At 41.5% G+C, this 144,179-nt stretch overlaps 9 protein-coding genes across 9 annotated transcripts; 3 read left to right on the forward strand and 6 right to left on the reverse strand.

The window, feature by feature from the left end:
• Nucleotides 1-1,994: 1,994 nt before the first annotated feature.
• LOC308290020 (extracellular calcium-sensing receptor-like) lies at nucleotides 1,995-10,324 on the reverse strand (the record flags this gene model as incomplete). The annotated part of the gene is made up of 10 exons (XM_080731797.1): nucleotides 1,995-2,908; nucleotides 3,248-3,371; nucleotides 4,009-4,233; nucleotides 4,940-5,215; nucleotides 5,323-5,520; nucleotides 6,390-6,659; nucleotides 6,925-7,011; nucleotides 9,167-9,461; nucleotides 10,014-10,144; nucleotides 10,310-10,324. The coding sequence occupies 10 exons, from the start codon at nucleotides 10,322-10,324 to the stop codon at nucleotides 1,995-1,997; spliced, it is 2,535 nt and encodes an 844-aa protein (XP_080587923.1).
• Nucleotides 10,325-16,426: 6,102 nt separating this feature from the next.
• LOC308290021 (extracellular calcium-sensing receptor-like) lies at nucleotides 16,427-20,955 on the forward strand (the record flags this gene model as incomplete). Its single annotated transcript, XM_080731798.1, has 8 exons — nucleotides 16,427-16,578; nucleotides 16,853-17,147; nucleotides 17,879-18,168; nucleotides 18,297-18,592; nucleotides 19,136-19,341; nucleotides 19,441-19,662; nucleotides 19,744-19,867; nucleotides 20,039-20,955. Exons 1-8 carry the CDS (start codon nucleotides 16,520-16,522, stop codon nucleotides 20,953-20,955), a joined length of 2,409 nt encoding a protein of 802 aa, XP_080587924.1. The 5' UTR covers nucleotides 16,427-16,519.
• A 6,011-nt stretch (nucleotides 20,956-26,966) lies between these two features.
• On the reverse strand, nucleotides 26,967-36,419 carry LOC308290022 (extracellular calcium-sensing receptor-like; the record flags this gene model as incomplete). Its single annotated transcript, XM_080731799.1, has 8 exons — nucleotides 26,967-27,868; nucleotides 28,252-28,375; nucleotides 29,144-29,368; nucleotides 32,694-33,227; nucleotides 34,504-34,695; nucleotides 35,300-35,386; nucleotides 35,568-35,856; nucleotides 36,184-36,419. The coding sequence occupies 8 exons, from the start codon at nucleotides 36,417-36,419 to the stop codon at nucleotides 26,967-26,969; spliced, it is 2,589 nt and encodes an 862-aa protein (XP_080587925.1).
• Nucleotides 36,420-38,858: 2,439 nt separating this feature from the next.
• LOC308290023 (extracellular calcium-sensing receptor-like) lies at nucleotides 38,859-44,299 on the forward strand (the record flags this gene model as incomplete). Its single annotated transcript, XM_080731800.1, has 7 exons — nucleotides 38,859-39,188; nucleotides 39,716-40,003; nucleotides 41,081-41,626; nucleotides 41,731-41,952; nucleotides 42,443-42,566; nucleotides 42,995-43,467; nucleotides 43,877-44,299. 7 exons carry the CDS (start codon nucleotides 38,859-38,861, stop codon nucleotides 44,297-44,299), a joined length of 2,406 nt encoding a protein of 801 aa, XP_080587926.1.
• A 2,360-nt stretch (nucleotides 44,300-46,659) lies between these two features.
• LOC308290024 (uncharacterized protein) lies at nucleotides 46,660-91,023 on the reverse strand (the record flags this gene model as incomplete). Its single annotated transcript, XM_080731801.1, has 18 exons — nucleotides 46,660-47,567; nucleotides 47,699-47,822; nucleotides 48,030-48,254; nucleotides 48,861-49,676; nucleotides 50,041-50,314; nucleotides 50,556-50,788; nucleotides 59,582-59,798; nucleotides 67,394-68,300; nucleotides 68,406-68,529; nucleotides 69,096-69,323; nucleotides 69,565-70,377; nucleotides 81,139-81,427; nucleotides 81,532-81,686; nucleotides 87,409-88,575; nucleotides 88,740-88,970; nucleotides 89,061-89,879; nucleotides 90,321-90,606; nucleotides 90,818-91,023. The coding sequence occupies 18 exons, from the start codon at nucleotides 91,021-91,023 to the stop codon at nucleotides 46,660-46,662; spliced, it is 8,022 nt and encodes a 2,673-aa protein (XP_080587927.1).
• A 2,810-nt stretch (nucleotides 91,024-93,833) lies between these two features.
• LOC308290025 (extracellular calcium-sensing receptor-like) lies at nucleotides 93,834-97,808 on the reverse strand (the record flags this gene model as incomplete). The annotated part of the gene is made up of 7 exons (XM_080731802.1): nucleotides 93,834-94,744; nucleotides 94,906-95,029; nucleotides 95,244-95,471; nucleotides 95,556-95,935; nucleotides 96,324-96,696; nucleotides 97,194-97,485; nucleotides 97,588-97,808. 7 exons carry the CDS (start codon nucleotides 97,806-97,808, stop codon nucleotides 93,834-93,836), a joined length of 2,529 nt encoding a protein of 842 aa, XP_080587928.1.
• Nucleotides 97,809-114,268: 16,460 nt separating this feature from the next.
• On the forward strand, nucleotides 114,269-119,085 carry LOC308290026 (extracellular calcium-sensing receptor-like; the record flags this gene model as incomplete). Its single annotated transcript, XM_080731803.1, has 10 exons — nucleotides 114,269-114,399; nucleotides 114,634-114,937; nucleotides 115,087-115,173; nucleotides 115,251-115,358; nucleotides 115,499-115,665; nucleotides 116,258-116,726; nucleotides 117,271-117,483; nucleotides 117,856-117,979; nucleotides 118,064-118,536; nucleotides 118,651-119,085. Exons 1-10 carry the CDS (start codon nucleotides 114,275-114,277, stop codon nucleotides 119,083-119,085), a joined length of 2,505 nt encoding a protein of 834 aa, XP_080587929.1. The 5' UTR covers nucleotides 114,269-114,274.
• Nucleotides 119,086-123,518: 4,433 nt separating this feature from the next.
• LOC308290028 (extracellular calcium-sensing receptor-like) lies at nucleotides 123,519-133,221 on the reverse strand (the record flags this gene model as incomplete). Its single annotated transcript, XM_080731805.1, has 11 exons — nucleotides 123,519-123,947; nucleotides 124,049-124,327; nucleotides 124,852-125,045; nucleotides 125,139-125,262; nucleotides 125,349-125,579; nucleotides 125,699-125,871; nucleotides 126,129-126,282; nucleotides 127,116-127,358; nucleotides 127,484-127,775; nucleotides 128,152-128,315; nucleotides 133,189-133,221. 11 exons carry the CDS (start codon nucleotides 133,219-133,221, stop codon nucleotides 123,519-123,521), a joined length of 2,316 nt encoding a protein of 771 aa, XP_080587931.1.
• A 2,659-nt stretch (nucleotides 133,222-135,880) lies between these two features.
• Nucleotides 135,881-143,293, reverse strand: LOC308290029 (extracellular calcium-sensing receptor-like; the record flags this gene model as incomplete). Its single annotated transcript, XM_080731806.1, has 11 exons — nucleotides 135,881-136,309; nucleotides 138,105-138,383; nucleotides 139,900-140,093; nucleotides 140,243-140,366; nucleotides 140,641-140,862; nucleotides 140,955-141,127; nucleotides 141,253-141,559; nucleotides 141,694-141,789; nucleotides 142,111-142,353; nucleotides 142,475-142,766; nucleotides 143,082-143,293. 11 exons carry the CDS (start codon nucleotides 143,291-143,293, stop codon nucleotides 135,881-135,883), a joined length of 2,571 nt encoding a protein of 856 aa, XP_080587932.1.
• Between the last annotated feature and the right edge of the window lie 886 nt (nucleotides 143,294-144,179).

The following is a 144,179-nucleotide window of genomic DNA, read 5'->3' on the forward strand; positions in this document are numbered from 1 at the left end:
CCTTGAAGGGGTTCCAGGGGGTCCCCAGCAAAATTACTTATAGCATCAAAAGTTTAAACACTTTAACCTTTATACAAGGTGACCGTGTGTCAGAAAAGTAACAGGACTGTGGCAGTGCACCCTCAATACTCAATGCTAATTTAGTAAACGCCTATGTCACTGTGTTGCCCGAAATCTCACCACTATCACTGTGTGCTTCTGTTCCTGTTGTGTAATTACACTGCTGTTACCAAACTGGAGGTGGCACAAACATGGAGCAAAGAATACATTTGAAATGCCTGGTTAAATTGGGTTAGGATTAGGACTAGGGTTACCATAACCCTGACCCCAACCCTAAGAACCCAGAGAACATTTATGCCCGCTAAAGTGAACCAGTTTTTTTTCAACGTTTTGACTGAGGTTATCTGTGTTGTAAGGCCAGATATCTTGGACCATATAATGTCCAATCAGAAAGGATTGGCCATGCTTCACTTGATCACAATATATAATACATGTAAGACGCCCTAAGGGTGAGATGCAACCTCGCCCTAAAGGGCGAGGTCACGCACATGGGTGCACAATTGGACGCACAATTGGACGCGTGCCTGGGTGATGGCAGACTGCTGGGCGAGCGCTGGCGCTTTGGCATGGGATCAACTTTGACCAAAGAAAATAGATTTCTGTCCAGATAGGACAAGGACAGAATTGACATAGAACACATGAGACTGACACAATATGTCCATATGGGCATCTGACATAATAGATGTCTGACGTCCTAGACTAGTCCTCCATATATGGGCATAAAAGGGATTGTATTAGTGTTGTTGCCCTAACAGGGCATCATCTGGGAATTCCCATATACTGTATGGACATACTGTATATTGTATCAGTCTCATGTGGTCTATGACGTCAGACATCTATGATGTCAGATGTCAATTTGCAAGTGTCTTGGCCATATATGGAGCAAAAGGTGTGACAGACAGAAGGACATGAGCTGAAAGTTTTCATACTAAATTGCGACCTGTAGTCGCAATAAATGGTCAGTACACTTGCAATTTCCAAGAATTGCACCTTTCTAGTTTTTATGAATTTGTTGGTGAATTAAAATGCACAAGTGCTTTCTTTACTTGTACTGAATAATCGAGCGCGTAGCGCTGTTCCGAGGTCCCGTTGTTTCGAGGTCCCAGTAGTCCGAGGCTGGTGAAAGCTGACCTGCCGATGCTGGTGAATGCTAACCCTAACCTTTACTCGGGCTAATGGGACCTCAGACTATCGAGATTTTCCTGAATAATCCACTGTAGTGGGAAGGGTACTATATATGGGAGTGGTGAGCAGCGAAGGACATTCATGGTGTTTCAATCACACAGCTTTAATCCGTTGAAACCAGAAACCTAAAAGATATGGCAAGACATTAATAGCAAAAATGTATGTTTTCCAATTTTACACATGTACGTTGACCCACAGGGAATGAAGAGATACTTTTTTACATCCAGGTTAAACTCACTAAATGTAGCCTTTAAGGGAGGGTAATGAACACATTTTTCAACATGACAGATAATCATGAAGCTAATGAAGCCTATACGTTTTCATGACTGGATTACTACATGAAAGCTGAATCTACAATATAGTACAAGTTTATCAGCAATCAAAGACATCCAAATATACTTTATCAGATTCACATAGATGTAGAGTATTTCATTGCATTTCTACTTCTATGTCAAGGTTCCCCAATTAGTTTTCCCCAAGGGCCGAATTATGTCTAGGGTACCAAGCCGAGGGCCACAACATTGCAGGGGGCGACGGTGGCGTTTCCACTACTCCAGCGACAGTTCAGATATCGTCGTTGTCGGGAACATCTTGTATGTCCAAAACCGTTTGTTTTGCATTTATCATTTTAAAAAATGATTTAAACTAGTGAAAACAGCCGATCTACAAGCACACAACGCCTCGCATCGCGACAGTAGCCCCCCGCGGGCCGCAAATGGCCCGCGGGCCGCCTATTGGGGAACCCTGTTCTACGTCTTGGTGGCAACTCGACCCATGATGGACTTCTTAGTGTTTCTCTCAGGTTTCAAAAGTATTATATAACACTTCGGGCCAAACAACGACACCAAAAGACCAAAGCTAGACGCCAAGATAGCAAACACCTCCACTACATCTGCATATTTGCCCGGAGAGCTGATATAGGCCGGGACGAAGCCTATCCACACGGCACAGAATATCAACATGCTGAACGTGATCAACTTGGCTTCGTTGAAGTTGTCCGGAAGATTCCTCGCCATGTACGCCATGAGGAAGCTGAGGAGTGCCAGCAGACCGATATAACCCAGTAACACTGCAAAACCAGCCGTTGATCCCACCGCACACTCATAGACTATCTTATCACTGCGGTACTGCGTGTTTTTATGAATAGTCGGCGGCGATGTTACAAGCCAAGCAGTGCAGATGGCTGCCTGAACGGACGTGAGAGCCAGAACGGTTCCTCTCTGCTGCACGGCACCAAACCACTTCAGGATGTCTGCGCTCCCAGGCTTGGAGGCCTTGAACACGGCCAACACCACCATAGTCTTTACCAGAATAGACGAAACACACATCACAAAGACGATCCCGAACGCTACATGCCTCAGCTGACAGGTCCACATTGTGGGACGACCAATGAACAGCAGGGAACACAAGAAACACAGTTTGAGCGACAACAAGAGAAGGAAGCTGAGCTCTGAGTTGTTGGCGCGCACCATGGGCGTGTCTCGGTGGTAGACGAAGATTCCCAGAACGACGGCGCAGGTGAACGTGCCCAGCAACGAGATGGTTGTCAAGGAGATGCCCAGGGCCTCGTGGTAGGAGAGGAACTCCAGGCTCTTAGGCACACAGTGGTCACGCCGGGGACTGGACCAGAAGTCCTCTGGACAACTGGTGCACTCTGTGGAGTCTAACGAAGAGGGCAAGGTTATAAAAGGGATAGTCAACTACAGTGTTGTCCAAAAGCGTATCGTCGTTGTCGGGTAGAAACCTTGTATGTCCAAGACCTTTCGTTTTATATTTATCATTTTAAAAATGAACTAAACTAGTGAAAACTAGTACACAACGCCTCGCACGAGGCGTTGTGTGCTTGTAGATCGGCTGTTTTCACTAATTTTGTGCGACGGCCTTGTATGATGAAGCAGGGTTAGTTACTTTACGAAAAAAACGTACACATTTGAAACTTAGAGATACGAGGTTTCTGCCCGACAGTGACGATATTCTACATTGCTACATAATGTAAACCTACCAGTCTCATTGCTGATCTCCCCGTCAGAGCAAGCTATGCAGTCAAAGCAGCAGACAGGTTCCCCTTTCCGTCGGGCCTCACGGGTTCCAGGGGAACAGCTCTCACTGCACACTGACCGAGGTGGCTACAGAGGAAAGTAATACAAAAATCTCTGTCTGTGCATGTGTGCCATAACTATGCAACTTATCGACTTCAAACTCTGCGAGTGCGTCTCTGATGACCTGAGGGAGTGCCGTGCCCGGTATAGAGTCGGGGGGATAGGTAGGTGGCTGTCCAGAACCGCAGATCCGACCAATATGCCTATATATGGTCATGCCCATATATGGGCTCAACAGACCTTAAACCGCTAGGGATGTCGGTCGGATAAGCAGATCTCCCCAGAATTATGAATAAATAAATCCTAAAATCCACATGTAATGCCTGACATGGAACTCCATAAATGGGCATAAAAGGGACAGACAATGGGTACAACAGGTATGGTATAACTGAGTGGGATGCATTTTGAGCTGTACTAAGCGCATCTGGCTTTGTCTGTAAGTATAATGTACATGTATGTATGTACATTACGTCCTGTGTGGGACGTACTGTGCTCGTTGGCCAAGTTTCACGGGACACATAAAAGGCCCCGCTCACTTCACACTGGGTGTGATTTTTCATTTACCTTCAACTTGCATCATTCCCGCCTTGCATCATCCTATTTTGAACAAAATTACATTCACATCATGAGCTCGACATTAGCTGTTTTAGGAGGCCAAACTTACCATTGTGGATTCAAAATTCCAGAAAATTCTGTCTTCATCAAGAATGAGTTCTTCACCTGTGGCTGACATCTTGACCACACCTACATTTTGAACCTTTGTGCTCCCATCAGGGAGCCACACCCAGTTCATGACATCATAGATTGGTAAAGCATCACCATTGTCATCAAATGATACGTGATCACCAAATGCTGTGGTGAAGTTGATCTTTTCCAGGTAATACAAAAGCTAGAAATGGTGATGGGCAAACCAGTAATCAAAAAGTTACAAATGGAGATGAATCAGTGTTGTTTTTGACAGCAAATTTTGATGTAGTTTTAGTCATAGTCTTTTGAATAAAATGTTATTTCGTTTTAGTCATAATTTAGTCACCTGAAAAGTTTTAGTCTAATTCTCATACGTTTTTAGTCGACTAAATCTACAGTTGATTTAGTCGACTAAGATGTATTTTGGCTGGCCTTGATGGCATCGTAATGACTGATTTTACACTTGGTTGTGTGCTGAAAATAGCAGATCTACAAGCTCACAATGTGTCGCGCTGCGACGCGTTGTGAGCTTGTAGATCGTCTATTTTCAGCACGCAACACCTGAGAGCAACCAAACATAAAAGTACTCTCTTCTCCACTAGTCCCTCCCTAACGTTTTAGTCTAGTTTTTATTTTGTTGACGAAATTGTCAATATATTTAGTCTTAGTTTTAGTCGTCACAGCTTAGTTTTTATTTAGTTTTCGTCAGTGAAAAAAACGCAGTCGACAAAAAATGTTATCATAGTTTTAGTCGACGAAATCAACACTGATTAGTATACTATCATTTGTGTACTTTTCTTGCTTTCCCGCCCAAAATATCATATTTACATATTCATTATATTCTAAATTCAAAACCTACTGTAAATAGAAACTTGTGAATCTATACACTATGAATCCATATCATATACCTGCCAGGGCTGTATTGTCTGTAAACTGGCACAGCTGTGCCCATTGAAAGGTCCTCTTCCTGGCACACACTGCAACATGTCGTGGAGGGCATGAGCGAGAGCATACACGGCCTTGTACACGTTATACTCTGGCCTGAGGTCCCACACATCCAAAAGGGTCGTTTCTGCTCTTCCTATGTCCTCCAGTCCAGTACACACCGCTCCACCAGCATCCAACCACTCTGAAGGCAGGGGAGCAAATTTACATTGAAACGTATTCTCCCAGAACATCTTCACCTGAAGAAACATGGTGAAGATTTAAGGCATTTACTCACAATGACCCTGTGAATATTTAACACCAATGTCAGTTTGAAATCGCAGCTAAGTTAAACAAAAATACTCACTATGCTATTTTCATCATGGCTGTTGTGAGGATGTATTCCTAACAAGAAGTCTTTGAGACCTGGCATCTCTCCACGACGGATGGCAATACCCAGAGTGCCTCCCAGGTATGGCATGAGGTGAGGAGACTGGAGAGCAGTAAATGACGTCCAGGCCTCACTGGCTATCCATTGCAGACCCGTCACATTCTGCTTCACCACCTGATGATTGCATTGAATATAATATATTGGTATATATTTTAAAAGCAAATGAGCACAGCTTTAAATCCAATGTTCTATAAATATAATATAATTCGCATTTCGTTATAGCACTCAATACGTAACTGTGTGTATGTCCATGTGTTCTTCCAAGTGTTGGATACTGATGTCGTCACATATCCAAGTGCTTTTCCATTGTATCAAATACTGATGTCATATGTCCCTATCCTGTGACATCATGTGGGTCTCTATCATCAGCAGCAGCAGCACTTCATACGGGTATAATTTTCCTGTCTGCATGACATGTCTTTCTCCCTCATTGATGTGTGTGTGTGTGTGTGTGTGTGTGCGTGCGTGCGTGCGTGCGTGCGTGCGTGCGCGTCCGTGCGTGCGTGCGTGCGCGTGTCCGTGCGTGCGTGCGTGCATGCGTACGTGTGTGCGTGCGTGCGTGCGTGTGCTTGAGATTGAGTGTTGGTGGACTCCACTATAAAGCTGCCTGTTTCCAATTCCACAGATGTCTCCCTCCTGACCAGCCTCCAATCACACCAGTCCTCTGTGTTGACAGTGTTTTACATTTGCCAGTATTACATGAGTTAGTGTGTACAGGGACCCACCCTGAGGTAATTTATTTATCCATGTTTTCAACATCGATAATAGATCACTGTTTTAACTGGTGTTGACTGACTGTGTTTGGGGACTGGGAAGGAGGGAGTCCATGTTTGTGTTACAACTGGTGATCCCTAAGCCAAGTCGTAACACAAACTGAGATCAAAGGTATAATAAAGTTTAAAAAATCATAGATTCAATACAACCCATCTCTGATTCCTTATAATTATGAATCCCTGAATTAATATGTATAATATAACTCAAACCTCTTCCATGAGATTAACCATATGGCTCTCTAATACAAATGCAATGACCACACGAGCTGTGGATTTCTTCATCACATCAACAATCCTCTGAAGTTCAGCTGGTTCATCTCCCCAGGGCAGAACCTCCAAATACGCCAGACAGGACAAACCAGACAGGGCCAGGTCATACTGGAAGGATCGCGCAGCATGGTGGCCATAGTCATTGTCACTAATCAGCAGTCCTGCCCAGGTCCACCCAAACTGCCTCATTATCTGGAGCATTGCTCGCACCTGAATAAAGAATGTAGCGATGAGAGCTTATAGGCTCGATTATTCACATAGTGATGATTCAATGAATCTCCAATCAGATTCCACAACGGAAACGGTCAAATAATATTATTTTGCCGCTTTCAACAGAAACCTTCAGCTGCAGCAGTAATACAAACAAGCAAATGAGAGGCTATATGCAATGTACATTACACTCACTAGAGGGCCATTTTTGTCAAGTGTGTGGAACATGTGGATACCAACAGGTATTTTGTATGTAGAAGTTCACCTGGAAGGCATCACTTGGGATTGTTCTAAAGAAGGATGGGAACAGATGCCGGTCACTCAGACAGGAGCAGGTGGCAAAGTAACTTACCTGCAAAAGGTACAAAACATCTGTTCTGTAATAATATAACATTGTGGACACAATTCCTCTGCAAGCATAAGTAGAGCATGTGAGTGTAATGCTCCAGATTCAATAGGGAAAATTAAGCCAAACATCTTATCCGACAGCCTAAAGAGAAATCCCCTTTGCTGGAGGAGATATTAGGCTTTTGGTCTTCAGGCAGAGACTCTGGACCACTCTACGACCGAGGACGAGGAATAAATCACACTTGAGTATTATTTGATATGTATACCGTGTAATCACATTGTAGACTATAGACCCTAGACCAGAGTTTATCAAAGTGTGTGCCGACACTGCCGTGACACCAGTCCAAGGGTGCCACGGAATACCTTGACAATATTTTTCATTTACTGATATCACTTGTATTCTAGATCATCATAAGTACAAAGTAATTTTCAATCAGGGATAACCAAAAATTCTCTGAAGTTTCTTATAGCCATCCAGGATACAAGTCCCAAGACAATGAATATTTTAAGAGATTTTAATCACAAAATGAAACGAGAGTGAACTCAAGCTTTCAATTGTGTACATTCATTTGAATAGTGTGATCACCACCAGTAGTAATAATCACAATTATGCAAATAAAGCCTATACTGTTAGTTTAAATGTCAAAGTAATAAAATATGTCATAAAATAAGATGCTCCAGTGAAAAGTAATTTAGTGGTGCCGTGTAAGAAAAAGGTCTGTATTGTTGAGTATTTTATTAGACAAAAGTGGAGAACAGAACAAGTATAGTCAATACATTAAAAGAATGTAATACAGTACAAGTACAGTTAAACACCCTGCCTAAAAGGAGCAAAAAAAGGAGCAAAAGGAGTAAGTCCTTTTACGGTCTCTTTTACAGTCTTTCTTACGTCGGAAGTCCTTGGTATTCATCTCATGGGGTGCCCTGAGCCCAAAATGTTTGAGAACCACTGCCCTAGACTACCCCTGTGCTAAGCTCCTGGACAGCGCCTGTGTCACAAAACGCATTGGTCGGCTCAGTTGTTTTTCTCACACATTCAAAATCTGCCCGCGCTGGGCCCGCTCACTCTCCCCTCACACTCCTGCAAGTAAATATGTTCATATGTTTCATAGTGTAAAAAGACTATAGATGAATAGAATAGAATTAAGAATCAAGAGGAGTTTATTTGTCACTCACTCATACAGGTACAAGCAGTGAACTGCTGGTGTGGTACAGTATGTTACTGTTACCCAATTTACAATGCAGGCATTTAACAGACGCTCTTAATCCAGAGTGACAATGTACAATAGGATGCCAAGTCGAAAATGGCCTGACATCGGCCAATATAAAAAATGCTATCTACATATTACATGTATGGTCATTGAGGGAAGGCAAGTGCTATGATAAGTATATGGGCTAAGGTGGAGTCTGAAGAGGTGAGTCACCATCTTATAATAATGGCCTAAGTAATCTTTTGAGGAAATTTATATTTTTGCCTAAATCAGCTCTTCATGACACTGGCCACCTCTGGTAAAATTATTATATCCTAATTGAAAATGATCATGATGTTCCCGCCCCCTTTAGCCTATCTTAAATGTGATATATGACTTGGGCCATTTTGGCCTAAGTCAGGTTTATAATTGCCTAAGTCAAAATAGAAATTTAATCAAGTCATTTAATCCTCTTATGTTACATAACTGACAGACAGTATTATTTTTATGTCATAGTCATATATTGTTATAAACCTTTTGTGTGAAATTATTAAGAAATATATAGTTTGTTTTGGATACATTTTTTCAGGCCATTATTTGAAGAAAGTGACATTATGCCACAGCTATACGACATACAACACGATAATAATAGAGATAACACCGGATTGTAAAGAAAAAACACCCCCTAACCATTTAAGAAACCTCTTAGCAGCAATGGGGGAATGTGTGGATTTGGATGGGTGTAGTATAATGTGTGGTGAGGTAAGGTACATACAATTTTGTTCTTTCATTATGTATATTTTTTGTCCATGTTCAGGACTGTGTTCAGGCAAAAAGCTCTCCACAAGCCTTGAGCCCCGGCTGTGAGACACCCCTAGCACTGGCCTGTCCGCAGAACCGCAAACAGTCTGTAACCAAAATTAAGTATGAAGTTGATGATGGTAAAATGGGCTCAAATAGGAAACTTACCATAGGCACTCTGTACAAACCTAATATACTAGAGATGGCAATAGAATGTGTTGAGGTCGTATCACCCACTATTCCGAGCACTGGAGGGGACCCAATGCAGTGCTCATCCAATTGAAACTGCTCCTCTCTCCCACTGACCAATGACAATGCTGCAGGGAATCCAACTGCAAGCGTGATACAGTTATCATAGAGATTATATCCCAGAGTCACATTAGGTAGTAGGCTGGTGTTTCTGTTGATCTCGGTGATGGCGAATGCCATGGTCTGGGCCAGCCTGAACCCTAGAATGTCAAAACTAACACAAAAAAATGCAACTGTAACCTTGAATATTTATCTTTGCGGAAATACACAACATCACCTTCAGTAACCTTTATGGTAGGTCCAGGGGTGTCACAAGGGAGACTGAGTTACTAGGGCCCAAGGTGGAGGGGCCTTAATCATTTTATACTTTAGCTATTGAAAAATAGCAGATCTTATAGATCTGCTATTTTTGAAAAATCGTGAAAATGTGGCCAAATACATATCATTGTGGGGGTCCTTCACATGAAAAGGTTTGAGCACCACTGACATAGAAACATAGATTTTTCAAAAAACCTTAGAAGGAATTGAAATAAGACTTGCAAAGAATTTGCTCGAGTGCCGCGCTGTGAGCTTGTATATCTTCTATTTTTCAATAGTTAAAGCACAAAATAATGCATAATAATGTGTTCCCAGTCTAAATGGGTTAAACCCACTCCCCCTATGACGAACATTCATTGGGGGGCTGCAGTGAATCCTTGTATCCAGGGCCCAGAATTTGGTGCGATCTACCAAACAAGATCCCTGCTCGCTTGATTCCTAGACTCACCCATAGCAAATAGGGTCCCGTGGCTTGGAAGTGAAAGACAGCTCAGGCAAGACGGAGAAGAAATGGATATTAAACAAGCCACCTAGAACCAAGTCCCCAGCCTTGTAAAATCTGTTGAAATTAAACTGTGCCTGTAAGTCACAAGAGGTAGGTGAGGAAGATGAAGGAGAGACAGATGAGCAAAAGGTCAAGTGCAGGCTTGAAAGCAGGTGTATGTAGGAAGAAGCCCTCATGATTGTCCTCCTCTGTCTAAACCCTTTTTTCAAATCGTTTGCCAAGTAGACAACATTTTATACAGTGTCATCCCCCATGGGCCACCTTAAATCTTCCACAACAAGCATCTGGGCAGAGGCAGAAGGGGCAGGGCTTGACATACATGAGCAATTCTTCCCTATCAAACTAAATGTGTGTCATGTTCTGTAGCCTAATGTATTCACATACTGTACCATAACGACAGTGTATTTTCTAAATGGATAACGGATTATTTGTCCATTAAATACAATGTGGGAGCATTCATGGTGGTGTGTAACCTTTATCCAGCACTAATCGAAATTCACTCGGATATGTTTGAATTATTGAAACTGTCAAGTATCATAATCATAATTCATACTGTCATGCAATGATGTTTTGTAATACATTTGAAATGTGATACTTTAAACTTGTGTCGACAACACAACAGTCTCACCAGGGCCACATTGGCAAATGTAGGCTAGTTCATGAAATGCATGTATTTTTAGAACATAACTTATTTAAGAAAAATAGCATTGCCACACAGTCTTGATGTTTGTTTGATGTTTTGACTGTTAGTGTTTTTCCATGGTTCTTTTAGGGCACAGTGGTACAATGTTTAGATTTGTATGTGCACGCAAACATGTTCAGGTGCCAAATGTCAACCACAGTAAGATCACAGACTTGGAATTCACTCTTTCCCCTCTGGGTGGTAGTATTGTACTGTTATATGGTAAAAGCAAGACCACAGGGAGGGACTGCTAAATGCAGGTTCATGGCTTCCTCAAACATCCACTGGAAGCTCGAGTTTACCCAGTGTGTAGATGTAGAACATATGCTACAACCTACTAACTACACACAAAAAGGCTAGTACTTTGAAAAGGAATTCAACATGTTTGGATTTGTTATTTTTTCAATAACATCATTCAAACTTGAATGTCTAAATGCTCCACTTCGGTTCTCTCCAGTATCAGAGGATTGGTGCATCTTTCTCACAATTTATATTTTAAATAGGCTTATCGGTATTTAAAATGTGTCACTATATTAAGGACTCACAGGCTTCCACTCTATAGACTGTATAAAAGATATGGACAAAGCGAAGCCATTGGTTTCTATGCAGCGCAAATGACACAATATGGGTCCTTGGCATGGGTGTTGCCATCATAGATTGTAAAGGCACCAGAGGATGCTATTGGCTGCCAACGGTCACGTGCGACCACAGGGATACATGGGAGAATGTGGTCGGAGCCTCCCGAAATACAGCACACAAAGAAGAACACAGCCGGCTGGTATCAGTTTAGTTGGCCATGCCCCCCGCAACTTTATCATCAATTTTAACATAAATATTTCCTTAATCTGTCATTAACCAAGGCCCTGTTTCACTGACACTATCGGCTACTCTAGATCTGTGGTTCCCAAACTGTTTGGCTAAAGACCCAAAAGAGAAATTTGGTATCTCCCCAGGACCCAAACTTTTGAAAATACCCAGTAAACACTAGCCGTCATTTAGCCCAATGGTTATGTTTAGCCCTCATTTGAACCGTCTATCGTCAGTCTGTCTATAGACCGATTGTAGCTGATTACATTTAATCCATTATTCCATACTTGTTGATTAAAAAAACAGCTTTAATATCCACACCTGGTTTTCAAATATTGGACTAAAGTAATTTTAAGAGCCAATTTCACTATATAGTCTAGTTGAGTTGTAGCCGTCATCTGAACGCTTCCATGTAACGATATATCACCGTGTTGGACAAACGTGTGTTAGACCATCTTTTTTTTTAAATACATTTTTATCAAGTTGTTCATTATCGGATGCTAACAGTAAAGTTTGAAATGATTAGATCTCCCGGTTCTACCTCGTAGTTGTAGTTGGATCCACATGAGCAGTTTCCTGGCTAATTAGCGTCTGTCAGACGTCTATTAGTCCTTTTAAAAGGGGTATTAAATAACGCCGTACTAAATGCCTCGGCGCTCGACAGTCGACTAAACTTAAAAAATAAACTCAGATAATGACCCACAAGCTCTCTATAGCAGACCATTGGGTTACATAATTCATTCTGACACCAACAGACACAAACACACAAGACCGGCCACATTCCCACCCCCACCATACGATAATGATTAAATAAAATCGTTTTATAGCTATCCATCAATATAAAGTTAGTTTGTGTTGTCAAACAAAATGCACCGACCCAGAACGAACAGCGGGAGGCGATATCAACTACTTATAGCTGCTGGAACACCTATGCAATCACAAGCTTCCGTGGCCGAGCGGTAGTGCGCAGGTTTCAAGGACAGAGGTTCCCGAGTTCGAACCCCGTCGACTCCCAGTGGCAAGTAATAACAGTGGAAGAAAATCATCACAAATTCGATCAGCTGCGGTGGTTCAGGTAGGATACGGCTCTCAGAACCAAGGAATAGTGATTTTAAACCCTGCTGGCTGCCATCATTTTCACTACATTTTCACTACTTTCGGCGGCCGCTAGGGGCCGCTAAAGGCGTTTAAATGACGGTGATGTATAGCCGTTGAAAAAACTTTAAAATTTAAACTCGTCACAGACCGGATCTAGCTATACGTCCGGTTAGGGCGAAGACGTCATTTGAACGCGATTTAACCCCCAAATTGCTTAGTGGGTAGCCATTCTACAAACCCTCAACACGTTGCGATATGAAAAGCTGTGAGCTTGTAGATCTATTTTCACAAGGAAAGTCATATATTGAAATCAAATACTCATGTCATATCAAGTTAAAAAATATAACACACATCCTCCATTTGGTGCTGTGCCAAACTGAAAACAAACCATGTAGAACAAAGCGGGGCTTCACGCAATGAAGATTTATTTGCTACATTTTGACCATTCAGCCCTTTTCAAGTATGAAAAAGACAGAAGGGTTGAAACATATTTAGGCCTATTATCTGTATTTATTAACATGAAGACAAACTTAATAATTATCATTATTGGTTGATATTGATTATTGATTAGTACTGTTATATTGGCCTACTGGTGTTGGTTATTTGCAGTTGAGTGAAGCTGTGTATGGTTTCAGCATTTTTCCATGTCAGTGATAACCGTGATTTGTCTTTTCAATGTCATGTGATGAAGCTGTTTTAAGCTGGAAAACCAATTGCCACAGCTGATTGTTTCATATTGTTAACTTTGTTCACTCCATTCATCTCTCTCCGCTGATCCTACTCTCTAGCTGGCAGTAGTACATTATTTCTACATTATTATGTTTTCTTACTGTACAGCAGTAACTATAGACAGGGCTAACGGTGTAAAAACCTGATTAAAGGGTGTACCAAACTTTTCTCAATTGATTCTTATGTATTTTTTCCTGTAGAATCCATTTCTGCAATATACATTTTTATATCGCGCATAATTAATGAGATAATTAGCATTTTTGACTAATTATGCTAATTATCTCATTAATTATGCACAATACAACAATATACTTTTCAGAAATGGATTCTACGGGAAGAATTACATAACTGAGAAAAGTGTGGTAAACCCTTTTATCAATTTTTGATGAATTCTTTCCCGTTCTTTCTGCCCATGTGTCAAATTATTTGTAACATGGGTGGAAATGACAGGACAAACCCTATTTAAAAAATTATAAAAGGGTTTACCAAACTTTTCTCTGTTGATTCTTATGTATTTTTTCCTGTAGAATCCATTTCTGCAATATACATTTTTGTATTGTGCATCATTAATGAGTTAATTAGCATATTTGAAGCATATTTGACATATGAGGGGAAATAACACGAAAAACCTATAACAATTTGATAAAAGGGTTTAACAAACTTTACTCAGTTGATCCTTGTGTATTTTTTCCTGTACAATCCATTTCTGCTATGTACATTTTTGTATTGTGCATATTTAATGAGATAATTAGCATATTTGACACATCGGTGGAAATAACAGGGCAAACCCTATATCAATTCTTTCAATGGACTACAGTACTGTAACGAGTACAGTAGAGTACAGTAAGTTACAGTACAGTAAGGTACGGTACAGTACAGTACAGTAAGGTACAGTACTGTAAGGTACAGTAGAGTATAGTACAGTAAGATACAGTACAGCAAAGTACAGTAGGTTACAGTACAGTAAGGTACGGTACAGTACAGTACAGTAAGGTACAGTACTGTAAGGTACAGTAGAGTATAGTACAGTAAGATACAGTACAGCAAAGTACAGTAGGTTACAGTACAGTAAGGTACGGTACAGTACAGTACAGTAAGGTACAGTACTGTAAGGTACAGTAGAGTATAGTACAGTAAGATACAGTACAGCAAAGTACAGTAGAGTACAGTACAGTAAGATACAGTACAGCAAGGTACAGTAGAGTACAGTACAGTAAGGTACAGTAGAGTACAGTAAAGTACAGTAAGGTAAAGTAAAGTACAGTACAGTAAAGTACAGTAAAGTACAGTAGAGTACAGTTGAGTACAGTACAGTAAGGTAAAGTACAGTAAGGTACAGTAGTGTACAGTCAAGTACAGTACATTAAATTACAGTAAAGTACAGTAAGGTACAGTACAGTACACACAGGGTATAGCTGCTCAGATTCACCGCTCCACTGTACCCTACCTTACTGTACTTTACCTTACTGTACCTTACTGCGCTGTACTGTACTGTACCTTACTGTACTGTACTTCGCAGTACTCTACTGTACCTTACTGTACTGTACTTGACTGTACCTTACTGCACTTTACCTTACTGTACTGTACTCAACTGTACTCTACTGTACTTTACTGTACTCTGCTATATCTTACTGTTCTGTACTCTACTGTACTTTACTGTACTTTACTGTACTCTGCTGTACCTTACTGTACTGTACTCTACTGTACCGTACTGTACCGTATTGTAATGTACTGTACCTTACTGTACTGTACTTTAATGTACTCTACTGTACCTAAGAGTACTGTAGTCCATTAAAAGAATTGTTATAGGGTTTGCCCTGTTATTTCCACCGATGTGTCAAATATGCTAATTATCTAATTATATATGCACAATACAAAAATGTACATGGCAGAAATGGATTCTAGAGGGAAAAATACATAAGGATCAACTGAGAAAGGTTTGTTAAACCCTTTTATCAAATTGTTATAGGGTTTGCCCTGTTATTTCCGCCCATGTGTCAAATATGCTAATTATCTCATTAATGATGCACAATACAAAAATGTATATTGCAGAAATGGATTCTACAGGAAAAAATACATAAGAATCAACTGAGAAAAGTTTGTTAAACCCCTTTATCAAATTGTTATAGGTTTTTCCTGTTGTTTCCCCTCATATGTCAAATATGCTTCAAATATGCTAATTAACTCATTAATGATGCACAATACAAAAATGTATATTGCAGAAATGGATTCTACAGGAAAAAATACATAAGAATCAACAGAGAAAAGTTTGGTAAACCCTTTTATCATTTTTTAAATAGGGTTTGTCCTGTCATTTCCACCCATGTTACAAATAATTTGACACATGGGCAGAAAGAACGGGAAAGAATTCATCAAAAATTGATAAAAGGGTCTACCACACTTTTCTCAGCTGACCTTTATGTAATTCTTCCCGTAGAATCCATTTCTGCAAAGTATATTGTTGTATTGTGCATAATTAATGAGATAATTAGCATAATTAGTCAAAAATGCTAATTATCTCATTAATTATGCGCGATATAAAAATGTATATTGCAGAAATGGATTCTACAGGAAAAAATACATAAGAATCAATTGAGAAAAGTTTGGTACACCCTTTAATCAGGTTTTTACACCGTTAGCCCTGTCTACTAGGACACATCCCTAACAACCAGTTAGAGGGCCTCCTCTGCTGACAGCAAGAGCTTGCAGTAAAAGGAGGGTGCTATCTCACCAAAAAACTATATAAAGCAGAGGGAAGACACTCTGACCTTATTATCCACACACACAGCCGTCCCACACCCACCCAAACACCCACTCATACATGCACACATGAACACATATCTCGGTTATGGGGTTTTTCCTAACTCTTTTTCTTGGACCAGGTTCGGCTCTGGGTATGATTTTAATTCAATTATTTGTTGCTTTGTATCAGTCTGGGGATGTCCTGACACTAGGGACCATGCTGGCGGAGGTTGGAACTGATACTGTGGCTGGGAAAGGGGCTTCGTCCATCACAGAGGCTTTGCATGCTACTGAATCTGTCCCATGTAAGCTCCAGGGCACCCCACGTCTACCTGCATTCTCCCTAGATGGTGACTACATTATAGGGGGCATTTTCTCCATCCACTACTACATGCACACATTGGTGCATAACTATTCCATCTTGCCTGAGCCTTTAAGGTGCACTGGAAGGTTAGTATAGTGGTGTTGTGACTTTTATTTTATTTATTATTATAGCCTATAAGCTATTTGTATGCTGATTGATTGCAAATAATCAGTTAATAGCAGTTTTTGTTATGATAAGCCTATCCAATAATAATCTATAACTATGGAAATGTGATGTTGTAAATGGCTGTTGATACACGTGGACACACATTGTTATTTCTGCAAAGGTAATATTTTAAGTGAGTGCATGTGTGTCTGTGTTCTGTGTGTGTTCTGTGTGCGTGTGTCACACACATACAAGCATGGACACGCGCGAGCTGCGCTTCTCGCGTGCAATGGTCTTCGCCATAGAGGAGATCAACAACAGCTCTGAGCTTCTGCCGGGCATCACGCTCGGTTACCAAATACACGACTCGTGTGCCTCTGTCCCCGTGGCTGTGCAGACGGCACTGCAGCTGACAAATGGCCTGCATCCTGTGTTTCAAACCGGCGAAAGGTGTTCGCAATCCGGTATGATAACGGCTGTTGTAGGCGAGTCTGGATCCACACCATCCATCAGCATGTCGCGTATCTTTGGGCCTTTTCACATTCCACAAGTAAATAGCTCAATAACAATGGTTCTCAAACTTGTTCATTTCAAGGACCCCCCTAAAGGGCCCATGTAATTGGCCAGGGCCTCCCATATGAAAAGATGTGGTGCCAAAGATCCTCATAGAAGATTTGTTAAATGTCAAGATCTTTTTGAAAATAGAAGATCTACAAGCTCCCAAGTTAATGTATGCATCGTGATGCTTTGTGATATTGTAGATCGGCTGTTATCAAATAGCGATATAGAGTTAAAAGTGGTTTTGATGCTATATTAAAAGCCTTTACTGGGGAACCCCTGGAACCCCATTAAGTATCAAAATCAGTATCATGGTCAGTATCATGGTCAGCATTATGGTCAGTATCATGTCAGTATCTTGTCATTATCATGGTCAGTATCAAGTCAGTGAAAGAAGAAAATAGAGTCTGCAACACTGGTTTCTACTCAGCTGCACTGGTTTGTATTGCTTCAACGTTTCGATCCGGTTAGATCTTCTTCAGGAATAATTCTCTATTCCTGAAGAAGATCAACCGGATCGAAACGTTGAAGCAATGGTCAGTATAACGTCAGTATCATGGTCAGTATAACGTCAGTATCATGGTCAGTGTCGTGTCAGCATCATGGTCAGTGTCGTACCATGGTAAATAACAAGTGCTCTATAATCGCGGACAAACTTAAATGTTGAGATCATTATTGTCTTTTACTGTCTTTAACTTTTAACTGTCTAATTTGGTTTTCAAGGTGAGCCACTTTGCCACGTGTGCGTGCCTGAGTGATAAGGAGCAGTACCCGACCTTCTTCAGAACCATTCCGAGTGACGAGTTCCAAGCAGATGCTCTGGCCAAGCTTGTAAAACACTTTGGCTGGACTTGGATAGGTACCGTCTGCTCAGACTCGGACTATGGTAATAATGGCATGGAGTCCTTTCTAGACGCGGCGCACAAAGAGGGCATCTGTGTGGAATACTCTGAATCTTTCTATCGAACTCATCCACACAGTAAAATTCGGCGAGTGGCTGATGTTATCCGCAGGTTCATAAAATCATTGGTCCTATATTATTACCTCCTCAACTAGACATTGACACATTTGTCATTAAATATAGTCCAAATGTCCAAATATTCCATCATAACTTATTGGCTACTAACGCATTGCTCCGCAGGTCAACAGCCATGGTTGTGGTGGCATTTGCAGCTTCTGGTGACATGAGGATCCTGCTGGAGGAGCTGGCTCGCCATCCTTCTTCACCTCGCCAGTGGATAGGCAGTGAGGCCTGGGCAACTGACCCAGACATGCTTAGGTTCAGCTCATGTGCTGGAGCCATTGGATTTGGCATTCAGCGATCTGTGATCCCAGGGTTGAGAGACTTTCTATTGGATCTCTCTCCTGCTAAAATTGCTGGTTCCACAATGCTTACTGAGTTTTGGGAGGGTGCGTTCAACTGCCAGCTGGAAAAAAGTGAGATGATTGTGTCAATTAATCAAATATGCATTAATTAATAAAATAGATGGACACTAATGTGAACCGTATGATTATGACAACCAAGCGCAAGTCCAAATAATGTGGCCTGTAGCTGGCCTGATACCTTTAAAACCTAACCAACCAAAAAATATATAACTATATTGCATGTTTGCTCCAATGCATTATTCCATAATAATTATCCTACCCATAAATGCTACCAATGAATATTGTACTGCTTTGTTGTTTTTCAAACATTAATTAACTAGACAGCACAGCAGATAGAGATTAGCTGAAGAGGCATGTGTGCATCAAATTAATGTGCATGATAAATAAATCAGCTGCAGAAAATCACCGTAACATTGACATTAATTAAAAACACAAGTTACAGGGAAAAGAAACAGTCCACCAAAAATGCAGGTGATAGTGTGTAAAAGAAATGGGCTGTGGGGTGTATTCGCAAACTGCTGAAAATGTATGATTTTGTTGCAATTCTTTTAGCATTGTGATCATCATAGCCTACCCGTCCATCTCTGTTGTCAGGTGTTGGGACCGAGAAGAGAGCGTGTGATGGAACTGAGGATATGCACCAGCTCCAGAGCCCATACACAGACACAGCTCAGCTCAGAATCACCAACATGGTGTATAAGGCTGTTTATGCCATAGCACATGCCCTCCACAATGTGGTGTGTCAGGAGAGAAACTCCACAATTCACTGTGACAGACTCGCCAGTGTAAAGCCCAAGCAGGTCATCAAACTGTATAGAGTACATACAAGTCTTAATGCTTCTGGAGCTGAGCATTTTTTATACCTCAACACACTCTCTTTTAATGTCATATACGTGCAGGTTCTGGATCAGCTCAAGACGGTTAATTTCTCTCGTAACAGTTATCGGGTCTCATTTGATGCCAACGGGGATCCTATGGCCACTTATGAGCTAGTGAACTGGCAGAGAGGTGAGAACGGAGACATGACTTTTGTGACAGTGGGGCATTATGATGCATCTCTGCCACCCGGCGAGGAGTTCTTTATGAGCAGGAACATAATCTGGGCAACGGATGGTACACAGGTAGGGGAAACGTTTCAATAATTCAACAAGTCTGCAATTCAGCAAGTTTTATCTGTGTGACTGCCTGTCTGTATGTGCTAGGTTCCCGTGTCAGTGTGCAGTGAGAGTTGTCCTCCAGGAATGCGTAAAGTCCTACAGAAAGGAAAACCAGTCTGTTGCTATGACTGTATTCCATGTGCTGAGGGAGAGATCAGCAATATTACAAGTAAGTATATTGCACTTGCTTAACTTGCACATTTATGTAATATGAGAAAAAACTAGAACAATCCCACACAGTAAAATCCTCAGACAGTTGACCCTTACTGTATGGGTCGATTTTGGCACTAAAGAGTTACATTTTCCCTTGCACTTTGTTCCCCCGGTCTCTCTCATATAGATTCCCCTGACTGTTTTGCCTGCCCTGACGAGTTCTGGCCGAATGCCCAGAGTGACCTGTGTCTCCCCAAGCCCATTGAATTTCTCTCCTTCCACGAGGCCCTGGGAATTGTTTTGACCACGTTTTCGGTTGGCGGTGCCTGCTTGACGATCGCCGTGGCAGCCGTGTTCTTCCGCCACAGGGCGACTGCCATCGTCAGGGCCAATAACTCTGAGCTTAGCTTCCTGCTGCTGTTCTCCCTGACTCTGTGTTTCCTGTGTTCTCTGACCTTCATTGGCCGTCCCTCAGACTGGTCCTGTATGCTGCGACACACAGCGTTTGGCATCACCTTTGTTCTCTGCATCTCTTGTGTTCTGGGGAAAACTCTAATGGTGTTAATGGCCTTCAAGGCGACACTGCCAGGCAGTAATGTCATGAAATGGTTTGGACCTGTACAGCAGAGAATGACTGTGGTGTTGTTAACATTTGTTCAAGCTTTAATATGCACCATTTGGTTAGTTTTGAAGCCACCTTTCCCCATTAAAAACCTGAGCACATATAAGGAGAGAATCATTCTAGAATGTGACCTGGGCTCATCTATAGGGTTCTGGGCTGTTTTGGGGTACATCGGACTGCTGGCTGTCTTTTGCTTTGTGTTGGCTGTTCTAGCTCGGAAACTGCCTGACAACTTTAATGAAGCTAAATATATCACCTTCAGCATGCTGATATTCTGTGCTGTGTGGATCGCCTTTATCCCAGCTTATGTCAGCTCTCCTGGGAAGTTCACAGTAGCTGTGGAGATATTTGCAATACTGGCCTCCAGTTTTGCATTAATACTATGTATATTTGCTCCAAAATGTTTCATAATTTTATTCAGACCAGAAAAGAACACCAAAAAACATATGATGAGTAAAAATCCCACAACAGACTATAAATAATAATAATAGTGAAATAATAGTAACAAGATGTAGAGATCTAGAAGAGCTCTTATCCAAAGAGACCTGACACATTTCTTGTTAATAAATACAGATTGTCTCTGAATTTATTGTGCATCTGTATATTTTAAGCTGTCATGATGACTGAATAGGAAACACACCAGCAAATGTGTAACTATTGTTTTATTAGTCAGTCTATTTGACATCCCACGGTTTGAAAATACTGATTATAAATAAATATGAATGCATGTGTATTTTTGTGCCTAAATGTTACATAATTTTACTGCAGCCAGAGAGAAACACTAAGAGAGGCTGGCATGACTGGAAGATCTTAATAAAAACAATAAATAAGCATGTTATTTTAATTGTTTGGCACTTTATTGCAATGAATGATGGTGGAGACTGTTCTTTCTTGTTTTTATAACAAGACTAGGTCAAACTCACAGTTTGACCCAGGGTAAAAACAATAGGGTTTACTGTAGGTGCATTGATTACTGTGGACAGTGGAACCCATCAGGTGGGGGCTGTGTAGCACCCACGGTTAATTGTGACAATGGAGAGAGCATGCCCCAGGGAGCACAATAACTCTTCATGTTTTTTTGTTGTGTTACTTGAGTTGGGAAATGTTATATTTCATTTGGCTCCTCATGTTAATTACATGCAATAACTAAGCAGTGCTCTTCTGAGCACAGGTCTCTACCAGGTCAGGTATTACTGTAATTATTGTGGCCTCCTGGTGGCGCTAAATGTGAAAAAGTTGCCATGTCTTCCTTGGCCTTTAACAATGTGATGCTGCATGTGATGCATGATTTGAGGGATTTTCTTGCAAAAGTTTGTTTGGCAAAAGTCGACCTGCTGGTGGCGCTATAACAGGCCAATGTGAAAGGAGTGGCATTTGTTCCTTGACCTTGTGGGAATGTGCGTGCAGAATTTCTCTGTAATCACTAGCTGCGTTCATGATTTAAGTAATTTTGTTCAAAATGGACCAATCCTGCGAACTTTGGATGCCAATGTTAGCCAATTAGGATGGAATATGAAATATCGGACAGATCCTTCTTGATCACGCATGACTATAGATATACTGTGTACTGATTTGCATGATTGTGGGCTCGCCTGGAAGGCGAGCACACGTATGTTATCTTCATTATTTATCTATCAGTCAGTCAGTCAGTCAGTCAGTATCTCCTCAAAACTTTGGCGCGCTTCATCTCTTAAACGCTTACACCTTTCAACACCATTCAGATTTTTATGTGTTCAGCTTACTGAGGACACGTGTGCTTGTACTTTTGGTTTTGAAATGTTTTGTAGTTTAATTATAAAAAAATAAAAATGTTTAACTTTAAGCACCCAATGCATTTCCAATGGGTTTAGTGAGTGGGGAGAGAGTGAGACAGAGGAAAGGGACCCATGTTTATATTAAGTCGCTGTGGCTGCAATATTCACACTTCAGATATGCTATTTATATCAATGCGTTCACACAGGTCTGCTGTCTGATTTGATCCAAATGTCTAAGCTGTGTGATGTATAAAATTATAGTTATAGTTAAAACTATAAATAAATGTCCCTCTCCACTCTACTCTACTTCTATCTTTAACCTGTCACTCCAACTCTGTATTGTGCCTGCTTGCTTTAAATCTGCTGTGATCATTCCAGTCCCAAAGAAGAATAAGATCACCTGTCTTAATGACTATAGGCCGGTTGCCCTAACATCAGTCATTATGAAAGTCTTTGAGCGACTGGTCTGTAAACACCTGTCCAGCATAGAGCTAGACCCTCACCAATTCGCATACAGAGCAAATAGAAGTGTGGATGACGCAGTGTCTCTCTGCCTGCACTCTATTCTTAAACACCTGGATTCAAAGTCTACATATGCCCGGGTTCTATTTGTAGATTTCAGCTCTGCGTTCAACACTATTGTTCCTGTGAAGTTGATCCATACTTTACAGGAGTTAGGTGTTGCTACATCCATTTGCAAATGGATCTTTAATTTCTTATGTGACAGGAAACAAATTGTCAAAATTGGTGATTTTGTCTCGCTGTCTAGGGTTCTGAACACTGGCGCCCCCCAGGGTTGTGTCTTATCTCCTCTTCTGTACTCTTTATATACTCATTTCTGTCAATCACACTCTAGCACAGTTTTGTTATATAAGTTTGCGGACGACACCTCTGTGGTGGGTCTTATTACAGATGAGGATGAATCTGACTACCGCAGAGAAGTAGTGGAGCTGGTGGAATGGTGCGAGAGCAACAACTTGATCCTGAACATCTCTAAAACCAAAGAGATGGTGGTTGATTTTAGAAAGATCGCCAGTCCCCTCCTCCCTCTCTCCATTAACGGGGAAGCGGTTGAGAGGGTCTCCTCCTTTCAGTTCCTCGGGACCACCATCCATGAATCCCTTACATGGGATCTCAACACCAGCATTAAGATCAAAAAATCACACCAGCGGCTCTACTTCCTGCGGCAGCTAAAAAAGTTCAAGGTCAGCCAAGCAGCCATGACCCACTTTTATAGGGCTACCATTGAAAGCGTGCTCACCTTCTCAATGACTGTCTGGTTTGGTCACACAACATCCCAGGACAAGACTCAGCTAGAGAGGGTAGTACGCAGAGCATCAAAGATCATAGGACGTAGCCTCCCCTCACTCTCATCACTATTCTCCACAAGAATAATTAGGAAGGCTAATAAAATCATAGCAGACAACTCCCATCCCGCTCGCTGCCTCTTCAATCTCCTCCCATCAGGCAGAAGATACGGAAGCATTGGGAGCAAAACATCTCGCTTCAGAGACAGCACCTACCCCTTAGCTATTAGACACCTGAACCTGAACTTGCACTGACTCGTTATGCACTTATGTGGTAATATACTGTATGTATATAGCACTTTGAACTGCTGCTGGGGATTGTCTCCTGTTGTTTACTCTTGTATGTTTATGGATGTCTGTATATGTGCACTGTCCTTGTTTTTGTTTTTGCTTCTGTTTTTTGTTTTATGTTGAGAGTGAACCAAGACAAATTCCTATCAACTTGTTGACATGGCAATAAAGTTATTGAATCTGAATCTTGAATCTTGAATCTACTGATTGACACAGCTGTGATTAAAGGCTTGGCTGTCATTGGCTGTTCTGTGGTGATGTAGCCTTACATAAGTCGAACCTGCAGTGACAATGCGAAAGTCTCGGCAGAGACGTCTTAATGTAAGGCTAGTGGTGCTGCAAAGTAACCAAGTACATTTACTCAAGTATATACAAACAAGTACTTGTACCTACAGTACAATTTTTAGGTACTTTTACTCTAATTTCCATTTTTGTTACTTATACTCTACTATAAATACAGCATTTGACAGCTTCAGTTACTTTTTATTTAGCAGATTTTATTATTAATAATAATAATAATTATTAACACGCACGCACGCACGCACGCACGCACACACGCACACACACACGCATACACACACACTGACACACAAACAACTGTTACTGTGTTACTGTGGAGACGTTTGCTTGTATTTGTCTTTGACACATGTTTTGTAGTGTTTTAGAAATTTAACTTAAAAAGAATAAGGTTCCCGGGCGATGGGCTTTACAGTATATATCCTAGAACCCGCAGGGGCACTCTGTGTGGTTGTTGTTGGTTGTCAGGGAGATATCACAACCAATGCATTTCCAAATCAGACGATCAACCGAAGTGGACCCACCTGGCAAAACCACACCCCAAACACTTTAAAAGCCATGAATTTCAGCCTGTCTGCATTTGAATCCTAGTATATCCCATATGCATTTGGATCAGCATGTACACTTTTGTTACTTATACTCCTCTGCAATTGCATTTGGCAGCTTTAGTTACTTGTTACTTTGCAGATTTTATTATTAATACAAAACATACGGTAGATGAATCACGTAGAAGCTGATCTACAATGTGACATTGCGACATGTTGTGATCTTGTAGATCTGCTGTTTTTAAAAAGCTTGTCAATATTAGGACCATCTGCGTACTATTACTTTGATGTGGTTTGCTGGTTTGCAAAGTGTAGTTCAGGGACCCCTAGGACACACACACACACACACACACACACACACACACACACACACACACACACACACACACACACACACACACACACACACACACACACACACACACACACACACACACACACACACACACACACACACAGGTTCCCCATCTTTCTTCCCAGGCTTTAAACAGCCATAACTTCAGTTCCCAACATGCTACTGGTCTCGAACTTTTGTTGTTGGTTACCCGTCCACATTATATTTTAATTTTATTTTGATTTAATTGTCCATACCTTTAAAGGACCAGGTCACCTCTGGGACAACCAGATCTTATTTTATTGTTGTGTGGGACACGATCAACACAATCCTGTAATTTCTTGTGTTCAATCTGTGTTTTTAGATATTTTATTATTTCAGCATGCTACAACTGGTCATATGATGCTTTGTAGCATGATATTGCATCATCTCATGCATCATATGATGCAAAATGCATCATATGACCAGTTGTAGCATACTGAAATACTAAAATATCTAAAAACACAGATTGAACACAAAAAATAACTCAACATTGTGTTGATCGTGTCCCCACACAACAATAAAATAAGATCTGGTTGTCCCAAAGGTGACCTGGTCCTTTAAGTTCATGTAATAACACTGCTTGTCTACATTGTATTTGCATTACCATTTTACGTCAGTAAAATGAAAGAGAGCATTGCCTGGGAACTTGACACTTTTACTATTATTGTTTTGGGTTGGAATCGAGCCCACACTGTTTCGAAGGAACAGTATTTCTAGTTTTTGGATAAAATCTCAAGGAATAATAGGAGAAATTGTGTTTTACATAAGTCAGCCTCCTGGTGGAGGTGGCCTCTAGGGAGTGTGCTTACAAAGTTTGAAACTGATCGGTGGAGTTATAGGTAAAACCACAAATCGGCCTGTTATAGCGCCACCATGAGGCTGATAAAAAAAAATTAAGTGGCATTTCTTCCTCGGCCTAGTGGGAATGTGTGTGTGCGATTTCATGATAATTGCACTTTGCGTATGTGATTTGAGGCATTTTGTTCAAAACGGCTCAATCCTACAAACTTTGGAAGCCAATCTTAGCCAATCAGGATGGAATATGCAAATACGGACAGATCATGTCGATCACATGACTGTCGAGATACTGCCTACCGATTTGTAGGATTTTTGGACAAAATCTGTAAGAGTAGTGTACAGAAATGTGTTTTGCAAACATCGGCCTCATGGTGGCGCTAGAACAGGCCCATTTGAAAAATGTGGGTCAGACGTTCTGAATTGGCATCCAGGGAGTGTGTGTGCTCATTTTGGCAGTGACCGGGCCAACGGCGACTGAGATTAGGTGGTAACAAACTGTGAGGACGCACGGACGCACGCACGCACGGACGGAGGGGAAAACATACTCTCCCCCACGGACGCACGCACGGACGGACGCACGCACGGACGGACGGACGGAGGGGAAAACATACTCTCCCCCATGCCTTCGGCTGGTGGAGACAATAAGAACACTGCTAATGTCCTGCATCAAGAAGTGGTGATGTGCTTCCTGTGAACCTTCAACCAACCGGTTATTACAATGTACAATGTAATTTTCAGTTATTTGAATGACCTTTATTAGACATTGACTAATAAACTCATACTCATATTTAAAACAGGGATTAACAACATGTTTGTGTCTTTGTGTCATGAGTTCAATTTATTGTAGATATAAGTGGATATAAGATTGATGACCTAATACATGATACATATACACAAGTACAGTTTATATTTGATGAATTAATTTAAAATATATTCAATAAGATAATATCTAAATTACTAGAGTAAAAATCTCCTTGCTATAATGGCTACTCTCTGCTTCTTTGAACACTGAAATTGTTTTATATAGTACCATAATGTATGTTATATAGAAGATTAATTAAGAAACACTTTTCAACTTTAACTGTAAATATTTAACATTTTCAAAATATCTAGTTTTACTCTGTATCATTTCTTTTGTTTCCCCATGAGATGTTGCTTAGTATTCTGTTCCGGTTTTAATAGAATAATGTAACACTTTGGAGCAAACAGGCAGACCAGCAGGCCAAAGCTGGAAGCCAGAATAGCGAATGTTTCCACCGCATCTGCATAATTCCCGGGAGAACTGACATACGCAGGTATGAATGCTACCCACACGGCACAGAAGATCAACATGCTAAAAGTTATGAACTTGGCCTCGTTGAAGTTGCCAGGCAGTTTCCGAGCCAGAAAGGCTAAAACAAAGCACATCAAGGCTAACAGACCAATGTAACCTAGGACAAACCAAAAGGCTAGGCTGGAGCCCACACTGCATTCTAGAATGATCTTAGAAACTTCATGCTGCGTATTTCTGTACGGGACGGGCGGGGCGTCAATGAGCCAGGCAGCACAGATGACCACCTGAACCAGGGTGCATGTGAATATAATGGCTCGCTGCTGCCTGGGCCCCAACCATTTCATAATGTTATTCCCAGGCCTGGTGGCAGTGAACACAGCCAAGACTACTAGAGTCTTGCCTAGAATGCAGGAGATGCAAAGGGAGAATGTAATGCTGAACGCTGTGTGACGCAGCATGCAGGACCAGGACGTAGGTTTCCCGATGAACACCAGTGCACACAGGAAGCACAAGGTCAGGGAGAGCAGGATGAAGAAACTAAGCTCAGAGTTGTTTACGCGGACGATGGCTGTGTTCCTGTGATAGAGGAAGATGATGAGGACAGCTATGGTGAGGCAGGCACCCACCACAGCGATCACTGTCAGGGCTATGCCCAATGTATCGTAGCCCAAGTATTCCAATCTCTTGGGGATGCATGCCGTTCTCTCCGAGTTTGACCAGAAGTCCTCAGGACAAACTGTGCAGTCTATAGAATCTATAAAGGAAAGACTGGGTAAGGCATAGTAAAAAGTAGGGGTGTAACGATACATTTTAATAGCGATTCGATACATATCACGATACATGGTTGACGATACGATAAAAAAGCTTTTATTGTCCATATCTGGTTCTTTAAAATGTCAAGTCAATGCCAGACACTCTGACAGGCCAAATTTCAGTTATTGCCATAATATCGAGACAAACATGGACGTGCAGAGAATGTTAGAGAGGCAGGGGCTGAAATTTCTAAAAGGGCCTTTTATTGAAAATATTGAAAATAGCAGACCTCCAAGCTCACAACGTGTTGCGCTGCGACGCGTTGCCCCCTTTGATGTCTACTGTATGTGTGCACATGCCTGGAGACACATATTTACAACTCACCTGTCTGATTACTAATTTTACCGCTGTCACATGGTACACAGTCAAAGCAGCACACAGGCTCACCACGCCGAACAGCCTTCCTGGATCCTGGGTGACAACTGGTGCTGCACACAGACACAGGGACCTGAGGGGGGCAGAGATACATGTGGCTCAAATGTTGTCCCTTTCTATTGGGAAAAGCCTTCTTGTTTGCATTTTAGCAGCCTTTATGGTGGGATACAAGGCTGTTTCGACTTGCATAGTCTGAGTGACTTTTGTTTTGAATATGTTTATATAAATGTTCAATATATTTTAGATAGTACTGCTTCTCTAATTCGTATTGTTCTGTGCCATAAATCATCATTAGCCTTGCATTATGTTTTGTTGCAGTTATATACTATATACTGTACAGTAGTTCTGTACAACCAGGGACGTGCTGGCCATTGGGAAAAGCGGGACAACTCCCGAACGGTCGGTCCATTCCCGGCCGGTCCAGGCTGGCCATAAAAAAAAAATGGCTGGCTCACAAAGTAAATGTAATTGGCCCCACTGGCTTGTCTATCATCTGAATACCAGCCCACTACTCCCTAGCTTCTTTTACTTCTCCTAGATGGTCTCTTTATACCAGAAAAACGATTAGACCTAAAAGTAACCGCTCATCGGTTAGTATTTGGGTCCATGAGGGCCTCTCCAACTCCTTTTCCCGGGCCGAATCAGGGGCCCAGCACACGTCCCTGTGTACAACACAGTATAATATGTGTGATATTCAGGTCAGAAGGTAACCTCCTGATGGGGTCAAAGTCATCGTATCTAATCTAGATGAACCTGTTGACCTTACTTACCTCCATCTCAACCTACAGAACTTCAACAGTTGACATCTGATGTAGGTAAATACACAGTGTGAGCAGCTTGCCTCGCTCTGATGCCCCGCCCATGTGATCTTTTCCTCGTGGATAACCAGCTCTGTGCCCGCATCCTTGGTGCCATCAAACAAGCCCACATTGACAAACTCAGTGTTTCCCCCCGTGCCCCTCTGCCAGTTGATGATGTCATAGTAGGGTATGGAGTCGCCTTTCAGGTCAAAGTTCACCTCATCCCCAGCCATGCTGAATGCCACCTCCTGGAGATAGTACTGGAGCTGGGAAAAAATAAACAATATTTTTGAGCTTAGCTCCCAACATCTGACTTTGTCCGGTTCCCAAAAAATGTCCGGTTCCAAATTATGTCTGAGCCCTAATGTAAACTAAAGCGTGGCCTACATCTGACCCAGATATGGCCTACATCTTGGCACAAACGGCTCAAAGTTTGTTGTACGCCCAGGGTCCCATTGGCCAAGCTTCGCAGGACATGCTGTGCTTGGCTAGCGGGACGCTTGATGAAATTAACTCATAAATAGCACCACTCACTTCACACTAGATGTGATTCTTCCAATTAAACTAAAGTTATTTTTGACTTTCACAGGTCTTTTTTTCACAATAACTATTCCACATAAATGTGTTTTTGCCAACTTCTCTAAACATTATTTAATAAGGCATCTGGCCTTTTGTTTTATAATGCAATTTTGGGTTAAGGCCTGTCCATACTCTCTCCGAAACCAAACTTTTTGTCAGAAAGGTCCGGGTCAACTACAAAATTACGTCACTCAGAACCTCTGAAAACCATTAACACGAATTAGAGTTCGTAAAGCTGCACGTCGGAAAGTCGGAACTCTCCAACGGTAGGTTTTGGAGCGAGTATGGACTGGCCTTCATGGGTGGGATGGCCGACAACACCAAGTGTATATGCCCCGGACACTTGTGCCAAAATGACATGTATCGGAAATGTATTGATCAATGTATTAGCATGAATAAGTATAGTTTCTGACAACGTGTTGTTGCATTGATCCAAAATATCCACCTAGGCACTAGGACCCTGCAACATTCCTTTATGTGTGTTACTAGAATTTCGGGCCCCCTTCGGGGGCCCTCAAATCTAGAGCTCGGGCCCCCTCTGGGGGCCCTCACGGTATACCAGCAATCAAATGGATTTGTAATGGGTTTTTGAGAAAAAAAAAGTTTTTTGAAAAAAAAAAAAAAGTTTTGGCCTAATTGTGTTATTATTATTACTATAATAGGCCTGCCAATGTTTTATTTTCATTATTTCAATGTTTTCATTTTAGCAACACACACACACACACACACACACACACACACACACACACACACACACACACACACACACACACACACACACACACACACACAGGCCCGGATTTATATGACATGAGGCCCCTGGGCAAGGGGAAATAAAGAGGCCCCCATGCGCGCGCAAAAATTCCACCTCCGGTCCACCTGACCACACCGTGACCTCACCTTCGGACCGGCCCGTGCATAATCTGACTGTGTATCCTCATTGGCTCATTGGAAGGGTCTAAAGCGGATACAGAATTGGAGTTTGCGTTCATGTGTGTAGCCTATGTGTGTGGAAAGTACCGGATACATAGAGTGGGCGGGCTTTAGACTGCACTAAGCTTTCAGAGCAGCTACATGCAATAATAAAACTCTCAATAATAAAACAAAATGTACTGTAACTAAACACAAATATCACTTTATTTGGATTGCAATACTTTAAAATGTCATCATTAAATTTACTCATTCAGGGTCTTTTCAAAATGGCTTCCAAGTTCCACAACGCCTCCCTCTCCTTAGACTTCCATGTAATTCATAGTGCACGGATCATGCACGCCCATGCCTAGAATATGCACCACGTGTGTCCACACTGTTCACAGCTTTCAAACTAAAAAATCCGAATGGAAATCCGTTCAGGCATTCATGAGCTAGCAGCCATTATGTTTTCTTGAAATGTAAACAAACATGGCTGCCATGTTTGTTGGTATGGGGGTTAAACATGGAATTTCGTGATTGTGATCATGCCTACTACATTTTTGGGGGTCCAAAAAATATCTTTTGAAAAAAAAAAAAAAAAAAAAAACTTTTTTTTGAGGCCCCCCTCCCCTGAGGCCCCTGGGCTCGTGCCCACCCTAGCCCAATGGTAAGTCCGGCCCTGCACACACACACAGACAGACAGTATAATGAATCGCATTTTTATAGCGCTTTTCCAAGTGCTCAAAGCGCTTTACAATGTTTCATTCATTCATACATTGGGAAGTGAAGCGGCGAACATTCGACGCCAGCGTCCTCACTTCCCACATTCACACACCAATGGTGGCAAGCTTGCACCAACCAACTCATTGGAGGCAATGTGGGGTTCAGTGTCTTGCCCAAGGACACTTCGACATGTTGACAGGAGGAGCTGGGATTTGAACCTCCGACCCACGGATCATTGGCCAACCCACTCTACCTACTGAGCTACAGCCGTATGTTGCTGTGAAGAGGTGAGTGGGCCGAACTCTAGATGTGAGTGGCCCGAAGGGCCGCCAACCTCTCCCCTCTCAGAGCGGAGCAGAGGCAGTCAGATCATCTTGTCCATTGTTGAATCTGAAGCCTGGTTCCCGATAGTAACACAGACAGTACATTTGTAGCGGTGTAGCCTATTTGTATATTGTGATTAGTGGCTACTGGTGCGCAACTCACATCAACAGGTCCATGAGTGTTCGCGTGCGCAAGCCACGCACTCACACAGGGAGGAGGCGACAGACTATTTTGCTCTCTCTTTTTTTCTCTCTCCGTCTATTCTCACAGCTCAAATGAGTGTGTGCACTGCCCCCCCCCCCCCCTTTTCTCTCTCCGTCTCTCTCTCTCGCTCTCTCCCCCTGCCCCCTCCCCCTCCCCTGTCTTTCTCTCTCTTTCCCTCAAACTTCCACCAAGTCCTTGCGCTGTTCTCTCTCTCTCTCCTGCCTTCTCTTGCTGCCTCCCCCCTCTCTCATTTGCGGCGTGCGAGATTTGTTGACTGTTTTTAGGTGATTCACACAGACAGAGGAAATATACACTCTGTTTCTGTCTCTCTCTCGTTTCTCTCTCTCTCGCACGTGCCTCTCTCTCTCTCTCTCTCTCTCTCTCTCTCTCTCTCTCTCTCTCTCTCTGTCTCTCTCTCTCCACGCGCTTCTGCACTGATATGATAGTCTCTGCGCTTCTGCACTTATAGTCTCTCGGAACGTGCCTCTCTCTCTCTCTCTCTCTCTCTCTCTCTCTCTCTCTCTCACACCATGGCGACGGGGGGCGAATCAGCGGACGGCTGTGCCGTGCATTCTACCGACATCGGAGCTAGCTATGAGTTGAAGTCGATGTAAAGGGGGCGTGTATGGCGTTCTACCGACATCGGCGCTAGCTATGAGTTGAAGTCGATGTAAAGGGGCGGGTATGGCTTTGGAAGTGGGATGCGGCTCTAAGAAAAATGTAATAGTAGATAGACAAAACACTGTAATCATAGTGTTTTGTCTAAAATGAAAGTTACACAGTAGGACCTTAAGTAGTAGCATTAGCGCTTCAGTGTTCTACCGTGGTTCATGGGTGCTTGATGCATACCTGCCAGGGATGTATGTCGTCGCTCTGAGCACAAGAGCCGTTATAGAAGGGCCCTCTGCCTGGTTTACACCGGAGGAGGTTGTGCAGGGAATGTGCAATTGCATAAACACCTTTGTAGACATTGTAGGCCACCCTGGGACTCGAGGTGTTCATGTAGGCCGAATGCTGCTCCAAGAGGGTTTCTTGCCCCGAACAGGGCGGCAACGGCGAGCCAGAGGAGGGAGATGGCGAGCAACCATACAGAGCCTGCCACAGTTCCTGAACCAGCATGTTATTGGGGTACGTTTCAGGGTCTACTGTCTGCAGGTATTCTCTGAGGCGTGGGATGGGGCCCTGTCGGATGCCAAAGCCGATGGTTCCTCCCAGGTAAGGGTAGTACTCACGGCCTGCGAAGACGGAGGCCGTGACCCAGGCCTCGCTGGCCACCCACTGGAGCACTGGCATGTTCTGCTCCATGTAGTCCTTCAGGAAAGGGGTCATTTCTCCCTCCGCTGAGAACACAACCACCACCATAGACCCGGAGCTACGCATCACCTTTTATGAAGAAGGACAGGGTGTGAGAGGAGGGCAAGGTTAAGTACCGGTAAAACTATCACAATAACAACAACAACAAAAAAAAAAAGAAAAAAAAAAGAAAGAAAGAAGAAACAAGGCTTTACAAAGGATTATAACTAACTGAAACTGTACTGTGTTTATACAAAACAAACACAAATTAACTAAAATTTAAAATCATACAGAAACTGTCCTTAGCTTTAGTCTTTGTCAAAATAAGTATGTTTTCAAACGCTTTCAAGAGCAGCTTGTATGTCTTCTTCTGCCTTTGACGGCAATAAGGACACTGCTGTTCAAAACAGAACCAAACGTTGGAAGCCAATGTTAGCCAATCAGGATGGAATATGACATATCGGACAGAAGCGTCTTCATCATGACTATAGAGATACTGTGTACTGATTTGCGTGATTTTCGGATAAAATCTGAATGAGTTATGAAAAAATATATAGTTTTACATAAGTCGGCCTCCTGGTGGCGCTAGAACAGGCCCATGTGAGAAATATGGGGCAGCGACCGGGCCAACAGCGCCGGAGATTAGCTGGTAACAGACGGACGGACACACAGACATACGGACGGACAGGGTGCAAAAAGGTGCCTTTCGGCCTGGCGGAGACAACTAGGAGGGAATAAGGAAGAGAATGAAATCGACCAGGGGGGAAATAAAACCCCCCTCATCCCTAAATTCAAATATTTATTTTGGTGTAATTAAAATCATTGATGACCTTGTTACCCTTGCATAATGTTTTTGTGCCCTGTATACCGAGTGGTCTTGCCCCTAAAATGATGAAATCTGCCTGACGTGGAGGCAGATTAAACAGCAACATTAGGATTCAGTAGGATTTAACAACTTTAACTCTGGTGTCTGAATTTTGAGGTTGTCGTTATAGGCAAAAAGTAAAATGTAGAAAATGCTATGAAAATCGAAGATCTACAAGCTCACAGTGCATCATGAAGCGAGGTGTTGTGAGCTTATACTGTCACTATTTCCATTTCACAAATGTTTTTCTTTATTATAATTTTTTCCTTTTTTTTACACAATAAGTTAAGCTAACATTAGTTAGGTTGTTAAAATAATTTAGTACGCTATCAGTGGTTTCGATTGCGAACTATTTTGTTTCTGTCTGTGATCTATAACTGGACCACAACCAAAATCCATTTGGTATGTTTTTAACTTGATCAATCAATCATTACTTTCTCATTTCTATCTTGATCTTTCATCTATCTTGTGCCATTGTTGTTTTTTTCAGCATCTCTTTACCTGCATAATCTCCAGGGCTTTTTGGCGGTTGTAAAGCAGGGGAATCATCTCTTGATAGGCTACACACACTCTGGTGCCCTGTAGTTCTCTAAGCAGGCCCAGCACGGCAAAGCGACCATATTCATGGTCCCCCCGCAAAAAACCCACCCAGGTCCAGTTGAAGCGCAGCAGAAGCTGGGCAATGGCCTTGACCTGAAATAATAATAAAAAATAAAATACATGAAGTATTGGTTGTTATACAGTATATTGTCACTGCTGGGTGGGAATATTGTACTGTGTCTAAAATCATACTTTTTTAGGAAATGGAAAAATAACCTGTGTTCCAATGCGGGAGAGTGTTTTCTGCTGGTGTTTCAGTCCGAGTGTATCAAAGGGTGCGTTCGGAAATGCGCACCGTTTCTGGTTAGGGTTAGGGTTAGTTTTAGGCATAGTTTTACTGAGGTTAGGGTTAGGGTTGGGGTTGGGTTTAGGCATAGTTTTACTGAGGTTAGGGTTAGGATTAGGGTTAGGTTTAGGCACTCACTATGAGCACACACCCGGTGCGCATTTCCGAACGCACCCTTTGATACACTCGGACTGAAACACCAGCAGAAAACACTCTCCTGTTCCAATGCATCCAATGTCACAACCTTTATTTAAACTCTGAGTACATTAGAGGGTCAGGTGTAATGTACAAGTAAAAGAAAAACATCAGGCACTGAAATATAGGCCGGACATCAACTATTTGTCTGTTTAGATTATATGATGTTCGCTTTGACAACTGCTCATCAAACCTATAATTTCCATCCCCTCTCACCTGATAGTCATCATTAGGGATCGTTCTGAAGAATGTGGGATACTTTCTCCTGTCACTGAGACAAGCACAAGATGAAAAATAGCTGATCTGGGGAAGAAGTAAAAAGAAACAGTTGATAGTGCATGGAATTTAGTCATGATTTACAATTTAGGCATTTAGCAGACGCTCTTATACAGGGTGCGTTACAACATGGGCAAAGGTGTCTGAGATCCAAATTGCTATCGGTGTATTTTGTTTTCCGATTACAAAGCAACATGATTAACCCTACCATTGGGATCCTGAAGGGCTGAAGGATTCTTGACACCACAATGGACTGAGCAGAACCAGATTCTCCAATGACAGCGAGGAGAGGGGGGGCACCAGGACACTTGGGTGCATTGACCTCATGCAGGCCATTCAGCACAGCAAGAGCAGCCCTCTGACCCGTCAGAGGGTAAGCACACGAATCAAAGATTTTATAACCAAGAGTGTGATTGGGCAATATCTCTTCACTCTGGTTGATCTCCTCAACAGCCAGCCTCATAGTCTGAGCCCAGCGGAAAGCCCTAGGATCAAATCTACACAGTTGGGGGAAAAATGTTAATTTAGAAGAGACTGAGGTTAGTCTTACCCATGTGTTTTAGCTTGACACACTGTACACATAAAGAGGTTGTGCCTCTTAATGACGATGACAACCTTATTGCTGTGATGAATATTAATAATAATGTGTTAATGGTTAATTGCTTTAAAAACATGTTAACAGAAAATTTGCAGGAAAGAAAGTTTTATAGCTGAACCTTGTTATACGGTATATGAGAATGAAATGACATCTAACTTGTTATTATACTATAGTAACTTAAATGATCCGCTATTTAATTTCACTGCAAATCAACTGTGAAGCTCACCCATTGCACTTGACTTCTGGTGGTCTATAGGTGCTGTTGAGGTCAGGCATCTCCTGGTTGTAGTGAAGGGGGAAGATTCCCCCAATGACATAGTCACCCTCAACCACAAAGCCTGGCTCAAAGATATTTTGCAGAGAGCACTCGTTGGCTGGGGACAGGTCAGAGCTGTAACGGGAACTTGATGTTACAGTAAAAGCATAGACATATATCACATGAAAGAAGAGTAGACAAGACATTGTGTTGTGCCCATCTCCAAACAGAGGGAGACAAGCTCAGGAGACAAATTACCTGTATATGTACCTCCACTATGCATCTCATTACTGATAGAGTGCCACTGGATTGGATATTCATCAACGCGTCATGACTGATTCGTGATTCATCATTACATGTTGAAGGGATCCCTGGCTAATACGACAAATATGCCTTTATACATTATAATTGTCCTCTATAATTACAATGTAAAATTAAAAACACCTCAATTATTGTATTTCTTCTAGAAATAGCTAATCTTTCACTCAATAGGGGAAATGCCCGTCGCAAGTTGATGATGTCATAAATGTCATGTGTGATCTATCCCTATGGAATTCATGGCAGGATGCATGTGCAAATAAAAACAAACGTAATACTTCCTATGGTTAATATGAGCATCAAATCAATATTTCAAATGTGTTTGTGGTTTTCTTTGCACATGCATTCCATAGGGATAGATCACACATGACATTTATGACATCATCAACTGCATTTCCCCAATTGAGTGAAAGATTAGCTATTTCTACAAGAAATACAATAATTGAGGTGTTTTTAATTTTACACTGTAGTTATAGAGGACAATTATAATGTATTAAGGCATGTTTGTCGTATCAGCCAGGGATCCTTTTAACAAATGAGATTTATTAGACAGTTCTGATGAAGTAATAGATGGCAAAGTACATCCAATACTAAAATGACTGAATGATGAATTAATTAACTGGATCATATGAAAGTAATTCAATGGCTAAGTGCTTCATTTGGGTAAAAGCTACAATATGTTACTTAACAATGTACATGTTTTGAACATTATGTTAATGGTCACACACCGCTGCAGTACAATAAGTCAATAAGGCAAGTGGGAAAGGAGATTAAATAATAAAACCAGAAACTAAAATATCTACATAGCCTATAGACATAGTACCTGAGATAAGATATAAAGGTGAGCATAGTAGCAGATGTGTAGGCCTACTGTGCATGATATATAGGCCTACTTATGGACTTTATTTAAGGTGCTAAAAAAAACACACAAAAAATCTAAGCATTGCACATGGGATTAAGGTGCAAAATGTAAATTTGTGTCAACCGTGCACATGCACTAAGCAATAAGAAAGGGAAAAAAAGATATTATCCAATATGCACAATAACCCATAGTTAGTCTGGATTCTAACCTATGACCTTCTCCTTAGGATTTCCACTCTACGCATTGAACTACAACAGCCCGGTTTAAATCAGCTGAAAAACAAAGTTTTGCCTTTTACAATAACAATGTCCATATATAATAACTGCAGGGGAAACTAGGTTTCATCTTTACACAGCTGTGGTGGTCATATCTAAAAAAGTCATAACTGGCACTACTGAATTGTGATTGTATTTCAGTCCCTCCGAAAAAGTGAGGGACCAATCAGGACCCAGTATGCAAATATTGGGCGGCTTTATCACCAGAGGCGTTCCATTAAGAGATTCCAGACTAATATCTATGGAGTGATATTAGTCTGGCCATGCCAGGCTAATGAGTTATACTCTCAATTGAGCATTTTCAATTGATTGCTATAGCGCCACGATTTGGCCGAAAGTTGTGGGTTTCGTGTCTTCGCCATTTAACATAGACGGTAGACCTCTACCATATTGAAGAGTTTCATTACTCAAAATATGCGGAATACTAATAAAACCACAATAACGAAAGTGGACCACGGCACTATGTGCTTGCCCCCCTATTAACTCAACTCATACCTTTCTTTTGACAGAGAAATAATTGTACTGTAATAGTTCTAGTCGATCCACATGTTTAAACAATATTCCATGATCAATAGCTCAGGCCAAACCAGGCAAAAATGGTTTTGATTAGCAGAAAATGCCCTACCCCCAGAATTCAGGGTCTGATGTCATATCTATCTGGGCGTAACGCTGAGATTTGTGTGCACTAAGTATATAAAAGTCTTGCATTATCTACCTTTGGCTTCTGCGTAGACAGTGGAAAGTGTGGTTACTCAGATTCAATAACAGAAACATTTAAAAGTGTAGAATTATTTTCAGATTGTTACGTATCTGTGCAAGTCATGGCGTATATTTCTATCAATTGTCTTGTGCTGATAAGTATTCTTTTCTATAGGAGCAAGATTGGCACATCTGCCATCCTTACAGCCTGCTTTTTCATGGGACAAGAGGAGACAGGCAGCCTTTATGAAGATGGTGATGTGGTTCTAGGGGGCTTATTCCCTCTACATTATAATCCAATATCTACTATTTCAACATATAATTCCAAACCAAGACCTCCTGCATATAAGTAGTAAGTAAACATTTAAATGTCTTGTTTAGGTACAGTATGTTGTGTGTGCTTGCAGCATGTAATGTATTTTTCTGTCAAACTGATCTGTCCATTCAATAAATAAAGTTTCAGCGCCCGAGCCTTGCGCTGGATGCAGACCATGACCTTTGCAATCAAAGAGATCAACAATCGCAGTGACCTCCTCCCACAGTTGAAGCTGGGTTTCCAGATTCAGGATAGTTGCAATGACATATCTGTGTCGCTGAGAGGGGCTCTGCTGTTGGTGAACGGACAGCCCGAGAGAGATTCCAGAGCCTTGAGAGAAGAGAGAGAGAGGGATCTGAAAACAGACAGAGATCTAAGGAGCACTGGTTTAGGTTTAGGCTGTGGTGCCATAAGCAGGACTGTGTCACCGGTTATCATAGGAGACGCTGCCTCTGGGGTGTCTATGGCTGTGCTACGAACTCTGAGTTCCTTCCAGATCCCTCTGGTGAGACTGAACTCTTGTGTTGTACTAATACATTTATATTATACAGGTCAGCTATTGAGGTGATGTCTGACACTGTCTTGTGCTTCACAGTACAGTAAATAAAGTTTGTCATATTCAGTGTCATACAGTATGGCGTATTCAACTACCGTATCACTACATTTGGACTCATTGATCTTATTACTTTTACGTTAACTTGTTAATCTGTACTGCTGTAATGTGTTACTTCCAGGCCATTGCAAGTTATTTCCTTGTCACCATGCCTAAATTATAATACATATAATCATATATTTATACAACAATTGTGTTATATTTATGCAATAGCACAGCAACAACTGTGTTACAAATATATTGTGTTATACAAATATATTGAAATTGTTTTCTTATTGACAAAATATTAGTTTTTGATGAATCAAATCAGGTTTTGACTGCCACTGTGCATTGTGCAATCTTAAATCTTTAAACAGCAGTCTGTATAAATTACCTCGCTTGAAATATAAGGTCAACTGTTATTCTCACTGTTATACCAGGTGAGCTATTTTGCATCTTGCAGTTGTCTGAGCAACCAAAGGGAGTTCCCCACATTCATGCGCACCATGCCCAGTGATGCCTTCCAGAGCAAAGCCCTTGCCCGGCTGGTCAGCTACTTTGGCTGGACGTGGGTGGGTGTCATAGGGGTGGAGTCTGACTATGCACGCTTTGCCATCCAGCTTTTCCTGCAGGAATTAGCACAGTATCATGTGTGTCCTGCCTATACACACTTCTACCCGGGAGTACTGACTCGGCAGGCTCTAAATGACCTGCTCAATGTTATTGAGGTACTTGTAGCTGATCATTCATTGATACCGTGTTATTGTCTCCGCCAGGCCGAAGGCCTACACCCTGTCCGTCTGTCCGTGTGTCCGTCCGTCCGTCTGTTACCAGCTAATCGGCACCGTTGGCCAAACTGTGCACACAAACTCCCTGGATGCCAATTTAACCTCTGCCCAAATTTTTCACATGGGCCTTTTAGTGCCACTATGAGGCTGATTTTTGCAAAACAAATTTTTGGACAGTATTCCTAAAGATGTTCACGCAAATCGGTAGACAGTATTCCATCCTGATTGACTACGATTAGCTTCCAAAGTTTGCAGGATTGGTCCATTTTGAACAAAATGCCTCAAATCATGAACACAGCGTGTAATTTTGGTGAAATTGTGCACGAACATTCCCACTAGGCAGAGGAAGAAATGCCACTTCAAATTTTTCAAATCAGCCTCATGGTGGCAGGCCGATTCGTGTTTTTTACCTACAGTATACATTTTGTACGCGCACAATTTTCACATCTGCCTTTTATAGCGCCAACTTATGTAAAACATATTTTTGGATATAACTCTTTCAGATTTGATCAAAAGATCTTGCAAATCAGTACACAGTATCTCTATAGTGTGATCAAGACGGATCTGTCCGATATTTAATATTCCATCCTAATTGGCTAACATTGGCTTCCAAAGTTTGCAGGATTGATCAGTTTTCAACAAAATGCCTCAAATCATGAACGCAGGTTGCAATTTTGCACGCACATCCCCACTAGGTCAAGGAACACCACCAGCAGGTTAACTTTAGCAAAACTCATTTATGATACCTACCTTCATGCGTTTTCAGTTTTAATCTGATGTCAAGCCAGTCTAGCAATGCTAAAGAAAACTGAAATGGAAACAGAAATAGATATAGCTCCTTCTGGAAATTTGGGATTAGCCTGTATACGATCATAGGTGCAGAGTTGGGACTATAAATAAAATGTATATTTTATCACGACTGAAAATAACAGATATTCAAGTAAAAAAACTTGCAGTTTTCATATGCTGAAATATAAATTAGATGATAAAGTATAATTCTTTGTTTTCTCTGCATAGGGGTCTTCCTCTAAGGTCATCCTTAACTTCTCTGCCGAGTCTGAGCTCCAAAGCATATTGAGAGAGATTAGGCGAAGGAATGTCACCGGCCTACAGTGGATTGCTAGTGAGGCCTGGGCAACAGCAAAGTCACTTTGGGAAGAGTTTGCTGATCTCCTGACAGGAACTTTAGGATTTGGCATCCGGCGGGCTGATGTAATTCCAGGACTGAAGGAATATCTGACTAGACTTACACCATCTTACATTCGTGAGTCAAAAATTCTAGCAGAGTTTTGGGAAGAGACGTTTAATTGCAAGCTGAATGGGTCCATGAACACACACAATCATGGTGGCAGCTATCGACGTGAACCATGCAATGAGATGGAAGATTTAGAGGATGTTTACACACCCTATTCTGACATTACTCAGCTCAGAGTGTCTTATAATGTCTACAAGGCGGTATACTTGGTGGCCCATGCTCTGCAGGACATGAGTAACTGTATCGCAGGACAGGGCCCTTTCTTTAATGGCACTTGTGGGGATCCAAAGAACGTTAAACCTTGGCAGGTTAGAGTGATTTCAACTAACATCATTTAAATCTGAAATGAAACAAAAATTCTGGATCTCTTTTAATTGCTTTTATGATGACATACGGCTCTTTTTTTGCCCAGCTTTTCCACTATATGAAACATGCACATTTTTCTACACTTGGGGAGAAGGTCAACTTTGATGAGAATGGTGATCCCATTGCCTTCTATGACCTCATGAACTGGCAAAGAGGGCCCGACGGCTCGCTGCAGTTGGTGAAAGTTGGCTTCTATGATGCTTCATCGGCCTCTGGACGTAGCCTGGTCATAAAGGCCACAGCTATTCAGTGGCCTATTGGGCACCAGGTGTGTTCTCTGAGAAGAGGCCTGAGACCATTCCTCCCATGTAGACTGTTTTATGTGCTTTTAATTAATGCATTAGGGGATCTGCTTGTATTGGTTTGGAAACTATTGGGCACATGCTGTGTAAAGACTAATTAAACAGTCTTACAAGAACATTTTACATTCAAAGTGACAACATAGAGTTCCCAGCTGAAATTGTGTATATATATATATATATATATATATATATATATATATATATATATATATATATATATATATATATATATATATATATATATCTTAACATATTTTTTATTGGAGTTAGAGTAAACAGAACATCATACTGTACAGTATAGACACTTGTCTTTATCATAGGGCCACATTTATTCATATGCATCTAATTGTGGTAGGCTATTGTGTGAAGTAAAGTTCCAGTATGATTTAATTGTATGAAGAGCAACATACTATATAAAATCAGTGTCTTTCTGAGTGGCTTCCCTCTGCCTCTCAGGCAGTGCAGTCTGTGTGCAGTGACAGCTGTCCTCCAGGCACACGTGTAGCCAGGAGGAAGGGACAACCTGTCTGCTGTTTTGACTGTGTCACCTGTGCTGAAGGGGAGGTCAGTAATAAGACTGGTATGTACTGAAACAGTCTTTTTCCTCTGAGAGCAAATGTATACATATCGACACAACCAGTGTCACTAAACACTATTGATTTTCAACTAAAATCATGTCATGGCATAATTATATACTCCATTGAAGAATATTAGGGTTAAAGGAGTAATTCACCCATTATCTTCATATACAGTAATTGATCCTCTAATGCTTACAAGATTGTATACTGTAATTTCTGTCTACCAGCTCTGTGTCTCAGAGACAGGCTGCATCGGTGGGATTCCAAGATAATAACTGGAAGGCTAACACAAATGTGTTTTGTTCTTCCATCAGTAAAAAAGGAGGGAAAAAAAGGAACTATTGTTTGAAATTACACCAATGACGTAATTGGTATTTTTCGGAACTGTCTGAAAATGCAATAACATGGTCTATTCTTTCTCCTTAACCAGATTCTTTAGACTGTTCACGTTGCTCAGAGGACAAATGGCCCAATGAAGCTAAGAATCTCTGCACCCCAAAGGCTATTGAGTTCCTTTCATATCACGAGCCTATGGGCATTGTTCTGTGTGTGGTATCTCTCATTGGAGCTTGCATCTCTCTCTCCATCCTGGTGATATTTTTCTCACACAGAGATTCACCATTAGTACGGGCCAACAACATGGAACTGAGCTTCCTTCTTCTGCTGTTCTTGGCCATTTGTTTCCTCATTGGCCTGTTGTTTATTGGCGAGCCCTCTGATTGGCTCTGCCGTATCCGTTACCCAGCCTTTGGGATCAGCTTTGCCCTATGCATTTCCTGCCTCATGGCCAAAACTATGGTTGTTCTAATGGCCTTCCGGGCCACGTTGCCAGGAAGTGATGTCATGAGGTGGTTTGGACCCAATCAACAGAGAGCCAGTGTATTAATATGTACACTTGTCCAGGTGGATATATATATTTTCTTTCAAAATGTACTCTGTCTTGTATTTGAACACCTTACTATATGTATTATTATATTAGACTATACTATATTATGTATTGTCGCTTTTGGGCAAAAAAATCTTGTATGTCCAAAACCGTCCAATGGATCAAGTGCAGTTGTTATTTAGCTACAAGCTCTTGCTTTCATTGTTTTCATGTTTTATTTTCTTCACGGAAACTTGCAAAAGTTGCAGTTACCTTGTGATGTGTTTTGTGCTTAAGATTAGCTTTTTTTAGCTACTTTTGCATAAAACGAATATGAACTATGGAAATACCGCTATGTCTGCCCGACAGCCATGATATAATGTGGTTAAATAATGAAACCTTTTAAATTGTACTAATAAAAATGTTCTGTCTATTCCCACCACTCAGGGGTTAATTTGTCTCATCTGGCTGCTCACCAGTCCACCTTATGCCAACCATAACACAGGTCACGTCAGTGCCACCATCATCATTGAGTGTGCTACCGGCTCAGAGGTTGGCTTCTGGTGTGTTCTAGGCTACATTGGGCTACTGGCTTGTATTTGCTTCCTCATGGCCTTTTTTGCCCGGACGTTACCTGACAATTTTAACGAGGCCAAGTTCATCACATTCAGCATGCTGATATTCTTTGCTGTGTGGATTACGTTTATTCCAGTCTATGTGAGCACAGCTGGCAAATACACCGTAGCTGTTCATATTTTTGCCATACTTGCCTCAGCTTTTGGCCTTCTCTTTTGTATCTTTGCACCTAAGTGTTACATTATAATTCTGAAGCCAGAACAAAACAGCAAGAAAAATATGATGCGGAAGTGAAGTCAAGGAGTTTTATTGGCATGAGAAAACATATGTTTACCTTTGCCAAAGCAAGTGTCAAAATATAATAAAAACTGTTGAAAATGGGGACAGTTGGAGTACATGTATGTATGCCAATGTGTGTGCATATGTATGTATGTATGTATGTATGTATGTATGTATGTATGTATGTATGTATGTATGTATGTAGGCCTATGTATTTATGTAGGCAATGAAGTCACAAATAAAATAAAATAATGTCAAATAAATAAATAAATGTCCTTGTCCTTGGAGCATACGCTCATGTAAAGGCCTCAAATAGTTGCAGGCCAACCAGTAGTTATGATACTTCCTGTTGAAAATCATTGATTATAGGCTATATATATATATATATATATATATATATATATATATATATATATATATATATATATATATGTAACGGAGGTGATCCGAACCTCCCCACCCAGCTTCGAACCTGTGTCTCCCGCGTGAAAGTCCAATATCTTAACCATTAATCCAAAGAGATATCTCTATGGAACGAGGGCAGATACTAGACTTTTGAGGCTTCAGGCTGGGGCTGCGACTCTCACCGTCACACTCACCCCCCTTTGACCTCCTCCTACGGGGAAGCCCGGATCCGGGTCACGGCACCAATGTAACGGAGGTGATCCGAACCTCCCCACCCAGCTTCGAACCCGGGTCTCCCGTGTGAAAGTCCAATATCTTAACCATTACTCCAAAGGGATATCCCTATGGAACGAGGGCAGATACTAGACTTTTGAGGCTTCAGGCTGGGGCTGCGACTCACACATGGTTAAGATATTGGACTTTCACGCAACCGGGTGGGGAAGTTCGGATCACCTCCGTTATATATATATATATATATATATTAGTGGTGTCCAACGATTAAATATTTTAATCGCGATTAATCGCATGATTTATGTAGTTAATCGCGCGATTAATCGCAAATAAGTCATCAGCTTTTATCAGGTCACAATGTAACTTAGAGGGATATCTTTCAAGTCTTTCGTGGCCCTATTAACTTGGGAGTGGAAATATTTGCTGGATTTATGCGAAAGTATATTAATCTTTTATTCGAAATCAATTAAAAACCTGAATAAATCATAATGGTATTGCATTAAACAGACTGCAGCTGATGGGTATAAGGATCTGCTAAATGATTACTGTTGTGTCCACCTTTATGCTTTAAATATACATTGTATTTTTTGTTACATCAACAGGGATGGACCTTGTAGCCAATATAGCCGATATTGTAGCCAATGTTTGTAAATATGCGATTAATTGCGATTAAAATAATTAATCGCGATTAACATAACGGTGAGTTAATTGCGATTAATTTAGTTAACTCGGACAGCACTAATATATATATATATATATATATATATATAGGCCTATAAACACAATGGGTATAATTGGTATTGCATTGCAGGGTGGGGCATGCATTCCCTATTTGCATCGTTCCCAATCCCAACTTGCATTGTTCCCGAGTAGACTGGTACCCAACAGGCACCGGTAGTGATATGATATAATAATGCAAACTTTTTACTTTTGTTTAGAATATTTATTTATGGAAATCTAAAGGTATACAAAGTTATAGCACATCCCGTTATATCTTGCATAGTGAATTTTATGGATGAGCATAAAATGGAAATCTGAAAATCTCTCATTCAGGTAGTACATAATTAAAGGGGAGAACCACCCATTTTCAACATTGAACTATGTCATTAATATACCTTTGAGTTGTTATGTGGAGTTTATAAAGCTGACAATAAGATGTCTGCTGACAGTATTGAGATGACTTGCCGTTTGCAAACTTTAGTAGTTAAATGACAAGAAGGTCATAACTCATTCAAGAGTTTTATTTAGTGCGAAAGAAGGGAGACTATAAGTGAACGTTTCAGAGGTATCTGTGTTGCTCTCGTGCGTAGACCCGTCCTGGTGTAGCCTGATTTCATACTGAAGCTTGTTCACTCAGTGGAGTGGGCGGGGCCTATGGTCTAGACCCAGGCTAGGAGAGATGGGGAGAGTGGGAGACCCCTGTGACTCTATAGCAATGATTACTATCAAAACATAGTCCTTTAACCTTTTAACAAAAAACGTTTTCTTTTAACCAAAATAAGATATACAGTACAACACATAATGCATATACTCAAATAATTGATACTTTCTAAGATAGTAGAGAGAAGAAAATTATTATTATACAGAAGGAAAAAAAAAACATCACTGAGACAGGAATGTTACAAACCACTGGATTTGATTTATTCATTCAGTAAGAGGTTACATGCATCACAGGAGTGTCTTGCTGTGTCAAGTAGCTACAGTTGTTTACATACTTGTGGACTATTTAATTTAGAGCTTTAGTTAATTGCCACCTTGCTCATCATATGCTTTTTTGAATTTAGCTCTGGCTTGAAAATTATGATATAACACTTTGGGACAAATATACATATCAACAAACCAAAACTAGAGGCAAGGATTGCAAATATTTCCACAGCTACGGTGAACTTCCCAGGAGAGCTGACATAAGCTGGGATAAAGGTGATCCACACGGCACAGAATATCAGCATGCTGAAGGTGATAAATTTGGCTTCGTTAAAGCTATCTGGCAATGTCCTTGCAAGAAAAGCCAGTATAAAACACATGAGTGCAAGAAGTCCGATATAACCCAGCACAGCCCAGAAACCAACAGCAGATCCTAGGGCACATTCCAGAATAATCTTTTCTTTATAGTGCTTCATATTCTTGTTTGGGAATGGAGGGTTGATAGTTAACCAAAGTATACAAATCAGGACCTGTACAAGAGTGAAAGCCAGAACACTGAGTCTTTGCTGTGCCGGACCAAACCATTTCATGACATTACTGCCTGGCAGTGTCGCCCTGAAGGCCATTAACACCACTATAGTTTTCCCCAGAACACAAGAGATGGAGAGAACAAATGTGATCCCAAATGCTGTGTGTCGCATTATACAGGACCAGTCTGAGGGACGGCCAATGAAGGTCAGAGAACACAGGAAACACAGCTTTAACGAGAAAAGCAAAAGGAAACTGAGCTCAGAGTTGTTGGCTTTTACAATGGGAGTTTCCCTATGAACTAAGAATATTATTGATATCAGAAGTGACAAAAATACACCAAGACAGCAAAATGCAGTCAATACTACACCCATGATCTCTTTGTAAGAAAGGAATTCGGCAGCTTTTGGAATACACTTGTCTTTCTTTTCATTTGGCCAAAATTCAGAGGGACATCTCAGACAGTCAGGAGAATCTGCAAAAGAAGTATAATGTATAGTTACTATAATGATTAAAAATTAAGAAATTCATAGCAAATATTAACTTCAGCTATTAAGCCTCTTTTGTTAGCACATGAGAAGGATTACATTTAAAATACAAACTCACTTGTCTGATTACTTATTGTCCCCTCTGGGCATTCAAAACAGTCAAAGCAGCACACAGGTTTACGCTTGTTTATGGCCTTACGAGTCCCTGGGGGGCACGGCTCTTTGCAAACAGACCTTGGAACCTGATACAGACATAATGCAGTCACCAACTGAATATTCAATTAAATTCAATTCAATCTTTATTTCAGACCCAGGAAGATCCATATCAGTTACAATACAATAAAACAATACAAGAACAAGTAATAAAACAATACAATATTGAAAACATATAAAAAAATAAACCAAAATGCAGTCATTTCTGCCTTATTTTCATTTATTAGATTTCTTACCTGATTGTGGTTTCCACCCCATATTATTTTTACATTGCTTTTGAACGTTATCCCTTCCGGAGAGGAACTGTCATAGTAGCCAATATTGACAATATCCACAGCACCATCATCATGTATTTGCCAATTCACCAGGTCATACTGTGCCACAGAGTCTCCATTGTCATCAAACACAACTTTGTGTCCGTTCTGTGTGGTGAAGTTCACCCGTCTCAGATGCTCTAATACCTGCAGAGACAGTTTGTCAAGTTTGGTCTGACCAGGGACGTGCATAGAATGTTAGAGAGGCAGGGGCTGACATTTCTAAAAGGGCCTTTTGGTGGAAATATCGAAAATAGCAGACCTCCAAGCTCACAGCGCGTCGCAGTGCGATGCGTTGTGAGATTGGAGGTCTGTTATTTTCAGTGCTTGATAACACACTGAACTAAGCATAATCAAGCTAATACTGGAGAGGTGGCGTAACGTAACGTCATGGATTTCTACACAAAGAGGGCAATTCATTCAACATAAGATGCTACATTCAAGTTCAGGAGAGTTTGGACATGGCAATTCTCTTGGATACTGCTTTCAAGTATGGCATGGAAAGAGGGCATTTGCATTTTTTCACCATAGTAAAAACTGCATTAGTGGTCTGGAGTGGGCACTTTTTACAGAAGGGTAAAGGGCAGGGGCTCAAGCCCCCTTTGATGTCTACGTGTGCCCGTGCCTAGGTCTGACTATGACTATTTGATGATGAATTGACCTGAGGTGAAAACGTGTACAACCATCAACTTCACACCAATGCTACAAACGTAACCATTAAGGGAGGTTATTTACAATGTTACATAAACTCACTTGTATAGGCTCGACATCAATCTCCTTTGCACAGCGCTTTCCCAGCATGGTGGAATTTGTGCCACTTTTACATTGCAATAATGCATGAAGGGCATGTGCTACTGAATATACAGCCTTATAAACATTGTTCACTGTCCCGAACTCTGTCATATCAGTGTAGGCATTGGAGACTGAGACTGTTCTTAGATCCTCAGTGCCATTGCACATTGCAGACGTGTTCGAAGGAGTGAAGCTGCATTGAAAGACATCCTCCCAAAAAGCTTTAATACGAGCGCTATGCGGTTCATCTGATGGTTTCAGGTTTAGTAAGAATTCAGCAAGACCTGGGATGGCTGCCTTAGGGATCGCAAAACCCATTGCCCCCTGCAAGATGTTCTTTCTCTTTGCAGAAGCTAGGTCTACAATAGTGATCCAAGCCTCACTGCCAACCCAATGTTTCCCAGAAATGTTCTTTCCATCCATTTTCGTTAAGAATGTTTTCGTGTAGAATGCAGACATGAACAACAGAACCACCTTTGATGATGACATTCTTATTGTATTTGCAATGGCATCTATCTTTTCGACAGAACTCCACTGTGAGAAATGCTCCAAGTATTCAACACAGATGCCCTCTTTTTTTGCTTCCTTACTGAATTCAGATGCACCCTCCTTTGAGTATGTGCCGGCTGAACGAACAACGCCAACCCAGCGCCAATCATAGTGCTTCATGAGCTCCACCAGAGCTATGACTTGGAAGCGGTCACTTGGAACAGTTCTGAAGAATGTAGGATAGAGTTTTTTGTCACTCAGGCAAGCACAGGTTGAAAGGTGGCTGATCTGTTAAAATAGAAACAATAAAGACATTATAAATTGAATGAGGCCTGACTCAAATGGTGGAAAAATGTATGGGGCTTTTAAGCTGTGACATCATTTTGTAGTCAGACCTCCAAGCAGATTTATTGTCAATATCTGTCCCTAGCTATTTCAACAGATCCGAGACAAAAATAATGACTAAAGTATAATTCTACCACTTTCCTTTCAACAACAAAGAGAAGGAAAATTAGTAAATAGTAAAAATAGTAAAAAGATTCGCTTTTTTGGGGGGCAAAAGTTCTCCTTTGCCTACAAAATGATGTCAGACTTAACAGCCCAATTGTTATGGTGCAGTGAACCACTTGCAACAGAGTCTAAACCACCTCACCTGTGGTGTTGAGAATCGACCAATTATTTTGTTTATCATAGCACTTACTCCTGACGATGAGTGCCCCAACAATGCCTCAATTCTTTTTGTGCAACCCTGACCTTTGTCCTCTCCGTTTAGAGCTTCTATAGAGGCCCGTATCAGGTGTTCACTCCCACAGCCATTGAAGATCATGTAGCCCAGGGACACGCCAGGAAGAAGTTCAGGGTTTTTGTTGATCTCCTCCACAGTAAAAATCAATGTCTGAGCAAACTTCAATTCCCTGTCATTTCTCCTGAAAATGAAATGGTTGCTCTCAAATTCAGTTGCAGGGAAGGATATACAAAAAACAGGATATATTACAGTTGATAACCTTGAGATTCAGTTTAAAAATGAGCGGAATTAACAAAAATAGCTATTGCAGCATCTACCATTGATTAATAATAAAAGAACATATGCAGAGAAGTGCACATATCTTTATAGACCACAGTTAGACCAACTTATTTACAATTTGAAAAATATGTAATTTTACTTACTTTGTGCAGTATGTATCTGGCACTGCCTTGAAGCCATAATCTACTAGCTCACGTGAACTTGACATAGAGAAAACTCCTCCAATATAAAGGTCTCCCTCTTTAAAAAACTCCATAAACCCGGTGTGCCCTATCAATTTGCATGTCTGGTTTTCAGATTTGGTTTTTGCCAGTACAGCAAACATGATAATAATGAACCATCCCATGATGGGGCTCTTCTCCATACTGTAGCAACCCTGACCAGGAAGCCAATATTTATCAGTTCTTCTTTAGTGATTCAGATACCACCAGCATCCAATGTGAGCACACGCCCAATTCTCTGAAGAAATCAGTCTGTTTTTCTTATGCATGAAAGCACTTTAAACACATTTTCTTGACAAAAAGGTCTTATATTCTATATTCTTTGTTTTATGCAACAAACTCCACCCCCATCTGTTGTTTTGATGTGTGTTTCCCCCCCACAGTGATATTCCAGGCACTGTAATAAAATATATGAAAATAAAATAAATTCTTACTATGGATTTGTGTATTTACATTCTTTACATGAATGTAAAACCAATATCTGTGTGAGAGTAATACTCACCACACATTTGTTATCAAACATTAAGAAATGTGGGTAAGGTTTCAGCCCAATCAGAGCTCCCATTTGAAATATCCGCCGGGGTTTATGAGAAATATTTGTTCTCTTTCACTGTAATGTATTTTCGTTTTTGGTGTGAATGTATGTCTGTTTAAAAAATAAGGAAGCACTGTTTAATGTCGACCTGTGAACAGAATTAGAGGGTCAAAAAATGGGGGTGTGTGGGGGGGTGTAGCATGGGTGTAGTGTAGTTTTTTTGGTGCTATTCTAATTACTAGTAAGATGCCTCAGGGCGACATGCGAGGTCGCGCCAATTCTTGGCTATCTTGCCAGTGATGTATATTGGACCAGTTACCCAATCTCAACAGTGCCTGTTGAAATTGGCAGAACATGCCCATGGGCATTACCAAATATGGGCATTCCCAGATATGCGGGCCTTAGAGGGTTAACTCATTGATTGCCAATCACGAATATACTCGGGATATATTAGCGCATCCCATAGTGCCAATCACGAGAATATTCGGGATTAAAAAAGAAAAAAAAAAAAAAAAATTGAATTTTTTTTTTTGGACCCCATCAAATCTAGTGAACATGATTTCAATCGCGATTTTGCATGTTCCACCCCCATACAACCCCATCTAACATACAGGGCAGCCATGTTTGTTTACATAACATGTAAAACATAATGGCTATTATCTCAAGAATGCCTGAACGGATTTCCAATCGGATTTTTTTGTTTGAAAGCTGTGAACAAACTGCACAAATCCACTCCAATGCAATCCAGGATTGCATTGGATTTTTTAGAGCTCATTCTTCTCTGTTTTTTTCCCATGCATGAGGTGTGCAAGGTTTAATCATGGCTATGTTGACGAAAATAAGGCTTTTAAAATGCTTGGTAGCCAATAGCTAACTTCAAGCTAACTTCATCCTCTTCCTGTACATGCACAAAGGAAAGTGTTCAGGCAAGTCATGGCTGCAGGGCTTCTGCATATACCAGCATATCTCTATGGGATTTTCTATGGCACACTGGGCACCCTCTAGTGGTGAAAGGGTGGCATTATGACATTGGGACAGGGATCTCCATATATGGGCATAGAACGGACAAGGACGTAATTAATTTGCAAGTGTGATCTGGGAATGCCCATATATGGGCATATATATGGGCATTCCCAGATATGCCCTTAATATTGATGACACCAGGACAGGGATCTCCATATGGCATAAAACAGTCAAGGATGTAATTAATTTGCAAGTGTGATCTGGGAATGCTGGGCATGTTCTGACATCACATTGTCGACTATATATGGGCATAAAATATATGGGCATAAAAGGGACATGAAGCCAGAGTGTGATGTCAGAGCAGCAAACCCATTCTGTTAAGAGTGGTTCCCCTACATTACAGTGACATCAGAGCATGATGTCAGACTGATGTCAGAGTGACAAGGGAACCAATAGACTGTAAAAATGTGTACTGACACAGACTGTGCACACCCCCCGGGCACAGGACTAGTGTTAATTACAGAAGAATTTTAAGGCCAGTGAGTTTCAGTGGAAAATCTTTAAACTTATACTTTTTTTATTACGGGTCAAAATGACCCGAACAGAACTTAGGGGTAATTTTTTTTATTGTACTACATACGGTTCAAGAGTTATAGGCCAAAACAGTCTCCAGCCCTCGGTTGTCCAGCCTGACAGAGACAATCTGTGTAGTTTTTAGTGGTACTACAAGTACCACTGTACAGATCGGTCAGAAACTTTGCAACCACCCCCAGTAGGCCAAGGAAAAATCACCAGTAAATTGTTTTTCAAATCGGCCTGTTATAGGGCCACTATGAGACAGATTTTTGTCAAATGTCAAAACTTATATTATCTCTCTAGTCATGTCATCAAGACGTAGTTGTCAGATTTGTTATATTCCATTCCGATTGGCTATGATTGGCTTCCAAGATTTGCAGGGGTGGCATTTTTTTCACAACATGCCACAATGTGTTATTTATACATAACCTCTACAATCATAATCCTTAATTTCTTCCCTCTATTTCTTGGATCATAATGCAACTCTCCATACAGCCTGATTTTGTTTTTGTAACGGTTTGTCTGCCTGTGCATCTGTTTATGAATGGCTAATGTTATCCACCGTTGGATTGATCATCATAGTAGCTGGGGCCAAACTGTGAAAGTTCGTGCACTTGGTGGAGAGTTTTTGATTTTTGGTATGGTGTTAGGTATGGGTATAAGGTTTTCAAAAACCATCGCAAACAACTTGGGCTCGCCCCCTAGTGGTCTGTTTGCAATGAATCAAATATTAGATACGTCAGTATATGGTTCAAACCCCAAATAATTGATGAAAGAGATTTTTCAATGGATTCTGTTACTATTGGGTATGATAAACAACATACTAATAATTCAGGAAGAAATAACTACCGGAAAGGCACCATTTTCAAGATGTCGTCCACGATGGCTGCCGGGAGCTGAAAATGCCTATAAACTGGAGTTTAATGTGTAAAAATTCATAATAAATCTGCACTTGATGAAAAGTTTTTGATTTTCGGTATGGTGTTAGGTATGGGTATACGGTTTTCAAAAACCATCGCAAACAAGTTGGGCTCGCCCCCTAGTGATCTGTTTGCAATGAAGATTTGTCAGTATAATATACTGACAACCATATTATGGTTGAAACCCCAAATAATTGATAAAAGAGATTTTCAATGGATTCTGTTACTATTGGGTATGATAAACAACATACTAAAAGTTTAGGAAAAAATAACTACCGGAAAGGCACCATTTTCAAAATGGCGTCCACGATGGCTGCCGGGAGCTTAAAATGCCTATGAACTGGGTTTTAATATGTAAAAAATCATAAAACATATGCACTTGGTGAAGAGTATTTGAATTTTGGCATGGTGTTAGGAATGGGTATAAGGTTTTCAAAAACCATCGCAAACAAGTTGGGCTCGCCCCCTAGTGGTCTGTTTGCAATGAATCAGATATTAGATAGGTCAGTATATTTTAGACCACTAGGGGGTGAGCCCAACTTGTTTGCGATAGATTTTGAAGACCTTATACCCATATAACACCATGTCAAAATGGAAAAGCTAGTTACCAAGTGCATATTTTATATGAATTTTTACACATTAAATAGGCATTTTTAGCTCCCGGCAGCCATTGTGGACGCCATCTTGAAAATTATGCCTTTCCGGCAGTAATTTTTTCCTAAACTTTTAGTATGTTGTTCATCATACCCAATAGTAACAGAATCCATTGAAAAATCTATTTTATGAATTATTTGGGGTTTCAACCATGTACTGACAGATCTACTATTGAATTAATTGCAAACAGACCACTAGGGGGCGAGCCCAACTTGTTTGCGATGGTTTTTGAAAACCTTATACCCATACCTAACACCATACCACAAATCAAGAACTCTTCACCAAGTGCAGATTTATTATGATTTTTTACATGTTAAAACCCAGTTTATAGGCATTTTCAGCTCCCGGCAGCCATCGTGGACGCCATCTTGAAAATGGTGCCTTTCCGGTAGTTATTTCTTCCTGAATTTTTAGTTGTTATTTATCATACCCAATAGTAACAGAATCCATTGAAAAATGTCTTTCATCAATTATTTGGGGTTTGAACCATATACTGAGTATCTAATATTTGATTCATTGCAAACAGACCACTAGGGGGCGAGCCCAACTTGTTTGCGATGGTTTTTGAAAACCTTATACCAATACCTTATTATACCATACCAAAAATCAGAAACTCTCCACCAAGTGCACCAAATTAATGGTTTTTGACCAGTTTGGCCTCAGCTATAGTGAGACTTTGCATGCACTCTCCCAGTATAGGACACATGCAGTCCATGCCTGACTACAATGTCCTACAGTATAACATACTAAACACAATTTTTGCAACTGCTAATTTCTACTCCTGCTAATCAACATATTGCGTCTGTGCAATAATTTCATAGTTCTGTATCTGTAAGATCGTATTGAACTTATAGCAGAGCTACATAAAGTCAGATCAATCAATGTATTAGAATTATTAATTCATTATTTGAAATCTTTATTAGTGAAGCTGGCAGATCAAAAATACAAAAACTCAACAGGTCTGAAAGGTTAAATACATTTACTATAAATGCTGAATAAAAAATACAACAAACAAACATGAAATACAAATACCTGTAACACATGATTAAACCCAATGCCGTCCAATTTTCTGGGAGCCATACATGGTCCGTCTAGTGGCTTATTATTAAGTAGGCACGCCTGTGTAAAAATAGGTGGGCCAAATCTTTTCAAAACATGTTTTAATAACTTAAGACCCACTTCATCATACCCCAACCCAGGCATGTACTGTAGGCTCTACATCAAAATAATGGAGTCTTTTGATTTGATTTTTTTTCTTTTGATTTGTCTGTCAACAACATGTAGCCTTGGCTTAAATGTCCACCCATTATAGTATAGCAGCTGTAAATCAAATATGTATGATGTATATGTATTATCCTGTGCTATTATATGGCAGACATACAAAATTAAGGCATACCTTATGTGTGTCTGATATTTTAACACAACATGTTAAAATAATCATCATAGTTCCATTTCAAAGGACAACAGAGTTTGATTGTTGAGGAGTAGTAATTTGGAAGATCTTAGCTGTGTTTAAACTTGACCTTACGGGAGACACGTCTTTCCTCACTACTTTTTGAAAAGCAAAATGTTTGTTTCACTATTCAATGTAGTTATATTAGAACGATGTATATACACAGTGCAGTACATACTTTACTGTAAAGTGTCAAATCCAAAGATATTATATTTATTCATACAGTGAGCCAGGGATTTAAACTGGTGGGCTAGTTTAGCTCAGATTTATCTCGTTAGACTCTAATGTATGGAATCCATACATGCAGGGCCAATTCTGACTATCTTGCTGCCATATTTGGCAACCAACGCCTAATAAAACAAGTGGAACTTAATGCATTTAATACAATATTTTTGGTTACCTCTAGCTTTACACTCCCAAATCTATATATTACAGCTTTACAGATATATTACCTCTATTGTCCATTTTGAGCCACACGCAGGTGAGCATATTGCATAGATGTGCAAAGATACACCGCCTGAACTGTCAGTACTTACATCTATACTATAATTTTGCGAATGTCTGTCTGTCTGAGTGTCTGTCTGAAACCGCGTTTCTCCTCAGTGGCTGGAGCAATTGATCTGAAATCGCATCACCATCAGCATATGAACACACCTGACATAACTGTGAAGCCCGTTTGTCACTTTCACAAATCGTATGCTGTATAATTGCATTTTTATGGTGTATCTATATCTATTTAGCCTACAGTACCTTTTGTGACCACACATGTTAAGGGAGGGGCGCTGTTGTTCAGGCCATGCACAATCACACACAAACCCACACACACACACACACACACACACACACACACACACACACACACGGGGGGGGGGGGGGGGGGGGGGGGCAGGGCAGGCGGGCGGGCGGGAGGGGGGGGGGTTGGGGGTTGGTTCTGGCCCTGTTACAGATGTTGTCCAAAATCATGCAGATCGGTACACAGTATCTCTGTAGCCGTTAAATGGAACGGGTATTTCTTACATTGATGCTCCTACATATTAGCATGCAAGCACCAGTTAAAGTTACTTTTCATCCCTCATATACTGTGTGCACAGTGCACATCCCATAATCCACACACTGCACATCATTTCGGAGCTCATATCTTTGAACGGGTAAGGGCTAGTGATGTATAAATCACTAGATACACGATGACTGTATACATACAAGATGAATTTCAAAATGCATTTTATTTACAGTAGGCTAGTTGGTAAAAGCTACTGTACAGTGAGTGATAACATAGTCGTTACATATGTATTATTTATAAATGTAATGTACAGCATTGAATGTATAAATTATTTATTCCATGATATAGACAAACCTTTAATGTATTGATCACTGAAAAGTATTCTAAATGATGTAATGTCTTCAGACAGATACTATTCGTATTTGTTGCTGTAGGACTACAGCACAAGCTGACGATGACACAGGAGATGTATATAAAAACAGTAGAAAGTCATTAATTAAATATTGCAACATAAAATACAATAGATACATGTGTATACTATAGATACAATGTAACTATCATTTATTTTATTTTCCCTCTCCTTTTCAAAGATAGAACCTATGGTAGCTTTCATATAAAAAAGGCATTTGGAAAAGAAACTCAAATTGGCCTGTCAATCTTAATAACCAGTACATACTTTCTTTGAACTGTGGCACATTGTTGCCAGACCACCAATTGCATGTGTATGAGAACACTCAACACATTAATTTTTGCCTGTATGGATTTTAGTCTGCCAGTCAGTGAGGCAAACACACAAAACAAAATAGCCAGGAGCTCTACAAGTCCTAACTCTGGCCAGGTGCTCAGCACAGGCCCACTCTCACTCTCAAGACTGATGCTTTCATGGCAGTGCTTCGTAGGAAAATGAGGGATGAGGATTAAACACAGAAGAAGTATCAGGCTCTGTATGATAGTAAAAGCCAGAGCCTCAAGCTGCAGCTGTGCAAGACCAAACCATTTCATGAGAGTCCGTGCAGCCCTAAAGGCAATGAACACTTGCATTGTTTTTCCCAGAACACAAGACATACAGAGGACATGGGTGATTTCACACACAGTGTAGCGAAGAATACAGGACCACACAGAGTGCTGGCCAGTGAAGCACGGTGTTGGGAATGAGTATAATGTCACACTGCAAAGGACCACTACTGTGGTGTTCCTGCCACGGGGAGGAATGTATCTACGTGGCAATATTAATGTTCTTGTCAGAAATGTTCCAAGCAGTAAAAGAGCAGCCAATAGCAATCTCCCAACACCTCTGCTGGTGGCCACAAGATTGCCATTCTCTTGAAATTCTGTGAAGACATACATGGAGAAAATGTAACCGTAAAGTCTTGAAAAAGTTAGTGATTAATACAGTAGGTAGGCCTACATTAAATCTATTGTCCCGCCTTACCTGATTTTATTGTTCCTGTCTGACATTTTGTTGCATATAATATCAGCAGCAGCTGCTGTAACAAGATATTTAGTACATGAATCTGTAATGTACAGTTATTATGCATTAGTCATTGATTAATACAATTATATAGCACATAGGGCTGTCACGATATGACATTTTACATGACGATTAATTGTCACTCAAATAATTGGCGATTAACGATTTAATTGTGTTTTTGACGTTGATAATTACATTTCTGTTTGGCTTTTAGGCTTTGAAGTTGCATATGGTAGATTACTGACATATTTGACAACTTACTACTTAAAAAAATAACATTGATAGTGGAAATAGCCGATCTACAAGCTCACAACGCGTCGCGATGCGACGCGTTGTGAGCTTGTAGATCTGCTATTTCCACTATTTCTGACATTTTTCATTCACGATTATGACGATTATGACAAAATAATCACGATAATGTCAAATAATCACGATTAGACGATTATGTAATAATTGTGACAGCCCTAATAGCACATATAAATGCACACACACCTGGCATGATGCAAATTCACCTTGATTCACCTTGCTGTCTTTGTGTGTTCTCCCAGCGGGGATACCTGACTGTGCTGTGAAACACACTACCCTAAGACAGACTTTGCACTTGGGTAGAATGGAGCAGGAGAGCCGGGGTACATGAAGAAATGTGCACATCCATAGTGCACAGCAGATCCTGGAGTTTTCCAATTCACGTAAAAATCCCAGGCTCAGCAGGCTTTCAGACAGAACGAAGATGAAGGCATCTGGAATTGGATAGTCATATATTCCATACAATGTCCATACAATGTACTGAACTTCCCATTCCGGTTTGTATGTCTTGTTCATAAGGACACATTGCCTGTTCCGCTGCTCCATCAGAACAAATGCACTGACTGGCTGAGGTATATTTCTATGATTAATCGATAAATGGTAGCTAAAGCTTTCATTCAAACATGTGCCGTGATTATCGGTGCTCATCTGTGCCAAGAGAAGGAACACGGAATACATTTGATTAGATGGTTACAATTCGTCTCAAAAGAACATAACATAACGTCACTGTCAGGCAGAAATCTCGTATCTCCAAGTTTCAAATTTGTACGTTTTTTTCGTAAAGTAAAGCCCTGCTTCATCATACCAGACTGTCACAAAAAACTAGTGAAAAAAGCAGATCTACAAGCACACAACACCTCGTGATGGGAGGCGTTGGGTGCTTGTACTGTAGATCACTATTAGTTTCACTATTTTAAATCAGTTTTAAAATGATAAATGCAAAACAAAGGGTTTTGGACATACAAGGTTTCCACCCGACAACAACGATAAGCAAATCACATTTTACATTTCTCTTTGGCAAACATGACTCGGATCTTCTGCGGAACGCGAGCCCAATCTGTGCCTCTCACCTGCACCACGTGGGTGAGACAGTGCTCCTTCAGCAACATCTGAATTCTACTTTTGCAGCCCTGCTCTTCTTCCTCCTCACCATTCGAAGCCTCTGATAAATCTTTCTGTAACAGGTTGTCAGTCTGACAGAGCATGAAGCACTCGGTCACACCAGGTGGAAATGCAGAGTCTCTTTTTATCTCCTCACAAAAAACAGTTATGTCGACTGAGGTCTTCCTAAATGATATATGCAACAGAAAGTCAGTTACAAGTTCCCAATTATTGCATTCAAACAAAGCAAGCATTATCCAAATGGAGACGCTGAAAAGCGTTCAGTAGTTTCGAGTCGGCTGAGTTGAGGCCTTGGTAAAATGCAAAGCCTCAATAGAGAGGCAATTACTACACACATAATTGCTGCAAAATGACCTGAATTTTAATTTGTAATTGACTCATTGGCTCCAAAACGTTCCTCTAGAGATTGTTTAATTGCCTGTTTAGATATCCCACAATAATTCAATCACAGTTCCCGACAGAGGAAATTGTACAATTAAAGCTATGTGGTGATTAATCATACAGTATACAATCCACTGTTGTGCTTTGGAAAGATTGACAGAAAGCACCTGTAAGACAAACATTTGTAAAGGTTAGAAATGGTACAAGAAAAATAGTGAAAGTGAACATGTGAGGAAAAATGTACTCACCTATGACATGCCGATGTCAGCTCCTCTTTGTCCTGACTGACAGGTTTTCTAGTGGAGCCATTTGAAGTGGAGGCCATTGTCTTTTCTTCAGACCCATACTGACTGACTTCATTATTCTGATTCAGGCAGAGCCATGTGCAGGGTGACAGTATCCCTGTGAACAGTGCTAAGAACACAAGTGTGACTGGTCTCATCTCAGAGCTTCTCCCTTGGCACAGACTGGATACCTGAAACGATGTGTGTTTTATAGTTTCCTGTAGGCCACCCAGGTGAAGGACGCATACCAATGAACCATTCTCAGAGGCACGTTTACACAATTATTGCGTAAGGCCAACAGGAATTATCAAGAGAATAAGATTATCACCATTAAAATTGTGTCTATATATTATTGCGACCGTAAGGTCGCAGTTTAGTATCAAAACCTCCACCGGCCGTCCGTCCGTCCGTCCGTCCGTCCGTCCGTCCGTCCGTCGGTCACACGTCACACGTCACACCTTTGCCCTGCTCATATCTCCGCATCAGTATGACATCACACTGCTGACATCAGTACCAGTAAGACTCCCTAATCGGGAGATAAGCGACCGTTGGTCGCTTATCTCCACAAATATCACAACCTCCACCTCTCACGTCATACGGGTAGCCATAGTTACACCTGGAATGTTGAATCTCCATATATGGAGATAACCTACGCATCACACAAAGTCTGACCTCACCAGCCCATACTTGGGCATGGACGACTTATATCTCCATATACGGAGATGGCCATATATGGAGATACGATGACATCACAGAGTCCACAGCTGATGATGTGGCGTGATGTCATACAATACACAAACAAGCCCTATATAAAGGGGCAATTCTCACCAGGGAAGAGAGCATTGCCTGGAATGTTGAATCTCCATATATGGAGATAACCTACGCATCACACAAAGTCTGACCTCACCAGCCCATACTTGGGCATGGACGACTTATATCTCCATATACGGAGATGGCCATATATGGAGATACGATGACATCACAGAGTCCACAGCTGATGATGTGGCGTGATGTCATACAATAAACAAACAAGCCCTATATACTGATGCGATACGATGACATCACAGAGTCCACAGCTGATGATGTGGCGTGATGTCATACAATAAACAAACAAGCCCTATATACTGATGCGGAGATATGAGCAGGGCAAAGGTGTGACGTGTGACGTGTGACCGACCGACGGACGGCCGGTGGAGGTTTTCATAGTAAACTGCTCCCTGACGGTCACAATGACATCGGCAGCCATAGTTACACCTGGAATGTTGAATCTCCATATATGGAGATAACCTACGCATCACACAAAGTCTGACCTCACCAGCCCATACTTGGGCATGGACGACTTATATCTCCATATACGGAGATGGCCATATATGGAGATACGATGACATCACAGAGTCCACAGCTGATGATGTGGCGTGATGTCATACAATACACAAACAAGCCCTATATAAAGGGGCAATTCTCACCAGGGAAGAGAGCATTCCCCACTAGCTGAGTATCTTAAGATGGTTGGATGTGATGATAAGCTATAAGCTTAGTTGATCCTGGCGATAAGGTCTGAGTCGAGGAATGCTCTCTTCCCTGGTGAGAATTGCCCCTTTATATAGGGCTTGTTTGTGTATTGTATGACATCACGCCACATCATCAGCTGTGGACTCTGTGATGTCATCGTATCTCCATATATGGCCATCTCCGTATATGGAGATATAAGTCGTCCATGCCCAAGTATGGGCTGGTGAGGTCAGACTTTGTGTGATGCGTAGGTTATCTCCATATATGGAGATTCAACATTCCAGGTGTAACTATGGCTGCCCGTATGACGTGAGAGGTGGAGGTTGTGATATTTGTGGAGATAAGCGACCAACGGTCGCTTATCTCCCGATTAGTGAGTCTTACTGGTATATACTGTATTGTAATAAATGTAGGACACTGATAAATAAACCAGCAAGCCAATCAATAAATTGTGTGTCGACTTGTTTACTTTGCTGTACATATTTATGAGCGGTGCTCCTGGAACAGGAGCTATAGCTCCTACAGCGGGCTATGTCCGGTCAAAAACCAATGGGAAAAACGTGTAAAAAAATGTCCGGGCCTTAAGTAAGCTGAAGCGTGGCCTGCAGTAGGTATGGCCTACATCTGGCACAAATGGCTCAAAGTTTGTTGTGTAAAATGTCCAGGGCTAAAGTAAACTGAAGCGTGGCCTACATCTGGTCTAGATATGGCCTACATCTTGGCAAAAACGGCTCAAAGTTTGCTGTAGGCCCAGGGTCCCATTGGCCAAGCTTTGCAGGTCGTGCTGTGATTGGCTCAATAGACCGCTTTCTATTTCTTTCTGATTTCTGACTGTTATATGAGGTTTTGCAAAGTACTGTGTATATTTGTCTGCCATTTAGGACTTCTAGGATTCTAAAAAATATTTTCTGAAAAAGTTCGAATACTCATTAAAGAAATTACAAAATATGTTTGTTGCTGTATACTGTACATAGCAACAAGAACCCCAAAAGGGGTTCCCGTATTGAAAGGTATAGTTACAAATGAGCCTCGTAAACCCGATTCCTCCTGATGCATGCAAGAGGAGGCTGGTTTACGAGGCTATAGTTACAAATAGTATCCCGTCTTAAATGGGTTAATGTCTCTTTGAATTTAGTACAAAAGGACCGCAATGTAAGGTGCTTTCTTGGGTTTAAATGCTATTAGTAGACCCTGTATCTGAAATGTACTGTCTTGTGCGTTTCCTACTGTATGTGAACTGCTAATAAAGTATTCAATCAATATTCAGTCAATATATAGTTAATGGACTCCGCCAGATGGTGGAGTATTGAGTTCCTCACGCAGCCTCCATCTTGAACCACTCATAGATTGGTGCTACTGTACACCGAACAGCGCCCGGTTTGAACCAATCAGAGCGAGGGATCAGAGCGAGACCGGTCTCTGTGACGCGATTGAGAAGCGCCTGTTGCAGTTACACTGTAGTTCTTTCACTATTCATCTTTGCCGCTACCACAAGCTGCTGTGGTCCTCTTATTTCAAACGCACTTCACGTCACGGCCCCCCACACCCGCCTCGATCCCCATCGGGGGACCGCGACGTGAAGTGTTTGAAAAAACGAGGCTTGCTTTTAATGTTTACTTTCCTTCCAGCGCAGCTACAATACGCCATACAGACATGTCAATATGACTGGTGGGAGTTAGCACACCCAGACTGTGATAGACAGACAGTCCCATCCAATCACCTGCCAAATAGCTTGAAAAAAAGGGACGGCCTTCTTCAGCGGTTGGTCCTGAGTGGTTCCTGATGGAGGCTGTATGAGGAACTCCATCTGGCGGAGTCAGGTTAGTATATAGTGGCAGCTCCAATGGAGGTATGTTGGTTGGTCGGTTGATGACTTTAGTCCTAATAGGACTCTCCTTTATTTCCTCATTAAAATTATGTTTTATGTGGCCACATCCACCTGTTCATTAAGAGAGAATACCACTCATTTTCAACTTTGAACTATGTCATTAATATACCTACAGAAAGTGTTAAAATTATGTTTTTATGTGGCCACACCCACCTGCTCATTAAGTAGACCTGCTTGGTGAGGTCAGGCGGGTGGTGGCCCAGCTGAAGTTAGCCACACCCACAGTGTTGGGTGTATGGTAAAAGGGGAGGGGATGATTTTATGATGTCATTAAATCAGTGTTTTTCAAATGGCTTTCAGGAAGAAACCAAAACTTGGGGAGGCAAATGTGCGCATTATAACCACACCCGGTAGTCTATTAGAGTAAGGTTAACTCCATAGACACATACAAAACTGAAAAAGTAAAAAACTATGGCACCAGCTGTTTAAGATATTTATTATTCATAGGAGAATATACTTTACGTAAAGGTGTAATTTTCAAAATGGCATCCAGAATGGCTGCCAGGAGCTTAAAATGACTGAATATGAATGAATATAATCTCAATTGTACAATTATAAAAAAAAGAATGCCATGCCATTTTTTTGAGGGGCATAAGGCCTTCCCTGGCTATTATTGTTTAGTGACACAGAAACCAAGGATAATATATTTTAAGAGTGAAAAATCTCCTATGCAGCTATGAATGAGCAATGGGATCCGGCACCTTTGCAGATAAACCTTTTCCAGTAATTCACATCAGTTGACACAATACCCGTAATTGCCGGACTATAAGCCGCAGGCTTTTTGTCTCCACCAGCCGAAGGCAGGGGGAGAGTATGTTTTCGCCCCTGTCCGTGCGTCCGTGCGTCCGTCCGTGCGTCCGTGTGTCCGTCCTCCGAGTTTGTTACCAGCTAATCTCCGGCGCCGTTGGCCCGGACGCTACCAAAATGAGCACACACACTCCCTGGATGCCAATTCAGAACCTCTGCCCCACATTTTTCAAATGGCCCTGTTCTAGCGCCACCATGAGGCCGATGTTTGCAAAACACATTTCTGTACACTACTCCTACAGATTTTGTCCAAAAATCACGCAAATCGGTAGACAGCATCTCTACAGTCATGTGATCGACACGCATCTGTCTGATTGTCCATATTCCATCCTGATTGGCTGATATTGGCTTTCAAAGTTTGTAAGATTGGTCCATTTTGGACAAAATGCCTCAAATCACAAACGCACAGTGCAATTAACATGAAATCACGCACACAGGTTCCCACTAGGCTGAGGAAGAAATGCCACTTCAATTTTTTGAGATCAGCCTCATGGTGGCGCTATAACAAGCCGATTCGTGGTTTTACCTATAACTCCACCGATCAGTTTCAAACTTTGTAAGCGCACTCCCTGGATGCCAATTCAGAACCTCTGCCCCACATTTTTCACATGGGCCTGTTCTAGCGCCACCAGGAGGCCAATTTGTGCAAAACTACCTTTTGGCCAGTACTCCTACAGATTTTGTCAAAAAAAATCACGCAAATCGGTAGACAGTATCTCTACAGTCATGTGATCGACATGGTTCTCTCTGATTGTCCATATTCCATCCTGATTGGCTGAGATTGGCTTTCAAAGTTTAAAAGATTGGTCCGTTTTGGACCAAATGCCTCAAATCACAAACACAGAGTGCAATTAACATGACATCGCGCACACACGTTCCCACTAGGATGAGGAAGAAATGCCACTTCACATTTTTGAAATCAGCCTCATGGTGGCGCTATAACAGGCCAATTCGTGGTTTTACCTATAACTCCACCGATCAGTTTCAAACTTTGTAAGCGCACTCCCTATAGGCCAAGGAAAAACCCTTTCCTTGCATTTTTCACATCAGCCTTTTATAGCGCCACCTGGAGGCCGACTTATGTAAGACACATTTTTGGATATTACTCCTTCAGATTTTACCCAAAATGAACACAAATCAGTACACAGTATCTCTACAGTCATATGATCAAGACAGATCTGTCCTGTATTAAATATTCCATCCTGATTGGCTAAGATTGGCCTCCAAACTTTGCAGGATTGATCCGTTTCAAACAAAATGCCTCAAATCAAACAGCGTGCAATTGTAATGAAATTGTGCACGCACATTCGCAAAAGGCCAAGGAAGAAATTACACTACAAAATGTTCAAATCAGCCTCATGGTGGCGCCACGAAAGGCCTAAGATTGGTGAAGAACACATGCCACCCTTTTTACATTGGCCTATTATACCACCACCAGGACGCGTGGCTGGTGGAGACCTGTGCTCGGAAGAGCACTTCTTCTAGTTTCCCATGTTTTGAACCCTGCGGCTTATACAACGTTGCGGCTTATATAGAGATTTTTACAGCTAATGGCCAGTTAGTTAGTTTTACAATGGTCTTTAACAAGGATTTATACGTATATAGATTTTTACAGCTAACGGCCACCAGGACCGCTCTAGCAGGAAGCAGGAGGGACACCTGCGGCTTATAGTCAGGTGCGGCTTATACTGTATATGTAAACATTAGTTTTTGTTCTAAATTTTGCTGGTGCGGCTTATAGTCCAGAAATTACGGTATATACTATCATCATATCCTTTATTTAACCAGATAATTGATATTAAAATCACATTTTCAAGAGAGGCCACTGACTATCCCTAAGAAAATTGCCTACAATTCCGCAAGTTGCATTCTGGGTTTTGACCCAGTCTTGTTGGGGTACTCAGGGGTGTCGCACCAAATTCTGGGCCCTGGGTAATTTAACTATTGAAAAATAGCAGATATACAAGCCCGCAGAAATAGCAGAGCTTGTAGCAGAGCTTGTAGATCTGCTATTTTTTTTAAATCGTGAAATTCGTGCAAGTCTTTGAATATTTCAAATCCTTCGAAGGTTTTTAGAAAAACCTATGTTTCTATGTCAGTGGTACTTTTTTTATGTGAAGGACCCCCAAAATGATATGTATTTGGCCACGGACCCCCATCTCAAAATATTTAGTTCCAGGGACCCCCAGAAGCAAAATTTGAGTTACAAATGTTCGCTTAAAAAATACATAAAGATTTGCACACGTTTTCACGACTTTTCAAAAATAGCATGGACTGTATGGAATGCAATACAATACAATACAATACAATACAATACAATACAATACAGCTGAACCAAGAGCACATTCTAGAATAACTTTATTCTGAAAAGTACTTCATATTCTTGTCGGGGAAAGGGGGGAGGGGGGATGACACATATCAGGATTTGTAAGACAGGACAAGAATCCTTGCCCTGAAGGCCCTGTATTGAAAGAAGCAGACAATATGCACTAGTTTTGAATATGTACATGTACTGAAGAAAAAAATAATTAACTTATAATGGTTAATAATGTTGCATTTACTATGAAAACCTGCCAGTCACTCAGTCTCATGTCACTGGATACACAATCTGACATCATCAGTGATGTCATTTATTCTGATTGTAGTTGAATTCAATGGGGTGCTAGCGAGGATTGGTTGAGCTTCACATGACTTTCTGGCTATCTAGGCAATAAATAAGCAACCACACTTGCAATTTCCAATTGCATCTTTTCTAGTTAATTCTGTCCATGTCCCTCTTATGCTCATATATGGAGATCCCTGATGTCATCAATATTAAGCCCACATCTGGGAATGCCCATCTCTGTTGTTTCAGCGCAACCTCACTTCTCGCCCTTAGGGCGTCTTACTGGTTATTAGATGTCTTCCCCATGATATGTTTTTTTGTATTTTTCTCTGGTTTCAATAATATTATATAACATTTTGGCAGGAAAATGCAGAAAAGCATTCCGTAACTTGAGGCCAGAATTGCAAATATCTCCACAGCTACAGTGAACTTTCCAGGAGAGCTGACATAAGCTGGGATAAAGGCGATCCACACAGCACAGAATATCAGCATGCTGAAGGTGATATATTTGGCTTCATTAAAGTTATTAGGCAACTTTCTCGCAAAAAAGGCCAGAAAAAAACACAAGAAAGCCAAGAGACCGATATACCCCAACACAGCCCAGAAACCTATGGCTGAACCCAGAGCACATTCAAGAATTATCTTTTCCTTAAAATGTGTGACATTCATGACAGGAAAGGGAGGGTTTATTGTTAACCACAGGATACAAATCAGAGCCTGTATCAGAGTGAAGGCCAAAACGCTGAGTCTTTGTTGTACAGGTCCAAACCATTTCATGACATTACTGCCTGGCAGTGTCGCCCTGAAGGCCATTAACACCACTATAGTTTTCCCCAGAACACAAGAGATGCAGAGAACAAAGGTGATGCCAAACGCTGTGTGTCGCAGCATACAGGACCACTCTGAGGGACGGCCAATGAAGGTCAGAGAACACAGGAAACACAGAGTCAGGGAGAACAGTAGCAGGAAGCTAAGCTCAGAGTTGTTGGCCCTGACCACAGGAGTCTCCCTGAACTGGAAGAAAATAATTGCTATAATCACTGTCAAAATCACTCCCATGAAACAAAAGAACATTAAAATGATCCCCATGATTTCTGTGTAAGAAAGGAACTCAATTTCTTTTAAGATGCATGCGTCTCCTCTGACATTGGACCAGTATTTGACAGGACATTTGAAGCATTCCGTCGAATCTGTTTTAAGGCAAAGACAAAAAGAGCAATTTGATGCTGTGGCAATGCGAAGATTATAGTAAAGACTGACATACAAATGAAAAGACTTTCCTTGCCGAGGCATACCTGTGCTGTTGCTTATTTCTCCCACTGTACAAGGTATACACTTGAAACAGCAGAGAGGCTTTCCTTTCTGCAAAACCTTACGAGTTCCTGGGAGACAGCTCTCACTGCACACTGAAACAGGCACCTGGTGCACAAACACACAGTCCATGTGAACTTTGTACTCCTTGATAGGCTATATGCATCTACGCCATTTTGTTCTACTTCCGGGTGTCTTTCGACTTCCTTCACAGGTGTTACTGATGATACTAATGAAGGGTCTGTTCCATTCTGGTCAAACAGAGTCAGGGTGCTGATATTGTGCATGTTGGCTCACTGGAAACACTCTGCTACACCAGTGGGTCTCAAAGTGTCCTTGAGTGGGTTCCAAATGTCCCCATACAGAACCACAGCACAATAAATCAAACAGAGCCTTCATTAGTATCATCAGTAACACCTGTGAAGGAAGTCGAAAGACACCCGGAAGTAGAACAAAATGGCATATATGCATAGAGCCTATTGAATTGAATCTAATTGATTTTTATTTTATTTTATTTTAAATGTTGCTATTTACAATTTTTTTACACATAATTCAATACCAGACAATAATAATGGAAGACGCATGTAACAATATGTATGAGGATTTGTGAATCATGAAATTGCATACTGGCCCACAAACCATAAATATGACAATAAGGATAAATGAATATGTACCGTGTCACTACTTCCTCCCCACACTGGGTGGAGACCTTTCATGACGAACTGATGCTCACTGGGCAGGGAAGCATCATAAATTCCAATGTTGGCTACATGCATAGTTCCAGAGGTGACTCTTTGTAAATTGATGAGTTCGTATATCGCGGGTGAATCGCCATTATTGTCAAAAAACACCCTCTCCCCTTGTTTTGTAGAGAAATCAACATTTTGTAAATAATGCAAAACCTGTAGAGAACAAGGATTCTATCCTTTAGCCTTTCTTTTCTTAATTTTCTTTTCTTTTCTAAGCAGCAAAATGTGGACTGTTAATTTATCTCCGAAAGTTTAACAATTGATGTGTGACTTTGAAGGTAGATTGTTTCACACTTTCAGGGTTAAAATTAACAATGTGGATTTTATTGTGTATTAACGTGAAAATTAACTGTAGATACAAATGAGTTTACAGTTTGATCATTGTCTTTCTTACCTGCCAAGGCTGTATGTGGGTAACATCAGCACAGCTCCCATTGGAGAATGGACCCTGACCATCTTCACATTTGAACAGGTTGTCAAGAGCGTGAGCCACTGCATAAACTGATTTGTAGACATTGTTAGTGAATCTCAGCTCAGAAACATCCGTGAACTGCGAGTCAACATCTCGCAGGCTCTCAAAGCCACTGCACAGTGGTTTTTGCGTCTCAGAAGTCACATTCAGAGAACAGTCAAACACGTCTTCCCAAAAGTCTCGGACAAACTGGCTTTCGGGGAACTGTGAGGGGTGAAGCTCCCTGAGATGTTCCTCCAGCCCTGGAATCTGAGCTCTGCTAACAGTGAAGCCTATGGAGCCCAGCAGGATGCTGTGTCCCTCACTGGCAGTGAGAGAGTGGTCTGTGATCCAGGCGTCACTGCCAACCCATTGCAATCCTGTAATGTTCTCTTTATGTAGTTGTCTTGCAAGGACCTTAATTTCTCTGTGGGTCACAAAGGCCATGATGACCTTAGAAGTGGAATGTTTTATGACTTCAACCACTTTTGCCAGTTTGTGAATTGGTCCTGTTTGCTCAAAGGCCATAGAATACTCAACACACACTCCCAATTCTTGTGCAGCTAGTATAAAGGTTCTTATTCCATTGATTCCATAATCATTATCGCTGCTTATTGCACCGACCCAGGTCCAGCCAAAGTGCTTAACCAGCTTTGCCAGGGCTCTGCTCTGGTAATAGTCACTAGGGATGGTTCTGAAGAAAGATGGAAACTCTTCTCTGTTGCTTAGACATGCACAAGTTGCAAAGTGGCTGATCTGTGTAAATAAAATGTGTGATATTTGGGATTAATTGAAAATGTTTCTACATGCTGCTCACAATATTATGAACAGAATCACAAATGATATGTATCTCTATTATTAGCATATTGACTCCAGACAGGCTCTTTCGTAATAAGAAAACTAAGATGTTTACCACTGGAATCTGGAACCTGCCAATAATCCGTGCAAATCCAATAGTTGGTGTAGAGCCCGAGTGGCCTAGCACAGCCAGAGCAGTTTCAGACTTCGTACAGCTCCTTTCATTTATGAGCTCCCTCTGTCCATTTGCTAAACTGATGGCAGACTGCATGATGTTTGATAATCCACAGGCATTATAGATTTTGTAGCCCAGTTTGTGATTAGGGAGGATAGAAGGGTTTTGATTTATTTCTTCGATAGCAAAGATCATGGTTTGGGCAAATTTGAATTCTCTTGTATTAACACTAGAAGGAAAGGCATTAACACAACACCTTTTCAAATAAGCAACTACGGTAAACAACATCAATTTGCATAGAAAAAGAAACAAACTATACAAAAAAAAAGTCCATACTCACTTCAAACATCTGGGAGGATTGGGTAAACTCTGAAAAGTTGGAACATTCCCTCTAAAGCCAGTGCGAAAGGTGAAGATGCCCCCCAAGAAGAGATGACCGTCCTTGCTGAGCTCAGGTAGCAGTGCCCTTACCTGCAGTCTACACACCGACTTCACCATGCTGAGCTGCAGGGCCAGAAGCACCAGCCTCAGCAGTGGCATGACTCCGCTCTGCAGGCCAGGATGTCGTCTCCCACCCTGTAGCACACATGCTTTTATAGTCCCTGTATGCCAGTGGTTCTCAACCAGTGGTGCTTGAGGGGGTTCCAGGTGGTCCCCATTTAAATGATGGAGAGTTGGTAACCAAATGGACCCTCCCAATTTTAATATAGGATAGTATACATAATGAAATATTTTTTGACACAGAATCAAAAGTTTTATTGCCATGATTCACCAGGAGCCTGGATGACTTGGTTCCAGGCTTAAACGTATTTCTTATCTCTGTGGGGGAAACAAACTAATGGGGTTTCTATCTGTGGCACCACAAAATGGCAGCCACTGCTATGCCCTATTGTGGGGGAACATTTGGAAAATAGACGAGCTACAAGCTCACAATGCGGTGAAACGCGATGAATCAGCTTGTACTGTAGCTTAGTACAGAGCTTACCCTGGCAAACTAATATTATCTAACTAAGTATAGAGGCTTTAATAAGTGGTTAACGTCATGTTTCATGTGCCAAAATGATTGCAACCGTATCAAATGTGTACACAGACTGGGACACTTGGACATAACAAGCTGTAGAATGTGTTATGATTGCATTATATGAGCTTATGAGTAGGCCTACTTATAAGGCCTACTTATAACTGTAATTATGCCATGTTGTAAGCAGATTACAATACATTTATACATGTCCTTATAAGTCATTATAATAACGTTTATAATGTGTTGTGAGGTTATAAAGCATTAGACTAGAGTATGAGCTCTTAAAACTATGATATACGTTATGAGCAGATATAATTCGTTATAAGTATATCCACGACTTTCCAACGCCCCATAGTGCATTGCTCGGCTGTACCGAGCTTCCGGCGCCGCAGCCTTGTGTGATTTACAAGCTCACAACAGGCTGCATCTGCGACACGACGTGAGCTTGTACTGTATGTCTGCTGTTAAACCGGAAGTGTGGTCCAAACAGGTCCAAATAATCTCCAGTAAAATCCCGCGGAAACAGGTGGATAAATAATCCATTATAGGCATGGAATGCATAGCAAATGCTTCCACTAATTTATTTTCTTTTGGAAATATGGATTAAAGGTTCATTCATAGTGTACTTTTCTCCCTTCCAAGAAATGTAGTGGAGTCAAAAGTACAATGTTTGTCTTTGGAATGTAGTGGAGTGAAAAAAAAAAAAAAAACTTCAGTAAAAGTACTTATTACTGTAGTTACTGTCCACCACACTCCTGGTCATTTCAAGAGGACGTCTGCTACAGTATTTTATAGAGCTGAATCATCGGATGCAAGAAACACTTGGCATGAGGTTTGGGGCCTGTACAGTGTAGCCAGAAGTTGTCTTTGAGATTCACTGGAACATTTTGCAGGCTAGTGCAGTGGCTCTCGAACTTGTCAAGGACGGTAAATGAGCATGTATTTTTCCACGGACCCATTATGAGTTGCTACACATGTAGCAACTCATAATGTAATAACGGCTCATAATGTAATAAGGGCTCATAATGTAATAAGAAAAATGTAATAAAAACTCATAATGTAATAATCAGCTCATAATGTAATAAAACAACAAGCGCATAACGTAATAATGGATTTTTCAATAATGTAATAATGTAATAATGTGTTACATTAAGAACCTCCACATAGGAGGCTCATAATGTAATAAAACTTCATAATGTAATAATGTATTTTTTATTACATTATAAGCTGATTATTACATTATGAGCTTTTATTACATTTTAATTATTACATTATGCGCTTGTTTTTTATTACATTATGAGCTGATTATTACATTATGAGTTTTTATTACATGTTTTTATTACATTATGAGCCCCTATTACATTATGAGTTGCTACACACCCTGCCAACTTTGTTGATGAAAAATGGAGCAACTATCTGCTAAACATGCAGCAAATGAATACAAATAGGGATCATTTAGCTGTACAAAGAGCATCCACAATGTTCAACATACAGTTCGTGATTGTATCGACACTGGGTGTTGATGCAACATCGATAATGTCCCTATGTGGTCAGTATGACGACAGCTAGTTCTGGGCCACTTTGCCGAAGGTCATGGGGACCATTATGTAACTACAGTACAAGCCCTGGCTTCTCTATCCCACAAAAACATCAATCAAACAGGTAGCCACATGTATCACAGTCAAGCTCAAATTATAAATAACAATAGTCTAGAATATGCCCAAAGATGGTGTATGAAACAACAGAGACGTCCATACATTAGCATAATGACTTAATAGTAGGGTGACCATATTTTCAGACGCTCAAACCGGGACGCAAACCACTGTTGCCTGAAACCGGGACCCTAAAAGCAATGCGCAAGTTATCGCGCACGTGCGTGCCCATTCTCTAACGTTCGTGCAAGCGCACATACACCGCAGGGTTGCAAACAGGCAGTGAGTGATTGACAAAGAGCCTCAGCATTGAATTCAGACGCACAATTAATTTGTACATGTTTTCTGATTGGTTAGGTGAGCATGTTTTCATGAAAAGAACATGATAAATGTCTATGCAACCACTGAAAAGAGATACTATTATTGGCACAATTGTGTAGTGAATGTTGAAAAGCGGGACATATTAGTGTTTTAGAGATATTTGTCGGGACACCGGGACACGCAGCTTGAAAACGAACAGTCCCGGCCAAACCGGGACGTCTGGTCACCCTACTTAATAGTGTGGTCTCAGTTGTAAGCCAAAAAGCTTACTAGGATCTCCATTTAGTTGACCTTGTACCAGTGAACTGTACTGTCATGAACCTTTTCCTATGCAAACTTCTAATACAGTCTTCAATCAATCAATCAATCAATCAATCAATCAGGGATAGATAGCACCTTAACCCTGCAGCCACACTGAGGCGCTCCATCACAATAGTGCACCAGTTCTTTTAGAGTTGTGCATACTAGTATCCACCTAACGTTTCTTCAAAACCCTTAGGTGTAACCAGTCATTACAGACAGCAACGTTAGCTTAGCTTAGCTTAGCTCATGTGAATATCTTTTGTTTACAGTTGATCCTCTGGTGCCCCCCTGTGGTTGTTGATGCCCTGTGCTTCAGCACGTCAAGCCCTATTATAAATCCGGCCCAGGGCCAGAGTGAGGGACCGAGTCAGGGCCAGAGTGAGGTACCGAGTCAGGGCCAGAGTGAGGGCTAGACTTAGGGCCAGAGTGAGGGACAGATCGAAGTGGTGCGCTCTCCTCTGCTTCCTGGACTCTTTGAATCAAGTGTGTGACTGGTCCATCAAGGCTTACATAAAGGTCCCCATGACCTTCGGCAAAGTGGCCCAGAACTAGCTGTTGTCATACTGACCTCATGGGTATATTATCGATGTTGCATCAACACCCAGTGTCGATACAATCACGAACTGTATGTTGAACATTGTGGGTGCTCTTTGTACAGCTAAATGATCCCCATTTGTATTCATTTGCTGCATGTTTAGCAGATAGTTGCTCCATTCTTCATCAACAAAGTTGGCAGGGTGTGTAGCAACTCATAATGTAATAAGGGCTCATAATGTAATAAAAACATGTAATAAAAACTCATAATGTAATAATCAGCTCATAATGTAATAAAAAACAAGCGCATAATGTAATAATTAAAATGTAATAAAAGCTCATAATGTAATAATCAGCTCATGATGTAATAAAAATCACACCCGTGTGAAGTGGAGCTGTGTGTGTGTGTGTGTGTGTGTGTGTGTGTGTGTGTGTGTGTGTGTGTGTGTGTGTGTGTGTGTGGATCATGTGTACCGATTTTTGTGAGATTTGAAGAAAATATGTAGGAAAAGGAGCAAAAAGTGTGTTTTGGAGAAAATTCAAGATGGCGGAAAATCTATCATGGCGCAAATGGGCGTGGCCTATATGGGGAGATGCGTCATGACCCAAGGAATCCAGGGAAAAAATATTTTTAATTTTCCGACCTACGGTTCAAGAGTTACAGGCCAAAACGTAAAGTGGGGTGTTATGGCGCCACCATGCGGCCAAATGACACAATTATTTTTTATTTAATCCTTGAAATCATTATGAACCTCCTCTCCAAGTCTTGAAACTCTAGCCCCTATGGTTTGCGAGAGACAAATAATTGAATGTGAGTTTTTGCGATTCCCATTATAAGTCAATGGGGAAAATTAATTCACTAATAAATTAATATCAATTAAACTATAGAACCTTTCTCTTAGAAAAGTAATAGCCCACGATTCCCGAGTAAGCCGTTCGATTTGACATATGGCGCGAGTGTGTGGTGGCAAAACTGTGGGACTAGTGGCGTGCCGAAGTTTAGGAAGTTCAGGCTACATACAGACACACACACAGACAGACAGACACACAGACAGACCCACACGGCCACGTATAGGGAGCCTGTGCTTCACACAGCTCCAAAAATGCATTATTACATTATGAAGTTTTATTACATTATGAGCCTCCTATGTGGAGGTTCTTAATGTAACACATTATTACATTATTACATTATTGAAAAATCCATTATTACGTTATGCGCTTGTTTTTTGGAGCTGTGTGAAGCACAGGCTCCCTATACGTGGCCGTGTGGGTCTGTCTGTGTGTCTGTCTGTCTGTGTGTGTGTCTGTATGTAGCCTGAACTTCCTAAACTTCGGCACGCCACTAGTCCCACAGTTTTGCCACCACACACTCGCGCCATATGTCAAATCGAACGGCTTACTCGGGAATCGTGGGCTATTACTTTTCTAAGAGAAAGGTTCTATAGTTTAATTGATATTAATTTATTAGTGAATAAATTTTCCCCATTGACTTATAATGGGAATCGCAAAAACTCACATTCAATTATTTGTCTCTCGCAAACCATAGGGGCTAGAGTTTCAAGACTTGGAGAGGAGGTTCATAATGATTTCAAGGATTAAATAAAAAATAATTGTGTCATTTGGCCGCATGGTGGCGCCATAACACCCCACTTTACGTTTTGGCCTGTAACTCTTGAACCGTAGGTCGGAAAATTAAAAATATTTTTTCCCTGGATTCCTTGGGTCATGACGCAACTCCCCATATAGGCCACGCCCATTTGCGCCATGATAGATTTTCCGCCATCTTGAATTTTCTCCAAAACACACTTTTTGCTCCTTTTCCTACATATTTTCTTCAAATGTCCCAAAAATCGGTACACATGATCCACACACACACACACACACACACACACACACACACACACACACACACACACACACACACACACACACACACACACACACACACACACACACACACACACACACACACACACACACACACACACACACACACACACACACACACACACACACACACAGCTCCACTTCACACGGGTGTGATTTTTATTACATTATGAGCTGATTATTACATTATGAGTTTTTATTAAATTGTTCTTATTACATTATGAGCCCTTATTACATGAGCTGTTATTACATTATGAGTTGCTACAGACCCTCAACTGAAAAGGTTTTGAGCCAGGGACCCCCAGAAAAGAAGATTTATGAAGGGGGAAAAAATATTTTTGAGTAGCCAACATATAAATGCATGAAGTGGTTAAAATGATTGTGATGCTATGTACAGTAGGTAGGTATGTGCTTTATTCATCCCGAGGGTAAATGAAGGTGTTACAGTAGCTCTCATAGAGTCATCAATAAAAACACATTTGATTTAAAAGAAATCTAAAATAGGCATCTAAGCATAGTCAACCTAACCTACACTTTTAAAACAGACCAAACACGACTAAAGAGTCTGATGGCTTGCATCCCACATTCCCCATCTTAATCAGCCTGATCAAGCCAACAGCAGTTGTACAGTCTATGTTGACTACTTTTGCTCGGGACCCCCTAGAACCCTCCCAATGACCCCTGGGGGTCCCCAGGCCCCACTTTGAGAACCACCAGGCTTCTGGAATAAGATGAAGAATAGTATAATATATTGTTAATAACCAGCTGTTTGGGATTTCAAATCAAACACCTGTGTTGGTCCTCAACATGGCGGGTGTAGGACTTCAATTGCAACCCATGAATACTCCAAGTTAAACGTTATTAATATTGAAGGAAAAATCCCAATCGCTGAAGTAGAAGGTCATATACAAGCTATGGTAGTGGCTTATCATAATTCTGCATCAGGTTTTAATAATATATGTTAATATAATGTCATTAGTGCAAATGTACACATAGACCCTGACGTTCACCCTGAGGCCATGACTCACATGTTGCACATGTTGTGTAAGAGGATGAGGCAATATGTTGTACTGTTTTATCCCCCGTGTCTGGAATCACACCATAGGGTAATAGGGATGTTGGCACCAGCTGGAGACTTATTTTTCTGTCAGTGTGTTTGTTTCTTTATTTGTTATTATGTGTGTAACTGTGTATGCATGTGACATGTCTCTCTTTCAGTGTATTGCATCATTGTTCATTGAGCTTAGAACAGGGATCTTCAACAGCGGGTCCGGGACCCTACAGTATGGGGTCCTCAGAGTTACTACAGGGGGGCCGCCAAATCTTCGTGTGATATGATCATGTTTTTTACATTTACCACTTTAACCCTAGCATCCCTATTCTGAGTGGAACTGAGTGGAAAAATAGCAGATCTACAAGCTTACAACGCCTTACGCTGCGAGGCGTTGTAAGCTTGTAGATCGGCTATTTTTGGCAGAGGTTTGTAGAGGGAAAAGAAAAGCAGACACATTACTCCAACATGATGACAGTGCTGTCAAACATGTCAAAGAAATCTATGAACATAATCTGTAACACAATTTTATTCAATATAGTGGGGGTCCCTGCTTCATCTCTCTCTCAGCTAAGGGGTCCTTGGCCTGAAAACGTTGAAGACCCCTGTCTTAGAATATCAGGGGAATGAGAGTCAGCCTGCATATTTTGAAAATCTTAAGAGCTGTTTGCAGGCAAAATGAAGCATTATATGATTTCAGAGTTTTATCAGAGAGTTTTTATTTAGAAGTATAATAATACAAAATTCTGACATTACAAGTCATTTTACAATTGACCTTATTCACACAACAATTATGCTGTTACTACATATTTGGACGTGGGGAAACTCCATCCTGACAGAAGACATAAATTATGAGGAGAGATGATCATTTTAATCAGAATTGTACCACAGCTTTTAATAGTTATTTATGAGAACAAATGAATATATGTATTTTAACTAATATACTGATAATACGTAACAACAGATCGTATCAGTTTGACCTTACAGGAAGCTTTTTCTTTTTTTTTCCTCTTGCAAGAGAGAATACATAAATTAATATTGCACTAGGAACTGTGAATATGTTCTATTCTACTGCAAAACCTAATTAAGTTATGATGGTTAATAATAATATATATCATTGTTAACCATTCGATGTCTTCCCCATGATGTGTTTTCTTGTATTCTTCTCTGGTTTCAATAATATTATATAACATTTTGGAAGGAAAATGCAAAAAAGCATTCCATAACTTGAGGCCAGTATTGCAAATATCTCCACAGCTACAGTGAACTTTCCAGGAGAGCTGACATAAGCTGGGATAAAGGTGATCCACACAGCACAGAATATCAGCATGCTGAAAGTGATCAATTTGGCTTCATTAAAGTTATCAGGCAGCTTTCGAGCTAAAAAAGCCAGAAAAAAACACAAGACAGCCAAGAGACCGATATACCCCAACACAGCCCAGAAACCTATAGCTGAACCCAGAGCACATTCAAGAATTATCTTTTCCTTAAAATGTGTGAAATTCATGACAGGAAAGGGAGGGTTTATTGTTAACCACAGGATACAAATCAGAGCCTGTATCAGAGTGAAACCCATAACGCTAAGCCTTTGTTGTACAGGTCCAAACCATTTCATGACATTACTGCCTGGCAGTGTCGCCCTGAAGGCCATTAACACCACTATAGTTTTCCCCAGAACACAAGAGATGCAGAGAACAAAGGTGATGCCAAACGCTGTGTGTCGCAGCATACAGGACCACTCTGAGGGACGGCCAATGAAGGTCAGAGAACACAGGAAACACAGAGTCAGGGAGAACAGCAGAAGAAAACTCAATTCAGAGTTGGTGGCCCTGACCAGCGGAGTCTCTATGTGGCAGTAGAAGATCAATATTGTGGCCACAGTCATAAATGCTCCCAACAGGGAAAACAGAGCTAAGAGAGATCCCATGATTTCACCATAAGCCAAGTATTCAATGTCCTTTAGAAGGCAGGTATCTCTATTTCTGTTGGGCCAGTACTCCGCAGGGCATTTCATGCAACGGATTGAATCTGTAAAAAAACAAAATAAAAACAGAACTGTTTAATCAATACGAAATACATCATGCACGCACGCATGCACGCATGCACGCACGCACGAACAAACACACACATGCATGCGCACGCGCGCGCACGCACGCACACATGCACACACGCATGAATTACTGTTTAATTGTTAACTTAGCCGTTTGAATACATTTAAGTACTGCATTATTGTTTGTAAACTAACCTGTTACATTGCTAATCGCACCTGCTGGACACGGCACACAGTCATAGCAGCAGACTGGCTTTCCTTTTTGCAGGACTTTGCGAGTTCCTGGGGAACAGCTTTCACTGCACACTGACACCGGTACCTGCAACACAAACACCATGTAGAATTCAACCCATCCCCACATCAACTCTGTAAAATGTGTGAAAATACATTCCCAGTTCCCCGTTTTACCGTGGTCACACCGCCACCCCAGACAGCTGAGATGTTATTCATCATAAACTGATATCTCACTGGAAGAGAGGCATCATACATGCCAATTGTAACTCCTTCCATTGTCCCCTTGTTAGTTATTTGTAAATTCACGAGTTCATATCTTGCAGGAGAGTCTCCATTTCTGTCAAAATAAACTCTTTCCCCTTCCTTTGTGGTGAAATTCACAGTGTGCAGATAATGCAATACCTTTGAAAGAAATTAAGTATCATTAAAGCATTATATTGATGGCAACTGTCATAAATATTGTTTGATAATTGTGTGCCAGGAATGTGAGGGAAGTTACGACTGCTGACCTTCCAAGGCTGTATGTGGGTAAAATCAGCACAGCTCCCATTGGAGAATGGACCATGACCAACCTCACATTTGAACAGGTTGTCAAGAGCGTGAGCCACTGCATAAGCCGATTTGTAGACATTGTTAGTGAATCTCAGCTCGGAAACATCTGTGAACTGCGAGTCAACATCTTGCAAGCTCTCAAAGCCACTGCACAGTGGTTTTTGCGTCTCAGAAGACACATTCAGAGAACAGTCAAACACATCTTCCCAAAAGTCTTTGACAAACTGGCTGTCGGGGAACTGTGAGGGGTGAAGCTCCCTGAGATGTTCCTCCAGCCCTGGAATCTGAGCTCTGCTAACAGTAAAGCCTATGGAGCCCAGCAGGATGCTGTGTCCCTCACTGGCAGTGAGAGAGTGGTCTGTGATCCAGGCATCACTTCCCAGCCACTGTAGTTCTGTAATATTCTGTTTGTACAGCTCTGCTACTAGAACCTTGATTTCTCTGTGGGACATAAACGCCATGATGACCTTGGCAGTTGATTGCCTGATGATCTTTATAATTCTCTGCATCTCATGAACTGGCCCTGATCGTGAAACTGCTTCAGAGTACTCTATGCACACTCCATATTCATATGCAGCTTGGATGAAAGCGGCCATGCCATTGAGGCCATATTCATTGTCAACGCATATAGCCCCTACCCATGTCCAGCCAAAGTGACTGACCAGCTTTGCCAGAGCTCTGCTCTGGTAATAATCACTGGGAATGGTTCTAAAGAAAGTAGGATATTCTCTTCTGTTGCTCAGACATGCACAGGTTGCAAAGTGGCTGACCTGCAGGTAAAAAAGGCAAAATGAGGGGCAGCATAGAAGATTACTGTTTCACTATGGGTAACATTAAACATGCAGTCACACAGATGTATAAATTAATTCAAATAAAACAACAAACTATGTAAAGGTCGATTAAATTGACACTGAATGCAGTTTTTTATCATGTTCTTACCACAGGTACATGAAACCTCCCAACAGCTCGTGCAAATGCAATAGTAGGCCTTGATCCTGAATGTCCAAGGATAGCTTGCACAGTGTCAATTTTGGTGCAGTTATTTTCAAAAATGTCTGTCTTTTGTCCACTCAGCAGTGCTATTGCAGCCCTCAATATATCCATAGTTCCACAGTCATCATAGATCCTATATCCAAGCTTAACATCAGGGAGTATTTCAGGATTTCTATTGATTTCATTTATGGCAAAGATCATTGTCTGAGCAAATTTAAATTCCCTGAAATTAAAGCTTGCAAGGTGAAAAAGAAAGAATAAATTGACCTCTAACATGCAAACAGATTCAGACACATATATCCATTTTACACACATGCATAAATTAGGAACAATACATACTTTTTGCATTTTCGTATTTGCGGAATTGTCTGAAATGTGTCAATGACACCATCTTGCCCTGTGCGGAATGAGAAAATGCCTCCAATAACAAGGTCTCCATCCTGGGACAGCTCAGGTGGCTCAGCCGTGCCTTGCAACCTATATACCAAGTCTCCCTTCCCAATTAGCATAACCAAAAGGGCAAGCTTCAGCAATGGCATTGCTCTGTTCCACAAGTCAGGCTAAAGGATGCTGCAGCATTTATATTCTTTCAGATGCAGGAGTGGCCCAGGTTTGATGATCAGGAAAGGCCTCAGGAGACCAGAGGACACCAAACAAGTTACAGAGTTACAAGTTAAGTCGTTTTTTAGTTATTGATGACATGGGGGGAAACAGCAGTAAAGCCTACCCTTTTTCAATTGGGTCAGAGGTTGATTAAAGATATTGCGCTTCCAGAGGAAACAGATTTTTAGCCATAAAAGTCATGACATCAAAGCAAAAAAATACCCCATTTCCGTGGTGGCACAATATTCAGTACGATTCATTCTCTGAGGTTAAAGGGATACCTGTGCATTTTTTAAACAGTAGAGCCTAATTATACATGGCACCTAGTAGGCCTACACATAACTAAGACTGTACTATCTAGTAGTAGTTTTATGTCATCTCTCTTCACCCAACGTATTTGACGTAACAATATATTTTGTGCCCATAATTTATTACTTCACCACTACATTAATGCTAGCTTGCATGCATGGATTAAAGGGGAAATCCAGACCAAAATATATTCCCCCCCTGAATTTGGTGTGGTATAAATAAAAATAAATAGCAGCTAAAGAATATAATCTAGTTAGTTAGCTAGAACCCAGTAGTATGAATGAGAAGATAACGTACGCTTCTAGTGTAGTAAGCTTCTAGAATAGCCGTAGCTACGTAGCTATGTAGAAAACATGTAGCTATGTAGGGGGTAGGTATGTTTTGGTCTGGATTTCCCCTTTAATATCCACCGGGTCGCTAAATCTACCGACTGGGTCGCTAAATCTACAGACTGGGTCGCTAAATCTACCGACTGGGTCGCTAAATCTACCGACCGGGTCGCTAAATCTACCGACCGGGTCGCTAGATTTAGCGGATTATAATACAATATAAATTTGTATTACAACTATCCCAATTATAATACACTATAATGGATTATAACTGTGATTATAATACACTATAAAGTATTAATGTATTACTATGATAATTATAATACACTATAATAGATTATGATAGTGGTTATAACACAATAGAATCTATTATCATGTATTACACCTATATGGTGGTCTAAATGAAAAGTCAGTGAGTGGTCAGTCATTATGAGGGTGCAGGAAGACTGGGCACTAGTGGTGGGCACCTAAATATTGTGGGCACTTCAATGTTAAGTTGGATGAAATACGGTAATTGCTGTGTGTGGTTCTATTTGGGCTGTGTCAATAATTTTGACAAATAATAGCTTGCAGCAAGGTAAAAAAAAAAAAAAAAAAACATTTGAATAGCCAAAAGTATAAAAATATTATGGTTAAAAAAAATAACTAATAAGAACTAAGTTAGTTCATTTTGGGGAACCATGAACTTTAGTTCAAAATGTAGAATTCTGAACTAGGAAATGAACTAGTTCATTTTAGAAGTTTTGAACTTGAACTAGTTCGTTTTGAAAGTGAACTTTCCCAACACTGGGAGTGGAGGGGGCCAAGGGGGTCTTATTTATTTGTCCAAAGAAATAAAACAAAGACTGTGAAATGGCAAATTAACAAAGTGACTTTTGTGCCTGGACAAGTGAAAGGGAAATGCACTTGTCCAGAGGACACTCTGCCTCAAAAAGTTAATGTTAAGCCCTGCTACTATAGCTGTGGCTTTTGGTTTCACTTTACTGTGATGCTCCTAGCAGCTTTGTGCTGACTATGGACTGTGGAGTGGAGGTGGCCATGGGGGTCTTATTTATTTGTCAAAAAAAAAGAGGAAGAGCCCTGCTACTATAGCTAGTATATATCCCCCGACCCTCTCAAAATGGCTGCCGGGGGAGGGGCATCCCAGTATGACACCAGCTTTGCAAGGCCTATTGGATATATTATGCCACTTTGATGTGGTGTCATAATTAAACATAATGTTGACATGGCATACTGACTATCATAATTAAACTAAATGTTGACATGGCACACTGACTATCAAGAAAATAAAAAACGTGGCACTTCATGTCAAAAAGCTTTCCGGCCCCTGGTCTATTAGGTATGGGTTCAGAATGAACAGAACCAGAGGCTGATGCAACAAAGGTGTCAAGTTTATGTAGAAAAAGAATGTTAAAATACTGAAGGGAAGAGGGTTTATTATATCTGTGGGAAATCATGATGCTAAAGGTGGGAGTGAAGGCTTCAGGGCCTACTGGGTCCTCTCTAAACCAGGGGTTCTCAACCTTTTCAGGCCGTGACCCCCAGAATAATCATATTTTAACCGGGGTCCTTAAATTGTCACTTTACAAATGTGCAGAATGCAGATACCCTCCATACACTTAAACGTTATGTTGGTTTGTTTACTGTTGAAAGAGAAACAATGCTGCACATCTGGGGACCCCCCCTGTGCCCACAGGTTGAGAACCACTGCTCTAAACTAAACATACACATCAAATTAAAATATAACGCAAAACCAACAGCAAATAAAGTAATTCAAGTAATTTAAGTAACCACAGAATCCAAGCCATGCAATATGCCCTCAGCACAACAAACACAATCTGATAAAAGCCAGTCTCTAATATAGGCCTACTATGGGCAAGGTTGGAAAAACAGTGAAAGGTTGTAGGCTAGGTTAGGTTGGTTAGTTGTCCTCCTACAATAGATAGCGTACTAGCCTGCATCTGGTTACCCCTCAATACAGATTCATTACATTACACAAAATATAGCAACATGACTAAAATACAACAAAATACCAAAACATACCCAGTCAGTATATTCAAGGCTCCCACTGGATTACCCGGTGGAGATCAACTCAAAACACCTCATGCTTCCAGGTCCACAACAAACACTCAAATTCTGGCCAAAACAGTTTGCAAAATGGCCACCTCTTATATGCACTACCCTTAAAGGGACAGTGCATATTAAGAGGTTGCCATGTTTGAGATGCATGGGCTGTCAAAAGTTGGTGTTGCCACTCTAGATTCAACATAGGCCTATTAAAGAATCTTGAGTTGCAATTTGAGGCTTTTAATGTATTTGTGTATCAATGAACATCTTTTTCTGTCTCTGTATTGTGCTATTGTTGGCTATTGATACTTTGAAATAAAAATGAGAGTAGCCTACTTTTCCCACCACTGGTTGTGAGTTTCAGGAGAGGTTTGGTGGGAGCTCTTATTGCAAAAGGCCCATATCTCTTTTAACCCATTAAGACCTGAAATTATTTTATACTTTAGCTTTTGAAAAATCGCAGATATACAAGCTCACAGCGGGGCACCGAGTGCCACGCTTGTAGATCTGCTATTTTAGAAAGATCGGGAAAATACTAGAAAATATTGTTCCTTCGAAACAATTGTGGGCTCGCTTTAAGCCAAAAAACAATGGTATAATATAGCTGCAAGCAGCGATAAAGTGGCCAAGCCAGGAAAAAGTAGGAAAGAAAAAAAGCAGGAAAAGCAAGAAAAGTGGGAAAAGAAATCAAAGAAAACTAAAAGCAGTGTGTAAATGACCACCAAACAAGTAAAGGTTATCGACATCTGCTTATAGTTGTCCCTCTTTATTTTTTTTTATTGGTCTTATCTACCCATTTCTTCCTACATTTGAGACTGTTTTCTGTGTGTTGTTTACAAAAACGTCCACTGGGTGGCAGAGTTTCCTAATAGTTATCTGTTGCATTCAGTCACATTGGGGGGGAATTCTGGGAGATTTCAAAAAAGCAAGATGGCTGAAGCCAGTCCAAAACAAACTTTTGTCAAGAATAAATAAGTCATAAGTTCATGTTTAACACCCCTTGGAGTAAGATGGTTAGTAAGATAATTAAGATGAACATTTCATAAAGTGCAAAGTGTGTGTGTTTATTTATGGTTAAAAAGAACGTTTTTACTGCTCAAAAGTAAACACTTTAAAGCCATGCCAGGATGAATGCAACAGTTAGGCCTATAGTCTAAACTAAATCATGTTTTTTGTCAAGGTGAATTTCATCCTGATTTCATTTCATTTCAAAGGGGAAATGTTTGTTTACTTTACATGGTGAAATTCCTTATTCAATGTTGTAAGAATTATTATTTGCTTTGTTGACAAGTCAAGTTTAACTATTTCTGGTTAACTGTTTAGTGACTATAGACTTTATTGTACTTTTGTGTGACTATAGACTCTAGTTGTTAATCCATATTTTGTCTTATTTTGTCTATAGTTTCACAGTGCTTCGAATGGTGCTTATGGTGCTACCCATGGTGCTATTGGTGCTTCACCAAAATAAAGCAGCATTTGATTGGAACTCTACTGTCTCATCATTCTCGTCCACTACCAATCCGGGGGGCTGTTACACAGTGTTCTTCCGAGAACAGGTCTCCGGCAGGTCAGGTAGGTTTTTTTGGCCTCCTGGTGGCGCTATAATAGGCCAATTTGAAAAGGGTGCCACGTGTTCTTGGGATTTTCACAGCAAACGGACGCTGCATGCGTAATTTGAGGCATTTTGTTCCAAAAATGTGGTGTCAAAAGTTGCCCCGCTGGTGGCGCTATAACGCCAATGTGAGAAGGGTGGCATCTGTTCCTTGACCATGTAGGAATGTGCATGCAAAATTTCACGCACATCGCAGGCTGTTCATGATTTGAGGTGTTTTTGGCCACTTTATCGCTGCTTGCAGCTATATTTATTATTATTATTATTATTTATTATTACCCATTATTATTATTATTTCGCTTATCATCGCTATCATTGTTTATTGTGATAGAAAACATTCACAATAATCGTATCGTGGAGATTTAATTTATCGTGAAATTGTCTTCCGTCATGCACTGGGATCAATTCTCCTTTTATTTGCCAAGTTGCAGTCTTTCTTTTTTTTCACTCTCTACCAAATCGCTTTTCCAAAAATAGCCGATCTACAAGCTCACAACGCGTCACGTTGTGAGCTTGTAGATCTGCTATTTTTGGCAAACGTTCTGCCCCAGAATAATGGGGATATTTTGATTATCGCAATATCGTAAATCACTATTATTTTGGTCAAAATAATCGTGACATGAAACTTTCGTATCGCCCCAGCCCTACTCTGGACTACCTTATACTAATACCCTGATGATCTGTTTTAATGAACATATAAATCTGGTGATGGGGGAATATGCCTACTGTAAAACACTTTTAAATTTGACTCAGAGTACTAGATGCACAACATATTTGTGTACTCTCAAATGGACACATTAAGACTTAATGTATCCTTTTTACTGTGTACTCAGTCAGTTTATTATATTTCATGTCAAAGTTTGATATTTGTCCCCTTTCATTACATATTTGATAAATTCAATGGCATGACCTGTTTACGAGTGGCACAGGTTTTACATTATCACCAAGACTACAGAGTACTGTATGTGCTTGCACAAAGGACATTTACATCTTATCCAAACCTTCAACTCCATTGTGTAAATATGTGCAGTATACAACACAAAACTATAGCCTAATGCACAGAAAGTTGTGATGCTTACAGTAGTTTAATAATTGTAAAGATGAGAATGAGACGTAAATAAAAACAATGAGATTATAATGCACAAAAGGGTATTTGTTTATTAAAATGATAACAAAAATATGTGAATAAAAGTTTCACACAACTTACATTTTGCAATGTATAGCACACCTACAGTAAGCTGTTTTTCTTTTTAACATAAACATGAAAAGTTCATTGTGGTTTTGATATCATGTTCAAAGTCCTCTTGTGTTGGTTTTACTCATCAAATATTTCTTTGTGTTTTTCTCTGGTTTCAATAAAATAATGTAGCACTTGGGCAGAAAAATACAAAAAAGCATTCCATAGCTTGAAGCCAAAATGGCAAATATCTCCACAGCTACAGTGAACTTTCCAGGAGAGCTGACATAAGCTGGGATAAAAGTGATCCACACAGCACAGAATATCAACATGCTGAAGGTGATAAATTTAGCCTCATTAAAGTTATCAGGCAGCTTTCGAGCTAAAAAGGCCAGAAAAAAACACAAGATAGCCAAGAGAGCGATATACCCCAACACAGCCCAGAAACCTATGGCTGAACCCAGAGCACATTCAAGAATGATCTTTTCCTTAAAATGTGTGAAATTCTTTAAAGGAAAAGGAGGAGAGATTGTTAACCACAGGATACAAATCAGGACTTGTATCAGAGTGAAACCCATAACGCTAAGCCTTTGTTGTACAGGTCCAAACCATTTCATGACATCACTGCCTGGCAGTGTTGCCCTGAATGCCATTAACACCACTATAGTTTTCCCCAGAACACAAGATATGCAGAGAACAAAGGTGATGCCAAACGCTGTGTGTCGCAGCATACAGGACCACTCTGAGGGACGGCCAATGAAGGTCAGAGAACACAGGAAACACAGAGTCAGGGAGAACAGCAGCAGAAAACTCAATTCAGAATTGTTTGCCCTGACAATAGGAGTCTGTCTGTAGTGGAAAAATATTAGTGCTACAATGATTGACAGGAAGGCTCCAAACACAGAGAAGATTACCAACAGAATGCCCATCAGTTCTCTGAAGGTTAGGAACTCAATAGCTTTCAAGTCACAGTTATTCCTCGCTTCATTGGACTTGTACTCAGGAGGGCATTTGTCACATATTACTGCATCTGAAAGCATAAACATGTTTAAGCTGTGCAGCAAGCACATCTTCAGGTAGACCAGTAAGGTACTGACAGTTATTTTGCCCAAAAGGAATGTGATGAAAGCAAGAGTAAAAGCTATGTATCCAGCGGTCTCACTTGTACTGTTGCTAAACTCCCCCTCTGCACATTCGATGCAATCAAAACAGCACATCGGCTTGCCTTTAACAAAGGCCCGACGGGTTCCAGGCAGACAGCTCTCACTGCAAATAGATCTGGGCACCTGCACCACAGTGACACAGAATTACACAGATTAATTAGCAATGACAATTACTGAGTTATTTGCAAACAGCACGCAATTAAGGGTCACAAATGATGAATGTAGTCAGTAATTAACGCTGCCAAGAGTTCATTAGAACTGACAGATCCCTGTGCACTGTGACTTACTTCAGACTGCATGCCTGCCCAGATGGCACTCACACCTGCCTTCATTTCAAACTGCTGGCCTTCGGGCTGTGAGGCATCATAGTAGCCTATCGTCTCAAAGTGTATGTAGCCTGTTTCATCCATCTGCCAGTTCACCAGTGCATAGCGAGCCGCTGGATCGCCCAATTCATCAAAGAAAACGCTTTCACCAATCTTGGTGGTGAAGTTCACCTGTGTCAGATAATGCAGCACCTGCAGGTTAAACATTTTGTGTTATTATCTACCTTCACATGTTAACATTTTAGTTTTGATACCAGACCAGCTAATTATGAATGTCTGCACCTGCCATGGTTGAATATTATGTCTTTCTGCACAAGAGTTGTTCTCAAAAGGCCCCTGTCCATCTTGGCAGGTAATAAGCAGGTGCAGTGCATGCGCTACAGCATATGTGGCCTTGTACACATTATTCATCAGGCTTGCGTCTGTCACGTCAGTTAAGCGAGTGCCTGTGTCCCGCAGAGACTCATCTCCCGTGCAAGCTGCAACTGAGACCTCAGTTTGAGCCTCCGGAGACAGGGTGCATCTGAACACTGTCTCCCACAGCTCCACCAGTCCCTGGTCCCCAGGCCTGGTGGATGGCCTGCTGTTGGCCAGGAACTCCTGAAGTCCAGGGATGTGGGCGTTGAGGGCAGCGAAGCCAACTGCTCCTTGTACCACAGCATAGTTTACTGGAGAGGCAATGTAGCGGTAGGTTATCCAGCCCTCGCTGCCCACCCACTGCAGCCCTGTCACGTTCTGTACATACAGCTCCTTGATGAGAATGTCAAGGTCCGTGCCATCGGCAAATGCCACAATTACCTTGGAAGTGGACTTTTTAATGATGTCAACAACTTCCAGGAACGATTTTCTCGGGTCAGTCCTGTAAATGGCCACAGAGTACTCGACGCACACCCCTTCAATTGCGGCAGCTTTCAGGAAGGTCGCCATGCCACCATTGCCATAGTCACTGTTGGTTCTGATTGCTCCGACCCACATCCAGCCAAAGTGTTTCATCAGCTTTGCCAGGGCTCTGCTCTGGTAAAGGTCACTTGGGATGGTTCTGAAGAACGAAGGATAATCTCTTCTGTTGCTAAGACATGCACATGTAGCTGAATGACTGAGCTGAGACAGAAAGAGAAGAGAGCAATGTTTTTCCTATCCAGAAGTGTTTTCCACAAAAAGATAAATGCTATATTTTTACAAATAGCAAAAGTAGTCTATCCACAAGGTTGTAGATCGGCTATCTTTGCTCATTTTGAATTTTCTAAAATAGTAATATCACTTTTTTATTGTGAAACATAAGCATAAATATCAAATATATCAGACAGTCTACATTTCTCAAACATATCACCACTGGTGATAACTATTAATGACCAGGGGAGGATTATCAAAATCAGAGGAATAGACCCCCCAGACCATAAGCAGCAAGATGCTTTCATATTTTATTGAGTTTCCCGGTCAATGCTCATATTAAGTAGAAAGTGCATGAATGCTTAGAGAAAAACAAGCTGACACACCCACATCAGCCTTTTAATGCACCCTTATCACATCCTCAATACTCACCACCGGTATATGGAAGGGCCCCATTGTACGTGCAATGCCGATGGTAGAGGTGGAGGTGGTTTCCCCTATGACAGCATGAACAGTGGAGCGTTCAGTGCAGCTGCCTCCCCCCACCTCATAGCCATTCATTAAGTTTAGAGATGCTCTGACAGAGAGAGGGATGCTAGGGCAGGAGTCAAAGATCCTGTAGCCCAGTGTCAGTCCAGGCAGCAGCTCAGTGCTGTTATTGATCTCTTCTATGGCAAACATCATGGTGTAGGCATACTGAAGCTCACCTGGATCCAGTCTGTGGAAAGAACAGCGTGCAAATCACAGTATAATACAATATGAATGGTTGAAAACATACACTGGTTAATGCAACTCAAACAATCTCTACGCATACAGTAGCTGTAGTGTTACAGTAACTACAATTCGAAAAAACCGGGGCAGAACAATAAGCTTGATAGTAAGACTTTATGATTACAGTTTTGTTTGTTTCTTAAACGCCTCTTCCTTACCCTTTACATTGGATGCTTCCTGGGTTCACCTGAAGAGTTGGGTTGACGTCGACTGGGTTCTGGTGGAAGGAGAAAATGCCTCCAATGTTGACGTCTCCTTCCTTGGAAAACTGAGACAGTTCTCCAGTCCCGTATGTTTGACAATCACCCTTAACCACTCTGACAGCCAGCAGAGACAGAAGTAGCAAGTCTGCTAGCAGCAACATATCTGTCCCCTCTGTATTCTTACTTCTCAGGGCCCATTGACCAAACCCCTCATATCTAGGCGCTCGAATGAAATCTGAGTGACTATCACATTTTTATCCACCAATGATATATCACCTGTGTGGTGACTGACTGAGCTGTTGGCCAATGAGATTTTGTTTAAATTGCCATATTTGTATTTGTCTTTGGAATAACCAATGGCTCAATGTGATCAATCTTCAAAACATGGGCATGTCTTGGGGGAATTAGGCCTGTAGCTGTATAATCAGAAAATAACAGATGTTTTACATCATCTGTTTAGGTTTTTGTTGATATGGCTTTGTAGCCTATACAGTAATTACAATCAGAGTACATAATATAATAACATGTTGTATGAGATGTCAATACAAAACAGTCGTAGTGTTTTACAAAAATGTTTCCCCTAGGCCTATGTCTTTTTGTATTACAGTATGTTCTGGTTTCAATTACATTTTGGGCCAAATAGACAGAAAAGCAACTCGAAACTTGAGGCTAGAATAGCAAATATCTCCACAGCTACTTTGAACTTCTCAGGAGAGATGACAAGACAGGAATATCAGCAGACTGAGGGTGATACATTTAGCTTCATTGAAGTTGTCAGGAAGTTTCAAGCTAAAAATACCAGAATAGAATATGACATCTATAGTATGCCCAGTAACCCACAACTGAACCCAGATCACACTCAAGAATAATCTTTTCACTATCTTGCTGATCGCTTTTCACTATCCTGATCTTTTCACTACCCCCCTAGCCTATTCCTAGGGTACACACTATATCCTTTTATATTGTGTTCCTCTTCACTCTGCTCTGTTTTAGTGCTTAATGTTTTGTGCAAAGCACTTTGAATTGCTTTGTTGTTGAAATGTCCTATTACAAGCTTGTCTTGCTTATATCACCTGCACTAAAGTACAGCTCAGAACTCTCATTCTCTGAAGTGAAGCAGAGTGAGGAAGGATGTGAGGAATCTGAGGAATCACGCTTTTTGTCTTCTCCAGGCCGACAAGCCAGATGTTTTCACCCTGGTTCATGTGTTCATGTGTTTTTGTGTGTCTGGGTGTCTGGGTGTTCATGTATCCATGTGTCCATGTGTCTTTGTGTCTGTGTGCAGCTAATCGGACACTGCAGGATTGATCGGCGTCACACTTTGCATGTACATTTGCACAAAAATCAAATCAGCCTCATGGTGGCACTTTAATGTCATACACTCAAAATGTTGTTTTCCCCTGGATTACTTGGATCCTATAGATTTTGTCCAAAATCTATACACATTGGTACACATTATATCTGGAGTCATGTGATAAACATGTATCGTTCCGATTCTTTCTGATTTGCGCTTTTGCGGGCCCAGAGACGAAATAAATTAGGCTCTAAAAGTGGAGTAGGCCTATGAATCGACCCTTATGTTGTGTGAAATGTGCTCTATAAATAATTCGATGTGATTTGATTCGATGTGATGTGATGTGATGTGATGTGATGTGATGTGATGTGATGTGATAGATAGATAGATAGATAGATAGATAGATAGATAGATAGATAGATGTAGATAGATAGATAGATAGATAGATAGATAGATAGATAGATAGATAGATAGATGTAGATAGATAGATAGATAGATAGATAGATAGATAGATAGATAGACAGACCATGGTGGCCTTTCTCGCTGCACTTTTAGATTAATATAAGGGCTGGGATGGTGCCTGTCAGCAGGGGGTGTTGAGAGAGGATCCTTACTGACAGGTGAACCAGTAGGTTTGTGCCCTACTGGTTCACCTATCAGTAAGGATATAGAGATCAGCATGCTGACATCCTCCATGGTAACAGCCGCTTTGCTGAAACAATGCCCAAATTTGGAGATGAGCATGCTGACATCACTGATACTAAACAGTGTCGCCACCATGGTAACATACTCTGACATCACAGACTGATACAACGGGTATTACACAACTGGACGTCAATGGTGACTGTTCAACCCAATGGACACTGGTCTGGGTTCTCCAACATTACTTCTGAGACACATCATTTTCAATCCCTTATATACTGTGTGTGTATACCCCCGGGCACAAGACTAGCGTGTACTGATTTGTGTGAGTTTTGGACAAAATCTTTAGTAGTAGCATTTTCATTTTAATTTTTTTGTACAACGTATGGTTCAAGAGTAAGAGCCGATGCATACTCCACTTTTAGGGCTGATGCATACTCCACTTTTAGAGCCGAATTAATTTCGGTTTGGTTCGGAGAGTCGGCAGCACCGAACAGCCGAATTAATTATGGTACTTGACCTATTGGAAGTGTGCCTTCAAAGTTTCACTGATCGGCCTAGCTGTGCCTATGAATTGCTGCTCACAGACAGACAGAAACACGGTCTAGGGCAAAAACTATAATTTTGACAATTATATAACAGTCGAAATTAAAGGAGCCAAACCCTAGCCCAATAAACTGGTGTCAAATTCTTCCCTCACACATCACTCTTTCTTCAAAGCTCTTCAACCTAGGGACTGTTAACTGTTGTAGGTTACAGCTGATGTTTGGTTAAAATACTTAACTATGGCCATGGTACAGTATTTGGGATTCATTACTTACATTCATTCATTCATTCATTCATTCAGTAATTTATTGGCAACTTGTAATGATTCCATGTGGAAATTATTTCTGCATTTGACTAATCCTAACCATTACTTATTTATGTCAAGTAAACAAACAAACAAACAAATAAAGCAACACTAGTTTAGATACTTTAAACCGTGAAAAGCCACACGTCAAATTGATTAGTGAATAGACTTTTTATTTGGACATGTTAGGACATGGCCTGTGTTTTCCCCATCATGTGTTTCTTTGTGTTCAGTTCAGGTTTTAACACAATAATGACACATTTAGGTGCAAATAAACAGAAAAGTAACCCATAACTGGAGGACAGAATAGCAAATATCTCCACAGCTACAGTAAACTTCCCAGGAGAGCTGACATAAGCTGGGATAAAGGCGATCCACACAGCACAGAATATCAGCATGCTGAAGGTGATAAATTTGGCTTCATTAAAGTTATCAGGCAGCCTTCGAGCCAGAAAAGCTAAGATAAAACATAAAAGAGCCAGGAGTCCTATATACCCCAACACTGCCCAGAAGCCTATAGGCGACCCCAATGCACACTCTAGAATAATCTTGTCCTTGTAGTATTCCATGTTCTTGAATGGAAAGGGAGGGTTGATAGTTAACCAAAGTATACAAATCAGAACCTGTACAAGAGTGAAAGCCACAACGCTGAGTCTTTGCTGTGCCGGTCCAAACCATTTCATGACATCACTGCCTGGCAGTGTTGCCCTGAAGGCCATTAACACCACTATAGTTTTCCCCAGAACACAAGAGATGGAGAGAACAAAGGTGATGCCAAACGCTGTGTGTCGCAGCATACAGGACCAGTCTGAGGGACGGCCAATGAAGGTCAGAGAACATAAGAAACACAAGGTCAATGAAAAGAGCAGCAGGAAACTCAGCTCAGAGTTGTTAGCCCTGACTAAAGGTGTATCTTTTCTAAGAAAGAATATGGTAGCCACAATTAAAGTCAGGAGTACCCCAAACAAAGAGAAAAACACCAACACCTTGCCCATGACCTCAGTGAAGGAAAGGAACTCAACTGTTTTTAGTACACATGTATCTTTGTTTTGATTGGACCAATATTCTTCGGTACACTTGGTGCAGCCATATGCATCTGTAATGGAAAATCTGTTAGTAGCACTGTAATGAGTCAAATATAGATGGCACCGATGAGAGATTGTATCATGGCGAACTTCAACAAGACACAAAGGCAGTGACATGCAAATGTTATCCCCATATCAGCACATGTCAGGTTGGTTGCACATATACCGGTACCTGTGGTGTTGCTGATTTCTCCCTCTGCACATGGGATGCAGTCATAGCAGCAGACCGGCTTGCCCTTCTGGAGGACCTTGTGAGTTCCTGGGAGACAGCTCTCACTGCACACAGAGACAGGCAACTTTGACAGAGACAGAGAGACAGACAGAGAGGGGGCAGAGTTGGATATGGCTCAGCACATAATTGTGTCAAAAATTAATGCAGTTGATGACATGACAATGCATAATCACTTGATAGTTATGCAGTGTTACCGTTAGGCTGCATTTACATAAGTATGGGCATGTATGAGGGTATTATAATGATTGTCAAATACTGTATTATGTTAGAAACTTTGCCTCTGTCTTTCCATTAGGCCACATTATGGCTTCTGTCCTGAGGACAAACTTCTGTCCAGGGGGTAAAGAGGCATCGTAGTAGCCCACTGGTTTAAACTGGACTGAGCCGTCATGTCCACGCTGCCAGTTAACAACCTCATAACGGGCCACAGCTGCTCCAGTATTGTCAAACCACACGTTGTCGCCATTCTTAATGGTGAAATTCACCCGTTTGAGAGACTCCAGTACCTATGAAGAAGGGCAAGAAATACATCACTGATTTCCTTTACTTCACAATGAAATATTAAGTGTTTAATAGTGAGCTCATTTTACCTGTGAGGGTGAAGGTTCCACAGACCTGTCACATCCCTGACTTGTGCACTTAAGTAAACTGTGTAGAGAATGGGCAACAGCGTAAATGGCTTTGTAGATGTTGCCGGAATATCTCAGCTCTGCCACGTCGTCATTGTAATCTTTTAGCGCGATCAGATCCTGGTTGTCTCTACAAGGCACCTTTACTGTCATGTTGTCTTTTGTTGTCTCCGTGCACTGAAACGCTGTCTCCCAGAAACGCTTCATTACAAAATCAGTAAACCCACTGATATTGGCCTTTTGCACAGCAAAGCCCAGGGAACCCCCCAGCACACTGAAGCTGTTGGGGGTCACCAGGCTGTCAGCAGTGATCCATGCCTCCACGCCAATAAACTGCAGGCCTATGATTGATTAGGGATGGGACGATATTGAAAATCTCATGTCACGATTATTGTGACCAAAGAAATAGTGATTTACGATAATTAAAATATCAGCAACATCCAGTATCGTGGGGCGGAACATTTGCCAAAAAATAGCAGATCTAATAAGCTCACATCACAAGTGTTGTGAGCTTGTAGATTGTTGGCAAAGACATTTGGTAGAGTGAATCAAGTACATTTTTTCGAGGTCTGTTTTACCGGCAGTGCAGCTCGACAATAAAAAGGCGAATTGATCCCAGTGCATGTCGGAGGATAATTTCACGATAAATGTAAATCTCCACGATACAATTATTGCGAGTGTTCTTTTTACCACGATAAACTATAATAACGATTATCATCCCATCCCTACCTGTGATATTATGGAGGCTCAGCTGCTCTAGCAGATTGTTCATCTCTACATGTGCTAGAAAGCCCACAATGACCCGGGCTGTGCTCTTGCGGATCACTTCTACCACCTTCAGCAGCTTCTCCGGTTCTGTCCTGTGGAACTTCTCTGTGTACTCCACGCACACTCCTTCCTCCTGGGCGGCGGAAAGGAAGATGGCCATGCCATTATTGCCATAGTCACTGTCACTATTAATTGCCCCCACCCAGCTCCAGCCAAAGTGTTTGACCAGCTGGGCAAGAGCTCGGCTCTGGTAGAGGTCACTGGCAATGGTGCGGAAGAAGGAGGGATATTGTTGCCTGTTGCTCAGACACTCGCATGTTGCTGAATGACTGATCTGCATGTGAAACAGAGTACATAGAGCAGGGGCATTGAACGTTTTCCGGTCAAGGACCCCTTAGTTGAGAGAGAAATGAAGCAGGGACCCCCACAACCTTATCATAGATTCCATAATAGTTTCATCGTTTGACAGCACAATCATCATTGTATTTTGGATTCATGTCAATTTGTGTTTTCAGATATTTAACCACTTGAACCGTCAATACTTAATAAACTTGACTTTTCACTCTGTACTTAGTCTGCTCTTTTTCCCTTCTACACCAAAGCTCTTTGCTAAAAATAGCGAATATGGACACTAGGGTTCAAGTGGTTAATATAAAAACGGAGAAAACAAAAAAGTTCTATCACTCAAAGATTTGGAGGACCCCCTGTAGTAACTCTGAGGATCCCCTAGGGGTCCCAGACCCTCTGTTGAAGAGAGAGAATAGCGGAGAGATACAAATAATGTTGTGCATATGCAAAATAACTGTACTGTTGATACAGTATCTCTCTCACCACAGGTATTTTGAACGGCCCTGTGGTGCGTGCCAGCACTATGGTTGAAGAAGATTCAGACTCCCCAATGATGGCATGGACAGCTGATTGCCCGGCGCACACTTTTCCTGTAGTCCTCCTGTCCCCACCGTTCATCAGAGCCATGGCTGCGCGCATAGAAGACCGCGTTGAACCACAGTTGTCATAGATACGATACCCAATAGAAACGTTGGAGAGAAGAAAGTCACTGTTGTTGATTTCCTCTATGGCAAATATCATGGTCTGAGCAAATCGAAGCTCTCTGAGATTCACACTGCAAAGAACAGAATTGACACATGGATGGCTGTTTTGATTAACACACATGGATCCAATATGTTTGATGAACTTCAGTAGCTGACATAAAAACTTACCATACCTAGAACATGTAAGACGTGTAGGAGTGTCTGTGAAGGAGAGTGGGGGTTCTGTGACTTTGCTGTGGATGGAGAAGGCTCCCCCGATGGTGACGTCTCCTTCTTTGGACAGCAGAGGGATTTCCGGACTCCCCAGTATCTGACAGAGAGGAGTCTCTTCTTCTGCCCTCAAGAAGGCTCCAAGCAGGCCCAGAATGACCAGCCTCAGACCCACAAATAACATCTTACAAACACAGTACCCTGACGAGGCAGTGCCAACCTCACCACGGAGTGGTCTCCTATCCTGCGTTTTATTATCTTAAATGTTGACTGTATATGGCTCACTGGCCTCTTGCGAGCCAATCAGTGGCAAGTGTTACCGGGCCGTCTCCGTGGAGGATTATGAAACGTGCACGTGATTAACGTGCCATAGCTGCTATGAGTTTTAGGATAGGGTGGCATAATGACAGGAAAACATGTCCTACAGTATGTGATACTGATCATCTTTTCTTATGTGTTTAACCCTTTTAGACCTAAGGCCGGTTCTAAAAATGCCTTCTAAAGCCTAACCTAGTTTTTCAGAAAATCTTCAGATATTTATTACAAAATTGCGTTGCTATATACTGTACATAGTAACAACAACACAAAAATGTGTTCCCGGCCTGATGGGTAAAAAACACAAAAAGGGGTTCCTTTCCTTATGGGTAAGAAGATAACTGATCACTTTTATTGAGTGTGTTAAATCAACATGTATCGTTTGCTAAATACATTATAATAATGGAAGACTACTTCTGTATTGCTCGTCCTTTATTTCCTTGTGGCAGATTCATCAAATAGTCATTTGTCTTTCCCAGCTATGCACTGCTTCACAACCACATAATGACCGAATGCTTATTCGCCACCTTCAACCCTCATCATAGTTGACACTTGACAGTAAGTACTTTTCTTTTGAGCACTATGTAACCACTTGGCAGTATGTAACCACTTGGATATGAACCTAGATTTTCTGCATGGGAAACTAAACATCTATTGCTCAGCCAAAGAGGAATCTCCCATTGATCGGGAGATTTGGCTTCTGGTTTTCAGGCAGGGCACCTCCACTAAATACACTGGGAGGTTACAGAGGTCATCATAAGGGAAATATCTTGTGTTATAACTTAGAAGGGTGTTCCTTTACACAGAGAAGTGTACTGTACAATCTATGCCAGGGGTGCCCAAAAGGTAGATTGTGATCTACCAGTAGATTGCAAAGGCTGTGCAGGTAGACCACATGACATGCCCCTGAAAATATAATCAAAATATGAACAAACATATTTATGAACAAAAAACACAAAACCCCTTTTTTGTCTCCACCAGCCGAAGGCTGAGGGAGAGTATGTTTTCCCCTCCGTGCGTCCGTCCGTGCGTCCTCGCAGTTTGTGAGCAGCTAATCTCCGGCGCCGTTGGCCCGGTCGCTGCCAAAATTAGCACACACACTCCCTGGATGCCAATTCAGAACCTCTGCCCCACATTTTTCAAATCAGCCTCATGGTGGCGCTATAACAGGCCGATTTGTGTGGCCTGGTTGTTACCAGCTAATCTCCGGCGCCGTTGGCCCGATCGCTGCCAAACTGAGCACACACACTCCCTGGATGCCAAATCAGAACCTCTGCCCCACATTTTTCAAATCAGCCTCATGGTGGCGCTTTAACAGGCCGATTTGTGTGGCCTGGTGGAGACCTGTGCTCGGAAGAGCACTGCTTCTAGTTTGGTATCTGTCACATGAATTATAAGGTCAAGAAGGGCCTGTCAGCTCCCTTCATGGCTTTCTAAAGTATAGGCAAACCCCAAATGCAATGTTTTTCATAGCATTAAAAGTAGCTCTCAAGTCAAAAAAGTGTGGGCACCCCTGATCTATGCCATGGTACATTGAAGCATTTCTGGAGGCTTGTTGTATCCGAAAAAGACACTTTATGTTGGTTTTGCCTTTGATTTGTCACCCGTCTGGAACCATTGTAACCATGTAGACCTTTTAGGACAGTAACGTGAATGTCAGTCATTGTCTCCACCAGCCGAATGCATGGGGGAGAGTATGTTTTCCTCTCCGTCCGTCCGTCCGTCCATCCGTCCGTCCGTCCGTGCGTCCTCGCAGTTTGTGAGCGCCAAATCTCAGTCGCCGTTGGCCCGGTCGCTGCCAAAGTGAGCACACACATTCCCTGGATGCCAATCTAGAACCTCTGCCCTAAATTTTTCAAATGGGCCTTTTCTAGCGCCAACTAGTGGCCGATGTTTGCTAAACACATTTCTGTGCACTACTCTTACAGATTTTGTCCAAAATCCTACAAATCGGTAGGCAATATCTCGACAGTCATGTGATCGACACGGATCTGTCCGATTTTGCATATTCCATCCTGATTGGCTAAGATTGGCTTCCAAAGTTTGTGGGATTGAGCCGTTTTGAACAAAATGCCTCAAATCACAAACGCAAAGTGCAATTATCATGAAATCGCGCACACACGTTCCCACTAGGCTGAGGAAGAAATGCCACTTAATTTCTTTTTTAATCAGCCTCATGGTGGCGCTATAACAGCCCGATTTGTGGTTTTACCTATAACTCCACCGATCAGTTTCAAACTTTGTAAGCGCACTCCCTAGAGGCTAAGGATAAACCTTTGCCCTGCATTTTTCACATCAGCCTTTTATAGCGCCACCTTTGGGCCGACTTATGTAAAACACATTTTTGGATATTACTCCTTGAGATTTTATCCAAAAATCATGCAAATCGGTACACAGTATCTCTATAGTCATGTGATCAAGTCCGATCCGTCTGATATTTCATATTCCATCCTGATTGGCTAATATTAGCTTCCAAAGTTTGCAGGATTGCTCCGTTTTTGAACAAAATGCCTCAAATCATCAACGCAGCTTGCGATTACCGCGACATTTGCCATACATATTCCCACGAGGTCAAGGAACAAATGCTACCTTTTTAACATTGTCCTGTTATAGCGCCACCAGCAGGTAGACTTTAGCAAAACACATTTTTGGAACACAATGCTTGAAATCATGCATGCAGCGTCCGATTGCCATGAAAGATCTAAGGTGAAGAACATATGCCACCCTTTTTACATTGGCCTATTATACAGTAGCACCACCAGGACGCACGGCCTGGTGGAGACCTGTGCTCGGAAGAGCACTGCTTCTAGTTGTCTCCACCAGCCGAAGGCTGAGGGGAGAGTATGTTTTCCCCTCCGTCCGTCCGTGCGTCCGTGCGTCCGTCCGTGCGTGCGTCCGTCCGTGTGTCCTCGCAGTTTGTGTGCAGCTAATCTCAGTCGCCGTTGGCCCGGTCGCTGCCAAAGTGAGCACACACATTCCCTGGATGCCAATCTAGAACCTCTGCCCTAAATTTTTCAAATGGGCTTTTTCTAGCGCCACCTAGTGGCCGATGTGTGTCCGTCCGTGTGTCCTCGCAGTTTGTGTGCAGCAAATCTCAGTCGCCGTTGGCCCGGTCGCTGCCAAAGTGAGCACACACATTCCCTGGATGCCAATCTAGAACCTCTGCCCTAAATTTTTCAAATGGGCCTTTTCTAGCGCCACCTAGTGGCCGATGTTTGCAAAACACATTTCTGTGCACTATTCTTACAGATTTTGTCCAAAAATCCTACAAATCGGTAGGCAGTATCTTGACAGTCATGTGATCGACACGGATCTGTCCGATTTTGCATATTCCATCCTGATTGGCTAAGATTGGCTTCCAAAGTTTGTAGGATTGCGTGCGTCCTCGCAGTTTGTGAGCAGCTAATCTCAGTCGCCGTTGGCCCGGTCGCTGCCAAAGTGAGCACACACATTCCCTGGATGCCAAACTAGAACCTCTGCCCTAAATTTTTTAAATGGGCCTTTTCTAGCGCCACCTAGTGGCCGATGTTTGCAAAACACATTTCTGTGCACTATTCTTACAGATTTTGTCCAAAAATCCTACAAATCGGTAGGCAGTATCTCGACAGTCATGTGATCGACACGGATCTTTCCGATTTGGCATATTCCATCCTGATTGGCTAAGATTGGCTTCCAAAGTTTGTAGGATTGAGCCGTTTTGAACAAAATGCCTCAAATCACAAACGCAAAGTGCAATTATCATGAAATCGCGCACACACGTTCCCACTAGGCCGAGGAAGAAATGCCACGTATTCTTTTTTAAATCAGCCTCATGGTGGCGCTATAACAGGCTGATTTGTGGTTTTACCTATAACTCCACCGATCAGTTCACAAGGACGCACGGTCTGGTGGAGACCTGTGCTCGGAAGAGCACTGCTTCTAGTTATAGGTATGATTTTTTTATTTTTCATTTGTACGTAGTTGTCACCACCAGCCGAAGGCTTGGGGGAGAGTATGTTTTCCCCTTCGTCCGTCCGTGTGTCCGTGCGTCCGTCCGTCCGTCCGTCCGTCCGTGTGTCCTCGCAGTTTGTGTGCAGCTAATCTCAGTCGCCGTTGGCCCGGTCGCTGCCAAAGTGAGCACACACATTCCCTGGATGCCAATCTAGAACCTCTGCCCTAAATCTTTCAAATGGGCCTTTTCTAGCGCCACCTAGTGGCCGATGTTTGCAAAAAACATTTCTGTGCACTACTCTTACAGATTTTGTCCAAAAATCCTACAAATCGGTAGGCAGTATCTCGACAGTCATGTGATCGACACAGATCTGTCCGATTTTGCATATTCCATCCTGATTGGCTAAGATTGGCTTCCAAAGTTTGTAGGATTGAGACGTTTTGAACAAAATGCCTCAAATCCCAAACGCAAAGTGCAATTATTATGAAATCGCGCACACACGTTCCCACTAGGCCGAGGAAGAAATGCCACTTCATTTGTTTTAAATCAGCCTCATGGTGGCGCTATAACAGGCCGATTTGTGGTTTTACCTATAACTCCACCGATCAGTTTCAAACATTGTAAGCACACTCCCTAGAGGCTAAGGATAAACCTTTGTCCTGCATTTTTCACATCAGCCTTTTATAGCGCCACTTTTGGGCCGACTTATGTAAAACACATTTTTGGATATTACTCCTTGAGATTTTATCCAAAAATCACGCAAATCGGTACACAGTATCTCTATAGTCAAGTCCGATCCGTCTGATATTTCATATTCCATCCTGATTGGCTAATATTAGCTTCCAAAGTTTGCAGGATTGCTCCGTTTTTGAACAAAATGCTTCAAATCATCAACGTAGCTTGCGATTACCGTGAAATTTGCCACACATATTCCCACTAGGTCAAGGAACAAATGCTACCTTTTTTCACATTGGCCTGTTATAGCGCCACCAGCAGGTAGACTTTAGCAAAACACATTTTTGGAACAATGCTTCAAATCATGCATGCAGCGTCCGATTTCCATGAAAGATCTATGGTGAAGAACATATGCCACCCTTTTTACATTGGCCTATTATACAGTAGCACCACCAGGACACACGGCCTGGTGGAGACCTGTGCTCAGAAGAGCACTGCTTCTAGTTGTCTCTGTAATCCTAAAGGTATACACCATGGTGAAAAGTGAGGTAGGCCTCTGATATTCCATGGAAGATAATGGACATGGATAATGGCAGCTGGGTAAACTGAAAGTAAACTGGGTGCTCCTAGTTGCTTATAACATAATCTGATGATAGCTAGATCCAGATAGCAATGATAGTAGGATGAAAGATGAATAACATGTTATTTAGTCCAATCTATGCAGAGTAAGTTAATACAATATCATTTATACAGTTGGGGTGGTTGTATTTTGTCTCCCTGCTCTTCTATTGAAACATTTAGATCAAAGACATAGGATGTGACACAAATTTTGACCTGATGGTCAAGATTCAAAATTATCCCCTGAGCAAGCAGGCGGGCTCTATTAGCACAATGGTAAAAATGTCAGCGCTTGTGAAGGAAGCCATGGGTTTAAATCTGAGGTAGAAGAGGAAAGTTACATACTGTAGTGCAGCTTTAATATGTATGAATCTACTTTCAGTGAAACTGTATAAAATGTACTTATTAATTAATATTACAAATGATATTACAATGTAATTATAAATTGATGAGACAAACTGATATTCTTAAATGAAAAAATATTAACCTTAATAGAGTACATAGATGTCTTATTGTCTGATTTTAGATATTTCAGCCTTTAAATGCTATACCTAAGACCAATAAATTACTACTAAATGACTAATAACTGTATTCACAAGAACACATAAATGGTATGGGTGTCAACTAATTCACTGTGAATTAACAATGGTAAATGATTTTGACATGTTTTCATATAAAGTTACATAATTTTACTCATGTTACATCATTGTGGGGGAATAAGGCATCCAGGGTATTAAACGTACACTTTAGCAAGGCATTGACGCATGTGGTATTTAATTAGTGTTATTGTAATTTTTCAACCTTGCAGACTTTAAATGGCCTGTTGACGTGCCTGTTAAGGCCTGGGTTCATTAAAAAAATAACATGTTTGCGTGTTTGTGGATCCGTCCGTTAGATTGCATCACTCAGCTAAGGGACTGTGATGTGGGAGCAGAGCTTGCTACTGTACAGGAACACATCTGGTGGTTTGAAGATGCCTCAGGCTTCCCGCTTGTTTTCCCTCACACCTCAGGTACTTTGACTAGCTAACAGGCTGCTTCCCGCCTGACTTTAAAGTCCCAATTCCCAACTCTTTCATGTTTCCTGTCTCAGTTCCCGCCGGAACCTGCCGTTCAGGTCTGTTGCATCATGGACCTGAGGACCTGTCAGTCAGAGAGGATCAACTCTGATTTATCTGATATTTCATTTTAGCCACGTTAACCCTATAGCGTCCCTATTCTGGGGCAAACATTCTGTGAAGATAACATATCTAGAAGCTCACAACGCATTGCGGTGCAACGCATTGTATAGAGGGAAATACTAGTCAGGGGTGTCGCACCAAATTCTGGGCCCTGGGTACAAGGATTCACTGCGGGGCCCCCCATGAATGTTCTTCATGGGGGGGGGGGGGTTTAACCCATTTAGACTGGAAACACATTTACGCATTATTTTGTGCTTTAACTATTGACAAATAGCAGATATACAAGCTCACGCTGCGACCTCGTAGATCTGCTATTTTTTTTAAATCGTGAAAGTTTGTGCAAGTCTTTGAATATTTCAAATCCTTCTAAGGTTTTTTGAAAAACCTATGTTTCTATGTTAGTGGTGCTCAAAGTCTTTCATGTGAAGGACCCCAAAATGATATGTATTTGGCCACGAACCCCCATTTCAAAATATTTAATTCCAGGGACCCCCCAGAAGCTAAATTTGAGTTACAAATGTTCGCTTAAAAATACACATATTCAAAGATTTGCACGTGTACATTTTCACGACTTTTCAAAAATAGCAAATCTACAAGCTCGCAGCGTGGCACTTGGTGCCACGCTGTGAGCTTGTATATCTGCTATTTTTCAATAGCTTAAGGAATAGAAAAATTAAGGCCCATCCACCTTGGGCCCTAGTAACTCAGTCCCACTTTTCCCCCCCTTGTGACACGCCTGATACTAGTGGACCAATGTAGAGCTCTGGGGGACCCCAGTCAGGCTTTAGGTGGTTAATTAAACATTCGTACAGTCTCAGCTTACAGTTTGAATAAAACAATGCACACTTTTTGCAGATGTGTACCAAATAATAATGCAAAGATTTTTTTTTTCTTTTCTTTTTTTTTACTTTAACCAATTTAGACCTGAGGCCGAAAAACACCTTCTAAATCCTGTCCTAGGTTTTCTCAAAAACTTGTAATATTTATTCAAAAGTACAAAAAATGTATGTTGCTATAAGGGGTTCCCGGCTTGAAAGGTATAGTTTAAAAGGGGTCGTGTAAATGAGTTCAAAGAAGATTTAAAGAACAGTTGTTTAGGTGAAACTCGTTTCCTTGTTGCATCCATACATTACACAGCCATAAATTGTATGGATATTTAATGTATAATTGTACCCTTGCTAGCAGGGGGGTATATGGCAAAGAGGGTTGCTCACACAAACTGAGGGTTGCTCACACACACACACGCACGCACGCAAGCACGCACGCCGCACGCACGCACGCACGCACGCTCTCTCTCTCTCTCTCTCTCTCTCTCTCTCTCTCTCTCTCTCTCTCTCTCTGTCTTAATTAACCAAGTCTGAAATATAGAGCAGCACAAAAAAACATGAGTATATTGCCATCTGCTGGCATTTTTTGTAAAGTCCACAATTACATTTGCTATTATTCCTCTTCTGTAAAAGAAACATGGCAAAGTTCTACTCTCAACATAAAACCACTGGTTTGTTTTCTTTTACAAAATGATTCAAATTTTCAACACACAATAGTCTCTAGACACACTAAATTGTTAACAGAAATCAACATCAGGTTCCTCAAATAAATTCTACTGGCCAAATGACATGGTACTTCGCCAACCAGAAAGGTACTACTCGGTGCCCCCAACCACAGCACCAGAAACAGGTCTGTGAATAGCCTATACTGGGGGGCCGGGGCGAAGGGAGGTGTTTGACCCATTTTAGGAAGAGACCCAGAGGGAGATGGAGAGACCCTCCACATCGTGTGACCCCTGCAGAACTGAGGGCATCAGAGCCTCTAGGACCAATACCATGCCATTCGCCCTCCTGGCTGTTCGCCCCGGGCATCTAGCCGGCGTAAATGTAACATTAAAACCTACGTTTTTAAATAATTGTAGTGGAGTAAAAGCACAATATTTGGATCCAAGATTTAGTGGAGTCTAAGTAAAAGTATTGCAAATTGGAGTAACCAACTCACCCAACAAAAAGTCCCAGGATTGGGGTGGAAGGATTTCTTGCTTCCCCTGGGCCTGGAGGAAACAAGTCTGTTTGCCCTCTCGGTCGTTTGCCCTCATTTCTTACGCCGGTCTCACGCTCACCGCGCTGACTGCTCGGGTGGGGCTGTACTGTACTTAACTGTACAAAAATACAATTTTGAGGTATTGTTATTTTACTTTACTTGAGTATTTCCAATTTACAATACTTTTACTTCGACTCCACTAAATCTCAAATCCAAATATTGTACTTTTACCCCACTACAATTATTTAAAAACTTCGGTTTTAACGTTTTAACATTACGCTGGATAGACGCCCGGGGCAAATGGCCAGGAGGGCGAACGGCGTGGTATTCTACCCCTCAGCTGCCGGGCTGTTATGTTTATTGTGCTCAGTGGTGTAAAGTAACTAGTGCAACTAACCCTATCCACCTATTTCCACGAGAATTTACAGTAGCATTATTTGCGGGACACTTCTGGTTAACAGCAGACATACAAGCTCACGTCGCGTCGCAGATGCAACCGTTGTGAGCTTGTAGATCACTCTCGGCTGTGGCGCCGAAGCTGCCTGCACATTCTGTGCAATGCACGATGGGATGTTGGAAAGTTGTGGATAAACATTTCGGCCATTTGAAAACTTGTGAAATGGGACATTCTGCATGAGTACTTTCTACTTTTGGTACATTTTGATGACAATACTTTTGTACTTTTACTCAAGTAATGTTTTAATTCTGTACTTCTACTTGTAACAGAGTAGGCTACTTCTATATTGCAGTATTGATATACAGTATGTAAAACATTAGAGTACTTCTTACACCACTGAATCACTGATTGTGCTTATTATTTAGTATGTGCAGGGAAAATATGTTTATTGGGTAAAACATGCACATAAAAATAATAGCCAAAACCGGCAATGTTAGCACTGGGGCATCAGAGCCACCAGGCCTTGGGAGCGCAAGAGAGGCATCCACGCCAATCCCGGTACTTTGTGTTGGGTGAGTGTGTTAATGGAGACAGTAGAGGCCCTCAGGTCTGTCTGTGTAGTGGCCAGGGACATGCTGGGCCCCTGATTCAGCCCGGGAAAAAGAGTTGGAGAGGCCCTCATTGCGCGCTATAGAGAGAGAGATCTCTCTCTATAGCGCTGCAGCTACTCAAAGATTTGTCATTTCAGATCATGACAAGTGACAACCAGTGGGCCAATTACATGAGTTATATTTCGTTGTTGTCGGGTTGTATGTCCAAAACCGTTTGTTTTGTTTTGTATTTATCATTTTAAAAATGATTTAAACTAGTGAAAATAGCCGATCTACAAGCCTTTGTTTTGTATTTATCATTTTAAAAATGATTTAAACTAGTGAAAATAGCCGATCTGCTGTTTTCACTACTTTTGTGCTACTGCCTTGTATGATGAAGCAGGGCTTTGCTTTGCGAATAAATTTACAAATTTGAAACTTGGAGATACGAGGTTTCTGCCCGACAGTGACGATTTACTTTGTTGGCCGCCCAGCCCCCAAAATGGAACGAAGGCCGTCATTTTATTTTTAAAAATTTTCCTAATGGCCGGCCTGGACTGGCCGGGAATGAACCAGCCGTCCGGGAGTTGTCCCGCTTTTCCCAATGGCCAGCACGTCCCTGGTAGTGGCCTGCCAACATGTTTTGGGGTGCACACCATGTCATGTAGTCTATATTGTGCTCATTATTGAGTTAGTATGCAGGGGAATGTACTTCTTGGGTTTAATTTGTAGTGGGGTTCATCATGGGTTACATATTGCAATAAATGTGTTCAGTATGTGTTATCAAGACAGAGGGGTAGTAGGCTATGGTGGTCCTGTCCCCTTCAATGAGTTCATTTGGTGTTTGGTGTGCAGTGATACGCAAATAAAAGACCTGAAACTAACTGGTCATTACAATACTGTTTATTTTGATATATCCACATTTGGATGATTTTGTATCAACAACCATTGTTGTTGGCCTTTGCCTATCCCTGTCTGTAATCTGATACTGTAAAATAGACCTAGCTATCTACAACGATTGTAAATTTGGCACTTGTGGTTAATTAGTGTTAGCATGTTTTGAAAAGATCTCTGGTGACTCTGCCCTCCCATTAGACCTGAAATGTAATTATTTTCCAACATTGCACCTGGTGAGCCACTATTTCATAACCCCTGCCCCAGATGTCATCACTGGGAAACACTTACCTGCCTTTGCTTGCCCAGCAAGTCTCACGTTTCATTCCTAACCACTTGGGTAAAGCATAAATTGGCAGTTCAGGGACGTTGGCAAGCGAACAATAGCAACACATTAAACAGCTTTACAAGCTTATGTTACGCATCGTTGCACCTTAAATTGGTTGCTGATTAAAACAACACTTCAGGCTAATCCGGGGTCTGCGACTCACTGGTAATTTTCCAGGTGCTGGAGCTCACAAACGTGTTAGGGTCACAAGGGACCGCAGTAACAAAACAGAACAAACAGAAAATATAATATGTAGTTAATAATTGACCCTTTATCCACTGACTATATTTTGAAAATACGTTTTTGTTGCCCCAATTCTTTTGTTTTATGAGGAAAAGAAATTATGAAGAAATTATTTCAAAATCAAGTCTAAAAGCATAACATTAACTGTCAAAGGGGATACAATACAAGTGTCACACACAACACGAGGCAAGTCTATAGGCTACTTGTACTTTTATAATAATAGCGAAAGAATGTTTCTTCAAGATTCAAGAGGATTTATTTGTCACATGCTCATAAGCTCAAGTATATGCAGTGAAATGCTAATGTACACTTGCACTCTTACAATGTCCAGTGAGTAAAAGTGTATTGAGTGTGTAAAGTGTAGAACATTTTAAATAACCTTAGAGCAAAAAAACAAAAACAAAAAAAACATTATCAATACACAGACAATTTAATTTGTTATTTGGTATTGTATCTTCCCTTGACTGCTGTGTTGAAGGGCTTCAGGAAGAAACAACTATTCTCATCAGAAAAACCCTTTGTGGCACACACAGTACAGACACGCCAACCCGTGCCCCATATGTCGCTTGACTAATACAAGATTGGCTTAAGCCATGAAAGTGCAGTGGTGGAAAATTACTTTGAGAAATACTCTGTTACAAGTAAAAGTCCAGGAATTCAAAATGTACTTGAGTAAAAGTACAGAAGTATTGCCATCAGAATGTACTTAAAGTACCAAAAGTAAAAGTACTCATTATGCAGAATGTGCCATTTCAAGTTTTCAAGTGTACAAACATATTTTGAAAATAGCCGATCTATAAGCTCACAATGCGTTGCATCGCGACGCATTATGAGCTTGTAGATTGGCTATTTTCAAACGGCCGCAATGTACAGTATATAGGGCGGAAGTGGTTAATGTATATTTTGTAATAATAATCAAAATCGACAAAAGTTTTCAAAGAATTGCAATGGAGTAAAAAGTACTATATTTGCCTTTGAGATGTAGTGGAGTAGAAGTAAAAGTATCGGAAATTGGCAATACTCAAGTAAAGTACAAATACCTCAGAATTGTACTTAAGTACAGTACTTAAGTAAACCCTTAGTTACCAACAAAGTACCATGCAACAGAAAGGGAGGCGACCCCTATTGCTTCTTACCTTTTAACACAGACAGCATATTTGACAAAATAAATAATAGGACACATACATAACAACATAACACATTAATACCCACAACTCATTTCATAAATGGGTAATAATACCTCCATGAACAACAATATGACGGTAAATGTTTATGTATGCACTTCCCTTTGCATGTTGGGAAGTGCTGCTCGCCAGATGGCACAATCTTCTCTCTGCCATTTTGGCTGTCACCACTACAAATTGAAGTTGATGATATAGCTTATACTGTAGCAGATCTACAACCTTTCACAAAGTGACGTGTTGTAAGCTTGTAGATCTGCTATTTCTGATATTGTTTGAAGATGTTTGAAAATGTATTTCTTATTTGTTCAACATGGAAACGATGATGACGAATATGACAAATATGCAAAATAATTGCGATTATCTCAAATAACTGCGATTTGGTGATTTTATGTATTCGTTGTGACAGGCCTATCTGCCATTTTTGTAGCAATTTCACAATATATAGGCTACTAATGTTATACATTCAGGATACTGCTGACAGCTAGCATGCAATCCGATTGATCCTTTATTTCGTTTTTTCATCAACTTTTATGAACTCTTTTTTATCGCACTCTTTTGGGGCTGCAGAGACCATGCTGATGAGGGTTGATAAACTTTTCCAGGTGTAAATAGCTCTCTTCCTGCGGGACATGGAACACTTTTCACTGCAACTATTTTGACAGGTAAATGCAGCTGGGGACTGTGGGATTATTCATTTTGGCTGCTTCTGTGTGCCAGCAAGAAGTTAACTGTACAGGAGCTGTCAAAGCTGTCAAACAGTACGTAACATCTAAATGAAACACACCCACAGTAATGTATTACCTTCATTTTGCTTACCTGTCAAATGGCTGCTTTGAAAATGGTTTCATGATTAAAAAACCTGCTATTTCACTATGGACACTGTTGTTTTTCCAGTTTGAATGTGTAGCAGATAAGAGTAGCTCGGCCTAATACTGTATATCCCCTGGCTATCTTATTCCCTCTTGGAATAAGGTGGTAGATGTTTGGCTTTAAACAAAGATATACTGTAAAAGGCCTTTCCTATACAGTATACAGTATATATACAGTATCTATGGCTTTAACCCTACCCCACGTGGGAACTCCATGCATGTTCGTTCTTTTCCAGCCTTGTCCGGGGCACGTGGCGGATGGGCGGGACCCTCTGTCGCATCATTTTACAACGCTTCCGGTTGGTGTCCCACCCACACTGGAATGCAGAAGAGCTGTTCTCACTCCCAACTCGGGATAGGTTGACGATAGTCTGTTAAAAACACATAAAACAAGGCAGGCCATCATGCCATGAAAAGTGCCAAGGAGTGCAAAAGCGATCCTATATGATTTCATCATATTGATGAAATCGCTAATCAACTGAATCAAGAGGGTTTTGTAAGGAGGGATAGTATTAAAGTCAACAATATTTAAAGTTCAAGTTGTGGTAGGCACCGGTTTCAGCATGCCCATATGGAGTTTTCCGCCGTCAGTGTCAAATGCCGTTGTTAGGTCACGGTTTGTGTTGTCAGACCAGAGCTGACCGAGCTGACCAAGCTCAGAGAGAGAGAGAGAGAGAGAGAGAGAGAGAGAGAGAGAGAGAGAGAGAGAGAGAGAGAGAGAGAGAGACACCCGTCCCATGCACTAGGGCTAAAAACCGACCCCCAAAATTATGGTTTAGTGATGAGTCATCACTTTTCTGGGGTCAGCTCAGTTTTGTTGTGTGCCTTTTTAGCCCGAGGAATGTTTTTCGTGCAAAACAAATACTTGCAATGGATTCAGGATCATGAAAAACCCCTAGTTAGACCCCTCACATGCTACTTAAAGAAGAATGTTTTTAGGTATTCTTTTCCTGTATAGTATGTGAAGGGACCCAAACTTGAACCCCATATGAATTCACCTTGATCCACTAAGAATAAAATGGATAATTTTTAATATGTTTTTTGGATGACCCTAAGGATCATAAAAAACCTTGAACCATTACTATTGCAATTTCTTTTGGCTGATCGACCCATATACCCTGAAGAAGGCTGTGCTGGCCTGAACTATGAACGAGCCACTTCAATAAAGGCTTTTTAAGTTTTTTCACCAGAAGAGTGCCTTGGTTTCTTTTTCCTTATTTCCAAATTTTCAGTCCCCCACCAAAAGAGCACCTTCGCCACACTTTTTTGAACTTGTCCTTTCCTTTTTCTAAAGCCAATCGACCCATCATGAAGAGGGAGAGTGAGAGGGAGGGATGGAGACGAGGGATTGAGGGAGAGAGAGACTATTTCTGTATTCCACCCACACAATAACTCGGCCAATACCGAACACGCTGATCAACACAATGCCTTATTAGCAATGCCGGCCCGGGCAAATTGATAATGTGGTGTACTGCATGTACAGGTAGATCTGTTATTTGTGAGCTTGCAGATCGGCAATGCAGACCTTTTTCCCTGCAGAGAATGATAATCCTGAATCCATCATCAGCATTTATGCTTCATTGTTGACTACCTCACACTACACTTACAACCAAACACACATCACATTGTTGACTACTTCACAGTGCTATATGCCACGCACGCACGCACGCACGCACGCAGGCAAGCACACAAGCACACAAGCACACAAGCACACAAGCACACAAGCACACACACTTCATCACAAAGTCAGTCATCCCCAGACACGTACCCCACCATAAAAAAGGGATCTTGGGGGTGTAGATGCAGCTCAAGGGCACAAGAGGGCGCCAAAGCCATACAATCCTAAAGGTTATGCCTATAGCCAGTTATTTTTGTCATCTCTCTGTTGAATGTAAATCACAAGCTTACTGTTTGTATACCCATCTCTGGCTGTCTGGCTTTCCTCTTTGTCTGACTGTCCCTACATAATTATATAGGGACAATCAAACAAGGAGGAAAGCTACTATATATTGTAATAGCACAATCAAATTCTCTGGGGGGAAAAAACTAACTATGAATGAATATCCCAACAAGAAAAGCCATGTTAGTGTTACTGAATAAATGTTCACTTGTGTGTGTCCCCACCTCCCCAATCAGAGCTACAGCAGTGTTCACTTGAGTGGAAAGGAAACTGCAGGCAGCAGTACCACGCCATCCTGCTATCTACTCCCCACCACTTTGAACTCACTGGGGACATATTAGACAAATTGTGACCTAAGGCAAGGCTTTCTTTTCACACCTGTAGTTCTTTGTTGTATAGCCTGCAGGGTTTGTACTAATGATAATATGCAGCTGACATTAGAGCATCCTAATGACTCGCCACTGTAGGCCGCTTCAAAGACAGAAGCCGAAAAAATCCCTCTGAGTAGCACAGAAGGTGAAATGGCAAATGTCACAAGAAATTCACATCTTGCAGTCAGTGTCAGCATGCCATAACATCTTTAAAGACAAATGTCCCCCTTTATGTCTCTGTTTATCTGTCTTCTTTCTTACTCTTTTGCTCTGTGTGTGTGCGTGCGTGTGTGCGTGCATGCGTGCGTGTGTGTATGTTCAAAGGTGTAAACTGATGGTGAAACGAACTGGGACTCAGCTGCCTCTTCACATCACTGAAGGATCAGTGAGGCTCAGTCAGGCATGACATTGTATTTCTACACGAAAAAACAGCTCATGTCTCTTTCCATTACGGTCAAATGTTTGTTCCAGTTTCTTGTTATTGCCATTACCTCCTGTGAAACTGAGAGCTGTTCTCATTCCATTGATCAGAGGCCCCAGGGAGATGAGTCCATATCTGACAACTGGTGTTATGAGGAAGGCAGCACATATATCAGCCAGCAGGCTCTCATTTGACTCTAAGGAGACAGGAGAGCTATATGGGATTGCTGGTGTGATGATAGATGGTTGAAGGCTCTGGGCTGTGGAAAATTATGTGTGATTATGGCTCGTAAATAATAGGTGTAGAAGAATACTTGCACAGGAGCTCAAATGGAATAGTATGCCAAACTTATGTGTGGCTGCATTTATCTTTGTGAAGTGCTTGACTTTTTCCTCGATGGTTGGAAAAGGATCTCTGGTGACATTGGCCTTTGAGAGTTTAACCTTATTTGTGGTTACATCTTTTGTTGTGGCCGTACTGTAATCTATTATAGTCTCTTCTGCTCGGATGTTTGGAATGTTTGGATTGCAAGAGCAGCTGAGCTGTTACAGGTCTTTGTGGGATTTGCAGTTCATAGAGAATGAATATGTTAAGTGTGAGATCCTCTGGGTCAGGGTTAGGATTTGTGGCATGGTGTCTCCTGGGCTGGGGGACCGTCCCCACAATATCTAGTCAAACACAGTGTGGTCTCATACCAGGTTCTATGTCCCTGCCTGTGCTCCAGAAGACTGGGGACATTGTCTTAGGGGGGCTCTTTTCTCTTCATGACTCGGTATTTGAGCCCAATCTATCTTTCACTTCGGTGCCTCCGCCCATACACTGCACTGGGTATGTTTTTTCAGTCTTTAGAGGTGCATACTTGAACGTGGAGCTCATGCAGTAGCCTGCAGTTGAACAGAACTTAATTTGTGCCCACAAATATTTGCTTTCAAAGCTGTTATGTGTTTAACAGAAAGGCGGGGGGGGGGGGTAGCTCCTGTCATTCTTCCTATAATTAAAACAGTTTAATTATTGTAAACTGTATTAAGTAACCGCTATTGTAATAATTTGTCTTTGTAAAAGATTTAATTTTAGGACCTTCCGCTGGATGCAGACAATGATCTTTGCCATTGAGGAGATCAACAAAGACGGGACACTCCTTCCCAATGTCACGCTGGGCTATAAGATCTATGATTCATGCAGCATGCCCTACCAGGCTCTGAAGGCTGCCATGGAGCTAATGGGCACTGATGAGCCATTAGAGATACGGAGGGGTAAGCAAGGCAATGGCAGTTGTCATGGCACTGTGCCAGTAGTGATAGGGGACGGTGGCTCGACACAGTCCCTGGTTGTAGCTCGTTTCCTGGGAGTCTTCAATGTGCCACAGGTGAGACCTTTTAAAACAATTATTATTATTTAATAAAATGCGTAACAGTTAGTACACGTACATAATAGCAGGTACATATAATTTACATTTCAACAGTATGAATGACATCATGTCTTAAGAAATATAAACAAACCTTTTCCCTCTTTTAGGTCAGCTATTTCTCCAGCTGCGCCTGTCTAAGTAATAAGAAAGATTTCCCTGCCTTCTTAAGGACTATGCCCAGTGACTTCTTTCAGGTTAGCTTATACTGTAATCGCCCTGTGGCAATTATGTTCTAAGAGAAGAGAAAACAAAAACATCTCTTTCTGTCTAGGTGGATGCTTTAGTACAGCTTGTCAATCATTTTGCCTGGACCTGGGTGGGTGTGATTGCAGGAGATGATGCTTATGGTCGTGGTGGTGCACACATATTTGCTAATGAGGTTGGTTTCCTGAAAATATACGTATTTTTGTATAAATGTATACTGTCTTGCAATAGGCATTTTTATTTTAGAGATTCAGTACATTTTGAATTCTGTGATCTTGCAATGACATATTTGTTTCATCTTTCCCTGTTTCTAAGGTTAGAAGGTTTGGTGCTTGTGTTGCCCTCTATGAGATCATTCCTAAAAACCATGCAAAGGCAACAATGACAGCTATTGTGTCCCGGATACGCTCCTCCGGGGCTGGAGTAGTACTGGTGTTTGCTGTGGAGCAAGATGCTGTAGCATTGTTCGATGAGGTTCACAGGCATGCAGCTTTTTCTTATATAAGCCTCAGTATTTCATCCCCAAAATAACCTTTTTCTATCGATTACTGACCCCATGGAGACTTGAATTCATGGATATCTTTTTGTTTTTGTCGCATTCCTAACATCCTAAGCCAATAATTTGATGACCAGCAGTGTACTGGTTACCTATGGAGACATAAAGAGAGTCTCCTTTGTGTCTCCTACACGGATACATGAGGGTCTTTATTATTATCATCAAATTATTGGCTGGGGGTGAACTACTTCTTTAACAGCACAAATGTATCATGACCGTTTGTTTTGTATTTATCATTTAAAAAATAGTGAAAATAGCATCGCGAGGCGTTGTACAGTATGATTGTAGATCTGCTAATTTTACAAGTTTTGTGCGACAGTCTTAACAAGCAGGGCTTTAGTTTATGAAAAAAAAAAAACATAAAAATTTGAAACTTGTAGATACAAGGTTTCTACCCGACAGTGACAAATTGCTATTACTGCTTTAAATGTTGTGCTCTGTATCGTTTCAGTGGAAAGCACCACATTCTCATTGGTACTACTGCATGCAGTGAACCAGTCCTCATGTTGTTTGTATAGGCAGAGGCTGATGGGCATACAGTGGCTGGCTAGTGAGGCTTGGAGCACTGCCTCCGTCCTCTCCACCCCCACCCGGTACCGCCACATACTCCAGGGTTCTATGGGCTTTGCTATCCGCCGAGCTGACATTCCTGGGCTGCGAGACTTTCTACTTCGCCTGCGCCCCTCCCACCCAGAGGCCACGGAGGACCCCTTTTTGATCCCCTTCTGGGAGCAGGTGTTTGGATGCACTCTGAGTAGGGGAGCTGAGGATAGAGGTGGGAGAGAGCCTTTGTGTTCTGGAACAGAGGAGCTGGAAAATGTGGAGAACATCTACTCAGACGTATCCCAGCTAAGGATCTCCTACAATGTGTACAAGGCTGTGTATGCTGTTGTGCACGCACTTAAAGCCATGAAAAGCTGCAAGGAAAGGACCGAGCCTTCTCCACTAAAGACTTGTCCAGATGTGGACACCATACAGCCATGGCAGGTACCCACTAGGGCATTCACCAAATATTCGAATATTCGAATATCAAAGTCACTATTCAACGTTGTTCACCAAAATAGAATATTCACTTATATATATATATATTTTTTTTTTATTGTTTTGTCTTTAAAAATACTGTATATATATTTCTTCATGGTTTATAAAGCTTGGCTAGATAGGAAGTCATAAGAACCCTGACAAGCACTTGGAATTGTAGGTATTACATTTAATGTGTACCGCAGATAAATATTGTGAAAATAGCAGATCTACATGCTCACTACATGCTCACAACGCCTCGCAACGCGAGGCGTTGTGAGCATGTAGATCGGCTATTTTCACAATGTTCGCCTCTTGCTTACTTAATATTTGACAGTTTGGGCAGTCCTGTCGAATATTCGACTATTCGAATACTTTGAGGTCGAATAATTCGAATACTAAAAATCACTATTCGCGAATGCCCTAGTACCCACATGATTTCAGAATTAGTTTATTACATTGTAATGTGTGTATCTTCTTATTATAATATTCATGGTATTTCGCTCCATAGCTGCTTCATTACCTGAAACAGGTCAAATACGTCAACTCATTTGGTGATGAGACCAAGTTTGATGAGAATGGAGACCCTGTGGCTATGTATGACCTGGTGAATTGGCAGCAGAGATCAGATGGAGTCATGGAGTTCATCACTGTTGGGAAATTTGGCAAGAAGAAACTCCACATCCAGGAGCAGAAAGTTGTATGGAACAGCAACAACACTGAAGTAGGGATCACATTAAAATGACCAGAAATATGTGGTGGGAAAAGTGCTCAATCTCTTACTTAACTAAAAGTATCAATACTGCAATGTAGAAATACTCTCGTTACAAGTAAAAGTCCAGCATTCAAAATGTATTGAGTAAAAATATAAAGGTAGTGGTATCATTGTTCCATTGAAAGTTTTCAGATGTATAACAATCTTTTGAAAATAGCAGATCTACAAGCCCTCAATGTGTCGCATCGCATTTTAGAACTGTTGCCCACCCTGTATTAGACCATTGTGTGTGGAATCTGTGTGCATGTGCCTGTGCATTACACACAAGCTCACTTGCGCGCGTGTGCATGCATAGTAATTAGTGTAGTGTGTTTCCCTTAGGTCCCCTTGTCAGTATGCAGCAGCATTTGTCCTCCGGGCACTCGGAAGGCCATCAAACCTAACCACCCTATTTGCTGCCATGATTGTGTGGTCTGCACAGCTGGGGAGATTAGCAATCAGACTGGTGAGGGAAAGGCTTGACGCACAAACGGTGTTTTGGAAGCTATACATTTATACATTTACTGAATATTACCTGTCCTTCCATCAGATGCCATAGAGTGTATGCGCTGCCTGCCAGAGTTCTGGTCCAATGAGGAAAAGACTCTCTGCATTCCCAAACAAGTGGAGTTCCTCTCATTCCATGATACCATGGGCATCACCCTGACGGCTGTGGCCCTTCTTGGTTCCCTCTGCGCCTGCATGGTTATGTCCATTCTCTTCTGTCACAGAACCACCCCCATCGTCAGGGCCAACAACTCTGAACTTAGCTTCCTGCTGCTGTTCTCCCTGACTCTGTGTTTCCTGTGTTCTCTGACCTTCATTGGCCGTCCCTCAGAGTGGTCCTGTATGCTGCGACACACAGCGTTTGGCATCACCTTTGTTCTCTGCATCTCTTGTGTTCTGGGGAAAACTATAGTGGTGTTAATGGCCTTCAGGGCGACACTTCCAGGAAGTGATGTCATGAAATGGTTTGGACCTGCACAGCAAAAGGCAATTATTGCCCTGTGCACGTTGGTTCAGGTAAGGAACCGACGATGACTGATATTTTGACAGACATTAAAAAGATTCAAAATAAAGCGTTGCTGATGTTATTGAGGTAAACAAATATTGTCAACAAAATGTGTTTCTCCTCAGGTAGTCATTTGTTCGGTATGGCTAGCCGTTGCTCCTCCTACGCCACACCGTCTGATGCCACGGGAGAGTGCTGTTGTCATACTCTTGTGTCATGTGGGTTCAGCCCTAGCCTTTTCTCTGGTTCTGGGTTACATTGGACTGCTGGCCTGCCTCTGTCTACTATTGGCCTTCCTGGCTAGGGAACTCCCTGGCAACTTCAACGAGGCCAAACTCATCACATTCAGCATGCTGATCTTCTGTGCTGTGTGGGTGGCCTTTGTCCCCGCTTACGTCAGCTCTCCAGGGAAGTACTCCACAGCGACTGAGGTGTTTGCCATTCTGGCCTCTAGTTATGGGCTATTGGTCTGCATCTTTGCTCCCAAGTGTTACATAATCCTGCTGAGGCCGGAGAAGAACACCAAGAAACACCTGATGTCCAAGTTGGAAAAGTTCTAGAACGCTATCTTCATTCCTGTAATATTCTGTGCATTCCACTCAAAAAGATATGCAGCCTTTAGAGCTGATGTTTCTTATGATCTTTCCATGGTGTATAGCCTACACACACGTACGGTGTAATAATGCATGAAGCAAACATCCCCCACATCAATGAAAGTTGAAATATTTCCAGAAATATGCTTAGATTTATAAGCCATTTAAACTAGTATAACATATTAACTCTAAATATGAATATACTGTATACTCTATGAATAAATAATGATGGATCCAACAACATGAGGAATTGATCACATCAATTACCTGTATTTCTTACTGTTTACCACAGGATGGTGTTAGTGTACTGTTGATATTATCCTTGATAGTCATCATGCTCTGCAAAGATTGCTATAAGCAGATCATTCACAAATACATAAAATTGCAACACCTTACTTACTAATACTCCAAACCTTTATTCTCACTTCCGTGGGCCCTTGACATGCAAATGTTTGAATACCACTGGACTATTGCAAGTTACCCTGAACTTGCAATATTGTAATTTGGCGGTAACTCCATAATCTTTAGTTAAAGTGATCAGTATGGTTTCGTTTAGTAACATGAACCACCTATGACGTCACCTCCTTAGTAGAGGTGCAGCCTTGGCTGCAAATCCCTCACTGATCTGACCTTAGATCAAGTGATGATGAGGCCCAGGGTCTCTGAGGTATGCTATGTGGAAATCCCTGCTGTCATTGGTTAGACAAGCTCTCATATCCCAGAGTCCTTTACATATAAACACCATGGGCTGTTCCCTCTAATAATAAACTAAAAAGACACACATTTTACTCCCCCCCCCCCCCCCTGTCACAGCTGCTCCAAGGTTAACACTGATTATCCAACAATGATTGATCTGTTGTTGTTCCCGCAAAGGTATGAGCTGGCTAAGATATTGTGCTCCCCGGTGGCCACTGACCCCCAGCAGAGAAAGAGAGAACGGAGAAACAGATAAAAGCCTCTCTAGTGGCACTGCTCATTACACCCAACCAGAAGACTATAGCTGAGAGGTGGCGCTAGAGAAAAGGTCATGCATGGGTTCACCAAAATCAATAGAGTTCATCCTGCAATCTTCTGCTCAGATCAGTGGTTTTCAAACTTTTTGTACCCAAAGGCACACCAAAGGGCAAGTGATAATCTGAAAGCACTTGTGTAGTCATAGACTCTAAAACACGTTATCAAGTACGTTACACCATAAATAAATAGTGGCAATATTCGATCTACAAGCTCACAACGCTTGTAGATCGGCTTCTATTGTTATCTTTTTTTCTTCATCACTCTTCATCACATCACTCTTCTATTGTTTTCTTTTTTTTCTTCATCACTGAGAATACGACCCAAGTGCATCCATGCAATGTTATTTCGTTATATAGTTACATAGTTTCTACCGGTACATATTGCATAGAAAATTATATTTTCTACACAAAGTGAAAACAGCACCTTCACTTCGGTGAATTCACTCACACACAACCTCGTCACCTGCCCCCTTTCTTTTTTCTTTATGTTTTTTTGGGGCCTTTTGCTGCCTACTGTATATACGATAGTGTACAGTAGACTGACTGGAAATGGGGAGAGAGAGATGGGGAGTGACACGCAGCAATGCTGTCAGGCTGGATTAGCAGTCTAGGTGTGTGGACTTCTACGCCAGCCGTCCAGGCCAACCTCACCAGCTGCTCCCTCTCTATACACATCCTTGTTCTCCTCTCACAACACCTCCTACCTACAGTATAGGCCTAACTACACACAGGAAAGCAGGCCTCCAGCTGTGGGCCCAAGATTCCAAACTGTGCCACAGGCCTGGGGCACAGTTTGGAATGAACCCCATCCAGAGCCGGCATGCCACACAGACACAGAAAACACTTATCTCCTTGAATGGCAGCAAAGCGAGTTCGTGCTTGGGTTGCAGGTTTTACAATCTGTAATGAGCTGTTCAATTCTGGGCAGTGGATATTCTTTTTAGGGTCTGTGCTGGACAAGTAAAGAATGTTTATAGGCTGTATCCTTCTACAATGATAGGGGGTATTGTTAAAGTCAGTAAACAAAGGAAAGCAAGACCCCTGCCCAAGGGAACAGAGGTCACATAATTGTGTCCGCCAGGCCGGAGGCATGGCCGAGACTATGTTTTGCACCCTGTGAGTGTGCACGTGCGCTCGTGTGTGCGTGTGTGCGTGTGTGTGTGTGTGTGTGTGTGTGTGTGTGTGTGTGTGTGTGTGCGCACGCGTGTGTGCGTGTGTCCATCCATCTGTCCGTGTGTCCGTCTATGGACAGCTAGAAGGAAGCAAGAAAAAAATAGATGGCAGTAAAATCAAAACTTCTAGCCGTATATCAGGATGTCTTCATTTGAAATGATCAGCAAGCATCTATGACAAAGGGACATACAAATATGACCTATTTAAAAAAAGTTGTCATGTGGCTCAAATTGCCCTAAATTCATCCAAGTCAAGGGGTATAGTTGACCCTCACATGATATTCTAAATTTTAACATTTTAAACTTGAACAAATAATCTATTTACTTATCAAAAATAATTGAATACCACATTTCCCTTTTGAAAATAGTCTTATTTATTTTCTTATGGTTATTTGAATAATATAAAACCAATTAAATAAAGGGTTTGTTTTTCAGAACCTTTGATATTTGTGATTATTTATATAATATTGAAAACTTCTCTTAAATGAGTGTAGCCTTCATCCAAATGAAAGATCATTCAGCATAATTTCAGTAACAAAGAACTAATAACAAATATGAATAGTGATTCATATTATGATAATTGGCTCATTTTACACCGGGACTTTTTGTTCATCTTTCCCCACTGCCACCATTCTTACAAAACCTTAATGCTTCAGACTGATCTTTAGCTATATGATTGACATGGTTTCATAAATTGGAATATCACCAACATCAACATGCATCACTTAACCAATGTGTTGTGAACTCACAGTATATCCGAACATAACATAACAGTATCTCATGTCAGCACACAAGCTGCTGCTTTGCACAAATGCATTATGCAAAGTTCACATGTAGCCTTCCTCTTGTGATTTTTCTCTTCTTATTTTTCACTGTTTATTTTTGGTCCTACACCAATGTTTATATGGATGTGCATAACAATTTGTTGAACCAGAATTTGAAGGGAGCCATGATGTGTTTGAATAAATGAAGGAATGGGTGTTAATATTAGCAATGTGAATTAATGAGTATACGATTATATTCTTAGGTGAGAGATTAGTTAATAGCTGAGAAAAAGGACTGAAAGGGAAGAGAGTGAGATGAGTGAAAGATGTACTGTAACTGGACTGTGACTTTCAATTAGAGTACTGTACAGCTTATCTGTATTTTTTTCATCAATGTTGTTTATAGGACCTGGAGTTCACTTTCCAGTGGAATAGAACCATAAATAGTATACTAAATCGCATATTCCTAACTATAAGTGAGATGTGAAAATCACTCAGTTCACCATGGATTGACAGTAGGTGACACAAAGAGTGTCCTGATGACAGACAGATTATGTCTGGGATTCTCAATTTAACATAAGAGGATTGATGTTTATGTCAGTGATGCATGTTTAGGTCATGATGCACGTCTCTCACTTGGCAAGGAGATGAGCTGTATAATGTCATGTAGAACGACTTTTATGAGTGATATTATGAGCCTAGGAGATGGACGTTTCATTTCTTTCCTTCCATATAGCTGACAGCCGCCTGTTCTATTACATAATTACTTTCCTTGTATTCATATGTGAAGCATCTGATGTGCTGACTATCACATCAGAACTGCGGATTGTCGTATCCATCATCTTGCTCCCTCTCATTACCACCTCTTTTCATGTGCCTTCTGCGAGAGCGAAGAGGTAGGCAACATACTGTACACTGGAGGAGAAAGTGGAGTGCTCTGCCACAATAGTGCCATTCACTGGGGTTCATAATTGTCAGTATCAGGTAGCGAATGATCAGAAGGTCTCAGGAGGCCACGAAGAGGTGCCCTTTTGTTAACTGCTGCCACTGTCCTAATCCGATGAGGAATCAAATCTATGCCATGTAACTGAGTTTCTCACACTGGGTAACAGACTGTGGCACTGTTTGATTAACTGTCACAATGTGCAACAATACACACACTATGAGTGAATGATGGGAGAATGTTGCTAATGAAGAACAGCAATACTGTAATTGTTCTCATTACAAGTGTGATATTTATGCTTTATTTGAATAATTCAGCACAAACATTTCAGAGCTATTGACAAACCGATGTCAACAGATGCAACTTGGGGATTAACATTGTCAACATGGGGAAGATTAATGACAATAAATTAATACAACTATTTTCATTATGCAAAACTGAGTGATAGACGCAATGTATCTTCTATTTGATTTGATAAGCCCATCAGGTATTTCTTGGTTTTCATAAACTATCTGCCCATCAGGTATTTCTTGGTGTTTCTCTCAGGCCTGAGGAGGATGATGAAGCACTTTGGAGCAAAGATGCAGACCAGCAGACCATAACTAGAGGCCAGGATGGCAAATATCTCAACAGCGACCGTGTACTTCCCTGGAGAACTAACATAGGCAGGGACAAAGGCCACCCACACAGCACAGAAGATCAGCATGCTGAATGTGATGAGTTTGGCCTCGTTGAAGTTGTCAGGGAGTTTTCTGGCCAGGAAGGCCAACAGGAGGCAGAGACAAGCCAGCAGGCCAATGTAACCCAGAACCAGAGAGAAACCCACCACAGAGCCCACTGCACACTCAAGGACAATTTTGGGCCCCCGGTTTTCTTGGACACCTCTCTCTACAGGTCGTGGCGGGGCCAGACCGAGCCACAGGGCACAGATCAACACCTGGAATATAATATTAAATAGTACAGTAAATGTATGATTATAATAATATCCTCTATAATAGATTACACAACAATTCTGCAAGTAGGGAAGGCACATGTTACCTGTACCAAAGTGCAGATGGATATACCAAGCCTCTGCTGGGCTGGGCCAAAGTAGCGCATCAAATTCTCTCCAGGCAGGGTAGAACGGAAGGCCACCAGGACCACCACAGTGCGACTGAGCAGGCAGGAGATACACATTACGAAGCTGATACCAAACAGGGTATGTCTTAGCATACAGGACCAGGCCACTGGCTGGCCAATGAACGCCAGAGCACACAAGAAACACAGCTTGAGGGATAGCAGGAGCATGAAGCTCACCTCAGAGTTGTTGGCTCGGACCTTAGACAAGAGAAGAGAAGGATTTAGCCATATGAGCCCTATTCTGGGCATGACATAGGAAAACAGCACACCTTGTAGATCAGCTATGTCTGCTACATGACCATGATACTGGATAGTAATAGTATCATGGTCAAGTAGAAGAAATATAGGAGGGAGTAGAGGGAAGTGATCCAGGAGTCCTGATTTGGTGTCGGCTAGTCTGCACTCTCAGATTTTTCAGATTCAGATTCACTTTATTTGTCACTTAGATGCACCAAGCAAGGTACATACATGTGAAAAACGTACGCTCGGAAGCTCCAATACAATAATAAAAACATGCATAAAAACATAAAAGATAAAAGACCTACACTAAAAATACATAATTTTAAAGGGTGTTATTATAGACTATTTGGTTGCAATCGTATTAGTGGTTAGATATGTTGGTCTGATGAATGTGGAAAATCAAAAACCTTAGTGACAGAAACTAGACAGCTCAGAAATATGATACTGAAAAGGGCATTAGCTATGGATAGCCTACATCTTACCAATGGTGTGTGTCTGTAAAGGAAAAAGATGGAAATTGCAACGGATGTCAGAATTGCCCCGGCAACAGAGATGATGGAGAGGATGATGCCCATGGTATCATTGTAGGAGAGGAAATCAATCTTCTGGGGAATACAAGCAGTATGATCTGGGTTGGACCAGAACCGCTCAGGACACTGAATACACTCTTGAGACCCTACAAAGGAGAGAGCAGTATAAGTGACAGCGAGAATGATTCTCCCATGTCGTTTGCATTTACAGTACAACATAAATTATCTCTCTACGGTACCTGTTCCATTACTGATCTCTCCCTTGGTGCAGGGCAGGCAGTCAAAGCAACACACTGGTCTCCCTTTCTGCACAGCTTTCCGGGTACCTGGTGGACAGGCACTGCTGCACACAGACACTGGAATCTGAATAGAAAATATATACTGATTTCTGCAATCCACATTATTTAACATTTCAGAAATAATGCACATTCAATGGATACAACACACACCTCGTGTCTTCCGCCCCCTCCCCACACCACTCTGTCCATGTCAATATGAAATGTGCCATCTGTTCCCTCAGATGACACAAAATGGCCAACATGGGCAAATTGCACAGTTCCCGCAGCAGTCACATGCCAGTTAAGGATATCGAAGGAAGCAGGCGGATCTCCATTTTGATCAAAGAATATTTGTTCTCCAATATGTGTGGTAAAGTTGACTTGTCTTAGGTAGTGGTAAATCTGAGAGATACACAGGTTGTTCCATATCATTTCTGAAAGTAAAGCATTATAGCTTAATTTAATTTAAGAGGGATTAATTGTTTATTTAAAATAAGCATAAATATTTGATAACAGACAACCTCTGCAGGCTGTGGGCTTTTGACATCAGGACACTGTCCATTGAGGAAGGGACCCTTGCCTGGTTGACAGGCCAACATGTCATGTATGGCATAAGCAATAGCATACACCGCCTTATAGACATTATAGGAGGCTCGCAGCTGGGAAACGTCTGTGTACAGACTTTCTCCCACTCCTGGTGATTCAAGAAAACACAGAGACAAATGAACAACACACAGATCAGGCTTGGGACAGAAATCAACCACTGGAACTAAATTATGCATGTTCATCTGTGCTGATTACCTATGAACTCTGAACCCGAACAATATTTCAGGCGTGATATTCCAACCCTTAAGGAGCACCCAAACAGATCTTCCCAAAGTTCCTTCATTAGAGGGTTAGTGTCAGATGAATTCAGATCGGGATTTAGACGAGTGAGAAAGGGCCCAAGACCAGCGATGTCAGCCTTCCGCAGAGCAAATCCGAGGGTCCCAGCCATAGAAGGAAGGTAATGAGGGGCAGACACGGGAGGAAAGGTGATCCAAGCATCATTAGCAATCCACTGCTTATCTGTTATGTTTCGATTCACCACTTCTTGGAGCAAAGCCTGAGGGTTATATTATATTATTAAGTGTATGATGTACAGTATTTCGGTATTTATGTACTGAGCAGTGTTAGTTTAGATAATCTTTGTACTGTACATACTGTATATAGATTACAAAAACGTCTTCAGGAACTAACTTACCTTTGCTTCAAGATCTATGACAAATGTCACCACAACTCTGGCAGATGATCTTTGTATGGTGTCAACAATTTTTTGGATTATTCTTTTTGGGTAACCCTTGAGTTGATAAACAAAGAAATAATGTGAGGGAGAAATGGGATGGTAAAATGAGAGGAATATAAAAGAAGGCAGGGGCGTCACAAGGGGGGGTGAAGTGGGACTGAGTTACTGGGGCCCGGAGGGGCCTTAATTACTTTAGCTATTGAAATATAGCAGATCTACAAGCTCACAGCGCGGCACTGAGTGCCGCGCTGCGAGCTTGTGTATTTTTGAAAAGCTGTGAAAATGTGTGCAAAATCGATGTATTTTTTAAGCGAACATTTGTAACTTAAATTATGCTTCTGGGGGGTCCCTGGAACTAATTATTTTGAGATGGGGGTCCGTTGTCCTTCACATGGAAAAGTTTGAGCACCACTGACATAGAAACATAGGTTTTTCAAAAAACCTTAGAAGGATTTGAAATATTCAAAGACTTGCACAAATTTTCAACATGTTTCAAAAAGCACAAAATAACAAGTCCCTAGTCTAAATGGGTCAAACCCCCTCCCCCTATGAAGAACATTCATGGGGGCCCGCAGTGAATCCTTGTACCCGGGGCCCAGAATTTGGTGCGACACCCCTGAAAGAAGGCGTGGCGACAGAACAAGAAGCCTTACTTGGGGAATGACTTCATGGTAGGCAACACACACTTCAGTTCCCTTGAGTTCCTCTAAGAGCATCTGAATCCCAAATCTCCCAAAGTCATTATCCGCTGAAACCAGCCCCAACCAGGTCCATCCCAACATGCGCACCAGCTTGGCCATGGCCCGTGCCTGTTCAGCATCGCTAGGCGTTGTACGAAAGAAATAAGGGTACTTCTGAATGTCACTCAAGCAAACACAGGAGGCTAAGTAGCTTACCTGAGACAAATTGGACAGAGACAAGAGTGGATGTGGAGATGATTAAAGATCGGTATAAATACTTCAAATATAAATGACAGTATGAAATGATAGATGACTGATTATAACATGACTGCTTACTGTACCATTGGTATATCAAACACCCCAAGTGTGTCTGCTACCACAATAGTGGCTGAGGAGCGTGGATCACCGACAATGACTGGCACTCTAGGGCCAGATCCACATTCAGTACCTGCCATAGAATCTTCCTCTCCAGTCACCATTGACAGGGCTGCCCCCAAGGTGGTGCTCTCTGCCAGGCAGGTGTCAGCTGCTAGGTAGCCCAGAGTGATATTTGGCATGAGGCCAGGATTACTATTAATCTCTTCCACTGCAAATATCAAAGTCTGAAGCCAACGGTATGCTCGCTGGTTGAAGCTACAGACAAGTGAGAGAGAAAGCAGAGAGAGACTCATTTGGTAATCGAAAATTAGAGGGTTACACGTCTCCATTCCGACATGTCTCCTTTCCGACATCTAACCCTATCCCTAACCCTAACCCTAACCTCTATGTACAGGTAAGTGTTGCCACTCCGACAATAAGAAGTCACTGTCGGAATGGAGACATGTCGGAATGGAGAGCACCCCCCAAATTAGAGGACGAGGGAGAGCATGCATTCCAAATGCTGATAATACAAATAAATGAGTAAAATTACCAAAACATGACTTGAGATCTGCCCCAAAACTAAATCTGCACATCAAACACAATGCTATTGTTTTCTTCAGGGAAATATTCCATTCTGCAAACAGCTTACCCTTTACAGGAAGCATTCACAATCTCCCTCCTAAATTCCAGCTCTGGCTGAGGAGCCTCCATATGAACAGGGAACAGGCCCCCGATCACGATGTCACCTGCTTGATAAACACTACCTGAGACTGACTTTCCCATCAGCTGGCAGGTCTCCTCTCCATTCAGCCCCTGAACCCATCCACAGAACAAGCAGAGCAGCCACAGCCAAACATACACACACATCGCTTTGGGAGATTGGAGCGCTGCCAGGGAGAGACAAGCAAAGAGAAGTATAATCACAGACAACTGTAATTAGTCGAGGCATGAAACCCGAGAGCCACACAGAGTTATGTGAGAACGCCAACAACACAGACAAAACCTATTGTAAAGTAATCATAATAACAGCTATTCTCAGTCAGTTCAACATAAGTTAAACATAACTAATTATGAGAGATGCAATTTACAAAATATGTAAACAATTTTACATAATACGGAATTAACCTGTGAGAACTTAACTCCAAACCCCCAAGCCGAATGGATGCTTATTTTGAGCATCAGATACAGTAGGTGTTGCAGCAAGACATTCCCTACCACACCATAGACAGAAAGAAGTTACTGATATATATATAGAAAAGGTTGCCTCTAGCAAAAAAAAAAAAAAAAAGAGAAAAAAAAAACACAAAGGGAGGGGTTGGGTTCTAGCTGAGGGAGTGGAGGAAAATCACTTAGTTATTAGTGTTCGGAGAGTAATTTGAAATTACCATATACTGTAATGGAGAAAAACCCAAGTGCACTGATCTAGATCACCTCTGACAGCGGTTTCAAAACAGATGATGTAATTGTTTTTAACTCAACTTTAGTTTTGTACTTGAATCTATCAGCAAGTGTGTTGATAACAATCTATCTATCTATAAATGCGACAAATCTCTGTCTGTTTGTTTGTTTGTAATCCGCGTATCTCGAGAACCGTTCGTCCCACCGGCTTCAGATTCGGCACGCGCGTTCCCCGCCGCCGCGCCCGCGCGGAGTGCAGTGCCGGGCCTCGACCCGACCCGACTCGCGGTTTTCCGAAACCGGCGCGAAACGTTCGGAATCTCCTTTGTTGACATCAGGCTGTTCCGGAGGAAATCGGCGCAAGCGATGAGTCATTGTGACATCACTTCATAAAAGGCTCTGACATCACGTACGCCACATGAGTCAACACAAAATCTCTGTGAATGTGTATGTATGTATGTAATCCGCGTATCTCGAGAACCCTTCTTCCCACCGGCACGCGCGTTCTCCAGATATGGGCATAAAGTCTGACATCAGAGTTTTCTGCAACCGGTACTGTGTGTGCAGAGATCTTCATATATGGGCATAAGTGGACAAAGACAAACAGATGGTCAAAACGGGTCCTATGACAGGTATATTGGGGTTTGCATTAAAGGGTGGGGCATTCATGGGGTTTGCATTAAAGGGTGGGGCATTCATTCCCTATTTCAAATTCGGCACGTGCGTTCCCCACCGCAGCAGGTAGTGCAGTGCTCGGCCTCGACCCGACCCGACCCGATACACGATTTTCTGGAACCAGCACGAAAGGTTCGGATTCTGATGTCTGACATCAGGATTTTCCGGAACTGGCACTGTGTCTGCATAGATCTCCATATATGGGCATAAAATGGATGCAGACAGACAAATACAGATATCTCCATATATGGGCATAAATGGACACAGGCAAACAGATGGTCAAAGATCTCCATATATGGGCATAAAGTGGACAAAGACAGACAGATACAGATATCTCCATATATGGGCATAAATGGACACAGGCAAACAGATGGTCAAAACGGGTCCTATGACAACAGGTATAATGGGGTTTGCATTAAGTTTGTCTCCTCCTCCATCTGTTTGTCTGTGTCCCTTTATTCCCATTATGGAGATCTCTGTATCTGTCTGTGCCACCGACTGTGTTGCAGACACAGTGCCGGTTCCCCCTTTAATGCAAACCCCATTATACCTGTTGTCATAGGACCCGTTTTGACCATCTGTTTGAAAAAGCGACAGAAATCTCATATATGGGCATAAAATGGACGCAGATAAACAGATATCTCCATATATGGCATATATGGGCATACAATGGATGCAGAATCACAAAGATCTCCATATACGGGCATAAAAGGGACACAGACAGACAGATACAGAGATCTCCATATATGGGCATAAAATGGACGCAGATAGACAGATATCTCCATATATGGGCATATATGGGCATAAAATGGACCCAGAACTATAACTGCAGTGATCTCCATATATGGACATAAAATGGACACCGACAGACAGACAGATACAGATATCTCCATATATGGGCATAAATGGACACAGGCAGACAAATGGTCAAAACGGGTCCTATGAAAACAGGTATAATGGGGTTTGCATTAAAGGGCGGGGCATTCATTCCCTATTTACATTGTTCCGAGTTGGCCAGGTCGCCGACTAGACGCTGGGCCGCCCGAAGGGCGGCCCAGCTTCTAGTATACTATAATTTTGCGAATGTCTGTCTGAGTGAGTGAGTGTCTGTCTGTCTGTCTGTCTGTCTGTCTGTCTGTCTGTCTGTCTGTCTGTCTGTCTGTCTGTCTGTCTGTCTGTCTGTCTGTCACAGCGTTTCTCCTCAGTGGCTGGAGCAATTGATCTGAAATCGCATCACCATTAGCATATGAACACACCTGACATAACTGTGAAGCCCGTTTGTCACTTTCACAAATCATATGCTGTATATTAGCATTTTTATGGTGTAACTACTATCTATTCTGCATCTAGCATGAGGCATATCTATTCTGCATCTAGCATGGGGCAACATGTTTAACCAGCTCTGTGTGTGTGTGTGTGTGTGTGTGTGTGTGTGTGTGTGTGTGTGTGTGTGTGTGTGTGTGTGTGTGTGTGTGTGTGTGTGTATGTGTGTGTGGGGGGGGGGCCTTTGAACGGGTAAGGACAAGTTATTCTAGTTTTTTGGAAGAAATCCATCTCAGGAACTGTCTTGCATGTCTCCATATCAAGCGCTCCTGTCTTTGCAGTGTCTGATCAAGGCAGAGATAACCTGAAAGAAAGTTGCTTGATGTTTAAGAGACACAATAACCACAGTGTTCAATTAAATTGAAGGTGTACGCATAAATACTTAATTATAATAACAAATGTAATGTTATCCAGGTCAAATTTAATGAATTTGCATCCTTCAATGTGGAGAACTGTATGTATGTTTGTGTTTGCTGTTGAACTGGAAATAGGATTAATATATTAGAGAGGTCTGTTATTAAAGATGTCAGAGAGATTTGAGAGAGGGGGGAAGAGAACTGTCATTTTCAGTAGCAGGCCCTGTCATTTTAGCAGCAACAGCTTATCAAATACTAAGAGATCAGTAGAGAGCAAATCTCTGCCAGGAGGCATGCCCTACCTCCCTTAATCTTTTGCTCTGTCTGGGTAAAATGATGACAATGTATTGGGGCTTTGCATGAGTCCTATGAAAAGGCACAGGGCAACAAGGTAAGGGAAATGATAAAAGATCATCACGAGTCACACTTGCAAATGAATTACGTTCTTGTTCATTCTATATCTGGGAATGCCCATATTTGGTAATGCCCATATATGGGCATGTTCTGACATCACATTGTTGACTATCACACTCTGACATCACTCCATATATGGAGATCCATGTACTGTATATGGAGATATGCTGTGAGAGCCCAGTTATTCGTTATGTGAAAGTCCTATGACGTCTATGACATCTGACATCTTCCATTTATGCCCATACATGGAGATTTCTGTCTGTAGAACCAGCCACACAAATATGGGCTGTCTTGGCAATCTGTCTTGGCCATATATAGATTATGTTAGTGTGGTATGTGGCCGATGTGGTCCGATATACATCACTGGCCAGATGGCCAAGAATTGGTGTGACCTCGCCCTTTACTGCGAGGTCACATGTCGCTCTGAGGCATCTTACTAGTATATATACTTCAGCTCAGGATTAACCACACCATTTATTTAGATTAATCATACAACCATTGCAATGATATTTACCATTTATGCAATGACATTGCGTTTAGTTTGGCGGTGTAGCTCTGCTGTGATATAACAGATTATTTGCTCGAACATGAGACATAATCTGATATCACAAACCCCCCAGAGCAAAGCATGATATACAGATTACATGCACATAACATTGAACCTTCAGTTGCATGATTTATGATATCACATATCATAATCCATATAACACAGTACAATCCGTAAACAACAATACATATTAACATATGTAACTACATTTCACAGGGAGGAGGCCGGGGAGGTGGAGGGATTTTACGCGTGCATGCGTGTGCGCGTGCATGCGTGTGCGTGTATGTGTGTGTGACGCAACAGCACCACTTGCTCACCAGCGGTATTGCAGGCTGCATACCCACAAACATGCATACCCACCCATACGCATACACACACGCTCACGCTGAGGACACTGTGTAGGACCGCTCAAAAATAAACCTTTTTTGATCCCTCAGGTGTTAACTACAGCAATAGCAGTGAATCAGAAGACAGTAAGAGTCGAGTCAAGAACTAAATAAAATAAAATAAAATAAATTAGTTAGAGCATCTAGCATAAGACCTTCAGTGGTTCTCTAAATGAGAGAACAGACAGGGGACATTCCTGATTAGGAGGACATGTTCTCTGCCCTGATATAGGCTAGTAAAACATGCACTTGGTGTGTAAATTATGCTTGTCCTGAGACTAAATCGAATAGTCTCTTGTGATTGTAAAACAATACGTTTAAAGAACGACTTCACTATCTTCTTCATATAATTGGTCCTCACTAATGTTCATGATAAAATATCTACTCGGTCTGTCTCTTAGGAGGGCTGTGGGCAGTTTAGAAACCCGTCTTCCAGTGACATCATCAATGGGGAATACAAGCTAATATAGAAACGTAAGCTTTCTATTCCTGAAAAGTCACAATGAAGAGTTGCAAAAACAAATCTGCCTAACAATGTTGTCACTGGTAGACAGGTCTTTGAAGAGACACAGACAGAGGGCGTATACCTGCAGGGTTATGGCTGAGTCACGGTGACACATGAGCGTGACGCCAGATTTACGCCGACCGGTCCTCCCTCAAAAAATGTCAATATAGGATATAAAACATACTGGGCCAGAAGCATGCTCAAGATTGGTGCTGATTGGTCCAGCAGTTTGCCTCAGACAAACACACCAACAGATGAACCCATTTGTACAGAGCTTGCCTCCTACTGTACATAGCCAAACACTTTAGAAAACTAGTGTGGTTGCAATAGGCAACCAGACCATTGTTCTTGTTAATTTTTATTTTACCTATCGTAAACCTTTTCTCTTTAAACTTTTATTTAAACTAAAGTAAACCTTTTTTCTGTTAACGTTTTTTACCTTTACCTTTTCTGTAACCCCCAAAGTCCATTGAGTTCAGTGGATATTTCCTGTAACATTTTCTGTAAACCCATATCCGTAAAAGTGCATTGAGTTCAATTGACTTTTTCTGTCCCTTTTTTGATTGGACAATATAATGTCCAATCAGACATGATTGGTCAAGCTTCAGATCAACAGCAGCTGGACCATCCATATAATAAATACTGTATTTGTTTGATAAATACATATACTGTCCGTATTTCTCAAATTAATGAAATATATTATATGTAGTGATTGATGCATTCATTCATTCATTGACTCATTCATTGACTGATTGATTTTATTTGGTGATAAAGATAAAAACAAAATAAAGCCATAAGGCTTATTTCCATTGTGGTCATCTATAAACTAAGGCTGGGACTTTAACTGATTAATTGCGATTAATTAATTACAGAAAATTAACGCGATTAAAAAAATTAACGCATTTTAATCGCACTTAGTTTTTGCACCACAGAACCTTCAGTTTCGGCCATACCGATCATAGCGATGCACCAACCAAGAAGAGACAACAAACGCAAAGGGAGAAGTGCTTGGCCCAGTGGATGCGAAATTTAGATTTAAAAAATGTACTCGTTGATTCACTCGTACAACAAAATGTGTTTTACTTGAAAAAAAGAAAAGCTTCTCAGGTCAAATATCGATGTGCGATTAAAATGCGATTAATTGCGATTAATTATTCACAGAGCCTGTAATTAATTAGATAAAAATGTTTAATCACATCCCAGCCCTACTATAAACACATAAAACAGCCAACGTAATGGCAACAAAAACAGCAAAGATATAACAAAAGAAAATATATAACTATAACTATGTATGTGAACAACAGCTGCACTCTCCTTTTGCCTGCAGTGTCTGCCATTTTTCTCTCGCAAGCGCAATGCATGATGGTAGAGTTTATAGTGCTTGCTTAGTGAACATCAGGTGTTCAGTACTTTTCATGATGCCTTGTGGAGTTCTATTTAATATATGAAATCATTTGTGTGACTTTAACATGTGGGCTTTGGTATTATCTTGCACAATGTTTAATAATGTGTTTATTTACTGATATTATTGCTTTCTAGGAGCCAATGTAAGAAACTAACTTGAAGAAGGTGACTGAAGTGCAATCTAAGGCAAGCCACCTGCTACCTGAAAGGGGCTCCAGCTTGGGATGGGGAACACAAACAACAGCCAATGGGCAAAGAATCACTATAGTTGAAAAGTGTGGCAGAATAGCAATCACTCTGTATTATGTATTCTATTTTTACTGATTCAGTAGCTACATTCTGGCAAGCTGTACTGTAGCCTAAATAACCAGGCTTATTAACAATGGACACTAACACACACACACACGAACGCGCGCACCCACACGCACGCACGCACGCACGCACGCACACACACACACACACACACACACACACACACACACACACACACTTTTGTTAATGAATTCATGGCTGAAAGGCCTGCCAGACCTTTTGCTTTCAAGTCAAAAACCTGTCTGATATGACATCAAATAAACTCTTAACTTGGCTTGACGAAAATAAATCCAAGGTACTTAAGATGAAAGACAGGGGTAGACTCTAAACAGTCTCATGAAAAGAAAAATACGCACTCACAGAATACATTTCAGAGCTTTTAATATACCGCAACAGCAGTCATCAAAATGAATGTGTTTGGGGGCCTTCATTGATAGTACAGTAGGTTGACAGGAAACAGGGAGAGAGATGGGGAGTGACATGCAGCAAAGGTAATCGGGATCAGGACTCAAACCCACAACGCGCTGTCAGGCATCAGAGCCTATATGCGCCGGGACCACTAGGCCAGCAGGCACCTCTACTGTATTTAACCACTTAATCTTAAACGCTCTATTCTTAGTAATAGACCGGAGTTGCAACTGTATTTGGACCACTTTTTCTGCATACACAAAATCTCTTTGGAAAAAGGGCCGTTCTAAGCTCACGTGTCTTGTCTTGTCTTGTCTTGTCTTGTCTTGTCTTGTCTTGTCTTGTCTTGTCTTGTCGTGACGCGTCGTGAACTTGTAGATCTGCTATTTTCAGCGAATAATCCCTCCAGAATAAGGTTGAGTTCAAGTGGTTAAAAGATGCAGTGTTATTTTGATTATATTGCTGCAGTGTTGAACATGTTAGATCATTTAAAGTAAATGCATACAGTATACTGTAATGAATGAATCTTATATTTTATTTGAAGTATTTTGGTGCCATTCGTTAGACATGCAGGTATTTCTTGGTTTTCTTGAACTATCTGCCCATTAGCTACGTATGTGCCCATCAGGTAAATTTCTTGGTATTGATAGCTATCTGCCCATCAGGTATTTCTTGGTGTTTCTCTCAGGCCTCAGGAGGATGATGAAGCACTTTGGAGCAAAGATGCAGACCAGCAGACCATAACTAGAGGCCAGAATGGCAAATATCTCAACAGCGACCGTGTACTTCCCTGGAGAACTAACATAGGCAGGGACAAAGGCCACCCACACAGCACAGAAGATCAGCATGCTGAATGTGATGAGTTTGGCCTCGTTGAAGTTGTCAGGGAGTTTTCTGGCCAGGAAGGCCAACAGGAGGCAGAGACAAGCCAGCAGGCCAATGTAACCCAGAACCAGAGAGAAACCCACCACAGAGCCCACTGCACACTCAAGGACAATTTTTGGTCCTTGATTTTCTCGGATGCCCCTCTCTGTAGGCTGTGGTGGAGCCAAGCTGAGCCAGAGGATACAGATCAGCACCTGGAATATAAGGGGATATAAATACTGTATATGTGGTGGGTCGGAGACCACATACAGTGTGATAGTCGCAGCCCCAGCCTGAAGCCTCAAAAGTCTAGTATCTGCTCTCATTCCATAGGGATGTCCCTTTGGAGTGATGGTTAAGATATTGGACTATCACGCGGGAGACCTGGGTTTGAAACCGGGTGGGGAAGTTCGGATCACCTCCGTTACATATATACTGTGTATATATATATATAATATATACAAATAAATGAAAAATTTAACAGCCGCCTTACACATTCAAATTTCCTTCCAATGTGTGAGGGGGCCGTGATTTTTCCATACATTTTTCTCATTTATTAAGTGTGCCTGCCATGCAATGGCAAAACACTTATTGTTCTCGCTCATACTTATGTCAGACAGACATGCGGACAGACGAAAACTTCGGCACGCTACTAGTGCCGCACCATTTACGCCACCCGCGCAATATATACATCAAAACGTGCGGCTCGGTCGGGAATGGTGTGCTATTACCTTTCGTTCCGATCCGCCTTACCATGGCGACGTAATCGGCAAAAAACGACGCTTAATTGTCCCCATTGACTTATAATGGGACAATGCAAGAAATCCCATTCAAGTATTTTTCTCTCGCAAAGCATAGAAGCTACAGTTTCAAACCTCGGAGAGGAGATTCATAATGATTTTAAGAATGTATCGAAAAATAATTACATCACTCGGCCTCATGGTGGCGCTATAACGGCCCACTTTACGTTTTGGCCCGTAACTCTTGAACCGTAGATCGGAAAATTAAAATTCTTTTTTCTCTGGATTCCTTGGGTCCCCATATAGGCCACGGCCATTTGCGCCAGGCTAGATTTTCCGCCATCTTGAATTTTCTCCAAAACACACTTTTTGCTCCTTTTCCTACATATTTTCGTCAAATGTCACAAAAATGGGTACACTTGATCTAGGAACCCACGCAATAAACATAGTCAAGGGATATTTCGATAGCTCATACCGTTCGTTCGTAACGGGCTGCCAAATTTAGCGGGAGGGGCCCGCTTGGCAAAAAATTGCCATAAATCACAAACAAAAGGTCGAGTCAACACTGAATTTCAACCACAGGTCGCGGGTGGCATACTCAACAGATCCCCAAAAGCATTTCCACTTCGACCCGTAGGGGGCGTCACAAACGCGCAAAACGTAACCGTTTCGTGACAGAATGCGTTTTTCAGGTGGAACGACCCTCTCAAAACTTAACACAGACAACTTGGTGGATTGCCTCACCGTCCAAACTCGCACATTTAGCGAGCTGCAGGCACACTTGTAAAAATTGACTCTGTCAATTCTAGTTTTTTATATATTTTGTTAATGTTTATTTTATTGGAAGTGAAATATTTTAAGTGGGAAAATGGAGGACATCATTATGATTAAAGCACTAAGCTAATGGAGCCGTTTACAGATATTCAGCTACCATTAAGACACCTAAGGGCAAAAAGCGACCTTGCCCTATAAGGGCAAGGTCGCACCATCTGTCTTGGCCTTATATGGAATTTGTCGTCTGACATCATACATACAATCCCTTTTATGCCCATATATGGAGATCCCTTTTATGCCCATATATGGAGATCCCTGCTCTGAGTATCTGACATCACTGTGACGTCACATATGATGTCACAGTGATGTGTCAGGGGAACCACAGTGTCAGGTGTTATAGACAGAGATAATGTCAAGCTGTGACCGTTCGTATACTAAACTGCGACCCACGGTCGCAATCAACGAACTCTCCTGCACTATGAAAAGCACGTGTTACCTGTACCAAAGTGCAGATGGATATACCAAGCCTCTGCTGGGCTGGGCCAAAGTAGCGCATCAAATTCTCTCCAGGCAGGGTAGAACGGAAGGCCACCAGGACCACCACAGTGCGACTGAGCAGGCAGGAGATGCACAAGACGAAGCTGATACCAAACAGGGTATGTCTTAGCATACAGGACCAGGCCACTGGCTGTCCAATGAACGCCAGAGCACACAAGAAACACAGCTTGAGGGATAGCAGGAGCATGAAGCTCACCTCAGAGTTGTTGGCTCGGACCTTAGACAAGAGAAGAGAGAAATTTCAAAATAACATGGCAGGGGTATGCAGCTGCCATACCCTGGGTCCAGGGGGGGGAATAAAAGTTACTTTTAAATATAAATCCATGAATGTCTCTTTGTCTATCTGTTCTGGTTGTTATGTTGTTAAATTACAGTAAAATAACTACAAATGCAGAATTTAACAAAATGGTAACTTTAACAAGGTATTATAATTATATTCTCCACACTTGTATTCTCCCCATCTTGACAAGATGGTATATTCCCAGGTTCCGCAGGTCAGCTGCACAGGTGCAATGCATTATTGTTAATTGTGGCACGTTTACCAACATGTTAAGTTTAGCTGCACTTGAAAAACCATTCCAGGCTGCCATATCTAGCCCAAGAAACCGTAGAAACCTGTGTAAAAAACTGACAAATCTCAGCATGTATGCATGTAGATCTGCTATTTTCACAATAGAACCGTGTTATCTAAAATGTAATACCTCTTTTCCATGAGGACTCCCATCTTTGCCATAACCTAGCTTTTGCTGAACTGACGCCACTGCATGCTGCAGGAATAGTGTTAAAGGGTTCTTCTTCATCTTTCGTGTATCATCGTCCTTGATGATTGGTTGGCAACATTTTATTTCACAAGATTACTTAGGGGAGGCCATGAGGTGGCTGTCGTCTTCTCCCCCTTGCTGACGCCGGCATGGTTTTAACCACTCAACCTTCCGCATGAAGAGCATAATGCACTAACCACTACACGAATGTCGCGCCCTAAAGGGTTCTATAGAATTGATGGTTTTATCCAAATGCTCTCATGTTGCTAGGAGACATGCCAAAACCCTGGCATTAAAGGGGGTGTACAGTAAGTCACTGTGCAAAAAAGCTCAAGATTTCAATCATTACTAACCTCAAAACAGTTTTAAAAAGCAAAAATGTAAAAAAACATTGCAGATCTACAATCTCACAATGCATCTCATTTGTGAGAATTGCAAAAATGTAAGTACTCCATTAAAAGTACATGATTCAATAACACACTGACACTGACACAAATTGACAAAATGATCTACTGCAGGGGTCTTCAACAGGGGGTCCGGGACCCCTATAGGGGGTCCTCAGAATTACTACAGGGGGGCCGCCAAATCTTTGTGTGATAGGATCATTCTTTTAAATGAACGACTTGAACCCTCACATCCCTATTCTGATGAGAACTTTGGCCGAAAATATCTTTGTTGTAGAGGTAAAAAAAAGAGCAGACCAAGTACCGAGTGATACAAAGTATCGACAATTTAAGTGGTTAAATGTCTGGGAAAAAAACACATTAAGATGAATCCAACATAGACTGACGAGAGTGCTGTCAAACAAGTCTATGAATCTATCTATGAAATCGATGAAAGTCTGCAACACAGTTTTATACAACATGTAGAGGGGGTCCCTTCATCTCTCTCTCTCTCTCTCAGCTAAGGGGTCCTTGGCCTGAAAACGTTGAAGACCCCTTATCTACTGTATGCATTTAATGTACATCTTACCAGCGGTGTGTGCCTGTAATGGAAGAAGGTAGTAAAGGCAGCAGCTGTCAGCACTGCCCCAGCAGCAGAGATGATGGAGAGGATGATGCCCATGGTATCATTGTAGGAGAGGAAATCAATCTGCTGGGGAATACAAGCAGTATGATCTGGGTTGGACCAGAACCGCTCAGGACATCGAATACACTCTAGAGACCCTAAAAGCAAGGCTTATTATTAGCATGAGAAAATAGATATACTTCAACAATAATTCTAACTAAATGTAATCATTCAAGCTCATAGTACAAACTGTGAAATTACCTAATTATCTACTCTATTCAGCAGTATAATGATCTCTCCAAGGTACCTGTTCCATTACTGATCTCTCCCTTGGTGCAGGGCAGGCAATCAAAGCAACACACTGGTCTTCCTTTCTGCACAGCTTTCCGGGTACCTGGTGGACAGGCACTGCTGCACACAGACACTGGAATCTGAATAGAAAAAGTAGGCAGGCAGGTGAAACACAACATTTATGCAATCAACCATGTTTAACATTTTAGAAGTTATGCAATTTACAACACTCGCGTGTACACACACACACACACACACACAGACACACACACACACACACACACACACACACACACACACACACACGCATGCACGCGCACACACACACACACACACACACACACACACACACACACACACACACACACACACACACCCACACACACACACACACACACACACACACACACACACCTCGTGTCTTCCGCCCCCTCCCCACACCACTCTGTCCATGTCAATATGAAATGTTCCCTCAGATGACACAAAATGGCCAACGTGGGCAAATTGCACAGTTCCCTCAGCAGTCACATGCCAGTTAAGGATATCGAAGGAAGCAGGCGGATCTCCATTTTCATCAAAAAAGATATGCTCTCCAACATGTGTGGTAAAGTTTACTTGTTTTAGGTAATAGTACATCTGAGAGAAAAAAGTATTAGATAACATTATTGCTCAATTATTTGAGGTGGATAATTAAAAAGAGAAATAACACATAATTGATAACAGATAACCTCTGTAGGCTGAAGGCTTTTGACATCAGGACACTGTCCATTGAGGAAGGGACCCTTGCCTGGTTGACAGGCCAACATGTCATGTATGGCATAAGCAATAGCATACACCGCCTTATAGACATTATATGTAGTTCGAAGCTGTGACACATCTGTATACACGCTCTCTCCCACTTCTGATGATAAGACAACATAAAGAGAAATTAAAAGTATCTGGAATAGAACTGGAACTAAAATAATAATATTATAAAATAATCAAAGCTATTTCTAATTAACAAATAATTCGACATTTGCCATTTACCTATGACCTCCAAACCTGAACAATATTTCCCTGATGAGCTTTCTCTCTGGCCAATTCTTAGAGAGCACCCAAACAGATCTTCCCAAAGTTCTTTCATGAAGGGGTCACTGTTATCTGAACCAGGATTAAGCTGAGCGAGAAAGGGTCCAAGACCAGGGATGTCAGCCCTCTGCAGAGCAAATCCGAGGGTCCCGGCCATAGAAGGAAGGTAATGGGGAACAGAGACTGGAGCATAGGTGAGCCAAGCATCATTAGCAATCCACTGCTTATCTGTTATATTTCGATGCACCACTTCCTCCAGCAAAACCTGACATAACACAACATAACAAGACAACATGTGGGTGTTCAGGTCAGGTCTTCAGTTTGTATATATTTTCATATTAGATCAGTCAGTCATCAATACAATAATGTTAGTGTTGAAGGTTTTAGAAATCAAATGACCTTAGAATCAAAACTTATCATAAATGTCACCACAACTCTGGCAGTGGATTTCTGAATGGTGTCAACAATCCTTTGGATTATCTTCTTTGGGTAGCCCTTGAAAAAAGCATGAAAAGTGAGAGAGAAAAAAGTCACACCCATTGTAAAGTGAGCGGTGCTATTTGTGAGTTAATTTCATGAAGCGTCCCGCAAAGCTTAATTGGCCAATGTGACCCTGGCAATACCTACAAACAGACACCAATTAATTGACCAATGACATCCCAGACAGACATGGGGAAAACAGACAAAGCCAGGTGTACGTATGAGTGGTTAGCACCGCTCAAAAATCATTGAGCAACAGACAGTGATGAAGGATTAGACAGAAAATGAGAAGAGTAGATACAGAATACAGTAGCAATATATAGAAAGAAGCATTACTTGGGGTATGACTTCATGGTAGGCAACACACACTTCAGTTCCCCTGAGTTCCTCTAGAAGCATCTGAATCCCAAATCTCCCAAAGTCATCGTCCGCAGACACCAGCCCCAACCAGGTCCATCCCAACATGCGCACCAGCTTGGCCATGGCCCGTGCCTGTTCAGCATCACTGGGCATTGTGCGAAAGAAAAATGGGTACTTATGAATGTCGCTCAAGCAAACGCAGGAGGCAAAGTAGCTTACCTAAGATACATTGGAGGAGGACAAGAGTGGATGAGGAGATGATTAGATCATTATAAATACTTTAAAAAAAATAACTAACAGTATAAAATGATAAGTGACCGATTGTAACATGACTGCTTACCATTGGTATGTCAAACACCCCAAGTGTGTCTGCTACCACAATAGATGCTGATGACCTTGCATCACCGACAATGACTGGCACTCTAGGGCCAGATCCACATTCAGTACCTGCCAAAGAATCTTCCTCTCCAGTCACCATTGACAGGGCTGCCCCCAAGGTGGTTCTCTCTGCCAGGCAGGTGTCAGCTGCTAGGTAGCCCAGAGTGATATTTGGCATGAGGCCAGGATTACTGTTAATCTCTTCCACTGCAAAGATCATGGCCTGGAGCCAACGGTATTGTTGCTGCTTGAAACTGTGTCCGAGATATTAGACATGGACAGTTACAGAAGACGTGTATGTTAGGTACAGTATTTAGACATGGACAGTTACAGAAGACGTGTATGTTAGGTACAGTGAAAGACAGATACATTTAGGAAAAAGTAATACATTGAGGAACGTGTACATAATACTGATGCAATTGTATTTTCCTTCTCCTTACTTTCTCACAGTGGAAGTTGTTAAAAATGATCTCTCCTCCAGACTATACACTATTGTTTTCCGTCATATGGAGAAATTCTCAATACATTTATTGGTAAATGTAAGCATTTTCATTCTGCAAACAACTTACCTTGTACAGGAAGCATTCCTATTCTTCTTCTTGAACTCCAGCTCTGGCTGAGGAGCCTCCATATGAACAGGGAACAGGCCCCCGATCACGATGTCACCTGCTTGATAAACACTACCTGAGATTGACTTTGCCATCAGCTGGCAGGTCTCCTCTCCATTCAGCCCCTGAATCCAGAACAAGCAGAGCAGCCACAACCAGGCAGACACACACATCACTTTGGGAGATAACACAAAATAAATAATAAGTAATAGTAATATAATAATAATAATAATTTACAACAGAGTAGGACGTAGTATTAACTATAGCATTGCACAACTATTGATTGTTAAAATGAAGCCCGGATGGTTTCGTATTAAAAGAAATTGAAACTAACTAAGATGTGTGTGCCAGTTGCCACATATAGGGAAGGTGGCGATATTATTCTGATATAAAGAAAATGTTGCTTAAAAAAAAAGAACACTCACCAGGGAGGGTGTTCAGCTTTTCGTGTGGGGAGTGGAGAAAATTAGTTTGTTATTGCGGAAATGGAATACTGTAATTTCAGGTTGACAGTAATAGAGAAAAGCCCATGTGCACTAATTTAGATCATAGCTAAGGGACATGCGTTTCAAAACAGCTGACGCAATTGTATTTTCATTCTCCTTACTTTCTTACAGTAACTTAGTAATTATCTCTCTTACGGTATAATATTGTTTGCTATCGCATGGAGAAATTCTTAATACATTTATTGTCTTGGGCTGACCAATAGACTCAGCAGAGAAAGCATAGAAAAGAGTTTGAGGATGAGAAATTCAACCAAATAATTTATGACCACAAGCATTTAGGTGCTTAAGTAAGATATGATATGATAAGACAAGACAAGACAAGACAAGACAAGACAAGACAAGACAAGACAAGACAAGATAAAGCTCCCAGGGAAAAAATGAATATAAAATACTCTGAAATCGCAAAAAAACATATCCCAATTCCCAAACATGTTGCATGTCAGTGTTTGTAGACCATGTTGATTCAATCATATCGTTTTTGAGCGGTGCTAACTGCTCCTATAGACCGCTTTTTTACCAAAACTATGATGTCACAAATGATGATGACATGAGT

The sequence above is a fragment of the Nannobrachium achirus genome, assembly GCF_963921795.1.
Source record: "Nannobrachium achirus genome assembly, chromosome: 8".
Lineage (NCBI taxonomy): Eukaryota > Metazoa > Chordata > Actinopteri > Myctophiformes > Myctophidae > Nannobrachium > Nannobrachium achirus.